Raw genomic sequence first — 127563 nt, 5'->3', positions numbered from 1 at the left:
ATGGTCCAGGTTTCAACACTGGAGACAAGGATGTAGTACTGAAGGAAATTCAGGTGTAATAATGGGTCTTACTGTGACCACACCTTTAACCTTAAAGAGAAGAACATTAGTGGGAAAAGGCACAGAAGCCCCACAGAGTGTTGTAAACAGAAATATGACTTCTGGCCCCAAAGGGGGGTAATCACTCTGGAGACAAGACTGTTGGTTAGTGGAGTGAATGTGGTTGGTTTCAATGTGGAGAAGGATGCAGAGTTGTGAAAGAGGTGTGATGCGGTAACACAAAGGTTACTGCAGAGATTTGGGAGACCGAGCTGTTCCTGTAACCGGAATCTCTCAGACAGTTACTGCACTTCCTCAGAAACTTCAATAAAGTATTGCCAACAGAAATCTGATTTCTGGCCCCAGGTGGGAACAGAAGTGGGATGACATGGTAGTTTAGCGGTTAGCATAATGCTACTATAATGTAAAACCAGGATTTAATTTTGCAACGAGTTTGGATATTGTGACCGTGACGAGGTGGATTTCCTTGGGGTGCTCCTTTTTCCTCCCACATTCCAAAGGGTTAGCATGTTTGCGACGGAAGTGTGGTGACACTTGCAGGCTACCCAGCACAGTCCTCACTGACTTGATTTGATGCAAGCAACGCATTCACTGCATGGCTCTTTGTGCATGTGACAAATCGAAGCTAATCTCTCTGTGTTTATTAGCATGGGCGACAAGAAGGTTGGTGAATGGGGCAAATGTAGTCGATTTCAATGTGGAGCGGAATGCAACGGTTTGAAGTAAATAGCTTATGGTGATAAAATAGTTATTTTAGAGAGGGTGTCCAGGCACCTGAAGTAGCAAAACTCAATAATAGTTCTTCCAGTCAGGCCAGTTGAAATACTTAAAGTCAAGTATTACTTAAAGGCCCTGAAAACTTGTACCCTGAAACCAACTGGCGGGAGTATTCAAGGGCACTTTCAATCTCTCACTGCCACGGGAAGAAGTTCCCACTTGCTTCAAAAGGGCAACAATTATACCAGTGCCCAAGAAGAATAATGTGAGCTGCCTTAAGGACTATCGCCCAGTAACACTCACCTCAACAGTGATGAATTGCTTTGAGAGGTTGGTCATGACTAGACTGAATTCCTGCCTCAGCAAGGACCTGGACCCATTACAATTTGCCTATTGCCACAATAGGTTAAGGGCAGACGCAATCTCAATGGCTCTTCACACAGCCTTAGACCACCAGGACAATACAAACACCTATGTCAGGATGCTGTTCATCAACTGTAGCTCAGCATTTAGCACCATCATTCCCACAATCCTGATTGAGAAGTTACAAAACCTGGGCCCTGTACCTCCCTCTGCAATTGGATACCCGACTTCCTAACCGGAAGACCACAATCCGTGCAAGTTGGTGATAATATCTCCTCCTCGCTGACGATCAACACTGGTGCACCTCAGTTGTGTGCTTAGCCCTCTGCTCTACTCTCTCTATATCCATGACTGTGTGGCTAGGTATAGCTCAAATACCATCTATAAATTTACTGATGATACAACCACTGTTGGTAGAGTCTCATATGAAGATGAGAGGGAGTACAGGAGTGAGATATACCAACTAGTGGAGTGGAGTCATAGCAACAACCTCAGTGAGACAATAGAGCTGATTGTGGACTTCAGGAGAGCAAGACGAAGGAACGCATACCAATCCTCATAGAGGGATCAGAAGTGGAGAGAATGAGCAGTTTCAAGTTCCTGGGTGTCAAGATCTCTGAGGATCTAACCTGTTCCCATCATATCCATGCAGTTATAAAGAAGGCAAGACAGCAACTGTACTTCATTAGAAGTTTGAAAAGATTTGGTATGTCAACAAAAATACTCAAAAACTTTGATAGATGCACCATGGAGAGCATTCTTACAGGCTTCATTACTGTCTGGTACGGGGGGGGAGGGGCTACTGCACAGGACCGAAATTAGCTGCAGAGGATTGTAAATTTAGTCAGCTCCATCTTGGATACTAGCCTGCAAAGTAGCCAGGACATCTTCAAAGAGCGGTGTCTCAGAAAGGCAGCGTCCATTATTAAGGACCTCCAGCACCCAGGGTATGCCTTTTTCTCATTGTTACCATAAGGTAGGAGGTACAGAAGCCTAAAGGCACACACTCAGTGATTCAGGAACAGCTTCTTCTCCTCTGCCATCTGATTCCTAAATGAACATTGTACCCTTGAAAACTACCCCACTTTTTTAATATATATTATTTCTGATTTTGAATTATTTTTAATCTATTCAATATACATATACTGTATTGCATTGAACTGCTGCTGCTAAATTAACAATTTTCACAATACATGCCAGTGATAATACACCTGATTCTGAAGTAATCAAAATGAGCTGGCAGCTAAACCTAAAAGGTGGACACCAGTAATTCTGGGGACAACACTATAACATTAACCTGATAGTCTAAATTTGCCCGTTTGGAATGGATATCAAACCTCTTTCACCTTACCTGTCTGTGGGTCCACCCTCCCCACTGAGGCCATGTCTACCCTCATCCACAGGGTTCTCTTTAATCTAAGTTCAGAGACTCCCCTGTCAGTGATGGTCACGTCCTGTGGCTGTATAATGTAAGAAGGTATTGATGTGTTCCTCCTGTGGGGAAAAGGAGATGGAACAGCACAATGCTGGTTAGGAGGTTTTGCTTGTTGGAGTTGAGGGGCAATGGGGGGGGGGATGGGAAAATTCTGGAACTTATTGAGTTCCTGAAAACTGAGAATGGGTGAAGTGAGCAATTTGGCAAGTGAAAGAGCGAGTTTCCATGGTTAACGGTAACTGCAAGAATTGTACAACATGAAACGTGTGTGAAGGTTTCTGGGAACCGTCTGTGGGGCCAAGCCATTGAGTATTTAAAGCAGGGGTTGACAGGTTCTCGAAGGTTACGGGGAGAAGGCAGGAGAATGGGGTTGAGAGGGATAATGAATCAGCCATGGTGGAATGGTGAGCAGGCTTGATGGGCTGAATAGCCTAATTTGGTTCCTTTGTCTTATGGTCTAAGATCAAAAAGCCATTTTGAAACTTTAGTGATCCTTAAATTGCCCTTTGCTGATAGAGCTTCTTCCTTGCTGATTAGATATATACCTTGATACCCAACTGACTTAACCAGCTTCAGGAGAGTGCGGAGTCTGGGACTTGAAGAGAAGTCTTGTTTCCCTGCTAACAGCAGGACCAATTCTATTCGTCTCCAGTGTCACTGTTCTTCAGCTGATGAGAATGTACTTATACAGTGTTTACACACTGCATTATCCCACTGACCTCAACAAACTGAAAAGCAGAGAATGGCAAGTTGTGGTTGGTCATGTATTCTTCATTTGTTGAATAGCCTCAAGCCCATTCAATGTCTATTCTACAAGGTTAGTGAATCCGAAATGCAGAAGCCTACAGCAGCCATAGAGATGATCCATACAGAAACATGTTATCCACTTTTCACTCTAAAAGGTGATTCAGTCTGGCAGAGCAATACTGACTGCAAGTTAGGTCCCACTTCAGTTACTTCCAGAACATACCCCACATTTGCCTGTTAAGGACAGCAGAAAGTACAGGGTGCTCTGTCCAGACTAGAAATACAGAGGATATTTTAAATTCAAGGAGTTTAGATTCCAGTTCACAAGTAATTGTCCTCCAATTAAGAAGCTTTTCTCTGGCAATTTCGTTTTGGCCTAATTTTATTAAAAATAGACAGGATTCAATTTATTTTATGAAAATAGTTCAGAGGTCCCCATGGGCCCCACTAAAAGTCTTTTTTCTCAGAGATTCATCAGAATAAAAGAGATTGATGGTAGGCAGGGACATCAGGCTTGTCACGTGCGATTCATTTTCTAGCTGTCTCTAAGTATCCCTCTCTCTGCAGTTTTGCACAGCCATTTAACCTTTTTCAAACTGTCTTAATCAATTGTTATTTAACTCCACTTCTATAATTCTACCTTATTCATTAATTTCCCATCTGAAATCATGTTAAATGTTTCTCAATATTCAAGTACCTAATACTTCTGTGTAAGATAAAAATGTTCCAATCAGTTTGTTTGAATTTAATTTTAAACCTTTTCTCTATTCTGTATCAATTCAAAATTCTGAAGATAATCATCCTCCAGATCTCTCAAGATTATTTAAAAATTCTTGTCCACAACTAACTAATGTTAAAGTAACCAGTTAGGCATGTTTTTAAAAACAAAGGAGCTGGTTGTGGACTACAGGAGGAATGGAGACAGGCTAACTCCTATTGACATCAATGGATCGGGGGTTAAGAGGGTGAACAGCTTTAAGTTCCTCAGCATACACATCACTGAGGATCTCACATGGTCTGTACAACAGTGCCTCTTTCACCTCAGATGGTTGAAGAAGTTTGGTATGGGTCCCCAGATCCTAAGAACTTTCTATAGGGGCACAATTGAGAGCATCCTGACTGGCTGCATCACTGCCTGGTATGGGAACTGTACCTCCCTCAATCGCAGGATTCTGCAGAGAGTGGTGCAGACAGACCAGAGCATCTGTAGATGAGAACTTCCCACTATTCAGGACATTTATAAAGACAGGTGTGTAAAAAGGGCCCGAAGGATCATTGGGGACCTGAGTCACCCCAATCACAATCTGTTCCAGCTGCTACCATCCAAGAAATGGTACCACAGCATGAAAGCCAGGACCAACAGGCTCTGGGACAGATCTTCCACCAGGCCATCAGACTGCATAATTCATGCTGATATGATTGTATTTCTATGTTATATTGACTGTCCTGTTGTACATACTATTTATTATAAATTACTATAAATTGCACATTGCACATTTAGACGGAGACGTAACATAAAGATTTTTACTCCTCATGTATATGAAGGATGTAAGTAATAAAGTCAATTCAATTCTTAACTTCTGATGCATATTTTCCAGATGATAACGTCACAGCTCCACAATTTTCATTACTCGATGTCTTAAAGAAGGCAGAAAACAAATTCCTCACTCTTCTCCTTGCCTCTAAAGAGAGACAATTGGGTTTTTCTAAAAAGCATTTGATTGAATCAAAGGAATACACCTGACTGGGGCTTGCAGAAGATGGGGGAATTGAACTCACTGCAACCCTTGTATTACAATGGTCCAAATAGCTTCTTTCCTTAAGTAACTCGCATTAGATCTAGGATTCTAAAATTAGATTTGTTTTCCCCCATTCACTAAGATATATCATTCTCTTTTATCAACCTCTTTTATTATTATTTTGAACTGGGATGCTTCTTGTTCCTCTAAATTTCCATCTTCCCTACTGTACTACTGGCTTCATATCCTGTTTGGCTGTCCTGTGAAAACTTTATAAAACCTTGGTTAGCCACATCCAGAGCATTGTGTGCAGTTCTGACTGATACATTATAGCAGGATGTTTTAGCGACGGAGGGGTTGTAGAGGAGATTTCCCAGCACGTTGCCTGCACTGGAGAGGTATGGTTATAATGAGAGACAGGATAGACTGGGTTGGTTTTACCTACAACAAAGGGTGACCCGATAGCGGGATACAAACACAAGGGATTCTGCAAATGCTGGAAACCTTGAACAACACACACAAAATGCTGGAGAAACTCAGCAGGTCAGACAGCAGCTGTGGAAGTGAATGGACAGTCAACATTTCAGGCCTAAACTCTTCATCAGGACTGGAAAGGAAGGAGGCAGAAGACTGAGTAAGAAGTTGGGGGAAGGGAAGGAGTACAATGTGACAGGTGATAGATGAGACCAGGTGAGGGGGAAGTTGGGTAGGTGGACGGGGGCGGGTGGATGAAGTAAGCTGGAAGATGATAGGTGGAAAATTAAAGGACTAAAGAAAAAAGAACCTAACAGGAGAGGAGAGTGGACCATGGAAGAAAGGGAAGGAGGAGGGGAACCAGAGGAAGAAGATGGGAAAGTGAGGATAGGGGGCGAGAAGGTAACCAGAAATCATTCATTCGTTATATGCTGTGTCATATGGCATGGGCAATCATGGTCCTTCCTTGACCATGATTGTTCTTTTCTACAGAAGAGGTTTGCCTTTGCCTTCTTCTGGGCAATATCTTTACAAGACAGGTGACGCCTGCCATTATCAATACTGTTCAGAGATTGTCTGCCTGGCATCAGTGGTTGCATAACCAGGACTTGTGATATGCACCACCTGCTCCTGTGGCTTCACATAACCCATATGGGGGCTAAGCAGCTTCTACACCTTGCCCAAGGGCGACCTGCGGAAGGAGGAAAAGACCTTACACCTCCTTCAGAAGAGATGTATCTCCATCTGCCTCCCAACCAGAATGAGAGAGGTGGAGGGGGGAGTAATTATCGGAAGTTAGAGAAATAGATGTTTATGCCTTTAGTTGGAGCTACCCAGATGCAATATAAGGTGTTGCTCCTCCAGCCTGTGTTTGGTCTCACCGTGGCATGGGAAGATAGGTCAGAATGAGAGTGGGAAGTTGAATTGAAATGGGTAGCCAATGGGAAACCCTGCCCTTTGCATACAGGAATACAAAATTATGAATGGTGTAGACAAGGTAGATGATAAAAATAGTTTTTCCATATTAGAGGCATCAATGGGTACAGGTTAAGGGTGAGAATTAGGAGGTTTAGGGAGGATCCGAGAAGACCATAGGACACAGGAGCAGAGTTAGACCAATTGAGACTCCTTCACCATTCCATCATGGCTGATTTATTATCCCTCTCAACCCCATTCTTCTGCTTTCTCCCCTTAACCTTTGATCCCTGACTAAACTAGAACCTATCAACCTCCGTTTTATATATACTCAATAACTCTACAGCCACCCCCTGGCTAAACAAGTTTTTCCTCATCTTGATTCTAAATGGATGACCTTCTATCCTGAAGCTGTGTCCTCTGGTCCTAGACTCACCCACTATTGGAAACACCCTCTCCACACTCTATCTAGGCCTTTCAATATTCAATAGGTTTCTCTGAGATCTCCCCTCATTCTTCTAAATTCCAGTGAGTACAGGCCCAGAGCCATAAAATGCTCCTCACACATCAACCCTTTCATTCCCAGTATCATTCTCGTGAACCCCCTCTGGACCCTTTCCAATGCCAGCATATCTTTCCTTAGATAAGGGGCCAAAAACTGCTCATAATACTCCAGTTGCAGTCTGACCAATGCCTTATAGACCCTCAGTATTACATCCTTGCTCTTATGTTTTAGTTTGTCTGAAATAAATGCTAAACACAACATTTGCTTTCCTTAAGGTTTTCCTAAAGTTAACCTTTAGAGAAACTTGCACAAGGACTCCCAAGTCCCTCTGCACTTTTTATTTTGAATTTCCTGCCCATTTAGAAAACAGTCTGCACCTTTTTTCTTTCTACCAAAGTGCATGACCATACATTTCCCTACATTATATTCCATCTGCCACTTTGCCTATTCTCCCAATCTAAGTCCTTCAGCAGACTCTCTGCTTCCTCAAAACTATCTGCCTCTCCACCTATCCTTGTATCTCCCGCAAACTTGGCCACAAAGCCATCACTATGGCTATCCAAATCACTGACACACAACATGAAAAGAAGCAACACCAACACCTGCGCCAGACCACTAATCACCAGCAACCAACCAGAAAAGGCTCCCTTTTTTTTCCCCACTCTTTGCCTCCTGCCAGTCAGCTAATGGTCTATCCATGCTAGTATCTTTCCTGTAATACCATGGGCTCTTATCTTGTGAAGCAGCCTAATGTGCGGCACCTTGTCAAAGACCTTCTTAAAAATCCAAGTGAACTACATTCAGTGACTCTCCTTTATCTATCCTGCCTGTTATTTCCTTACAGAATTCCAATATATTTATTAGGCAAGATTTCTCCTTAGGGAAACCTTGCTGACATTGGCCTACTTTATCATGCATCTCCAAGTACCCCAGAACTTCATCCTTAATAATGGGCTCCAACATCTTCCCAACTACTGAAGTCAGGCAAACCGTCCTATAACTTACTTTCTTCTGCCTTCCTCCTTTTTAAAAGGATATTTGCAATTTTCCTGTCCTGCAGCATCAAGATTCTAGTGGTTCTTGAAAGATCATTACTAATGCCTCCACAATCTCATTAGCTACCTCTTTCAGTATCTTGGGGTGTACACCATCTGGTCCAGCTGAATTATCTACCATCAGGCCTTTCAGCTTCCCAAGCACCTTCTCCTTAGTAATAACTACACTCACTTCTGACCTGACACTCCTGAATTTCTGGCATACTGCTAGTATCTTCCACCGTGAAGACTTACACAAAATATTAAGTTTGGCTGCCATTTCTTTCAGGAGTCCAATATCTATTCTTGACTCTTTTACTCTTTATATATCTGGGGGAAAAAACTTTTGGTATCCTCTTTTATACTAGTGGCTAACTTACCTTCATATTTTCTTTTCTTTCCTTATAGCTTTTAATTGCCTTCTGTTGGTTCTTAAAAACTTCCCATTCCTAACTTCCCTCTAATCATTGTTATATTACATACCCTCTCCTTTGATTTTATGCTGTCTTTGACTTCCCCTTGTCACTCACAGTTGCCTCATCCTCCCATCTTCATCATGGAGATGTATCTATCCTGTCCCTCCCGAATTGCTCCCCAAAAAACTCCAGCCATTGCAGTTCTGCTGTCATCCCTGATAGAGTCTCCTTCCAATCAACTTTGGCCACTTCCCCTCTCATGCCTCTGTAATTCCCTTTACACCACTGTAATACAGATACCTCTGACTTTATCTTCTACCTCTCAAACTGCAGGGTGAATTCTATCATATTATGATCACTGGCTCCCACCATCCCCTCTGCCAACTCCAACAGAGAGGGCAATAGGAATTTAGAACAAGCTGTTTGGAGGAGGTGGAGGTAAAGTCTCTCAATCACCCAGATTAGGCAACAGCCCTAACATGGGTAAATGGTGTTAATGTAGGTAGGTAATGGGCAGTAGACTATTTTTTGTGTTGTACGACTCCATATTAGCTGTAGCACTTTGGTAAATTACAGAAAAAAAAATCAAGGTAAGTGATGGTCTTATAAAGTTTATTTTACTACTGAAAATATTTATTTGCAATGGACAGAAGCATACCATACAATTTATATGTATAAAGACAGTCATTATTAATGGAAAAAAAGTTTCTGTATAGAATAAAATATAAACTTTTCTACTCCAGAAAGTCAGGAATAATGCTTGATGCATTCTGATAAGCACTCCACATACATCATATCAAGAGACATAAAAAATGGATATTAAAAAATTATACATGTTCAGCTAGTCAGGCAATGTGGTGGAGTTCAATACTGGTTCATCTCTTCCTCTGAAATTCTAAACCATCACAACAGGCTGGTCCCATCTTGGATTACCAGTAACTGTCGACCCAATACACTTACACTGCTGTTCTACTGTTTATTTGACTTATGTTGCCAGTATTCATTTAAGTAAATTGAGGATTTACAGTTTAAATATAATCAAATGTTAGAGCAGGATCATAGCTAATAACGTCTTTGCATATAATTGAACTATAGTTTTGGGTGTAGACGAAAGTCTCAGTACTGAGTTAGCATGGTGTCGTAGCACGTAATCCACTTGAATGTGCAGATTATCAGTTGTGAACAAATTGCACTCCTTGCATGCTTATGGATGAACACCGAAAATTGTCATATCATTGAGATGCCTGGAAAGTATGAATGAAATTTCAAGGAGTTGCAGCTTTGTAGAACACACGAGCAGCTGAGAAAGGGAACGGCAAGCTCTCAAATTAAACAAACATTTCCATTTTAATCCTGTCAATATTTAGTATTTTGGTTATAATGTAGTGACTCAGTGCATGCTCAGAACATTCTTGTGAAAAAAATGATTAAAACTTTTGTGCTTTTTAAACATGTATTATTGTGAAATGTTTGATCGTGTTGAAGTCATTGTGAAGAAATAATTTCTTCCATCCTAACACATGTAGTGTATGTCAATGGCAGCAGTGTGTATTCATGGGTTACAAAGAACAAACGCAAGGGAACTATAAATAAAAGCAGAAGACAATGGTTGAACAATCATATTTATCTGCTGGTGATCAATGGTGCATGTGTTATGTTTTTGCTTTATCTATTTGACTACTGAAGTAAACTGCTGATGTACTAATTTTTTGGCTAATGCACTTATGGTTAAGATACATTTGGTGGTTTGGAGCATTTACAAAGAAAATGAGTAGTAAAGAGATCAAGAACTAATCTAAAAAAATTAGATATCCAGGGTGGAGACCTACACATATAATTTTAGATGAGTTTAACATAGTAAACAGTTCCATGCACTCCAGTATAAAAAAAACATCTTTCAATCTCTTTCAGGAGAGGCTCTGCTTAAAGTATAGTAATATTTCAGTAAATAATTCTAGACATTCCTTTTAAGGCATAACTTTCAATGATATTTCTTTGAGGGCTTCATTCTTCTCACAAGATCTGCACAATTCATCAATAAATTTGGGATTTTCTTTTTCTTAAATCTACCTGGCAGAGAAGTACTAAAAACATTTCACTGTGTACAGTATACATTTCATAATTTAAAATCCATTAAAAATTGTAAGATACTGTGACTTCTGTTATTAACAGTCCTAAAAAAAAAAGCAAGCTGAATGAGCCTTTTACCCAACTCTGACACTTTAAAATCTGTAGAACCAGCTTCAGCAGATGAGCATTCCAGAATTTATCTTTGTTAGCAAGTTTATTAGAGCATTTTAAGTGGAACAGGGAGGGTAACTGATTCAAAAACCATGTAGTACATTAGGCACCACAGAGGTACAAGATTTACTGATTCGATTTGACACAGTGCCCAGACAACATTAAAGTTGTAAGGAATAGGAGACCCAGAAAAAGACAAAGGTTAGATGCTTTCAAGCCTTCCACGTCATGGATTAGATGAATAGCTCAACAAGTACGAGATCCTCAAAGGGATCAACATAGTAAAGTAAAAGTGTGTGTGAAAAGAAGCAGTGAGGTGAGAGAGGCAGCTTTTAGCTACCAGTTCTGAATGCCTTAAAGAAAAAGAGAAATATTAAAATCAAAGACCACAGCAGTGTAGATAAAAATAAGCAAACTTGTAATGGGGTGAAATGATCAGATTTTTCTTGTACATTGTCATAGAGCATGAGAGAGGTGCACTGAGTCATTTCAGAAATAGAAACAGTACCAGCAATTCACTTTTCCCCAATAACCAAGACTAACTGTCTGGGAGAGCTTAGAGTCAAGGTTAGAGAGGACAAGGTGGCCAAAATATTAAACAATAGAATACAAAGAATAGATATGTCACCCCATCATAATACGGAAGATAAAACTGTAATATCACTAAATCCTAATAGTTCAGCACCTGACTCATTCATTAGTTTGGAGTGTACATAGGGTGCATGGCAGTGTTGGGGTCTGGACTATGAACAGTTGTGCAGCTGGAACCAGATCTGGAACTAAGGTAGGTTTGACAGTGGAGCAGGGTCCAGAGTGTCTTTATATCTCCTGCTCCCTTTACATTCAACAGATTCACTGGAAAATACTACACAAGCATTTAACATGTAACAGAAACAAAATGTTGTGCTATAACATCCAATAGTCTGAAATTCTGCTTGTCTGGCACCAGTGTTCCAAGGGTGCCAGATTATTGGAGTTTATAAATAAGATTTTCCTGGTCAGTACCATTCAATCCAAATTGATGCTTATCAGAATCAGAATTAGGTGAACTCTTCAGGAGAAACTAATAATGTTTTCATTCAAATGTTTTTGTTTTAATTTACTGAAGATCACCAATTAAGGACTAAAATATCATTCATTTTGTGTTGGTTCAACTCAACTATAGGCAAGGTAAAAGCAGTAGAAAGAAGCAACTGACCAAAGCAAGGTCCTGATATTCGAATGAAAGAAGCCAGAAGTTGATTTGGTGTATAACCAGCTTTTTCCAATTTCTACTAACTCTGATTTTTTAAACAGGGAAAATATAACTGCAAACGTAAAATGGTCCATGAAAATATGTGCAAATGAGCATATTTCTGAAAACTGGCCATCAAACTTGGAGCAGATTTCTTCAGCACTTGTTTTTTTTTACATGCATTGACATGGATATAAAGAACAAAACAAAATCTCTTTGACCATTCTGGCTAACTACAGAGATTAAAATCGGTAAATTTCATCTAATGCTACTGACGTAAAATCATTAAAACTTGAAAAAAAATCTCTTTGGAATCAAGACAGCTTTATGATGATACTCATGGCAGGATTTAAATGCTATTGGAAGAGTGAATCAAATCAACCATCAACAACCACCTTGGCAATGCAGTAACAAAGCCAGGGACAGGCACACAGTGGGAAGATCAGCAATTATCTACGCATGGCATTCATCGATTAAACTTCTGCAGCATCCCAACGCACATATGATGATTCCTAAGTCTTGGTTCCAGTCAGGCTGCTGCTAAGTTTGTTACATCGTTGAGTACACTTTGCCTTTATGGAAAGTCAGTGCACCATAACAGACAAAACACAATTCTAATTTCTCAACATCTTACAGTGCTGACCAGTCACCAGAGGTTATGTGGGCAAGAAAATAATTGATCCGGTTAAAATTCACGTATTGTGCTTTCCTACATTGAGAATAGGGGATAAATTGACCCTACTAAAATAATTTTGGAAGAGTAAAGTATGATATTATTGGGGACTTTTGGTTGCTAATGTACAAACGTTTGTACGTGGACTGATTGAAAATCTTCATGTTCACTCTTTTACTTGAAGTTCATTTTCATTTAACTAGTATAGCTGATGAACTCATTTATCAGCCAAAGCATTTTAGGTGGAAGATTAAGACCACCACTAAATTCTGCTTTTTAAATCGCTCACTTCCATTTTGCCAAATATCATTCATTAATAAAAAAGCAAGTCTACCACTTAGTAACAACTAAATAAATAGGTATAATTAATTAAAAGTTGGGTTCATAATTTTGAACGGATGGGAGGTCAGAATATTTCCATAGTGTTATGGATAGGAGGCAAAGTTGTCACTGATAGTGCTTCAAGTGTGTCATAACTCACTGGTATCTTTGAATGGCAGGAATGATTTGCAGAACGTTACAGCACAGAAGCTATTTGGGCCCATTGTGTGTGAGATATGTTCTCTTTGGTCAAGCACTGGCACTATGCTCAAACCATAGGCAGGGAGACCATTCCTCCAGCAAAAAAAATCACAAGTATCAGAGGTTTTCCAATGCTTTACTGAATTACAGGTCAAGTCTTTGCCTGGTAGCGACAGGTTACTTTAAAGGAACAGTGGGGCACACAATAGTAAAGCTCCAGGAAATCTGGACAACAAAACTTAACATCAGATCTTTCAGAAAAGACTAGATCTGAATAAAAAAAATACAAACTTGTTTCCAGATCTTTACTTATAAAAATATAAAATGCAAGTCATGGTAAAAAAAAATTGCTAAAACCCAAAAGGAGATTAAAGCTAAATAGCAACCGAACTACCAAAGGTTATTTAAATTCTGCCAGCTGTAGAAGACAACGGGTTACACTTACTGCCCGGCAGTAGAGAAAGGCGATGTAGAATCAATACTTAGAGATCACGAAAGGTAGTGAAGCTGAACCAACCTCCAAAGGGCTCATTAGTGGAGAATATCGTGATTAGTGAGATCAAGTGTTTCTCCTGATGAGGGGAATAATTTAGAAGATATGCTGATAGTTCTCGTTTTAGGGATGAAATTGGTAGGGAGTTTTCTATCCCCGCTGTCGAATTTATGCAAGAGGCAGGAAACAATTAATCACACTAAGTTCAGTAATTTGATGATAAGGTTGTTGATCTTCTTGTGAAGGGGTAAAGCAAGACTTGGAAGGTGGTGGTGCCTGACAGGTGAGAAATGGTAGGGGAATTCAATTGGAGCCTGTTGCAGGGCTAATATCCAAATTGACTTCACTTTTTGATAATGACAAAAGTTTTCACTTACATAAAAGAATAAATAAAGCAAATAAGAGAACAAAAATTAAAAAAACACTGTGGATGCTGGAAATCCTTAAAAAAAAAATAAACAGCAGGTCAGCCAGCACCCACAGAGAGGACAAAAAAATCATCAAACAAAAGAACCAAAAACTGTTGGAAAATAAACAAGTTTTAGGAGATAAAACTTGTTTATTGCATTTTCAGTCCTTATAAGAGGTTACTGATAAGTTAACTTCCTTTCTCCTTAGAAAGAACAAATCAAGACAAATTGACAGTGCACTTATCAATTAACTGAAACTCTACCTAATCTCTTCTGCGGGTTCTGATGTTGATATCTTAAGTACCTTTTAGTAAATGGTTTGCTGCACTCAGCCTGTGATATAAAGAGCTATCAATGCAAGAAAGATGTATGTTGTGACTCAAGATTTCTGACACATACAGATATTAATTTATATAAATTAATAAACAAGCTTGCATCAAGTAGAACAGAAAATAATGCACTAAGATTCTGATCTTCTCCTGGAAGGTTGATGGGTAGTCCGAGTTGGGTATTATAAAAAGGGATTGCTTCCATTGGACATCAGGATTGAAGCCATGTTATAGTTCTTATGATGTTGTGTTGACTCTTCTGTCAATTTCCACAGCAGTTCCATTAATCCCTACACTGGGAAGGCCCCTAAAATGATGTAAAGTAATAAATTAACACACAAACATGGGAAAAGAAAAAGTATTATCAGATAAAAGTTACATGAAGTCAATGAATTATCATGAACAAAGAACTTCCAGTTTGCAAGGCAGAAAGAATTTATTAAAATTTATTTTGCAATCACATCTCTGAAAAATGATGTGACCGTACTCTACCATCACACTGTTCTTGGAAGGGTCATCAGTCCTCATGATGTTTTTGTCTACGCTGGCACTGGCTATGCACAAATTTAGCTGTTTTGTGTCAAGGAACTGAGGTGTAAACCAATTCTGAACAGAACAGTTCCAGAAGTTGGACAAACCACAACTGTGCCAAATTGTACTGGCTAACAACAGCCCAGTTCAACATGAACTATTGTGCGCACAACAAGATCTCTGAAAAGCCCACGAAATGAGAAGCATTTTAACTTTTGCCAGAAGAATGTGATCCAGAAGGAAACAAGTATTAAAAATAATATGATCAAGTGGATGTACTGTTTCTGGAGCAATCAGGTTTACTTATCAGTGCATCATGCAGTATCTACCCGCTAAGATATTTTGCAGATTACTCCTTCCACTATCATCAACCATGTTAAAAAGAACAAGTGATTTTTAATAGAGTCAGAATTATGAGTCATACCGTTGTGACTGGAGCTCTATCAGGACTGAATTTTCTGTTCCCGTTTCGTTAGCTATTATATATTCTTCTGCTGGTGGCTGCGTGTGTACAACTGCTTCCTGTGCCTGCTGCTTCTGTGCTGAGCCCCTGACTGTGAGGAACTGTGCCAGTCGCGTTCTTTCTCTGACAGATTCAGCTAATTTCTCCCAGGCATCTGTCGACATCACTGAACTGAACTCATCTTCAAAGCCAAGGCGCTCCTCATAAAATAATAAATGTCTTGAGCGAACTGTGGAAAATAAAGTTATCAGAACGTAAAGTTACACTTTTATCGTCACTATTCAGTAAACGCTATTCTTTCTAAATCAGTAGCCACTGTTACATAACAACTTATTTCATTTATTATACTGGCAACATATCAAATGCTGACAATAGAATACTACTGTTGCAGATTTTTTATATGTACAAAGGTCTCTAAATGTGTTATATTTTTGGATCTGTGGGTTTAAGCACACAAAGTGGCAATTACAATAATGCATATTAGACTTCTGCATAAAGTAAATACACATTTGAAATGACAACTACATTCCTTTATGTAATTGGTATGGGACTAGTTCCTCAGCACAATACAAGAAAATCAGAGCAGGAATAGATCACGAGGTCCCTCAAACCGGCCCTACCAATCAATATGATCATGGCTCATCTACACTGGCTTGAACTCTTCTGTGCCAGATCCCCATAAACCTTAATTCTTTGATTTTTCAAAAATGCATCTACCTCCAACTTAAATACTTCTAACGATTTAGCTTCCATAACTCCCTGAAGCACAGAATTCCGAAGATTCAATCCCTTTGCAAAAAGATATTTTATGTATACTTTTGTTTTAAATGATCAGCCTCTTACAGAGCATAGAATGATGCCCATGGTCCTTCAGCTGATGATGCCTGTGCTGACCACAATGCCAAATTAAACTAATCCCATCTGCCTTTACTTGATCCATATACAGGACACAGAGCAGTACAACATAGGAACAACTTGTAACAGCTTATCATGCAACCATTTCCCCTTGTTCAGTCTCTCTTATGAGTGAAAACATCTCAACATCTATCCTGTGAAGCCTCAATAAGATGAGTTATAATTATTCTAAACTCCAAAGAATACAGACCCAAACCATTTAGCTTCTCTTGATAAAAGATGGAGGGGATCTTGGGAACAGGACAATCAACTTCAGTAAGCTGGACCAACAGTCATTTAGATTAGTTCTATTTACTCAGAGATGCAGTGTGGAATAGGCCCTTCTGGCCCTTTGAAACATGCTGCTTAGCAACTTACAAGAACCCCGATTTAACCCTACACTAATCACAGGACAATTTACAATGTCCGATTAATCTACCTGGTATGCCTATTGACAGTGTGAGGAAATCAGAGCACCCAGAAAAAACCCACATGCTCATGGGGAGGATGTACAGACTTCTTATAGAGGATGTGGGGATTGAACTCTGAACCCTGTTGAACCGTGCTGTAATAGTGTCGCACTAACTGCTACGCTAACATGGCACAACAGTCAGCCATACAGTCTAACCTTTTAGTTTTTGTCCCTTAAGCTGAAATGAGTCCCAGTTCTCTAGTCAGTCTGCATCATTGTGTGTCACAGGCCTTGATAAAATCACAACTCAAAATGTGCATTGTCTTTTGAAAATTAAATACAGTAATGGAGTCCATTGAAATTTTCAAGGGATGCATGTGCCAGATAATTATTTTTGCAATTACAAATTTAAAAGCATTGCTTAGGATTATGGTTTCTGGGAATTAAAGCTTTTTGCTGGAATAATTTGTTTTACAGAAGCTAGCCAATTTAAATTTCGAAGTGAAACACAACTATCAGCAAATTCACCCAGAGTCCTGAAGGAGCTACTGGAAATTTAATGGTAAGCACCGTCAGCAGAGCACTGAATGCAACACTGTTAAGCTGGTTTCGTTTACTGATGCTGGGTATGACTGTTGTAATCAAAATACTGGTTGGGATTTTGCAGGGAATTGCTGGCAATACTATTGAATTTCCAGTAAAATAGTATTGTGACATGGATTAACAAGTATATGTGTGCAAACATGTATGTTCTCAAATTTCCTGACATCTGACGGGAAATCTCATAAATTGTCCAATGATGTAGTTCTTGTGGAGTGGAATGGCATTATACATTAAAGATTAGTTAACATATATATTTTTGAATTGATTCAATTTATATGGATACTTAAAATTGTTCTGTAGTGCTGCCTGGCCTGCTGCGTTCACCAGCAACTTTTATGTGTGTTGCTTGAATTTCCAGCATCTGCAGAATTCCTGTTGTGTACAGTTTGAATAACGTTTAATATGTTAATTTAATGAATGTCAAAAATCAAGAAATATTCTGAAGTTTTGCAGATGTCTATGCCAAAGTGTATGTCTTAGCTGCCTGTCAACAGTTTTGTTCTAGTTCTCGCTTTCACGTCCTCCCACTTCCCACCAAGTGATCCACAGAAATTTCAGTGGTGTAGGACCTTGCCATTCAGAATGCCTTCATCTTCCTCTAACAAGTGGCCTTTGTAAGATCAATAGATAAGGATAAAATAATCATAAATGGTGGGCAAAATCATATTTACAAGAAGAAATTTATTTTCTGTTAAATATTGAGTTTATATGCACAAACCCCCCCGATTACTAAAACATGGGGGCAAATAAAAATTGCTTCAAAACATTAAACCAGTCTCTGCTGTTAATCTGGATCCACATGGATACTAAGTGATTCAGCACAGAATTAAGCCTTTGGTCTGTGCTGACCATCAGTCAACCATTTACACTCATCCTACATTAACTGCATTTTTTATTCTACTTCACATTCTCAGCAATTCCCCCCAGGTTCTACCACTCACTGACAAACTAGGGACAATTTGCAGTGGCCAATTAACCTTCCAACCTGCATATTTTTGGGATGTGGAAGGAAACTGGAGCAACCTCACGTGGTCAAATGGAAAGTACCCAAAATCTACACAGCCAGCATTCAAGGCCTCTGAAGCTGAGAGGCAGCGGTTCTGCTAGCTGTGCCACCACGTTTTCTATTTCTTTATTTTTCATCATCAGACAATTAACAAACAGGTAAGCATTGGTTAATGTTATGCACCACACAAATTGGAAATTATGTTGAGAGGAAAGAGGAATGGGAATACGGAGGAAATACAGAAAGAAGCTAAACAGTTTCTGGAATATTTATAGGCATTGATGAACTGAATGAACATTAGTGATTGCAATACTGCCAATATTGACAGAACGGAAATGCACCTGCAGGTAGATAAGGTTAATGAGATGTAGAATGATGCTTTTAAGGTCAGCCTATCCAGCTGGTTTTGTAACAAGCACAAATGAGGAGCTTAATTAGTTCATTGCAGACATTGTATGCTAAAGGGCCTGTTCCTGTACTGTACAGTTCTATGTTCTAACTAGCAAGAATGATGAGCACAGGGAAAGACAAATGTAGCCAAATCTAAAAAAGTGCTCTTTTTGCTTCCTAGTTATGACCTTACCTCCCCTTGCTATTTGAGCCACTTATGATACAAGGGCTTTTATTAAGGGCTGGCAATTCCCTTCATAATCCTTAAACCTCATTTAGGATCAATACTATCGTAAGCACAAGTCGACCTTTAAAAGAAAACTGTCTCAAAAAACCTCAAGGAGGCAAAATTAGAGAAAGAGCAAAGACCAAGCAAATGACAATGAACATGGATTTTAAAATGAAATCTTGAAAAAAGAGAAGGCAGTGTAAATGTGCAATAGTTTGGGGACAGAAATTCAAAGTGTACATACTACCAGGCTAAATTTAACATTCTAGATTGTTTATTGTCATTCTTCAGTACACGAGTGTAAAGGAGAACAAAATGGTTACTCCTGATCTGATGCAGCATAAAAAAAATAATAAGCATAAAGAATACAATAAAAATACATTCCTTTAAAACACAATGTACCAGTAACAGTTTCGTATATATAAAACATTCTGAAGGTTGTAGGGCTAGAAATTTTTACTTTGAGAGGAAATACCGTAAATGTGAGGCATGGGGGAACCAGGACCCAATGTAGAACAACAATGCACAGCCGATTGACATTGGGACAGGTGTATGATAGGAGAAATGCATTAGATTTGATGAAATGAACCTTATGGAGGGTGGCAGACTTTCTCAGAGAATAATGGGCATCATAACATCCACTTTTTACCTCCATTGAAAGGTACGGGTGAGTGTGATGGCAGGGGTTGTAGGCTTAATTTGACCTGTAACAAGCCCATGAATGATGTAAAACTCTGAACTCTGAAAGCTGGAAGGGGAAGGATGGAGTGAGGAGAAATGAATAGTTGCAACATTTAAGAAGGAAGGAAGGAGGGGAAACTCGGTGAGACTGGTAGTTCAGAAGGGTTGAAGTGCAGATCAATTACAAGACCAGCCATTCAGAGACAATGAAATGGATCTTGACAGTCTATTCAATGAGGATGCCACAGGACAAGTGCAGGAGTTCAGAGATCACAATAGCTTTGAAAATGGGTTAAACAGAAAGATTACAATAAGCAAAATTGAAAATAAAAATGACTTTGCATGTCAGAGCTGTCTTTTCTGAAATGCCATGTTCGCTTGCATTGCTAAATCTTTTAACCTTGAGGAAAACTTTATACAGGAGTTTTATTTCTTAAAAATAAATCGCTAATATTCCTCTTCAGTCATCAGAAACAGAACTGGGGGAAACAGAGTTAAAATGGTGTCACAATATTCACCTTTGATGTTGCGAGCTCCCATTTTATTCTACTGCTCTTAGTTACAGCAGAATCAATTTTCTATGGAATGTGTTAATATTTACAGTATGACTTATAAATAATTTTTAACCATGTAGTAGACACATTGTTTTGGGGGAAAAAAGATTGAGTGCTTATTATTTCTGATGGAAGTCGATTCCATATAGAACATTGAACAGTACAGTGCAGCAACAGGCCCTTTGGTCCACAATGGTGTACTAAACTTATTGAAATAGTAAGCATATGCTCAACTAAACTAATCCTTTCTGCCGACACAATGTCTATATCCTTCTATTTTCTGCAGACTCTTGTGCCTATTTAAGAACCTCTTGAATGCCTCTATCATATCTGCCCTCCAACTCCCAACCCACCACCCCAGGTAACACATTCCAGTCAACCACCACTATGTAAAAAAAAAATTGCACCACACATCTCCTTTGAACTTACCTCTCATCACCAAAATGATACTGGCTCTTTACCCCGTCCTTGCCTCTCATATTCCTTAATTTAAAAAAAAAATCTTATTTCCCCTCAGCCTCTGCCACTCCAGAGAAAATAATCTAAATTTGTCCAAGCTTTCCTTATAGCATATGTTCTCTAATCCAGGTAGCATTCTGGTAAATGTCTACAAAACAGCCTCCCTATAGTAGAGCAACCCGGACTAAATGCAATACTACCTAGAGATTTCTGCAGCTGTAACATTACTTCTTGATTGATGCAATTCTTCAATTAATAAAGGTAAGCATGCTATACACCTTCTTTACCACCTCATCAACCTGCGTAGCCACTTTCAGGGAGCTATGGACTTGGACCACAAGGTCATTCTACATCTAAGGGGGTTTCGACTTTTATATTACTGCGGAGGCTAATTAAAATGGCGTCTTTGTTATGTTATTCTGGGGAATGCGGCTTTGTTGTGTTAAAACGCTGAGAAAGTTTGCGCTAGCAGCTTGTTTTGGTTTAGAGGGTGATAAGAGAGTACTATTAACCAATTGGGATAGTTGTTATGGTTTTGGTGCATTTGAAGATACTGTATGCGCGGGGTTTTGGGGCAGAAGGTAGGAGAGCGAGACAGAGGATGGACGATGTGCTGTGATGTCCGCTAACGGGGTCGGACCCCGAGGAGGGCGTTCGGCGAGGAGACGGAGACGGACTCCTGTGGAGCGCCTGGTTGATCACTGTTGTTGGTCCCAGGCGGCCGGTCGAGGTGGTCTGAGGGGTTGCAGGGTGAAGAAGGTCCTTGAGCTCCAAAGGTAGAGCGCGAAGAACTTGGACTTTGATAAGTGTGGCGCCTTTTATTTTCCTTTTATATTTTATTCTCTCTTAATTATATAGTTCCAGTAATATCTATAAACTGTAAATCATTTAATCGTATCTGGTGTATTGTCTGTTATTTGGGCGGGGTGGGGTACATCACACAGCATCCACACAAATGAATTACCCAGTTTCCCGGGGCCGATGCTGTTTCCCTAGACGACAGCGAGCCGAGCGAACCTGAGGGTGGCCGGGAGGGCTACATACATATCAACACTGTTAAGGGTAATGCAATTAATAGCGTACTTACTTTACATGTGATCTCCCAAGGGCAACTTCACATTTGGTCAAATTAAAGAACATCTGCCATTTCTCTGCCTACATCTGCAACTGATCTATATTCCGCTGTATTCTTTGCCAATCTTCTATGCTATCCATAATACCACCAATCTTTGTATCATCTGCAAACTTACTAACTAATCCACCCACTTACTTTTTCATCCAGTTCTTTGAAACTTTTCAGATGATTCTTTTATGTATATTACAAACAGCAGAGATCCCAGTGGAACACTAGTCACAGACCTCCAACCAGATTAAGTCCCATCAACCACTACCTTCTGTCTTCCATGGGCAAGCCAATTCTTATTCCAAACAGCCAATTCTTATTCCAAACAGCCAATTCACTGTGGATCCTATTCATCTTAATCAGTCTGGATGAGGGAGCTTGGCAAATGCCTTACAAAAATCCATGTAGATAACCAACACATCTCTACCTTCATCAATCACCTTCATTGTTGTAAAGGATTAAAAAAAGTGAGGGCTAATAACTATAAAATAGGGATGTAGATTGTAATGTGGTAACAGGGAAGCACAGACAAAGCTTAGAAGTAGAGACATGAGGTACAGCTGCTGCGACACCCAAGTTTCAGGAACTTCACCAATTATGTTATAGTGTGCATCATTTGTTGTAATAGAAAACTGGATTTATTGTTAGGTGTGCGGATAATCATTTATTCTGTAACCAGGACCTAGTCTGTTCCTTAATTAAGTTTTCTTGTAGCCACCACTGTTATCAAAAATGACATTATCAGTAAAATTACATCAACTGAGAAAGTAAAATCTGTACCAAATTTATGTTCAACTAGATCAGCTTTGACTGGTCTCCTGCGCTGCACTGGGTATTTTGAACACCAACACCATGTGATCTCTCAGTTTGCTCCTAGAGTGGACTCCTCAATAAACTCAATCAAGTTAGTAAGACACAACTTGCCCTGCACAAATCCACTCTTATCCTAATTAAGCCACGTTTTCCAAAAGTTCATAAATCCTATTCCTAAAAATTCTCTTCAGTAACTTCCATACCACTCATGTGAGACTCACCAGACTATTGTTTCCAAGATTATCCCTTTTTCCCTTCTTGAATAATGGAACAATATTAACAACTCACCAGTCATCTGACTTCTCACCTGTAGCTAAAGGGGATATGAATACATTGGTCAAGACCCCAGAAAGCTAATCTCTTGACTCTCTTAATAATCTGGGGTGTATCCCATGGATTATTGAGAGAAATAAGACATATGTCCTGGGAACTTGCCCACCTCACTGTTCTTGGAGAGATCCAACACAACCTTCTTATTTATCTCAAAATGTGCTAGCAAATTAGCAAGTTCCATACAGTAACAACAGGAATTCTGCAGATGCTGGAAATTCAAGCAACACACATCAAAGTTGCTGGTGAACGCAGCAGGCCAGGCAGCATCTGTAGGAAGAGGTGCAGTCGACGTTTCAGGCCGAGACCCTTCGTCAGGACTAACTGAAGGAAGAGTGAGTAAGGGATTTGAAAGTTGGAGGGGGAGGGGGAGATCCAAAATGATAGGAGAAGACAGGAGGGGGAGGGATGGAGCCAAGAGCTGGACAGGTGATTGGCAAAAGGGGATACGAGAGGATCATGGGACAGGAGGTCCGGGAAGAAAGACGGGGGGGGGGGACCCAGAGGATGGGCAAGAGGTATATTCAGAGGGAGAAAAAGGAGAGTGAGAGAAAGAATGTGTGCATAAAAATAAGTAACAGATGGGGTACGAGGGGGAGGTGGGGCCTAGCGGAAGTTAGAGCAGTCGATGTTTATGCCATCAGGTTGGAGGCTACCCAGATGGAATATAAGGTGTTGTTCCTCCAACCTGAGTGTGGCTTCATCTTTACAGTACAGGAGGCCGTGGATAGACATGTCAGAATGAGAATGGGATGTGGAATTAAAATGTGTGGCCACTGGGAGATCCTGCTTTCTCTGGCGGACAGAGCGTAGATGTTCAGCAAAGCGGTCTCCCAGTCTGCGTCCGGTCTCGCCAATATATAAAAGGCCATACGGTTCTCTGTATCCTCCATGTCCTTCTCCTTGGCAAATACTGATGCAAAGTACTCATTTTAGGATCTCACACACATCCTCTGCCTCCAAGCACATGTTCCCCTGGTTTAGTGGTCCTACCTGCTCACTAGTTATCTTCTTGTTCTTGATGTATGCATAGAATGCCTTGGGATTCTCTTTAATCTTACCTGCCAAGGATTTTTCATGACCCCTCCTAACGCTTCTAATTCCCTTCTCAAGTTCTTTTATGTCTTTTTTATAACTCTCAAGGGTTCAGTTTGACTTTAGCTTCCTAAAGCTTACAGAAGTTTCCATTTTTTTTTTCCTTGGCTAAATTCACCATCTGTCTTGACATCCAAGGCTCCCTTACATTGCTATTCTGTCCTTCTGTCTTACTGGAACATACCTGTCCTCTACTCAATGCAGTTAGCCTTTACACATCCTCCATGTCAGATGCAGACTTACCCAAAAGCAGATGTTCCCAATTAACTCTCCCCTTTTTATTTGTCACCAAAAAAATGAAAGATTTCAGGGCAGGTGAAGAAATTCATTAAAATGATTCCAAGGATAAGGGACCTTAATTACTGTCAAGATGATAGGTAGGGTTCTTTTTTTTTTGGACCTGAAGAGGTTGAGGTGTGATCTGATAGTTATTTTTTTTTCAAATCATAAATAGAATATACAGGAGGGAAACTTTTCACTGGCTAAGTGATGAAGAATTGCAGGATATGAAAAGAAGATGATTGGTAAATGAATCTTGAGTGACTCTAAGATTTTTAGTTTAAACACAATGAGCAGAATATATTGCTGGGAGATTTGTGGAGGCAAACTCAATTGCAGCATTTAAAATAGAGCTGAATGAATGGGAAGAAAGAACGTTCAGGTGTTTGGAAAAGGGTGTTAATTGGGACCAACTAGATTGCTCTTACCAAGTGCTTACATGAACTTGACTGGCTGAATGTCTTCTTTTTGTGCTGTATCGAGTCAAGTGTACCAGTAATATGGCTGCTACCAATATCATTCAACTCCATCAGAAATTAAACAGCAAATGTCAGTGCATTCCAGTCTCCTACCTCCCTTTTATAGATTGCAGCCTTTTACTTACCAGTGGCTGCATATGATTCTTGTGTGGAATCTTGAACAGGTACAACTGTTTTCGTCACAGAAGATGAGAATGGGTCGAATTTGTTACTTATTCCCCCTAACGCAATGGCAAAGCACAGCACCACAATCTGGAACAGCAAGAAAATCAGAAGTCTAGAATGATTACAGAGACTACATAAAAAACACTGATTTTACTAAAGCACAGTTCACAACACAGAGCAACTTTAGTCTTATTATTGTTGGTGATGTGGTAGTGCAATTTATGATATTAATTCAAAGTTATTCCAATATACAATTCAGCAATCTTGAGAACTAGATTCCCACTATTAGTAATATTGCTTGTCCAATCTATTAAATACATCTTAATGGAAATAAATATTGAAAGAAAACTGTAGCTTGTTATTTAATAATGAGGTTGAGTAGACCCATTCACAAGATTAGGAAGCAGGGCTAAAGGAATATGAGGTAATGGTATGTAATATGCTGGGCACCCTGAATAGATAAAAATGCTTTAAAAACATGTGAATAACTGGTTGAAAAGCAAAATGGTGGTAAAGCAAAATGGTGGTGAAGCTAGCCAACTTGTAGCGCAGGCCAACCAACTAATCTCAGTCACAGCATGGCTGCCAATGATAGTTTGCCTTCTCATTTATAAACAGTGGAAAATTTTCTCTTATTCAGTGTCTAGATATTGCAAATGCCAATGAATGGATGACAACATAGATTACTGAGAAAAATGCTATGCCACTACATTAGGTAATGGGAAAACTTTGGACATGAAATGTTTTTATAAATGTAAAAGTCATAAAATAAAAATAAAGATGTTAACAGAACAGTGAACCATTATTCCAATTAGTAAAGAGATCTGGTATTACTATAGATAAATCAATAAAACACTTGCCATCTTGTTTAGTATTGCTGTTTATTAGTGTTTTCTTTAATTACATTGATAGTATATACAAGATGTTATTGAAATATTGCTAACGCTATGCCACATGTAGTACAATTGGTCCATCAAAAGGCCCAGAACAGCTAGATACTCAGCTTTGCTTAAATAGTATGTTAAATCTAGTAAAACACCCTGATGAATAATGTATTGTCACAGAATCAGAGAGATACAGCAGAGAAAGAGGTGCTTCAACCCACGGAGTCCATGACGACTATTTACACCCATTATTTTTGCTTTAAAAAAAAAGGACTCCTACGCAAAACCCATTTATTCTCCCAACTTCCATTAACTTGCCCATAAAGTCTACCACCTACCCACTAGAAACAATTTAAAATGGTTAGGTAATCTAACAACTTGCATATTTTTTTGGGATTTAGGAGTAAACTGGAGCACCCCAGGGGAACCCATATGGTTATGGGGAGAGCATGTAAACTCCACACAGACAGCACGAGAGGTCAGGATTGAACCTGGGCTGCCGGGACTCTGAAGCAGCAGCTGCACCACTGTGGAGTCTTTGCTTATGATGCAAGATCACAGACACAAAAGATTGACTTGGTTTTGTTTTCCCACAGGCAACTCCCGATTCCATATTGGCTCAAGTAAAGAAACAAGAATGAGTCATAGCCATCTTCTGCTTTTGGACAAAGCAAAGCAGATATAGTAATGAATGCCAAGTAGAAGAAAGTGCTCTGATTCTTAGAGGTCTACAGAAAGCCAAATGACAACCTATTTTTCCATAGAGTGCGCGAAATGATTATTAGTTAAATGTGATAAGTTAACATTCAATTGGTAGGGAAACAAACAACAGTATTTCAATGGATACGCTACAGATCAGGGAAAGAAAAGATCAGCAATATGCTGAATAAAATATCCTAAAATGCATCCCTGCTATAATTACACCCACAATCTGACCTTACTCACACATATTGAGAAACCTTCAACAAAACAATATTGGTGCATACCATCAAGCAAGTGCTGGTTTGAGTACTGGCCATTTTGCAGGATCTGGGCACTTTCCCAGCCACCAGAACCTGAAGCCCCTGCAGCTGCTGGAGCAAGGACCTAAAAAACAAAATATTTACCCTAATCAGATAATGTCAAGACAAGTATTATAACTTAAGAACAGTTATTTTCCTAGTTTAGTTTTCAAGATTAACCTTGGAATACAGAAAAATAAAATACAGTCATGTGCAGTAACACTGCTATGTTAGAATGACTGGTTGCTTTCTTCTTAGTTGGAGGTAATCAATACTAGTTACACAGATAGACACTACATTAGTAATTTTGCAAATGACAGTTCTGGAAAATGAGACCAATGAAAAGCTAAGCATGTTGATATTCAAACTTTAATCTAAAAGTAAAACAAAGTAAATTATGTGTTGCCATTCAGGCTAAGAAAATAAACGAAACAATTTAAAACCTTTGATACTGGTTGTTAATGAGATCTGTGCCCACCTATTTGGCTGGAGTTGGGAGAACACAATGAATCCTTTCCTTTTCCCTAACTTCCAGATTTGCATCATTTACACTGTTTTACATTTGTAAATTTGTGAAATTATCATTATATAGCAGGTCTTACTTTGTGTGGAAAAGCAATTCAGTATGCATCGCTTGGTTATTTAAAACCTGGAAAATCCAAAATCCAAAATGACAGAAAGGCCAAAAGATGACCTTTCAAACAGCGTTAATATTAATTACAGGAAAATGCTGTCTGAAGGTTGAAAACAAACCTACTTGCAGATCATTCAAAAGATTAAATAATTAATTTGTATTCACCGTTAAAATTCATTTTTAATAGAATTATTAAAATGTGAGACAATGGCATTAAATTACTTGATTCAATGCCATAGCCTTAAGGTTATTATCAAAGTACTTCTATGTTACCATAGACTACCCTGAGATTCATTTTCTTGCAGATAAATAAAGAAATACAAAAACACTTATGAAAAGCTACACATAAACAAAGGTTGGCAAACAACCAGTGTGCAAAGGAAGAAAATTGCACAAATGAAACAAAATAATACTGAGAACTTGAGTTGCAAAGAGTCCTTGAAAGTGAGTCTGTAGGTCATAGAATTAGTTCAGAGTTGAGGTGAGTGAAGTTATCCATAACAGTTCAGGAGTCTGCTGGTTGTAGGGTAGTAACTGTTCCTGAATCTGGTGGTATGGGACCCAAGGCTTCTTTACCTCTTGCCTGACTGTAGTAGCAAGAAGAGAGCACGGCCAGGATAATGGAGGTCCTTGGTAATAGATGGTACTCTCTTGTGGCAGCACACGGTGTAGATCTGCTCAGTGGTGGGGCGGGCTTGCCTGTGATGGATGCACTAGCATCCAGATAGCTACATTATTCATCTAGAGGCACAAGATCGAAAAACTACCATAGCAGAATAATTTAAATTCACCCAACTAAATACAGATGAACTGAAAACCTGGTATCAGTAATGGTGATTGCAAAACTTACTGGATTAGCATAAAAATTAATATCCTTCAGACAAAGGAACGTGCTGTCACTACCCGAGTCATTACTCATGTGTATTGCTCTGTCATTTCCTGGTTTAGCCTGTGACTCCAGACCGAAGGTCAACAGTGATATAGTTGGTTCTAAATAGACCAGCAAGCTACTTAGCTCGGCGGCAATTAGAGATGTGCAATAAATTCTAGCTTTCTCAATTATTTCCACATCACATGAATGCAAAATAAATTCCTGGCAGATCCAAGACTAATAAGATACACTCAGTGGCCTCTTTATTAGGTTGAGGGTGTACCTAATAAAGTGGCCACTAAGAGATCTGTATGTTCCTGACCTTCTGCTGCTGTAGCCCATCCACTTCAAGGTTCAATGTGTTGTTTGTTCAGAGATACACCACTGTTGTAACGTGTGGTTATTTGAGTTACTGTCACCTTCCTGTCAGCTTGAACCAGTTTGGCCATTCTCTTCTGACCTTTCCCATTAACAAGACATTTTCACCCACAGAATTGCTGCTCACTGGATACTTTCTGTTTCTCGCACCATCCTCTGTAGACTCTAAAGGCTGTTGTGCTTGAAAATCCCAGGAGATTAGCAGTTTCTGAGGTACTCAAACTACCCTGTTTGGCATCAACAATCATTCCACAGTCAAAGTCACTCAGATCACATTTCTTCCCCATTCTGATGTTTGGTCCAAACAGCAACTAAACCTCTTCACCATGTCTGCATGCTTTTATACATTGAGTTGCTGCCACATAATTGGCTGATTAGATATTTGCATTAACAAACAGGTGTGCCAAATAAAGTGGCCACTGAGCGTATTTAAACCATTGGTCTGAGAGATGATAACCAGCAATGGCACAATTTAAGATTGCCACAATTGCTGCAACTGGAGAACATTTATTGCCAAGAAATTGGTCGGTACCACTGAAGGTTCATTCTCAGTTGGTTCGTGTTGGGCTACATCTCTGCACAAGCCAGCATTTCTAATATGGGTCTGCTGATAACCTAACTCCTCCATTCTTATCAATCTCCTCCTCTCTATTCCTCACTCACATCTCTGCTCTTCCTTCCTCCCTCTCACATCCCCTCTATTCCTCACTCACATCTCTGCTCTTCCTTCCTCCCTCTCACATCCCTCGCTCCTTCCTCACCTTTCTTCTCTCTCTTGGCTACATCAGGAGCAAGGTTCAGCTGGATGTTGTGGATGAGTTCTGTTTTCAGTAGGACTTCTTGAGCCCTGCTCTGTAAGATTTACCCCAGTGGTTCTAGGAAGCTCACTGGGCAAAGGTCTTTGCTTGAAGTTAGTTTTGAAGTTAATGGCCAGTCAACATTCTGTAGTTAAGATTAAGTAATTAAGATTGCTCTCAGACTATGCCTGATATTTTATACTGATCTGAAATAACTTCATGTTCAGGTTAAAAGAGATTCCTTTCTTTAAAAGAGTCCACTATTTCAAGTCTGTATGATACATGCCTTCACAATACAAGATGTGTAGGTCAGAAAGTCATGTAATATTAGGAACATGGATACTAATCTGGGTGTCAGAAAGAAGTAAACAACAGAATACATAACACAACTCTGACAATTAGTATCAACCTGCATCAATAATGTGTCAACTATTAATAATTTGTTAATCAAAATTAGAAGGCCAGCAGCCAGCCAGGGCCTCCATTGTTACTAGTGCTAATAGTAGGACACCTGCATCTCTCCTCAGAAATTCCAGTTTCCAGGATTGGCATGAGTCTAGCTGAAAGGCAACACAAATTATAAGAGAGTGCCTGGTGCAATTTCACTATTTCACCCCTAGGTCATTGAGAGCCTTTTTTGTTTCAGGTAAAAATTCCATATTGGGAAGCCCAACTACTAAGCTTAGCTTGGTGGGATTTTAGCTGAAAACCAGTCAAAATAATTAACAGTGTGGTTATCAGAGAAATGTCAACAGCAGATCCTAACATACGAAGAGCACACTGCCCCAGTCTAACGGTGTTACCATTTCCATCAGTGTTAGCATTGTTGCACAAACATGGTAGACTGAGAGCGTGAGCTGAGTGCCTTTATGCCCATTGCCGATAATGCCCTTGTCCCAGCTCATAATAAACACCTAGTTCCGTTTAAATCAACCAATGCTTATCACTAGTGTTCATAACTGTGTATTATCAGCCAGCTTGTCCTTTGGGAAGACTTTTTTTGTAAACAGAAATAGCCAGAAACGTTGAGCTATGGCTTGCCTGCAAAATCCTGCTGGAGGTTTACAGAGATCTGGAAATATCAGTGAAGACAAACTCAACTTACTTGAGACCCTTTCCTCTCCTAGATTCAGAAACCCAACTTTATGTACCCTTTTCTCTAGGCTTCAGGTTTTAAAGGCATGCTCAGTTTTCAACTGCAGAACTGCTAGTAATGTACAAGAAGAAATTAGCAGCAAGAATGCATTACATTTATTTTATGTAGCGGTTGCATCATTGAATCATTCAGGCACTTTATCCCACTGTACACTTGCCAGCCATTATATAACTACCTCTATATATCCCATTCTCTTGTATTTAGCCACAAGCTGGTATGCCATGGTAATTAAAGTTCTCATCTAGGTACTGCCCAAAATATTGTCAGAGTATCTGTATCCACTACCCCTTCAGAAAATGCACCATACACAGAGTTGAATTAAAGTACCTCAATTTATTTCCTACCGAATCTTAACAGAAGCTGATAATCAGAACTTCATTCAAGTTAACATAATTTATTTCTTTCATCATTTTTTAAAGTGGCACAAGAATTCTTTGACATAGGACATGGCAAGGTGAACATCTACATTTTTTTTAAAAATGTGTGTTTAAAAATTTCAAAGTTTCTTAAGCAGGTGCATATAATTATGTCGGTAATAATTTCCGACTTACTAATCATTTTTGTTTAAGTGCAGTAGGTTACTTATGACTGATGTGGGTGCAAGGATTATCTGATTGTCAGTTAAGCAGTGAGAAATATGCTGCATTGGTAGTACAGGTATTCAGGCTACTTCATGAAGGCAGTGTTTTGGAACACATTGGAGTGAATAGTGTGCCCTTGAGCAGGTAGCCAGTGTTTTTTTGGGCAAGCAAACATCTGGCCTATTAAATCACATTCAAAAGTGATAACAATAGTTTCAAAGCTGGAAGCCCTCATTCAGCCATCATCGTATCTGCAGGATCTGGACCCAAGAGGATATGGATTGCACTGTCTACGTCAGCCCAAAACTGACTTCAGTTCATTTCAGTCTGGCTCAGTCTCCAATAATCATCAGATAGAAACCTGAACTGGACTGATCACATCTCCTTGCTCCTCTCTGAATAGTACCTCATCCAAATTAACTCATTAAATGATTAATTGTTTAATAAAATTTACATGGTTAATTTCAATGAATTTTATTCAAAACTGATTTGACACTATAAATGTTCCAGATTAATTGTTAATTATCCTGTAAAAAGGGCAAATTAATATTAAGTAACACAGAAAAACATGGTACATTATTACCTGTTTGCTTTTTCCAGATTTTCTACCTTTTTACGGAGTTCACTGTTTTCATTTGAACAGGATTCTACCCTGGAAAGACACATTCAAAAACACAATTTTGTTATTCTGAAAAGGAATGAACATTATATCCAGCTTATTTGCATTATCCAGGAAGAAAGTGCTTTCTCTAAGTAAATTATTATTTGCCAAGTGACTTTTCAGCAAACCTGTTTATAAATAGAAAACAGCACACTGTTTAGCTTTTTTCCTTTTGTTCACTGATACGACAGCTGGACTATGTTAATCTAAAACTTCTATCATTTGTGCTCCAAGAATATTCTATGCTGATCCTAGAAAGTCTGGCGACACTTGTGGGCTGCCCTCAACACATTCTTGGGTGTGCTTGTTGTTAATGTAAATGATACATTTCATTGTATGTTTTGATGTACAGGTGATAAGTGAATTTGAATCTGAATTAGAAAGTGGTTTACTATAAACCTCCTTTGGATTATACTCGCACTTTATACATTTGAGAACGCAGGGACAATGGTAGGTTGTGTTATCCCTTAAGTTGTTCTGTCATTCAATTTGATCATGCCTGATACGTGACACAGCTCTAATTTGTTAAAACCTTTCAGTTATCAAAAATCTCAGATTTAAAATTAACCACTGGCTGAGTATTATTTGCCATTTGCAAATAGAAATTCTAATTGACCAAGTGAGAAAATTTATTAAAAAAATTCTTAAATCTCAATAACATTTTCTTAAAGACTATGATCCATTGTCCTGGATTACATAACTGAAGAAATTTAGTTAATTTACCTTTATCAATAAAATTTCAATCAACTCTTTTTTTTTAAAAAAAAGTACCAGGGAATACAACAATCGAATCTGCAGCTTTTTACTATAATGTAATCCTTGTACCCAAGTGGTCAAGGGGAGAATGTACAAATTCCTTACAGAGAGCACAGAATTGAACCTGGTTCAGGGGCACAGTAAGAGCATTACGCTAGCTGCTAGCCTACAGTGTGTGTACAAAGCATTGGTATAGTAAAGAAGAGTGGTGTGCTGCCAATAAAATGAAAATTTTGTGAATGCATTAGAAATAACTGAAAGATGATGCAAATATTGGCACAATTCTACATTAACATTATTGATGGTAACAAAGTGTTTAGGAAAGAGAAATAGGGAAAAGATTTGCAGTAGACTTCATAGAACTGGAGCGAGAGGTGGATTTCCTTGACGAGCTCATGAATTGGATCAGTTTGGATGGAGTTAAGAAGCAATTGAACACCTTCACTCTACTGGATATTTTCTCCAGTACACAAAATTGTTATGAATTAATAAAGGAAAGCCATCACAGATTAATGTGTTAACAAAACTTGTTTGCCATTTAGGTTTTCAACACATTCAAAGATATGGCCTTTCAGAGAATATTTTATGAAGTAAGGGAAAAATGTTATCATCATACTTCCCAAATTTCCAATGCAAAGAAATAGAGAATGACACATTTTGGCTGGAAGAATTAGGAGAAGTGATACTGACTAAAAAGTACAATTACATAGGGAACAGAGGAACATGGGTGCACATTTTCACAGGTTTTTTTTGGCAAGGGTATGTTGCAAAAGCATTTAAAAACCAAGGGGATCCTGGGTTTCATAAAGCGAAGCGAGAGTCTAAACAGAAAGAGTCTTTACAAATTACTGGTCAGACTGTATAATACAAATTCTTGCCACTTCACTTCATAAAGGACCTGAAGGCTAAAGAGAGAATATAGAAAAGCTTAACTCCAGTGGATGATGAAGTTTCAAGCGTGGTTTTTAAAGGAGAATTGACAACTACAATGAAGAAAAAGTGTGCAAGGCAATTGGGAAAGAGTTGTGGAATGGAATTGCCTGGACAGAGTTCAAATCCCTTGATTCTTGCAACCACTCCTGTCTTAAGGCAGTTGCCATGAGTCCAGAAATCATGGCAAAGGGCTACCAAAGCCAGAAACATCAAGAACTAGCAGGAACATTTAACTGAAGGCCTTAAATCAGAGGTGAGACTCACCAGGTAAGTATCTATGAAGCAGACTTAAAAATGAGACAAAACTAGTGGTCATTTAAAATCATTTACCTATGCTAGCTTGAAATACACCACCAATCTGATAAGGTGATTCCAAGCAGTGGCAGCTTTCAGTGCTTAAAGAGTAAAAATGGTCCAAGGTCACATGTTCCCACCATCACATACACATAGTGCACAATGAGGGAGTAGTCAGGAATGATTCTGGCAGGAACACAAATGCTACTTGAATGGTGATGAGGCAGAATTTTCCAACATCTCCATGCAAATTTTCAGAAATATTCATAACATGATCAGAAAGAGCTGTCTTCAACACAGAGAAGTCATTATAACTATTCTGGGCTTACTGACACAAGAGGAAATTTATACGATCTTACCCTTAAAGAAAAAAATCAGTAACCAATTTTTATTTCAACTTTTTTGAAATAAGCAATCAAATGAGCTGAAAATTTTAATGAAGAACAGTATAGGAATGCCAAGGATCCAAGTTATTAAGAACAAACTGGCCCAGAAATTCAGTGAAAATCAATTGTTGTACAATACAGTAATGACTGTTTTCTCCTGGAATTGGTGCTTGAAAACTTGGAAGGAACAACAGTGCTAGTGTCCTGGTTTTGAACAAGTATCTTGGCCTATACTCTGGATGCTGCATGTGGAGGAATTCTACTCAATTCAGGGCTATGGTAGTACTTGGTGAGTCACTGTGATATGTGGCTGGGGTATCGGTTGCTGGCCAAATCAAAGTTAGTGATGAATCAGCATATAGGAGAGAAGTTGAAAGTTCAGCTGAGTGGTTCCAGAAAAAAAACCCCTCACCCAATGTCAACAAGACCAAGAAGCCAATCAGTGCCTCAAGGAAGAGGAAACTGGAGGTTCATGAGCCAGTTCTCATCGGGGATCAGAGGTGGAGTTAACATTTCAGAAGATTGTGAACATTCAGCATGTCATCTAAAACTCTGACAATCCTCTACAGATATGTTGAGGAGAGTTTATTGACTAGTTGCATCACAGCCTGGTATGGAAATACCCATACCCTTGTATGGAAAATCCTACAAAAGGTGAAGGATGCAGTCCAGTCCATCATGGGTAAAGCTCTCCCCACCATCAAGGACGTGCCCCCCTCCCCCCGATCCAGGCAATGCTCTCTTCTCACTGATCCAACAGGAAGGTGGTACAGGAGCCTCAGGACCTATTCTACCAGGTTCAAGTTATTATTGCTCAACCATTAGTATTGGAAAAGTCTGGTAATAGCTAAAGGTAAGGGGCACTCCACATGGAGCCACTGTGACCTCCGGATGGTGCTGGGTGGGTTCAAGTGAGGGCCATGTGCTTGGCAGATAAATATTATGGATGAGGGTGGTGGTGTAGTAAGTGAAGTAGCTAATCTTCAGTAAGTAAGGAAAGCCCCCTTCTGATGCAGGTTCCCAGAGAACCTGCTCAGGGACACCCCCGTTAAAACTGGCCACTGAAGACCAAGCAGTATTATATCTGTTTTAGGGTGGCCAAAGCAAGCGTGTTTTAGAATCACATTAACCAATTTCACTCCACATGATTAGGCATTACATTATTTACTGCTTTTCTGATGAGAAAAAGCGATACATGAATTGTGACACTGTGCTCAGTTGAATGTCTGGAAAAGTGGAGATCACCATAATTTTCATGAATGAATGGCAATTTTGTTTCATTCCAAGAAAATCTATCTTCCTATATGCAGTACTGAAAGTAAGGTGAGCAACACTATGTAAAACAATATCTAGGTTTTTCACAAGACTTTTTCATCAAAACTTCATCATGGCCAATATATTATTTTCAAAGTGAAGTTATTATGTCCCACCAAGAAAATGTGTTCCCACCTTCATAGTTGTATTTTCCTGCTGTGCATGAAATGGTTGAGCCTTTTCTGTACAACAAATTACTTATTTTTAGTGTATCTTCATGGAATATACAAATAGCCCTCTTCAAATAATGCCATGAGATTTTTTAAACTCATCTATTAATCAGGATGACAAACCTCCAAGAGACAGCATCCCCGAGATCCAACAATCTATTTATTTATTTATTTATTTTTTACACAAAGAGTTGAAAGTGATATCAAGTAAGCAAATCTATAGCAGAGGGAGAGGAGCAATACAATCAAACAAGCTTAAGTATATGTTTCAGACGTACTTTTTCTCCAGTGTATCCATGTATTCTTTCTTCTTCCTTCTGCTCTCTTGAGCAGAGATCTGCAGAAAACAAGTATCAGAAAAACAGAATATTAGCAACATAAAGCATAGAAATAGGCCCTTCAGCCTAATGTCCACACCAACCAAGGTGCTCACAGACCTGAGGAGAGCTAAGGTACCGGTGACCCCTGTTTCCATCCAGGGGGTCAGTGTGGACATGGTGGAGGATTACAAATACCTGGGGATACGAATTGACAATAAACTGGACAGGTCTAAGAACACTGAGGCTGTCTACAAGAAGGGTCAGGGCCGTCTCTATTTCCTGAGGACACTGAGGTCCTTTAACATCTGCCGGACAATGCTGAGGATGTTCTATGAGTCTGTGGTGGCCAGTGCTATCATGTTTGCTGTTGTGTGCTGGGGCAGCAGGCTGAGGGTAGCAGACACCAACAGAATCAACAAACTCATTCATAAGGCCAGTGATGTTGTGGGGATGGAACTGGACTCTCTGACAATGGTGTATGAAAAGAGGATGCTGTCCAAGTTGCATGCCATCTTGGTCAGTGTCTCCCATCCACTACATAATGTACTGGGTGGGCACAGGAGTACATTCAGCCAGAGACTCATTCCACCGAGATGCAGCACAGAGCGTCATAGGAAGTCATTCCTGCCTGTGGCCATCAAACTTTACAACTCCTCCCTTGGAGGGTCAGACACCCTGAGCCGATAGGCTGGTCCTGGACTGATTTCATAATTTACTGGCATAAATTTACATATTACTATTTAACTATTTATGGTTCTATTACTATTTATTATTTATGGTGCAACTGTAACGAAAACCAATTTCCCCCGGGATCAATAAAGTATGACTATGACTAAACTTGTCCCACGTGCCAGTATTAGGCCCATATCACTTCAAGCCTTTTCTTTCCATGTATCTGTCCAAATGTATTTTAAATCTTGATATTGTACCTGCTTCAACTACTTTCTCTGGCAGCTTGTTCACATACCCCCACCATGTGCAGGAACAAGTTGTCCCTCAGGTCCCACTTAAATCTTTCCTACTCAGTTAATCTAAGCTTTCTAGTTTTGTTTGTTCCCTTTCCCTGGGAAAAAGGCTATGTGCTGTCATCCTTTCCAGGCTCCTCATGATCGTACACAGTTCTCTGAAGACCACAAGACATAGGAACAAAATTAAGCCATTCAGCCCACCAGCCCTGCTCCAGCATTCAATCATGGTTGATTTATTCTTCATTCTTCTGCCTTCTCTCCATAACCTATGCACCCTTACTAATCAAAAACCTAAGGTCTCCTACTTTCCAAGGAATAAAATCCTAGCCTGTCAAACCTCTACATATATAACTCAGGCCCGCAAGACTTTGGAAAATTATTGTTACTCATTTGCTATCTTTAGAATACTATATTTAGGATGGAGAATAGATGATGAATTATAATCATTATCTTGAACTTAATTTTTTTTCTTATTGATAATTTCATTTATATGTGAGAATGCCATTAAGTGGCATTTACCAATAACCTGATTACCAATGCCAACTTTGGGGTGCCATCAGGATAACTCAAAAGCTGGCCATTATTTCTGGAGGCTGGGTGGAAGAGATTAGGGACAAGCATTTAAGAGAGCCTAAGGGAAGCTGGACAGTCAATTCTGTAGGAATAAGTTAAAGGAGTCAGAGGTGGACAAGATGAGACAGACAGAATGAGATTTCTTAAGGTTTATCTACAGTAATTGATCTACTAGGATTAATTTGTGCTGTCACAAACATGTTGCTATTTCTGTATTTCAGCTTATTTTGCATGCAAAGTTTAATAGTTTACTGAGATAAATGAAAGGGTCTGTTTATAAATCCCTAATAGTAAACAAAATGTTCCTATAGTTAGAACCAGGAAGACATAAGCTTGATAAAGAAAGAAACATCTCATTACTTTGTTCTTAATTTTTCTTCGTATTTTCTTGAGTGCTTTCTCTTCTGCTTTTGTAAGTGGCAGTTTGACAGGAACTGGGTATCCTTCAGCAATCAGTGTGCGTTTCTCCTCCTCTGTCAGAATCAAAGGTCCTGATGAACCTTGCAACTTCTAGAGCGAAGAATGATTCAGTTAGATTTAGTTTTAAAGAATTTTATTCAAATCCAACTTATTTGTATAATATATTAACAATTACCGGTTGTGAGTGTGGTTTGTTTTATTTTTTGGAATCTGATGCAGAAGCACATCGATGTAGGATGGATACTCTTCAGAGATTACCACTTGGGCTGCTTAACAGTATCACAGGAAGGCCTAAGCTCTTTCAAAAATAATTTCAGTCTTAATGTAATAGTACAAGTATTGGCCTTGGTTTATTATTGTCACATGTACCAACAGACAGTGAAAAGCTTGTCTTGCATACTGTTCATACAGATCAAATCATTACATAGGGCATTAAGCTAGAATAACATAGAACCAACAGCAATACAGAATAAAGTGTAAAAGCTACCAAAAAAGTGCAGCGCAGGATCAAAACAAGGTAGATTGTGAAGCCAAGAGCCCATCTTAAAACACAACAGGTCTATTCAAGAATCTGATAACAGTTAGATAGAAACTGTCTTTGATTCTGATAGTATGTGCATTCAGACTTTTGTATCTTCTGCCCAATGGCAGAAGGGAGAAGAGAGGAAGGCGTGGGTGAAGTCTTCGATTATGCTGAGGCACTGAGAAGTATGGACATAAACTATGGAGGGGAGCCTGGTGCTGAGCAGTGTCCACAAATCTCTGCAATTTCTCAGTCATGTGTAGAGCTGATGCCATACCAAGCTGTTATGCACCCAGACAGAATGCTTTCTACGGTGCATTGATAAAAATTGGTCAGAGTTGATAGGGACATGCTGAATTTCTTTAGCTTACTGAGGAAGCCGAGGTATTTGTGAGCTTTCTTGGCAATGGTATCAATATGATTGTACCTGGACAGGCCACTGGTAACATTCACACCAAGGAACTTGAAGCCCTCAACATTCTCAACTTCAATACCATTGATGTAGACAGAAGCATATGCACCACCTCCTTTTCTAGTCAATGAACAGCTTTAGTTGACATCAGAGAAAAGTTGTTGTCATGATACCATGTCACTAAGCTTTCTATCTCGTTCCTGTACTTCATCATATTTGAGATGCACCCATTCTGGTGGCATTGCTTGCCAACCTGTAAATGGAGGTAGAGCAGAATCTGGCCATGCAGTTATGTGTGTACTATACAGAGTATAGGGGGCTGTGAATGCAACTTTATGAAGCATCAATGCTTAGTATAATCATGATGGAGGTGTTGCTGCCCATCTTACTAATTGTGGTCTGTTGGTCAGGAACCCGTTTTGAAGCCCCCTTTTTATGACTTCAATGGAAGTAAATTTAACCCAAAATTTAGACAAAACAATTCAGTAAATTTCTCAACAGGTGTATTAAAATTTCTCAAGTTTCAGTTTTCAACCTAACAAACAGGTAGTGCCCTGTACTCAATGCCAGGCTTTGCACGTAGTTCCTACAAGACATGATATAGAATAGGGGTCCAGGTTCACTCATTAGTAATAATTTGTGACTTACATGTGGTGCAGTGAGAAGAGGGGAACTGGACAAAGCAGATGGTGCACGTGTTATAACTTTTCCTGTGGACTGTGGCTCAACAGGATCTGGTGACTGAATAGAACGTGTTGGGCTTTGTCCACCCTCACAGTCGCTGCCATGACTACTTGGTGGAGTTGGTGGTAGTTGCACAATATCTGTTCCTAATGCAAAGAAAGGCAAAGAAGAAAAACATTAAACTAAGTGTTCACCTTATATCGTAAGTAGACTGTCTTCAGGACAGAATGAACCAATTGTACAGACACGCAAAAGATTAAAAACTTGTACTTTCACCAATAGATTTAACCTTGTACAATAAATTTACAATTCATTTATGAGAATAATATTGTGCCCAAGAAAATTAACAATTTCTTCATCTTTTTATGTGCTTTGCATTTCACAAGGTTACTTGACAATGATTACATAAATTGCTTTGACATCAAGCCTTAAATGACTATCAATTTCTTATAACTTAAGTCATTAATGTGCTCTTGAAAGAAGGATGCAAGGATCTTTTAATTCAAAAGATTTAACAAGCCACTGGGAGCTGAAAATAAACAGCTTTGAGTAGGACACTTTCTATTTATTGAGAAATCAATTAAATGCTATGATCCTTATTGCAAGAGCTTGCAGAAGACCAGAATCAATGATTGTGTGATAAAAATAATAAAGATTTAAAAGCCCTATACACTACAAGGACAAATTGAAAAAGATGAAGAGTTCCTGTATTTTGGGTCTTGAAGAAAGTGAGAGTAATAGGAATCCACAGGGAGGGGTTTAAATTAAATTGGAAAGGGGATGACCTTGGCATGTAGTAGTAGAGATGAGCAAGGTGCATAATGGCAGATAACACTAGAGTAGGAAATTTTATGCTGGAGCTGATTACAAGACCTATGAGGAAATCAGAGTTGGATTTTGAATGCAAAGGTACAGACTTAGAAAGTAGTGATGATAATTCAAATATGGTCCAAAAATTGCAGGAAATATACAGAGATATGCAAGATCTGTAGAGTAATGTCAGGAAACATTAATTTTTAAAAACATTAATGGGGAACACTAGAGGAAATAGCAAACATAGGAAGAAAGATCTGAAATGTGTTTAGAACATTCAGTGTGCCCTTGTCACAACCGGCATGGAGGTGTTAGAAGATTCGGTTGTGGGGAATTGAGTTGGTAAGCGTCAGTGCAAGAACACGTGGAGAATAGCAATGATTCGATCACAAGGCTTAGTTTGGTAAAGGAGAAGGGCAAGGAACAATGTGAAGTAGAAACAGTTCTTTGGAAGAAGATTCAGTTTAAAAGGATGAAAGAGGATCTAACCATAGTAAAGTGGAACTCATGAATGGCAGATATCAGAACATTTAAATACTTTCAAAGGGAAGTTATTTCAACTATAGGCCAGCTATAGGTGAAAAAGATGGAGTAAACAAAGCTAGCTATCTGAAAAATGTGATTCAACAAATGAAGTTGATGTAGTGAGTAATTCAAGCTACAACCAAACTGAATATAAGGTGACAGGAGGGGAAAAGAAATGCAAAATAACCCAAAAATAAACACAAGAATAACCAATTCTAAAAATCTTATAGGTGTGAAAATTGCAAGCTGTCAGTAGGAGGAGGCTGGGCTTAATTGGAACCAAGGTAACCAGTACAAAGAGGCAGATGCCAAGGCTGGAATACAAAGTAAGTATTTACAATCAGTCTTTACAAAGGAAAGAATGATGCTAATATTTCCATGGCAGTAGTTATAAATGATTTTTTTTTATATTAAAAAGGGGGAAAATATTAAGAAACCTCTCTATGCTAAAAGAAAACTATACCATGCCCAGGAGGGATAGCAGCTAAATCGCCAAGAGAAATGGGAATGGAGATTGTGAAAGGACTCAATATAATCTTATATTGTATTTCCTAGAAATTGTTTGGAGATGCCAGTGAAATGGAAAACGGCAAATATAATTTCCTTGCTCCAAAGATTTTTATAAACCAGGCAATTGCACGATAGTCAATTTTATCTTGGTGATGGAGAAACTTTAAGAAATAATAATTAGAGAAAGATTACCAACTCAGACTTCTTCAATTGCCGTTAATGGAGAGCTAGCACATTTTTAAGGAAAATTATGTCTCATTGAACCAACTGAATTTCTTGATTAGCAAGTATAGAAGGTTGATGAAACAATGGAATGTATTGTTAAATGTGGGCTAATATCTAGATAGATAAAAGACCAAAAAAAGGCTAGGATTTTCGTTTGGGGTACTCTTTAGTGGCTAGAGAATAATTGCACAGATTGTATTCCTCCGAATTTTGCTGATAGTTCTAATTCCTTCTTCAGGAAAGCAGCTTGAGCAAAAGAAATGTAAGAGAACACTCAAGAAGGAAATGGGGGGGGGGTGCTGAAAAAAAAAACGTGAGGTTGTTCTAGCAGACAAAGTGAAGGAGAATCCTAAGGGTTTCTACAGATATATTAAGAGCAAAAGGATCCCAAGGGACAAAATTAGTCCTCTGGAAGATCAGAGCGGTAATCTATGTGTGGGGCTGAAAGAGATGGGGGAAGATCTAAATGGATTTTTTTTGCATTGTATTTACTTGGGAGATGGATAAAGAGTTTATAGATGTGAGAAAATGCACCAGCAAGGTAATGTCCCCTATATAGATTACAGAAGAGGATGTACTTGGTGTCTTGAGGTAAATTAGGGTGGATAAATCCCCCAGCCCTGACAAGGTGTTCCCTCGGACTCTGTGGGAGACTAATACAGAAATTCCAGGGGCCCAAGCAGAGATATTTAAAGCATTCTTAGCTATGAGTGAGGTCCCAGAAAACTGGAGGATAGCTAATGTTGTTCCACTGTTTAAGAAAAGCTCTAAGAATAAACCAGGAAATTATAGGCAGGTGAGTCTGACATCAGTAATGGGAAAGTTATTGGAAGGTATTCTAAGGGACCAGATAAACAAGTATTTGGACAGATACAGGCTGATTAAGGAGAGTCAACAAGGCTTTGTTCATGGCAAGTCGTGTCTAACCAATCTTACAGAGCTTTGAGGAAGTTACGAGGAAAGCTGATGAAGGCAAGGCAGTCATTGTTGTCTACATGGCCTTTAGCAAGATCTTTGACAAGTTTCCACATGTGAGGTTTGTTAAGAAGACTCAGGCGCTTGGCATTCAAGATGAGGTAGTAAATTGAATTAAGGACACTGGCTTCTCGGAAGAAGCCAGATAGTGGTGGTAGATGGTTGCCTCTCTGACCGGAGGCCTGCGACTAGTGGTATGCCGCAGAGACCAGTGCTGGGTCTGTTGTTGTTTGTTATATATATATATATCAATGATCTGGATGAAAATATGGTAAACTGGATCAGCAAATTTGTAGATGACACCAGGAGTGGGGGTTTAGTAGATAGTGAGGAAGACTATCAAAGCTTGCAGTGGGACCTAGACCATCTGGAAAAATAGACCATCTGGAAAAATGAGTTGAAAAACGACAGATGGGATTTACTGCATACACATGTGAGGTGTTGCTCTTTGAGAGGACCAAACAGGGTTGGCGAGGCCTAATTTGGAATATTGTATGAGGTTTGGTCATATACCTATTGGAAAGATGTAAATATGATTGAAAAAGTGTGGAGAAAGTTTACAAAGATGTTACTGGGATTTGAGGACCCGAGTTATAAGGAAAGGTTCAATTGGTTAGGACTTTATTCCCTAGAATGTAGAAGGTTGAGGAGAGATTTAATAGAAGTATACAAAAATTATAAGGGATATAGATAAGGTAAATACAAGCACGCTTTTTCCATTGAGATTAGGTGAAACTACAACTAAAGGTCACAGGTTAAGGATGAAAGGTGAAGTGTTTAAGGGGAACATGAGGGGAAACTTCACTCAGAGGATGAGAATGTGGAACGAACTGCCAGCACAACTGGTGGATGTGGAGTCAATTTCAAAATTTAAGAGAAATTTGGAACGTATATAGTTGAAAGGGTTATGGAGCGCTCTGGCCTGGGTGCAGGTCAATGAGACTAAGCAGGTTAATGGGTCGGCACAGATTAAATGGGTCAAAGGGCTGTTTCTGTTCTGTAGTGTTCTTTGATTCTATAACTAACTGTGTTACAATGATTCTTGGAAAGGTGGAACAACTTTTTGAAGGGAATTCAAATGGTCGCTTGTAAATATTCCTCCTCATACTGATCAATGGTATCTTATTCCAGGCTCCGTTAGAATAACTACTCGGTTTTCTTTTGGTTAATACCTGCATAGTTGCTGTTTTGTGTCCCAAAAGATTATAATTTGCACATTTCTTTTTATTTATTTGTCCCAGGTAGAATTTGCAGAGGACTGTCACCATATCTGTCTGATGTGAAATCAATTTATCTTGCATAAATTCCTCCACTTTTAATTTTTAATTTCTGCCTTCAAAATTTAAAAAGTTAGCCATGTAGGCATTTAGCATGACTTTAATGCTGGTTCCAGCAATGCCTCTGATTTATCAGTAATCTATCTCACCTTCTTTTGGAGACAGGTTGAGGAACTGATCCACCTCATGGGGCTCCAACTTGATCTTTGGAACAACCTTCTGAGCGCTGCTGTTAGTCTGAAAGAACACAACATGGAAGCATGAAATTATGATCACCAAAGCTATCACCTATAGGGATTAGGCTACATAGCTCTCTTGACTAACACAGATGCAAACAATTTCCCATGGGTTAGTTTTAATTAGAGCCTTTTGAGGAAGTGAGCAATTGTTTATTCAGGAAGCATTTCTACAAACAATTCAAATTGGAAAGGTGTGGGCTCGTATTAATTTAATAGAATTTTTCTATCCTTTGAAGGAAAAGCCAAGACATTATAGCTAAATTTTCCTTCCAAAATTTAGTTCAATTGAAAACACTAGGTTCCAATTTCAGAAGCAAAATATGATCCACGTACAACTCCATATCAAGCATCTAGCTCACGACACTAAGGATCCATCCTGCCCCCTTTTGGTCTAATTCATAACACTGTTAGACCTTATTAAATATCCAACCAGTATGATACCTCTTAGATTCGGGCAGAGGAGCTTACTAGTCAAGTCATACAGAAATTTGCACTTTGGATAATACTTTAATTAACATTGAACCCAAAAGTAAAAATAATCAAAGAAAGTGTTCTGCCGAGTTTCTACATTAATTATTCTGATTCATTGAAATTATTTTGTTACATTTATATTTCACTCCTCAATAGGATTTGGCTAACCATGTGAATGATAATTACTCCGCATAATTAACTTGAAGGCAAACTTGTAATAGGTCTCTGATCTTTGATAGACATTGAGAATTAATATGATCTTTAAGACATGGCACAAAGCGAAACAGCAGGTGTAACAAGCATGAGTGACTGTAAATGATAATCACTATTTAGCTAATGATAATCAAGGAAGTGCAGATACTGGATATGTCTGAAATAAACTGTAAAGGACTGGAAAGACTCAGATCTGTCAGTAGGCATCAAAAGAGAAGCAGAGCTAAAATTTCAGGTTTAAAGCTGTTCTTCAGACATGGGAGAGAAAGTAAATTAGTTTTAAGTTGCAGAGTGGTAGGAATAGGGCTGGAGAAGGTGAAACCATGGATAGAACAAAGGGAAATCTCTGATGGAGCGGAGCTAAGATTGGTGAGTGAGGCAGGCAGCTGCAGATAGGTCAGAGAGTGGTGGGCAACTGGAAGTTCAGGGTTATGCACGCAGAATGAACAAGGCAGTCACCCAATTTGCTTTTGTTTTCTTCAATGCAAAGAAGAACACAATACAAGTATTGAATAGAGTAATCTAACTGGATGAAGTGCAAGTGAATTGTGCTTCACTTCAAGGAACCAGTTGGGTCCCTGGATGGTAGAAAAGGATTTAGGTAATTTTCCATGCACTGCATCTTCTGTGGTTGCACTGGAAAGTATTACGAAAAAGGAGACTCATTGGTGGAGATGAAGAGTGGACCCAAGAGTCAGAAATGGTGCTTTTGAAATGCTGAAAGAAGTAGATGGAATGAGAGCAGGAGAGGAGATATGATGAAATTGTAAAGAATGTAGTGGAAAATTTAAAAGGATGACCCTGTCATTGTCCTTTGCCGATGGAGTGGTATGTGAGAATTAAGCAACTCTATTTTTGTTCTGTCTGGGAGGAAAGGGGTTGAGAGTAAAAGTCTGCAAAATAGATGGGACATAGTCAAAGGCTCTATCAAAATAAATGATGAGAGAATGCCAAGGTTAGTGAAAAACAAAATTCCTCAGAGGCACCTGTCCAAAATGTCTTGTCATCAATAAAGGTAAAGCAGACAAGAAAACACTAGGAAAATGGTAGTCATGGGAATCTGTGGACTCGTAATGAATATTAATCACTGACCTATTTTTTGAGATGCAGACAGAGAAATAGAAGAGAAAGAAAAGTCAGAAATGGACTATATGAAGTTAAGACCAAGGAAGAATTTGCAGTTATAGTAGCAACATTTGAGTTCTATACAAGTGGAGAAAACAGTATGAATACAATGGAAAAAATGGGTTGAAGGTAGGGCTGAAACAAGAATATTCAGTCCACAGCTTGGGATCATTTGGGTGTCATATTATCTTTGAAAGTGAGTGAAATGGGAAGAGAATTTGTTTAGGGTGACAATGTAGCATATAGTGAATTTTTTCACTTACTCTACAAAGCATTCACTTTCCAGCAGGGACCAACATTGCAATAGGACCAGAAATTAGCAATTATTTTGACTTTATCAATTCTAATTGAATTACAGTGTTTTTTTTTAATTCCACAAAAGACCCTAGGAGACCCAGAAAAGCTAATATAAAGACACAAAGTAAGCCTTACCTGAAAAGTGGGAACTGAATCAAGGCCAGACTCATTCACCGAGGATACGCCCAACTTGTATGTGTTTAGTGTAACATCCGGGACTGTAGATGTCACTGCATTTGTTAAGGTGACTGAAGGAGCAAGGCAGTTATCAGAGAGAAGAGCTTCATGTTTCATTGTGATTGGCTTTAGATCAGAGCTCACTGACCAGGATTCACACTCCATTTCTGCAGGGAAGAATTTATAGTAGTTAAACTTTCAGATTTTAAATTTGATTGCTATGAAAATATATAATAATCTTCCTCCTGGCATGATTTCCTAAAGTAGTGTCAATAGTGACATCCAGTACCATTAAAGTGATTGCTCATGCAGCAGATATTTCTTTTCTGTTAGTACCAGTCCATTGAGTCACAGGTTTACTATCTAAACTTTCTGAATATATTTGGCTGCATTGATACTTGCAAACATCAATGATTGCCATCAGCTACTTGCCCAGGCACAAAATAAACACGATAAGAACACTAGCTTCTAGATTCATGTCAATGATTTCTCTTAATATTATTGGTATTCATATGCATTGTGGTTTTAATACATCTATATGCACCTTTGGGTTAGAGTGATAGTTGAAAACAAAACTGACAAATAGGCACAAATTTAGAATTCGAGGAAATGCACAAAGCTACCTTTCCTATTCCTTCTGACATCTCATCAACAAATCTACGTGACTTCTTCAAAATAATTAACCAGCTACAAATTGTGAGAAGGTTTAAGGTTTGGATTTATTGTCATTTATCACATACTTGTTTACACTGCAAACAAAAAATATTGCAAACTTAAGAGGAACCTGTAAAGATTGTTATTTTCCAAAAAACAAAATCAGCTCAACCTGGGGGAAAAAAAACAAAGACTTCACACAGAAAACACAAAAATAAATAGTAATCGAGATTGTTCAGTGGTCTATAGGTGTCTTTTGAATATTAGGTACAGCATTTGTTAAATCATAGTACTCTTCAAGCATTGCTAATATGTTTGACATCTTCAGAAATGTCATGGAAAGGAACTGTAGTTATTAATAGTTGAAAAGAAATGTAGGAAATAGAGGTTCCCTATTACCAATGCAAGGCCTACAAACTTCTTCCTTCAAAACGGGCATCAAGTAACTGGAGTTCTAATTATATTATGATAGAACCATCTAAATTATATTCTAGACGCACAGAGATTTACAATGCATATGGTTGTCTTGGCATTGAATTAATTACCCTGGAGTTCTTACAACTGTTTGAGGTGAAATATTTCAATTTTATATTTATTTCTCAGTGCAGAATCTTCCAAAAGAAGCCCTTTATCTATTTGGGAGGTTTTTTAAAATAAACAATGGATGGGAGGGGAATGGATAGCTATGATCCAAATGTGGTTTGACGGGACCAGACAACTAACAGTTTGGCAAGGACTAGATGGGCTGTAGGGCCTGATTCTGTGCTGCAGTGCTCTATGACTCCAACATTAGGGAACAATGAAATATTCTTGGCCATTAATGCACGCAACTCTGTTATAATTCCTAAATAACTATGAAGGCAGACACTATTTTGACATCAAAATTCATAAAGGTGCAGTGTTCTTCCCTTCTATGTCAATTTGTGCTTATCCTGGCCAACTATGAAGTTCACAGTGAAGAAAGATCAACATCCTTGCTACACACATCAAAGTTGCTGGTGAACGCAGCAGGCCAGGCAGCATCTCTAGGAAGAAGTACAATCGACTTCTGAACATCACCTGAACATCGACTTCTCTAACTTCCGCTAATGCCCCACCTCCCCCTCGTACCCCATCTGTTATTTATTTTTATACACACCTTCTTTCTCTCACTCTCCTTTTTCTCCCTCTGTCCCTCTGACTATACCCCTTGCCCATCCTCTGGGTCCCCCCCCCTTGTCTTTCTTCCCAAACCTCCTGTCCCATGATCCTCTCGTATCCCCTTTGCCAATCACCTGACCAGCTCTTGGCTCCATCCCTCCCCCTCCTGTCTTCTCCTATCATTTTGGATCTCCCCCTCCCCCTCCCACTTTCCAATCTCTTACTAGCTCTTCCTTCAGTTAGTCCTGATGAAGGGTCTCGGCCTGAAACGTCGACTGTACCTCTTCCTAGAGATGCTGCCTGGCCTGCTGCGTTCACCAGCAACTTTGATGTGTGTTGCTTGAATTTCCAGCATCTGCAGAATTCCTGTTGTTGTCAACATCCTTGCTGATTGCTCTCTCAGATTGGATGTAATCTAAGACTGCAAAAATAAAAGCATCCGACCCATGCAAAAGATTAACACTGTAAAATGCTAATTTGGGACAGGAATCAGACCAGTTATTCATATTTTCATCTGATACAGTCCCTCATGGTAAGTTAATCCAGATGATTGAGACACAGAAGATCCATGGTGACTTTGTAAAATGGATTCAAGAGTAGCTTGGCCATAGGAAATAAAAGGTAGTGGTAAAGGGGTGTTTCTCTGACTGGAGGTCTGTGACCATGTTATTCTACACAAACTTTTTATTTGTAGTATATACACAAATGATTTGGATGAAAATATAGATAGACGATTAGTAAATTTGCAGATGACACAAAAATTATGTGGTTATGGATAGTGAAGACGGTTGTCAAAGGATATAACAGGATATGGATTTGTTGGAGATATGGCAGTTGAGAATTTAATCCAGACAAATGTGAGATTCTTTGGCACGTCAAATGGCAGGATCCTTTGGAGTACATATGTACAAAAAGATCTTGGTGCGCGAGTCCTAGCTTCCTGAAAGTGGCACCACAAGTAGAGAGGCTGGTAAAGGATTACTCTATGCTTGCCTTCATCGGCCAAGGCACTGACTACAGAAGTTAGGACGTGACGTTTTAACTACATAAAGTTTTTCGTTATGCCACATTTCTAGTATTATTCACAGTTTTGGTCAGCACTTTGCTGAAAGGATATGGAGGCTTTGGAAAGGGTGAAGAAGAGGTCCACCAGGAAATTGCCTGGATTAGAGAGTATTAATTATGACAGCGTGGACAAACTTAGGTTGCTTTCTCTGCAGTATCAGAGCCTGAGGGGAAACTTGATAGAAGTTTATAATATCACTAGAAGTATAGCTAGGGAATTTTTCCCTGAGACAGAGATGTCAAATACTAGAGGACACAGCTTCAACGTGAGAGTGTGATAGCTTAAAGGAGATGTGCAAGGCAATTTTGTTTTTTCCAGAAAGAGCACAGAGTATGGTGGATGCTTGAAATACACAGCTGGGACGGTGGTAGAACCATATATGATAGTGATGTTTAAGAGGTATTTAGCTACTTTAGGCAAATGAATCCACAGGGAATATAGGGATATTGATCTTGGGCAAGCAGATAAGATGTTCAATTTGGCATCATGGTCAGCACAAACACTGTAGGCTGAATGGCCTGCTGCTGTCCTATTTTACATTCTATATGTGGTTCATAATAGTTTACTCTAATCTGGTCTTCATGCAAGAATTATGTGACTACAGCAAAGAACATAAGAAATAGGAAACAACAGGAATTCTGCAGATGCTGGAAATTCAAGCAACATACATCAAAGTTGCTGGTGAACGCAGCAGGCCAGGCAGCATCTATAGGAAGAGGCGCAGTCGACGTTTCAGGCCGAGACCCTTCGTCAGGACTAAGGAGCAGGAGTAGGCCATCCGGCCCATCAAGCCTGACCTGCCATTCAATAAGATCATGGCTGATCTGTCCATAAACTCAGCTCCATCTACCTGCCTTTTCCCCATAACCCTTAATTCCCCTACTATGTAAAAATCTATCCAACTGTATCTTAAATATATTTAGTGAAGAAGCCTCAACTGCTTCCCTGGGCAGAGAATTCCACAGATTCACCACTCTCTGGGAAAAACAGTTTCTCCTCATCCCCGTTCTAAATCTTCTCCCCTGAATCTCGAGGCAATGTCCCCTAGTTCTAGTCTCACCGACCAATGGAAACAACTTTCCTACTTCTATCTTATCTATCCCTTTCAAAATGTTGTATGTTTCTATAAGATCCCCTCTCATTCTTCTGAATTCCAGAGTATAGTCTCAGGTGACTTAATCTCTCATAGGTTAACCCCTTCATCTCTGGAAACAACCTGGTGAACCTCATCTGCACTGCCTCCAAAGCCAGTATACCCTTCCTCAAATATGGAGACCAGAACTACACACAGTACTCCAGGTGCGGCCTCACCAGTACCCTGTATAGTTGCAGCATAACCTCCCTGCTCTTGAATTCAATCCCTCTAGCAATGAAGGCCAACATTCCGTTTGCTTTCTTAATAACCTGTTGTACCTGCAAGCCAACTTTTTGCAATTCATGCACAAGCACTCCCAAGTCCCTCTGTACAACAGCATGTTGCAATCTTTCACCATTTAAATAGTAATCTGCTCTTCTACTATTTCTTCCAAAGTGGATGATCTCACTTTTACCAACATTGTATTCCACCTGCCAGACCTTGGCCCACTCACTTAACCTATCTATATCCCTCTGCAGACTCTCCGTATCCTCTGTACAATTTGCTTTTCCACTCAGTTTAGTGTCATCAGCAAATTTTGCTACGCTACACTCAGTCCCCTCTTCCAAATCATCAGTATAAATGGTAAACAGCTGTGAGCCCAGCACCGACCGCTGTGACACCCCCTCACCACCGACTGCCAACCGGAGAAACACCCATTTATATCAACTCTCTGTCTTCTATTGGTTAACCAATCCACTATCCATGCCAATACACTTCTCCTGACTCAATGCATCTGTATCTTATCTATGAGTCTCTTATGCAGCACCTCATCAAACACCTTCTGGAAATCCAAGTGTACGACATCCATCTGTTCCCTTTTATCCACTGCACTCATTATGTCCTCAAAGAACTCCGGTAAGTTTGTCAAACAGGACCTGCCTTTTCTGAATCCATGCTGTGCCTGTCTAATGGAACCACTCCTTTCTAAATGTTTCGCTATTTCTTCTTTAATGACAGCTTCAAGAATTTTCCCGACTTCAGATGTTAAGCCAACTGGCCTATAGTTGCCTGTCTTTTGCCCACATCCTCTTTAAAAAAGTGGCATGACATTTGCTGTCTTCTAATCCGCCGTGAGCTGCCCAGAGTCTAGAGAATTTTGGTAAATGATTACCAACGCGTCTACTATAACCTCTGCCAATTCCCTCAGCACCCTGGGATGCATCCCATCAGGACCAGGGGACTTATCTACCTTCAGGGTCTCTAGTTTGCTCATCACCATCTCTTTAGTGACAATGATTTTATCGAGGTCCTTGCCTCCCATTTCCTCCATAACATCATTCTTTGGCCTACTAGATGTGTCCTCCACCATGAAGATTGACACAAGATAGTCATTCAATGCCTCAGCCATTTCCTTATCATCCAATATCAATTTCCCCTTCTCGTCTTCCAAGGGACCTATGTTGTGCCCATGGATTATTTCAAAGCTGGACCCACCTGCTTTTCACTTCCTTAAATTGACCCTTAAGTCAATTTCAGGGTTCCTTTTGACTTATAAAGTTTAGAGGATCACAACCCAGATTAGCTTAAGTAGGAGAGGTTTAAGGTAAAGTTACATTATCTGGATGCAAGGTAAAGTAGTGCCGTAAGAGCTACCAAGCTCACTACAGTTAAGAATTAGAGAAGCAGTCCACCTGCGTCTTCAAGTATGCTTTCCCATTAGTCAAAATCTTGGCTGATCTATTTCAACTTAAGTTATCCTGCCCCATCTCCATATCCCTCGATTCCCTTAATATGCAGAAATATCAAACTCAATAATTCAATAACTGTTCCAACACAGCTCTCCAGGACATAGAATTCCAAAGAATCATCACCTTGAGTGAAGAAATTTCTCTGCATTTCAGTCCTAAATGGCCTACCTGTTGACCATGTCCATTGGTCCTACACTTATCAGCCATGCAAAATATCTTTCCTGTCATACCCCCAAGAAATTTTGGAAGTTTTAATGAGTTCACCCTTCATCCTTCAAAACCATTGAGATTAAATGCCTAGCTACTTAATTTCCTCTCCTCTCAAATGCAGAACTGCCATCCTAGGAACCAATCTGGTGAATCTTTGATGTACTTACTCCATAGCAAGCATATCACCTTTTACATAAGGAAACCATGACTGTACAATACCACTATACCCCATGCAATCACAGTTTGATATCCATCACTCAGATCTTCTTGTATAAAGACTTACATACCACTTGTCTTCCTTATTGCCTTGCTGCATGTTTACATGGGTAGAAGGAAACCTAGGTTGCTTTCTCAAAAATGGTCACAACTACATAATACTCTGCTTTTCTGTCTCATACACCTCAGATTTTGCCAAATTAAATCTTCCATTTGCCATCTTCACACCTAGCTCATCTATACAGTAATCCTATTAAACTTCATTATGACAATTTTTTTGCTTGATCTATTGCCAACATCAATGTTGGGAATTACTTCTAAAACCCAGAATTATTAGGGAACATCTGAATGGATTTAGTTATGTTCATTTGCAGAAATATTCACCACAAAATAGAATCAAATCATAATATTCCCATTCAAAATAATTTCTGATCCAAGAAAGATACTAATTAAAGGAAGCGTATCATTTTTTAAAAATTTTAAAATATTCTAAACCTATTTTAATTCAACTTCAAACCTAAAGCAAGCAAAATATAAATACCTTCACTAAAATCATCTTCAGTTGAAAGCTGTGTGAGTGGAGACTGTGGTCTGGAGTCACCAGCTAAGGAATAGCTATGTTCAGCCTGAATATGAGGAGCAGGTGAGAGCTCTGCATCCATCAGTTCATTTTTATCAGAAAGGAAAGGATCGTTGAAAAGATGGCCCAGCATGTCCTTGGAAAATTCATCCAACATCTCTGTGAAGTGCTGAGGAGAAATGCAGATGAAAAATTTAAAATCTTTATGTTTACTTAAACAAATCTTTAAACTTTGTCATGATGACATTTTCAGGAAATATAGTTTGTTGTACAGAAACAGCCAAAGGCCCATGTTAGTAGCTCAGTTTTTCCTTCTTCCAAGAATGCCTAATCTACTAGGCCATTTCTACAGTCTTGACATGCACTTCACTGCTTCAATGTGTCCCTCTAATTGTTTTCTCTCTGGAATCCTGCTAAACTATCAACCGCATAGCTCCATTAACAGCTTATCACCATGGTCTCACCCTTAGAGATATTCCCTTTGACTTTCCTTCCTTTTCTCTGCACAAATTAAAACTAACATATTTTCCTTCATTAGCAGTTCTAATGATGAATGGTAAATCAACCCGAAATATTAACAGTTTCTACTTTCACAGATGCTGCCTGACCTGCTCAGTGTGTTTTTATTTCAAATTAATGAGTGTGCTAATTACAAGCCACTGGTGCAGCTTTGCTGTCAATAGATTACCAATGGAGAGAATAAAATATTCATTGAGAAAAATTCCAGTCAATTTAATCAATGTTTGTGCAGCTATTGGTTTAATATGAGAACTGACCATTAGTTCAGGTACTATACACTTGCATGTGCATTCTAACAGCAGAATCCAGAAAGTTTTTTCTCGCCTTGAACCTATAAGTGAGATTTTCTGATTACTTTTTTTAGTGATTAAATATGATTCAAGAAGTTAGATAAATGTGTACAGAGATTGAATGTAACATTTTTAAATGCCATCAAATGTCTCTGATACAGCTCAATAAGTAGATACCTGTGGTCGGAGTCAATTTGGTGGGCTGCATGTCTCTACCACTAAGTTATAAAACATGCTCTCAGATGATTTGCCAACCTACAAGAAGTAGAAGAATATGAGAAATGGTCTCCCTTTAGTTTTGTGGGATTACTAATTAAACGATATAGAATACATGTATAATCCAAAAATGGAATACGCCAAGTTGCTTGAACTGCTCAGCACAATGCAAGTTCACCCAGAAATTTAAAGATGTGAATACCAAAATTCACTTGTGTTGAGAATGCAGGTAAGGTTCAGGGATTTTCTCTCAACTCCCAGAAGAGTATTAAGGCTTCATTCCAAATGCAAGAATAAAAGGGAAAAAAATATGAATGATAGCACATTCATAAACAGGCAAAACTATATTGGAAATTTTGCTGATTGGGATCACAGATTGGCCCGATCTTCAATTTTATATGTAATGCTTTCTACATTATAGCAAATGATTCTTTTTTGAAATGTGGTCCAATCTTTAGGGACATTCTGTTAAGGAACAAGATGCTATATAAATTCAAGTCTTGCTCTTGTATATAGTTGGAGCAAACTTTGAAAATTTGCTTTGAAGGTTCATGGCCTTTGTTTGGAGAGGGATTTTGCCTCAAAAATACCTCCATTTCCATTGGATTTGAGTTGTGTGCAGAATATGAAAAATAGTCCATTGCTTAATCAGGCTTACAGTACTCAAGGATGAAGGAAGGTTTCATTTGCTACATATGTATTAAAATGTCATGTTTTGCTTGCATGCAGTTTGGAATTTCAATTGACAAACCTGTAGTATTAACTTAGTTTTGTTTCCTCTCCACAAATGCTGCATGATCTGCTGGGTATTTCCAGGATTTTCTTGTTTCAGATCTCTAGCCAATGAGTTCCTTCGTTTCTTTCCCCCCCCCTCGATTCATCCACTGGCACTGAAAGTAAGCTTGTTTCTGGGACAACAGTGGATTCAGTCTTACCACAGACATTTCCTTTCCAACTTTACAACTTAAAACATACTTTTATTCTCACTGTATCAGATGCAATGAAGTTTTTCTTTCTATAGATGTCAACTGAACTGCTGTGCGTTTCTAGCAGTTATTTGTGCTCCAGGAATCTTGATATTTGGTTTTTGCCAGTTCTTTTTGTTGGACTGGTTTCTTTCTAGTTTTATTTCAATCGATGTCACTGTTGAAGTTGACAATGAATAGCAGGACAAGGAAGGATTTCTTAAAGTTGTACGGCAGACTGAGTCTTCAAGGTCTTGAGAGATATGCATTTGTTTGTAAATTAATAAAGTTTTTCAATAAATGTGTGAGTTGCTGACAGTGTCTTGGAGCTTCTTGATGGGTGGTATAGAATGGCAATATTTGACAACACTGCGAACTGCTCAGCAGGAGCCAATCTGAAGGACCTGGTGACTGCCTGTACAGCTGGAGTACCCCTAGCTGTACTCCTGATTCTGATTCATCAGTAAGCTTTATGTGTCAGTTTGCTAGAAGTGGTATCCTAAGTATTCTTGTACTGGGTCCCCATGTAGTGCCTGAAATTTTCTGTGTAATATTAACTTGTGCTTTGATCTTGATTGCAGTCTCAGTGATCTATCAAAAGTCACTTTAGGATATATTGGAGTTGCGCTTTGGTATTACCTCTTGACAGAATACACTGTTGATTATTGCAATTCTCAGGCAGTTTGCATGATAGAATTCAGTAAGCATGAACTTCCGTGGGTTTCTTCACAGCCTCCACTTCTGGAAGTATTAAGCCCTTGCAGTTGACTCTGGTGTTCAAGGGTCCTCCACGTCTGAGTTTTTATCTGCATAGTAAAAGCCATATCACCAGTGTAGGCAGGTTTCCTTAGTACTTTACCAGGTATGCTCACTGATGTCACTACAAATGATAAGAGGAAGGACACTCCAAGGAAATCAACTATTGAGGGTACATGGCTTTCTGATCTTATTCCAAAGGTGAACCTTCAGGATTTTTAGTTAGAAAGTGCTTATAGTAAGCAGTAACTGCACATACCACGAACTTGGCGAGTTATATAATTAGCTGATAACAGACTGATAAATGTGACTCATTTTGGATCTATCAATATCTGCAAAATCAAGGGATTGATTGAGTTCAGGAAGAGGAAGTCAAGAGCTCACATATCAGTCCTCATTGAAGTCAGTGGTGAAAAGGGTGAGTAGTTTCAAATTCCTGGGTGTCAGTATCTTGGAGTATCTATCCTGGGCAAAACAAAGGCGGCACACCAATGGTTCTACTTCATTAAGAATTTGAGGAGATTTGGTATGCCATTAAATTTTCTTTAGATGTATTGTGCAGAGCATTCTGACTGGTTGCATCATAGCCTGGTATGGAGGCTCCAATGCAAAAGATCGTAAACTCAGTCATCTCCATCATGCGCACAAGCACTCCACTATCGAGGACAACTTGAGCTGTACATTAAGGTGGCAGAATCCATCATAAGGATCATCACCATCTTGTTACTACCATTGTGGAGCAAGTACAGGAGCCTGAATACCCACATTCAATGATTCTGGCACAGCTTATACCTCTCTGCCATCAGATTTCCGAACAGTCCATAACACTACTCATTATTCCTTCTTTATTGCATTATTTTGTAATAGATAATAATTATGTCATGGAATTGTACTATTGGTGCAAAACACCAAATTTTGTCAATCTGTGAAAATAAATCTGATGCTTATTATACTCAAATTCCACCTCAACATTCATTGAAAAATGTAGTCAGAGCTTGGTTATTACTGGTTTATTGGTACCAAAACTGACTGTGTTAAATATCTCTTAGTGCAAAGCATTTTTATTTTTGTTATCAGCAGCCACTAGAGGGAGCTGAGCAATGGAATCACAAGCAGTGTACTTGCAATCTTGGATATTGCAGGAAGGGCAATAGACTTTGCCACTTTTAGAATGACAAGGTCTTTGTCTGTCACCAGAATGATGGATATTGACATTGTCTATAGCACCAAAGGAATCTCATACTCATCTGTGGGCCTTCGAAGTCCAACAGAGCTCCACCCCCCAAAAAATGGATTCTCTTGCAGTGGAATATCCAAGCAATCATCAAATGAAGAAGAAAAATACGTTCATATCAACAGAGCGTCTTTAAAACAGTCACGTCTTTCTTGCTGATAAAGAAAGATAATTCTACTTTATTTCTGTTTACCATTTTTACTTTATTTAAAATGACAAATAGAAATAGGATTTACTACTGGTCACAGCACGTGCCCTGCTTTTTAATAAGATCATAGCTGATCTTGTAACTCAGCAGCGCTTATCTTTACTAACCCAGTGATCCTTAGAGTCACTCACCATAAACAATACACTTAAATCTGACATCAAATATTGCTAGAGAAATACAGTTATTGTGCCCAGGAGCACCTTACACTACACAATTTTCATCCCAGCAGGAAACAAGTCTTCTAAACAATTCCAATGCATCTCCTATACATAGAATCTAATAAAGGTATTTTCCATTGTGCATTACTTGAGAACAGCAACTTGTGTAGATTGTTGATACAGACTGTGATTGATATTGGCAAATGGGTTAAAATGTGTGCTGAGTTATGAAGAAAGTCTGTTTGAAGATGCAGTTAGGTGCATACTTGATGAATTGAAGGGCTAATTTCTGAGCTGCACTTCTATGACTGTATAACTATTTTGAGAAAATAAATGACAATTTCCATTCCCTGTTCTAAATCAGTGCTGAAGCTGTTCTATAGACATCCAAGTGTGGGAGGAGGGGAAGAAAGCAAAGGCTGGAGTGGGGGGTGTAAAGTGGTTGATATCGAGTTTAAAAGCATTGGATCCACACTATCCAAAGTAAATTTTTCCATTAGCCATGATACCCAATCTGCTCTTTTACAAAAAAAACCAGCCCATTTAGGTTTCAAATGACAACCTAAATGTCATTGAAATATTTCAAATCCAGTAGTTTGAAAAACTTTTATATTGGAGGTGGTACATTTTGTTTTAAAACAGTAATGACAAACCTGCAACAGCAATTAGTATTATTTGAAAATGCAGTATACACAGCACATTTCAGATTTAAATAAAAACAGGTCTACTACACTGGATAATTGCAGCATTTTAAATTTGTGTTACACATGTTCTAACTGTTAAGTTGCTCTTCAGCTAATATAGCAGAGAAGTAATTTACAAAAAGGTCTATAATAAAATGCTTCAAAAAGTCAACTAATTCAGACATGTAGAAACAATTAGTTTAAACATAGGTTAAATAAAATTAAGAATGTCCATTGAAAACAACTTAAGAAAATTGTAAATCTTGTCACAACAGGTTAAAGGAATTTTTGGAACATCTGTTCAAAATACGTAATGTCTGCAATGCTTGAGCTTGATCCAAAATATTTCTTGCACTTAATATAAAGAAAGCTTCGAGAATCATAGCTTTGCTTCTTCTCCAGTACTGTAGTGTTACTCAGACTCACCCGAAATGGCAAGGTGAGATCAGATTTTAGAATGTAGAGCATTCCACACAATACATAAATATCTAAAGCTTTCCCAATGAGCTCAGTAGTACACTACAAATGATCCATAATAAAAATCGAGTTTTGTTAGATACAATTTCCAACCATATTTTGGCCTCAAACATTGAAGAAAAGCATTCAGAAGGGACAGAAACACTATTTCCTAAACAATTCCAAGTCCACCAGTGTCAACAACCCATTCCAAACCATAATCCACAGCATCAAGGTTCAGATTACACTCAGCCAGCTGCAGAGGGTGTGACACATAGTTCACATACCTGACTCCCAATTCTGAACTATGTGGTGACAAATTATGGTCAGAAGGGCTGAGAAAACAGAATGAGTTCTCAAAGGCTCGATGTCATCAACATATAGGTCGCTCCACCCCACTACTGATTAAAATGAAGCAAAAGCATTCAGAAAGGGATTGAGATGCTCGATTCTCTTCTTTGGGAGTACAGGGAAATCCAGGTGAAATAGAACTTTTCTCTTGGCCTCAAATCAACTGATCCCACAAAGGGCTCTGCAGCCAGCTCAGAACTCACGGAATATAAGCAAGTTACTCTTAATCTCAAAGGACAGATGACCCATTTTAATTTGGAACACAAACAAAGCATACTGGAAATACTCAGAGAAAGACTCCCAATACTTAAAGCCTTGGCTTGTTAAGAGATTAATGTCCTCTAAATGCCCCCATTATTAACCAGACCACATCAAATCAGAATTACCAGGGCAACACAGATATCACCCTCACAAAGATAATCCCTTTATCCTATCCATTACCCCTCCATCAATTATGTAACCTAAAAAATTAGTGTCTCACGTTCCCCCTGTTGATAAAGGGTCTTCAATCCGAACTGTTCTTTTGCTGTTTCCATAGATGCTACCTCACTAGCTGTGTGTGTTTAAGAATTTTGTGCCTTTATTGCAGATTTCCAGCATTGACAGGTTGTGATTTTCAATGACTGTCATAGCTCGGAAAGCAACGTTACCAAGGAGACACAATGTGTTTTGCATCAGCAAGTTAGTAGATATATAAGGGGAGTTAGAGATATAGGAGTTTAAAAAAAAAAACGACTAGAGATCATCCTGGAACTGTCGGATACACAACACTGGAAATCTGTACAAAAAATAAGCTGGAAATAGCAGGAATCAAGCGGCATCTATGAGAGAGAACAGAGTTGATGTTGCCTGTATATGATCCTGCAACAACGCATCTGACATAAATAGGAAAGGCCAGCCATCTGAAATTGTTGGATTCAACAGAGTCCCAATGCCTGCAAGAATGGAGTTGACTTTCCCTTCCATGACGTCCAGTACTCCTGAATTTCAGGTAACCAAAGAGGATCAAATGTACATTTTACCCAAATATATTGAATTGCCAGACATTTGTGAAATTAAAATAAAAACTGGCTAGCTAAAGATGAGCTTTTTTCACACTTTAAGATTCCAATCTGAGTATGATTCTCTGAGGATTGTGAACTAAAAAATTCCAATGAGCTAACAGAATTAGCTGATAGTGGAAATGTAATGCATGATATTTATATACATTTTCTTCATCACTGCTAAGAGTTGGTCCCTGAGATATGAGAAGAGATCAACTTTTTCCAGTATCATTATTGTTAGAGGGAGGTGTTGGGTCAGGAACAGGTTGATAGATAATCTTTGTGGATGTGAGTATAAAGCCTACTCTCTTGAATATGTCAGTGAACAAATTTATGAAGAGTTGAAGCATAGCTTCCAAACATGTGCAAATGCAAGTGCCATCTATGGCCCTAGATGAGGGTGGAAGGTAAAAAGCAAAGTTTTAAAGGGTGCAAGAGAATTGACATATTTACAGAGGGGTGTGAGTGTGTGTGCGCAAAAGCCTTTAAGAATGATGGGGTATGTTGAAACAGTAATTAGTAAAAGTGGCCACGTGGCCAAATGGTTAAGGCATTGGACTAGTGATCGGAAGGTCGTGAGTTTGAGCCCCAGCTGAGGGAACGTGTGGTGTCCTTGAGCAAGGCACTTAATCACACATTGCTCTGTGACGACACTGGTGCCAAACTGCATGGGTCCTAGTGCCCTTCCCTTGGACAACATTGGTGTCGTGGAGAGGGGAGACTTGCAGTATGGGCAACTGCTGGTCTTCCATACAACCTTGCTCAGGCCTGCGCCCTGGAGAGTGAAGACTTTCCAGGCGCAGATCCATGGTCTTGCAAGACTAACGGATGCCTTAAAAAAATTAGTAAAAATCAGACAGGATCCTACAGATCATAAAAAGGACGTACGGAACACAAAAGCAGGAAGATTACGTTGAACTTGTGTAACAAATTGATTAGGTTGCAATGTCAGTAATGCATCCAATTCTGATCAGTTCAGTGAAGGCCTCAGAGAAGGTGCAGGAAATTACAAGGTTAGACAACAGAAGCCTGGAACAAAAAAAAAACAGGGGACACTTGATAAAGGATGTAAAAGATAATTACTGGATTTGATAGGGTGGACAAAGATTGTTCCTTTTGACTCAAGAACCAGGGGTACGGGTTTAAAAGTTTTATGAAAATGACATGGAGAATTACAAGTAAAGACTACTTTCAAGGCAGTGAGTAGGCTTGATTAGAAATTTGGGCCCTAACATTTCTCAACTGCTCATTTAATACTCCGACTCTGATTCTGACTCTAAGTTTTCTTGCAATGGGTCAAAGCTACAGAAATGCAGTAAATAGTTACCTTCTACAGTGGGAGAAAAAAAAGGGAAGAGAAATGGAAAATGCTCGTAGCACAATACTTTCCAAGAATTATTAATACAAAGTTTTTTGACACATTTGCCAAAAAAAATCTGCTGGATAATGCAGTTTCTCTGAGTCTGAACAATATATATTGTGCTATAATTACTAGTATACAACAACCTCAGTTTGAATAGGCAGAATAGTTTGTCTGCACATTGCAGAATCACCTATGGGAATAGCAGTTGGGATCAGGAATAGGACAATAAAACCCTTCAAGCTTACTCCACTATTTAGTAAGATCATGGAAGTTCTGAACCTTATAATCCCATCTCTCCCCAGTAAGCATTCACCCAGTCGCCCATCAAGTATCTATCCACCTTTGCTTTAAAAATATTCAAAGATTCAATCTGAGCAGCCTCAGACCCAAAACCATAGCTGAGGCAAGTAAGAAATCCCCAGCACACAGGTCCCATCTTCACCTCTGTAGACCAATGGTACAGAGGAACAGTTCCATACAAAGTCCAATACACGAATGATGGGCCAAACTGGGCTGGATTTGGCTTGTCAGCTGAAGCTGTGCACAAGCTCCTCATCCACCCATACTTGATTGGAGAAAGTTGGTCGTGTCTTTAGCCCTAGCTCGTGGAGTCATGTAGCACAGAAACATGCCATTCAGCCCAACTGGTCCATGCTAATGACAGTATCCTCCCTGCATTTCAGCCCATAACCATCCAAGCCCTTTCCCCTCCATGTACCTATCCAAGTGCCTCTTAAATGTTGCAATTGAATCTGTCTTGGCCACTTCCTCTGGCAGCTCATTCCAGGAACTCAGTACCCTCTGATTAGCTTTCACTCTCACCTTAATTATGTGTCCCAACTACCTAAATTTGGGAATGATCATTTACCTTATCCATACATCTCATGATTTTATAAATTTCTATGAAGGCACCCCTCATTCTCTTGCACTCCAAGGAAAAAGATCCAGCATGGCCAACCTCTCCAATGAACTCAGGCCCTCTAATTCAGGCAACATCTTGTAAAATGACATCGGCATCCTCACAGATCTTAAACTGTATTCAGTTTGATAACATCTGTCCTATAACAAAAGTGGTGAAGTCTGATGAAGCCTCAGTGGTGACCAAGTCTTAACGTGTGAATTATCTGAGGTCAGCACTCAGAACGTCCCAGACTTTGACCCTTAAGATATTTGTAAATAAGATAGTGAAAATTCATTATTAAAAAGTTAAATTAAAAACATGCAATCACAAAATTATCAAAAACACAAACAAATGATGTTAATGAAAACAACTTAACCATTTCCCACCTAATCTCCAAGTCATTTGAAAAGGGTTTATGATCCTTTGCCTGATATGACTAGGCTAAGATTATAAAAGTAAATTCTTCAGTAAAAAATTTTGAGAATCCTAGCACTTGCAGCTGTACCACTGAACTCAGCAATACAGCAGAGCAATGGATATATCAGCATCCAATACTCAGGCCATCTCAGACACAGTAGTTCTAAGCATGCCTAAGACTGTCTGACATAGGAGAGAGTGAACACTGTAATCCTGCCACAATTTATACAATTACATTTGTTCTTGAGAGCTTTCACTCAAACATCTCCTCGAAATTAACAAAAAGGTGAACGGTTGGAGGGCTGCAGATTAGGAATCCAAGTGTTCTCAAGGAAATGCTGCATTGCAGCTGCAAGACAATCCTGTGTGAAACCCAGTACAACGACGCATCCTGTATAAGAGGTACAAACCAATCAGCATAGAACAAAGTCTAACATTCTTAACATTAACTACTACTTATTTGTTCACTTGAGACATCAGTCTGCCTAAATATCTCCTGGGCATGAGCATGAATAAAAAAAGGATAGTCACACATCTGGATGCCATCTGTGGATAAAGTTTCTTCTCTCAAAAGAACCCTTATTAACAAAATCCTTAGCTTGCCACACTCCTGTGCACACACAAGGCTTTCATTTACATATTGACCTTTACAAACAACCATACACAGAAATTCCATCCATACTCGTAACCACACAGTATCCAAATTAGAAATTAAATCTGTAGCACCAAGAACTCATACTCCATTTATGTTTATTTAATATCTTGTAAGCAATGTGATTCAAATTACAAAAGCAAATTGGTTTTATCATTTTGGGGGGCAAAAGGAGCAAATGTTGCTAGGAATCATGTCAAAAATCAATATTACACTGTAGGTCTAAATAAAGTGAACTGAGAAACCAGCTCAGTCAATTGCTCTATAGCAAAATAGAAGCGCAGAAGTGAGGACTGCTGTATAGAGATGTGATTAAAGGATTTTTGTTTCAGTATTCAAGAGAACACTAAAGACCAACTTGATTTTTCAAAAATCAGGGGTTGCTAAAGCAAAGCAAAGTTGATACTCCCACTTTATTATAAAAGGAATAAACTCACATCATTCAATTTAAAGGAGACAAGATACTGCAGATGCTGGAATCTGGAGCAACATTAAAGGAACAAAACAGAATGAAGTGTCTTAATGAAATCTCAACTGTCCATTCACTGCACAGTTGCTGCCTGACCTACCAAGTTCCTCCAACACTTTGTGCATCATTCATTTTCATTCTGTTTGTTGCTGATAGCACCAGAAGGCTGTTTTCCTACAAATCAGTCCCCACAATGTAATTTGTTTTTTTAAGGATAGTGCTGAGAAGTATTCATTTATTTTTCCAATTTGCATTTACTACTGATGTTACCTTGGAAAAAGATTTGCTTGCCTTCTGAAAATAAATAGCATCTGATTAATTAGTGCTATATTTGCAAAACACAAAATTAAATACAAGAGCTCCAACTTATTTCTGGCAAGTCAAGTGGTTTACTTCAAGCAGTATAGTCAGCATAAAAAAACTACACTTAACCACAAGAGTTTTAGCAAAATATACAAGTCCCTAATGTACCAGGCATTGACAAAGAAATTCAGCAGGACACAAGGAAAAAAATTGTATGAGTTTTTGAAGATGAAAGAAGACAAAGGGAATTGGGGATACATACATTCTGGAATGCAGGGAGAGAAGTTAGATGTAGGGCGAGCATTTGAGGTAGCGGGGGAAAAAAAAAGGTAATTTACTTATCTACAAAACAACATGGCTAACAGCATTCTTGGTTACATACATCACAGGAAATTCAGGTGACGAAAGATGGGGTGTTACCCAAGAAAACTGGAAAGCTTATGCTTGAGATAGGTTACAATGTTCGGCACACACTTAATCAAGTTGTTGAATATATCCAGTGGATATCAAATAAGCTCAAAGAAACTCAACATTTTTTCTCTTTTCATCTATATCCTTCAGATGTGATGAAAGCTAACTCTTGCTCATTAACTTCACTGGTACTGAATTACCAACCTGAAATCTTACTCTTTCACTTTATATTATATATATATTTTAAATTGTAGAGCTTTGTTTTTTTTTTAATCTGATCTTTTTCTTTTCTCCATATCAGTAAATATATATACCAATTTATACTTCCTCCTCAGCCTGTTATTTTACAATACTTCAATTAGAATGATTACAGAGACTCTTATCCCAATCACTCAAATCCCAGGTGCGGTTTGCTTGAGGCAAAAGTAGCAGCTTAAGATATTCAACAACTTGCCATAAAACAAAATTCAAAAACCCAAACATGAATAGGCAAGTGTAACTACTGTCAGATGTTAACTTCAAATCTGCAGGAATTATGGCACGCAGTCAGATTTTGCTAATAACCACTCTCATCATACAAATCTCTAGAAAGCAGCTGTGTTATTTACTCATGCCCACTGATTGAAGGAAGAGAATCTGTTTGTGTGAACCATTCAAAAAGAAAAACTACAACTCAGATGGAACCTTGTCCTCTTGTAACATTAATTCACTTTCCCCATCCCTCACTACAGATGCTGCTTAACTGCTGAGTACATTTCAGAATCCAGCAACTACTATGACTTCCATTTACTTGAGCCAGCATTTTAATTTTCTCCCTTTTGCTCTACTGTTCACAATTGCCCCCTATTGAAACTCTAGAAAAATCAGTATCAATCACCCTCCCTTAGGTGGATTTGACAGCACTTTCTATTAGTAAATCTTGGTGTCCACACCATGACAGATATTCCCTTTGTTCTATCCAGCTCTCTCTCTTTCTGCAATGTAAGCTGTGGTAGATTTTTCACTTTTTCCCATTCTGATGAAAGGTCATCTAGCCTGCAGCATGGTTTTCTTCTCTCCAGAGATGCTACCTGACTTGTTAAGTATCTCTAGTAGTTTCTGCTTTTATTTCAGACAGGAAGTCTATCAGGACACACTGCATACTATTAGATTTGTGGTTGTAGATTTTCTACAATACACCATGTGGTGGTCATCCTTGTGATTAAGATCACAGCTTTTTGTATAAACTCACATCGCTATCATATAACAGCAAGATGTCCATCAAAAGGATGTAGTTAACTAGCAATTTAAAATTGAGGATTTATCAGGAACTACCTTGAGACAATTATTCACCAGAACCTCAAGCATTATTCCCCACCTACACACCTTCTCCTCACCTGGTTTCACTCATTACCTGCCAGCTTGTACTCCTCCCCTTTCCCCCACCTTTTTATTCTAGCTTCAGCCTCCTTCCTTTTCTGTCTTGATGAAGGGTCTCAGTTTGAAACAGCGACTATGTATTCCCTCCATAGATGCTGCCTGACTTGCTGAGCTCCTCCAGCATTATGTGTGTGTTGTTCAGCATTATTTTCTGTGCCTTTCTATACCTCAAATGTACTATTCTGTAATTCACTCAGACTTCTGAATATTATTGGAGTAAATGAATTACAGTACCAGATTCAGTATGAAAAAAAGCAATCAGTGAGTAAAAATAATGCAAGCTCTAGATACAAAGATTTATCACTCATAAGGACCAGCAGCATCAGTTCCTGCACACTTGTCTCAAAACTATAAATCTATGTCAAAGTAAGCTTGCCAGATATATTTGGGCCATTAGCCAATAACATCACTGATCCAGCTTTAACAAATCTGATGTGTGTATTCTGCAGCGTCTCTGCAAGAGCCCAACACTGCTAGTGCAATTTAAAATAGGGCAAAACAAATATGATACTGCTCTCAGAAGATATTAGATGTATTCTGGTGCAATCTGAAGCAGAAATGATTGCCACATCATCAAATGTAGAATGGTTTTCCTTCATGCAATTTAATAAAGGAGATTGTGTGCACTAGACTTACGCTGCAATCACTTTCAGTACAGCATGTATTACAATCAGCTAGCTCTGAATGTTATCAGAATTCACACATACAATTGTTGGAAAATTTGTAAACCAATCGAAGCTCCCATTTTACGCAGGTTTACTTTAGCAATTTAATCACACTCCAATGTAAAATAAAATCTACTAACAGAAACACAAAGTATCAGGTTTTATACAGTCTTTTCCATCTTCATTCACAGCAAACAGCCTAGCATCCCTTCTTGAAAACAATGGTTCATTATGGCTGCAATACTGTGGAGAATGACAGATACCAAAGACACTCATTCCATAAAACCACCAGACCGTAAGACTTAGAAGCAGAATTAGGCCATTCGGCCCAGTGAGTCTGCTCCACCATTTCATCATTTATTATTTCTTTCAACCCAATTCTTATGCCTTCTTCCTGTAACCTTTGATGCCCTTACTAATCAAGAACCTATCAACCTCTGCTTTAAATATATGCAATGACTTGGCCTCCAAGCCATTTGTGGCAATGAATTCCCCAGATTCACTCTCTGGCTAAAGAAATCCCTCCTCATCTCTGTCCCAAAGGGACGTCTTTGTATTCTGAAGCTGCACCCTTACGTTCCTAGACTCTCCCACTAAAGGAAACAACTATTGGCCTTAAAATATATTCGTCTTCTTCTTCTTCGGGAGTTCCATGGAATCAAAGACCCGTTTCTATTCCTGTTATGTGGGTTCCAAGATGACTAATGAAGCCAATTTGGGATCTTGGAATCAGCTACAGATAGGGCAATAAGTGCCAGTTCAGTCATCCTTGGGAATGAGTCACTTGTGGCTATGGGTATTTGGGCCACAACAGCTTTTAAAGCATGCCTGTTATGGAGTTGCTAACTTGCCTGCACTCTTTGCACCCACTATTTACTGTTTAGGTCTCAGGTTTCTTGCTGGACTTCTGCCCTCAGTTATCTCTGGTGAGTTGCTTCCCCAACCTGTCCTCCCAAACCAAAGGGCAGAGAGGGTCATTTCTAAGGTCTTTTCAACTGTGATTCTGCTTGGAAAAAGGATGTGCATGATGGCTATGGCTGCTCCCTTTATCTCTCTTAGTGATGTCATAATGGAAGATCGTGTGCACTAGGTCCTCATGCAGATCCAAAATGCAATTCAGAGGGCTGTAATTCAGCCACAGTTGAAAAGGACTCTTATGATGACCTTCTGAATTTACTACAGTCAAACTCATCCTATTTCTTGAAGTGTTCTAGGTATCTCAAACTAGTGCCAATCCAACTGGTACACCACAACTGTGCCAACCTAATCTCCCAAATATCCATGCATAGGAATTTCACAAAGTTCACAAGGAAAACACTTAGATGTAGATAAAAGCAGCTATTTTCCATTAATAAGCCAATTACTCTTCCACTTCTCCAAATTTTTGATCTAACCACGATCAGTGCATCTACTGTTAGGATCAGTAGAACCAAGGAAGCAATTCACTGAAATTGAAGTGGCATAGGATCCCTGCAACTTAAGAATAAAAATGCTGCATGCAAAATATTAACTGAATAAATTATTTATTTTAAAATCAGTTTGATATATGGAGAGCCAAGATTAAAATAGAATGGGAAGTTGTGGTAAACCAAATACATTGGTAAAGAAACAAATCCCAATCATTTCTATATCCTCAATTGGCCATAAGAAACAGGAATGTCCAAATATTCGGAGATACTCCATCGACTAAAAGATCTTATCCTAGAAACCATACTCATTTATACTCATTGTTCAATATTCAATTCAGGGATTAAATAGTTGTTCCAGGGTTAAAATGCATTAGTGATCAGCTATGGTTTGGTAGGATCTATTGGGAATTTGACCTGGCCGCTGCCGTGCAGGATTCACCTTAGCACAACTGATATCAACTGCAAGCATTTCAAAAAGCTCTCAAAAGCAACCACACAAGCCCAGTTTTAGTAGAAATTGCAGTTTAGTAGAAACTGTCCAAGTTGCATACCATCTTGGACAATGTCTCCCATCCACTACATAATGGACTGGTTGGGCACAGGAGTACATTCAGCCAGAGACTCATTCCACCGAGATGCAACACTGAGCGTCACAGGAAGTCATTCCTGCCTGTGGCCATCAAACTTTACAACTCCTCCCTTGGAGGGTCAGACACCCTGAGCCAATAGGCTGGTCCTGGACTTATTTCCTAGCATAATTTACATATTACTATTTAATTATTTATGGTTTTATTACTATTTATTTATGGTGCAACTGTAACGAAAGCCAATTTCCCTCAGGATCAACAAGTATGACTATGACTAATTCTAAGTTCAAAGTAAATGTATTACCAAAGTACATATATGTCACCATATACTACCCTGAGATGTATTTTCATATGGGCATTCACAATATATACATAGGAACACAATAGAATCAATGAAAAACTACGTACAAAGACAAACAACAAATGTGAAAAAGACAAAAAAAAATTGTGCAATTACGAAAAGAAAAACAAAATAACAATAAAAGATAAAAAAGTAGTAAATGATATTGACAACAGGAGCTATAGAGTCCTTGAAAGTGAGTCCATAGGTTGTGGAATCAGTTCATTGTTGGGGTGAGTGAAGTTAACCACTCTGGTACAGGAGCCTGATGGTTGAGGGTAATAACCGTTCTTAAACCTTGTGGTGTGGCTGCTAAGGGCCCTGTATCTCCTTCCTAATGGCAGCGTGAGAATAGAGCATGGCCTGTCTGGTGTGAGTCACTAATGATGGATATTGCTTTCCTGCAACATTGCTTCTTGTAGACATGCTCAATGGTGTAGGGAGCTTTATGTGTGATGGACTGGGCCGTATCTACTACCTTCTGTAGCTTTTCTGTTCAAGAACATTGGTGCAACCAGTCAATGTACTTTCCACTGTGCATCTAACAGAAGTTTTAGACGATATGCTGAATCTTCATAAACTTTTAAGGAAGTTCTGGTGCTGCTGTGCCTTCTTTATAGTGGCACTTATGTGCTGGTCAAAGGACAGATCCTTGGAATTAATAACACTGAGGAATTTAAAGTAATGGACCCTCTCCACCTCTAACGAATCCTGGCTCAAGGACCTCTGGTTTCCTCCCTCTGTGGTCAATCATCAGCTCTTCGGTTGAGCAAATTCCCACAACAGGGTGACAGACACAAATTACTCTTATCGCATTCTGGGATATCGATGTGGTTAATAATACTATATGCAGCATATCTGTGACATCGAAAAAGGATGAACTCCAACTTAATTGCAGAAAACTATTAAGTCCTGAATTAACTGAACTTGTGCAAAATTCTGTGATTTGAACACAGATAATTGGAATGTTTTGTAACTCAGGAACTCCAAAAGTGGAAGGTGACAGACCAATATCCAGCAATGAATGATTTACAATATCCTGTAGCAACATATTAGGAAGCCCGGAGTCATTTGGGTCAGTCTAAGGCACACTTTATACCATAGACTTTAGTCTTCTCATAGGAAATTGTTTAAAATGGAACCAAAATATTTGCAGTCTTGATGTCATATAATCCCAGATGCACTTCCAATCATACTGTATATCTGTTACATTGCTAATATTGCCTATTTCCAGTATAGAGATACTCCACCAGTGTGTCAGTTCATCTGTAACTAAAATCCTCATCCATACCTTTGTCATTTCTAGCCTTGAAATTTTCTAAAACACTTCTGGCCAGCATTTGTCACTCCACCCTCTGCAAATCAAGGATCCTTCAAAACACTGCTGACTAGCAGAACATGTACCAAGTTCCTTTCACCCATTACCCATGGAGCTTGGCAAGTAACAGTGGCTACTGAATAAGCAATGCTTATACTTAATATTTCTCACCTTTGACCTCAATTCAGAATCAGAATCCGTTTATTATCACCAGCATGTGTTGTGGATATCTGTTAACTTAGCAGCAGCAGTTCAATGCAATACATAATATAGAAAAAAAAAGTAAATCATTACAGTATACGTATATTAAACATTAAAATCATGCAAAAAACAGAAATATATATTAAAAAAGTGGGGTAGAGTTCAATGGTTCAATGTCCATTTAGGAATCAGATGGCAGAGGGGAAGAAGCTGTTCCCGAATCACTGAATGTGTGCCTTCAGGCTTCTGTACCTCCTACCTGATGGTAACAGTGAGAAAAGGGCATGCCCTGGGTGCTGGAGGTCCTTAATAATGGACGCTGCCTTTCTGAGACACCGCTCCTTGAAGGCATTTTGGGTACTTTGTAGGCTAGTACCCAAGATGGAGCCGACTAAATTTACAACCCTCTGCAGCTTCTTTCGGTCCTATGCAGTAGCCCCCCACCCCCCATACCAGACAGTGATGCAGCCTGTCAGAATCCTCCCCACAGTACATCTATAGAAATTTTTGTGAGTATTTGTTGACATACCAAAATCTCTTCAAACTCCTAATGAAGTAGTCCCTGTCTTGCCTCCTTTATAACTGCATCAATATGTTGGGACCAGGTTAGATCCTCAGAGATCTTGACACCCAAGAACTTGAAACGGCTCACACTCTCCTGTAACTTCTCAATCAGGATTGTGGGAATGATGCTGCAGGGATCTTCACAGCTGTAGTTATATTCTTCTTTTCAAAGCAGGCATAGAAGGCATTGAGTTCATCTGGTAGTGAAGCATTGCTGCCATTCATGCTGTTGGGTTTCGCTTTGTAGTAAGTAATTCCCTCCAGTGTAATACCTTTCAACATAATCTCCTCCAGCCTCACTTCTGCTCCTCCATTTCTGGGCTCTTGGGAACTTGCAAATGTAATTGCTTCACCATTGGTGATGGCAACTTGAACTGTTTTGACTATATGCTCTGTATTTTCCAGCCCAAACCTCCCCCTTGTTAAATTTCTTTTACAATACTCTTAAAAGCCTTCCTCTTTCACACAGTTTTTCAGACATCCATCATGATATCTCATCTGTTTTTTTTAAAAAAGAACATTTAATATATAAATACAATGATATACTGAGAGTATGGGACTAGAAGATGCATTGGTGTACGTGCATTGATGTGGGGGGTGGGTGGGAAATGGTGGTTGCTTCACAGTGCATTGCTTCACAGCCACAGATATTCATGATTTAGAACAAGCTACCTGAAATGCTTTCCGAACAGACACAAGGTTCAGATTTATTTATTCATCACATTTACATCGAAACATACAATGCAATGCGTCGTTTACGTTAACAACCAACACAATCCAAGGATATGCTGGGTTTTGCCCACACATTCTAGTGCCAACACAGCATGCCCACAATATTCAACAGAACAACAAAAATACCTTTCCTCCCAACACGTATACGACCCTCTAACCCCAGGACAGTCCACTTCTGGACCTGCAGCTTCAAGTGGATTTGTAGACTCAGATATTGGGCCTCTGACTTCCCGAGTAGGCTTGTACACTCATAGACCCAGGGCTTCGGCCATCGAATTCCGATTATGATGAATGAGGACCCTAAACTTCAGGTCTCAAATTCCAGACACACTGACAATGAGATCTCGAACACTAGGCCTTGAATGCCAGGCGACTTGCATACCTAGGGGGTCACTTACCTAGGGGGGTTCCTGCCCAGTCAGAACTCCAAACCCAGAAACACCGACCTGGAGTTCTCACTGACAACAGAATGAGCACAATTGATTTTATTTCTGCTTCAACTCCACATTTCTGCCAGACCCCTATAATTCTAGACTTCCCTCTACTCTAAAATTTTTCTTTAATGTATTCAATGGTTTTGCCACCAGATATCTGGGCATTCCAAAGATTCAACATCCCTAGAGAGAATAACCTTTTATATCACAGTCTTAAATGGACATTTCCAAAAGCTGAAAACTTACCCATGTTCCAGATACCTCAAAGGGAAACAACCTGTCATTCTTCTCAACTCTAATGAGCTCAGTCTTTCCTCAGAAGATAACTTTTCATCTCAGGAGTAAACCAAATGAATCTTCTATTAACTGCATCTAATACATAAATATTCCTTTCTAAATGAGGATGCTGAAGCTGTGTGCTGTCCTTCAGGTGTGGACTCACTCACAGTTGCAGAAAGACTTCCCTACCTTTGTACCAAAACCTCCTTACAATAAAGGCCAACATTCTCTGGTTCACAACTACATGCTGTGACTGCATAATAACACTTTGTCTTTCATGTACAATGGCACCAGGTACTACACTCTCTCTGTAAACTCTTATGCTACTCAGAACAGAAATCTTTTACACGGAACATTATCAAGGAGCTTTAAGAAATCCAAATGTACTACATCTACAGCTTCCCATTATGTACATACTCTGAAATTCCAGAACGTATGTTAAAAGACGAGTTCTCCTTCATAAAACATGCCAACTCTTTCAAATTATGAGCTTCTACAGTAGCTATCTTGCTGCTATATTTCCTTAATAACGGATCCCAAAATTTCCCACACCCCTCACCAACTGATGTTAAGCTATTTGCTCTTTACTGTCTCTTGAATATGGATAATAAATTTGCCATTTTCTAAATGAGTCCTTCGCAGAAGCTGTTAGAGATCATTTTGGGGCTTTGAAATTATGCACAGCACAATTATGGATTAACTCAGTCTCCAGAAATAAAAACCTCTTTAGAATTTAATTTTAAACTGATACTTTGTGGTTAGTGAATCCAATCATGGGTGTGAGACGATCTGATTTTGAAACTACATAATGGAAGTCAATAAATGAATGTTCCTTCCATCAGCTAACAGTGAATCACAGCTACTTAATGCACAGTTCAGGACAGGTCTGTTTTATCACTTAACCTTCTGCTTAGTTGTATATTCACAGCCATTGTTCAATATTGTAACAAAAGGGATATATCTCTTCCATCTCATGTTCTCAATATTTATCATTTATTTATTATTTTTTCTTTCTTTTTGGATTTGCACTTTGTTGCTTTTTGCACACTAGTTCTCTGCTCTGCCAGTGCAGTCTTTCATTGATTCTATTATGGTCATTGGATGTATTGAGTATGTCCCCAAGAAAATGAATCTCAGGGTTGTATATGGAGATATGTACTTGTATAATAAATTTACTTTAAACTTTGATATTTTGGGTGTCTGTAGTTTGTATTCAGAGGCTTTTGGAACAGACACTGGTATTGTATTTTTAAAGAGGTTTTGCTATTTGGGATGTGCTGCCAATGCAATATGCAGGTCTGTCCTGATGAAGGGTCTTGGCCCAAAACATCAACTGCTTACTTATTTCCATAGATGGTGCCTGACTTGCTGAGTTCCTCCAGTATTTTCTGCACGTTGCTCTGTAATTTTCTGTAAATTTACCTATTTTCCAAATGTTAAAATTAAGTAGGTGTTTATAGCAATTGAAACTGTAGTTAATTTTTTATTGTTACCTTTGTGGTGAAGATGTACAAAACATTGTCAGGAGAGTGAGGTTCTCTTAGATCCTCCTGGAGTCTCTCCTGGAGGGTTGCTGTGTGAAGAAAGACTTTTATGTTTCCCCAGTTGAAGCTTTTGTGTGGTCCACTTTTAGTCAATCACTCAAGAAACTAGGGAATTTTCAAAATCAGGTACAGGGACTTACCAGCCTTAAATCTCATTAGTTGACTTTGTACTTTCTTCTAGGTGATAACGGTTCAAAGTACATTTATATAATTTCATTTTCTTGCAGGCATTCACAGTATATACAAAGAAACACAATAGAATCAATAAAATGTAAGACACAAAGATGGACAAACAACTAATGTGCAGAAAACAACAGTGCAAATATAAAAATGAATAAAACAAAATAAATAATAAAAGTAACAATATTAAGTAGTAGATATTGGGAACGTGAGTTGGAGAGTCCTTGAATGGGAGTTCGTGGGGTGTGGAATCAGTTCAGTGTTGGGGTGAGTGAAGTTATTCACTCTAGTTCAGGAGCCTGATGGCTGAAGGTTAATAAAACTATTCCTGGACCTGGTAGTGTGGGACCATAAGACCATAAGACAAAGGAGCAGAAGTCGGCCATTCGGCCCATCGAGTCTGTTCCGCCATTTCATCATGAGCTGATCCATTCTCCCATTTAGTCCCACTCCCCCACCTTCTCACCATAACCTTTGATGCCCTGGCTACTCAGATACCTATCAATCTCTGCCTTAAATACACCCAATGACTTGGCCTTCACTGCCGCCCGTGGGAACAAGTTCCATAGATTCACCAATCCCTGGCTAAAAAAAATTCTTCGCATCTCTGTTCTGAATGGGCGCCCTTCAATCCTTAAGTCATGCCCTCTCGTACTAGACTCCCCCATCATGGGAAGCAACTTTGCCACATCCACTCTGTCCATGCCTTTCAACATTCAAAATGTTTCTATGAGGTCTCCCCTCATTCTTCTAAACTCCAAGGAATACAGTCCAAGAGCAGACAAAGGTTCCTCATATGTTAACCCTGTCATTCCTGGAATCATTCTAGTGAATCTTCTCTGTACCTTCTCCAACGTCAGCACATCCTTTCTTAAATAAGGAGACCAAAACTACCCACAGTACTCCAAGTGAGGTCTCACCAGTGCCTCATAGAGCCTCAACATCACATCCCTGCTCCTATACTCTATTCCTCTAGAAACGAATGCCAACATTACATTCGCCTTCTTCACCACCGACTCAAACTGGAGGTTAACCTTAAGGATATCCTGTACGAGGACTCCCAAGTCCCGTTGCATCTCAGAACTTTGAATTTTCTCCCCATTTAAATAATAGTCTGCCCATTTATTTCTTCTGCCAAAGTGTATAACCATACACTTTCCAACATTGTATTTCCTTTGCCACTTCTTTGCCCATTCTTCCAACCTATCCAAGTCTCTCTGCAGACACTCTGTTTCCTCAGCACTACCGGCCCCTCCACCTATCTTCGTATCATCAGCAAACTTAGCCACAAAGCCATCTATTCCATAATCCAAATCGTTAATGTACAATGTTCCTGTACCTCCTTCCTTGGGGCAGCAGTGAAAACAGAGCATAGCCTGAATGGTGGGGGTCCTTGATAATGGACCCCACTGATAGGGATCTTTGCTCATAAAGAACAGAAAATTTGCAGATGCTGAAAATCAAAGTAACACATACAAAATGCTGGAGGAACTCAGCAGGCCAGGCAGCATCTATGGAAAAGAATAAACAGTCAACGTTTTGGGACAAGGCAGTCCTTTAGCAGTCTTTGCTCCTCATCTTTCTTTCAGTGATTTTCTGCTAGAGTTGGAAGCTTTTAATGTCTGCTATGGAATCCAGTATGTTATTAATACTGTTCATCCACAATATCTCTATCATTTAAATACAATGATTCCAGATCACATTTAAAGTGCAGAATATGGGCTGCCATGGGGCAAGATTGTGCTTGATACGATCTGTTGTACTCACGTCACAGTACCATCGGCTGAAGAGTGGCACAATCGGGCTCATTGTAACTTATTATGAACAAAAGGGAGTCTGTGTGTGCAATCTGAAGCCTTCTACACCCTGGTGATGAATGATCCCTGTGTACCACCTAAAATACTTCTGGCAGAATAACACGTTTTATATCTACAGTGCAAACACTTCACCAAATATTGGAAAAACCTATAAACTGCTGAGCTTAACTAAACAGTTAAGTCCATAACAAAGATGCATTCAATACTTCTAACCAGTTATTTGATTTATCTTTCATTGTTCAGACATGGTATTGCCCCATGAATTCATGGATGATTCCAACTTGAAGAACATCATTACTTGAAACCTCTTTCATCCCACTTTCATTCAGCTGCTTGACCATTAATGACACTCAAAGCTCACCAGAGCAGCAACTGTAGAAAATTAAGAGTTACTGATCAGCCATTAATTATAAAAAAATGCCCATTTATTGTTCCAATGAAAATTAGTTCAATTTTGTTTCTCCATCACTCAAAGTTAAAGCTTAAGCATATGTATCTCTAATGCATTTATGAACACAAACATGAATTCACCTAGTTCAAGTAACAAAGACTCTGCAACTGTACAAATGAGGTTGTCAGGATTCATACTTGCAATGAATCTTTCCATGATCATTCGTGCAAAAGAACATTGAAAACTATCCCATTCTGTATGTTTTTAAAAATGCATTTTACAACGGGAGCTCAACGCAATTAAATACTTTTTGTACACTTACAATGATAGAAGAAGGCAGAAGGCAAAATATTATAAGACATAGAAAAATAAGAGTCTGATACAATTCCTATGCTGAGGGAATAATTTTAATACATGATGAAAAGTAAGGAGTGGGATTGGGGGTGGGGAGGAGGGGGGGAACCAAAATCTGTGATCTGTGATGAAAACAAAAATATCACCACCCCTCAGTGAATTACCATGGTCAGCACATATTGGAAGCTATATACCATCATTGGAGGTCTAGAACAAAAGTTTGCTTTGTTACAGAAGTTAGCGGTTCATGGATCGGTGATTTTATGTCTTGTCTTAAAGTCATCTTAAGAAGTGAAGCAAACCAGGCATGGATTATTATTTCACTTTAAAGTCATGTTATATAAATTCAAAGTTCAAAGTAAATTTATTATCAAAGTACATATATGTTACCATTCACCATTCTGAGGTCTTTTTTCTTGTGAGCATGTACAGCAGAACAAAGAAAAACAATAAAAGCAACGAAAAAACTACACACAAAAACAGCAACCAATGTGCAAAAGACAAAATCGTGTAAATAAAAAAAAACTAATAAATAAATAGTAAATAACTGATACTGAGAACACGAGTTGCAGACTCCTTGAGTCCATAGGTTGTGGAATCTGTTCAGTGCCGAGGCCAGTGAAGTTATCCACGCTGGTTCAGGAGCCTGATTGTTGAAGGAACTGTTCCCTAATCCAGTGTTTTTAGACGCAAGGCCTCCTTCCCGATTGCAGCAGCAAGATGGTGGGGGCCCTTGATGATGGATGCCGCTTTCTTGTGGCAGTATAAATATTTAAGTATTATGATGTGGAAGAATGATCTAAGCCTATTCCGTTGTAAATCTGAAAAAGAAGCCTTGAATCTTCTGCAGAAATGCTAGCAGTCCTGTACATTTAGTCTTGTGATCATGCAGATGTTGGAACACATTTTGAAAAAGACTGAAGTACATCCATGCATTGGAACACAGCCCAATTCACACTAACTTTGGACTGCTTGTGATTTTCACAGCATCTCAGCGTTCATGCTAGGAAATTGGCCAGCTTGCTGTTCCTATGCCATGTAGGACCTGACACAGGAAAAGGTTGCCATTAATTTGAATACAGAAGAACAGCTGACTAAAATGGAGAAATAATTTACAGTATGTTTTAGCTGAGACAATATGAATATTTTTAGTATTTTTTAGGTTTATTTAAAACATATAAAAATGTTTCCACAGATTTTCTGACCGAAATATCCATGAAACTTAAAAGAATTTTACACAATGAAATTTAAGTATAATGTTTTACATGTTGGACATCAGAAGTAAATCAAAAATGCTAAAAATAACCAAAAAGATTATGGGCTAATGAGAAAAAGAGTTGACATTTCAAGTGGGTGACTTGTCATCAAAATTGACCTTTCATCAGATTTTAATGACAACCGGTGATAGACTAACTCGATCAGTATTTGGTAGCAGCTCTGATTATCAGTAATACTTTGACTTCTGGCCTGTACAGTCCCTTGATATCTTTAGTGCAAGGAGTTAAATTGTATATATACACATATTCCACACATGTGAGCACATACATACAAGTTGAACTGTGATTAGTTCTTTAAAGCCCTGCTTATTTACATGGAATAACTTTGCAGGCAAATTAGTCATCAAATAAAAATACAAACAACAAATCCAAATTCCAATTCATTAAACGAGTAAGGCCAAAGTTTAAGCACAATAAACATATAACAATTTGCAGGTTAGCAATTACACAATTATAATTTGATTTATCATAGGGCACACTGACTTCAGGGTTCACATGAACCAATTCCATTTTTCCCCCCGAAAACAAAAGTATGATTCGCTTTAACAGGGAATGAATAGACAACAAACTTGGCAGAAGATTCCAGCAACAAAAAAACCCTCAACTGCAATTTAAGCATAAAAGGCTAGCTTGAAATTCTAGTACTGAGTACTCATCAACTAGACCTCACTCCTGAATTCAAGGGGCAGAAATGACCTCTGCATCCAGACTTCTAACAGCAATTCTGGCAAACACAATTTATCACATTTATATCTGTGCCAGAGAAATGCTTAAATTGTAATTATTTATTAGTACATCTTTAAAAATTTCTCATGGAACAATAAAAATTACTTCTTTTTTTTAAATAGGGAGATTAGTTTGTTAACACTTCACAGATTTCTGCTGATTAGTGGAGAAGTCTGTAAAATAGGTACTGTGAGGAGCAACAGAGAGTCACTAATAATTTCTGGATAACTTTGTACATGCACATTTGGCTGAATCCTCCACGATAATTAACAACACTAAACCTGCGTTTTACTACAAATTGTGTCTCTTCTTATTGCAGCATCCAATAATATAATTTCCTTCAATCTTGACATAAAGCAATTCCAGTGTTTAGAGGTTCTCAGTAATAACATCCCAATGTAAATACAGAAGTTATTTTGCTGTACATACATCCAGTAACCTTTGTAAAGAAAGGGAAGATATACAACTCCATCAAGTAATCAACTACAAGTTGCCCCCATTAATGTTATTGCTTCTTCTGAGCCACTGAATTCAATGGCATTTTCACAACTTCAAAAGCTGAACTAAACTGAATTTACAACACAGAAATGATGCACTCCTCTCTGTTCTCATCTCCCAGCTTATGTGGCAGACATAATTGCCTCAAAATAGTTTGTAAACCCTAATGAAGCACACTAGAAATATTAAACATAAGAAATTCTGCAGATACTGGAAATCCAAAGTTACATCCACAAAATACCGGAGGAACTTAGCAGGTCAGGCAGCATCTATAGAAATGAATAAGCAGACGATGTTTCTGGCCGAGACCCTTCCTCAGGAGTGGAAAGGAAAGAGGAAGACACCAGAATAAAAGGTGGGGGAGGAGAAGGAGAAGGAGGATAGCTAGAAGGTGATAGGTGAAGCCAGGTGGGCAAGAAAGGTAAAGGGCTAGAGAGAGAGGAATCTGATAGGAGACAAGAGGAGAGAAGAAAGGAGGAGGGACCCAGGGGGAGATGATAGACAGGTGAGAAGAGGTAAGGAGCCAGAGTGGGGAACAGAAGAAGAGGAGAGGGGGAAGGATTTTTTTTAAACCACAAAAAAAATTGATATTCATGCCATCAGGTTGGACAATTATTGCTACTGTTATAATGGTGGAAACCTAGCAACCAAATCCAATTACAAACACGAGAAATTCTGCACATGCTGGAAATCCAAAGCAACATTCACAAAATGCACAAGGGTCTCAGCCTGAAACATTGACACTTTTTTTTTCCATGGATGCTCCCTAACCAGCATTTTGTGTGTGTATGTTGCAACCAAATGCAACTGGTAATGTGATAAAGATGAGACAATCTGCACAGTGATTGAGTGATAACTGCTTTCTAGGACACCATAAAGAACTCAATGCTCTTAAAAAGTGCCATGGAACCCTCTACTTCCACTGAGAAAACATACAAACCTCACTTTAAAATCTCTTCTCAAAAGTCAGCATCTCCAATAGTGCAGTATTCCATCAGTATGGTACAGGAGCCTTACCAAGCACATACAAATAAGATATGTGATTAATGTACAGTCAAAAGCTGGTGTAATAGAAGTGGATTCCAATGCACTAGTACTGGAGTAAATGGAAGCTGGACTGCTGTAAACCCAGGATTTAAAGAACTAGAGAAGCAAGTAGAGAGAATGTTAGGAGCAGGTTTTCAAAGTTTGAAAGATGAGCTAAGACGAGGATAGAGAGAAATGTGTTAATGTGTGAAATGATAAACATACTGTGGCAAGAATAAATAAAGGCATCCATTAGTCTTGCAAGACCATGGATCTGCACGTAGAAAGTCTTCACTCTCCAAGGCGCAGGCCTGGGCAAGGTTGTATGGAAGACCAGCAGTTGCCCATGCTGCAAGTCTCCCCTCTCCACGAGACCAATGTTGTCCAAGGGAAGCGCATTAGGACCCATACAGCTTGGCACCAGTGTTGTTGCAGAGCAATGTGTGATTAAGTGCCTTGCTCAAGGACACAACACGTTGCCTTGGCTGGGGCTTGAACTCACGATCTTCAGGTGGCTAGTCCAATGCCTTAACCACTTGGCCACACAATGAATGGATAGAGTTATAAATAGACAAGACTGATGGCTCCATAAAGTTAGATGAACTGAGGAATACAGTAACATGCTGCAGATGAAGGAGAACCAGTGGATATTCTGCATGGTTATTTTGAAATTACATAAAGATGCATGCCTGGAAAGCATCTTGTTGAGCAAAGTTTTGTAAATCATAAAGACTGGATAAAATACATCATGGATATTTCTGTACAGAGTATTTTTGTTCATTAATGCAAAAATTTGATTTTTCTGAAACTAAAATGTTCTCAGTTATCATAAAGGAAATTGAATACACATATAGGGAAGTTACGCTTTAGTTATATATGCCATTGGCAGAACCACATCTGGAATACTCTGTACAGTCTATGTAACCTCCTGAAACCTGGATTGGGATGGGTGTTCAATGAGGAATGGTTTGACAGACTAGGTTTTTATCCACTGGAGTTCAAAAGAAAACAGGACATGGTAGAAATATAAAAGATCTCAAGAGGTCTTGAGAGGATAGATGTGAGAGAATCAAGAATCTAATTTAAAAAGTAAGAGGTCGCCCATTTAAGACAAACAAGATACAAAGCTTTTTCTCTTAAGTGGTCATGAATCTTTGGAGCTCAGAATCCATCTCCTTTTGAATAAGGGAAGCTTTGAATATGTTTAAAAGCAAAACGTGAATAGGTTCTCGATTATCAAGGGGATGAAAGCTTTCCGGAAATAGGTGAAAATAGCTGAAATTACAGTCTGATCAGCCATGATCTTACCATAGATGAGCAGACTTGATGGGCCAAATCATCTACTCCTTACTTCTGTGTTGTAAGAATAATTTAGATTTATTATATTGAATCCTGGGATGAAGTGGGTTAACCTATGAAGGGTGACTGAGTGCAATGGTCTAGATTCACGAGGGTTTAGTATCAGTCTGGATTCTGTGCTCAAGACTCCCTGAAAGATACTTGAAACTACAATCACAACTCAAGAGGAGAGTTTACTTCTGCATACCTTTCTATCCATCTAACAAGTAGCACAGCAGGTTAGCGGTAGGTGTAACACTTTACAGTGCCGGTGATCAGAAGACAGAGATTTAATTCCTACGCCTGTCTCTGAGACTGTGTGGGTTTCCCTCCCAGGTGCTCTGGTTTCGTCCCACATTCCAAAGATGTACAGATTAGAGTTAGTAAATTGTAGGCATGCTTTGTTGGTGCCGGAAGCATGGTGACACTTGTGGACTGCCTTGGCTTGAGTTAGTCGTTGACACATACAATGAATTTCACTGTATGTTTTGATGTACATGTACAATAAAGCTGATCTATAAGATCTTTTAAATGCAATTATAGTATTTACTTCAATTACAGGTAATAGCAAATTCCAGCCTCACCTTTTAGGATTTTGAAATATGCAGTTAGTGCATCCCAGCTAAGTCTACCTCCATCACACAAGTATGTTCAAAAATATTCAAATTCCAAGCAACAATCTTTAGCAGGAAACAATGCAATTATTTTGCATCAGTTACATTAAAAAAAACTATTTCATCAAGGCAAACAAAATAATCAGCAGGCAATGATAAACATAAGCAGTATATCAATGGAGCTGAAATACAGAATTAAGGAAGGATGGTGTTAACAAGGGAATTTTTAACTTGGGACTGAACAATATATTTCTTCAGCCTGGACTCTTAGACAGCAAGTTTTAGTTCCAGGTGTTGTCGGTGCCAATTCATGCCAAGGGCTAAGTCAGTCGCCTCTATCACACAACAGACTGCGGATGCTGGAATCTGGAGCAACACACAAAGCGCAGGATGAGCTCAGCAGGTCAGGCAGCATCTATGGAGGAGAGTTGACAGCCGAGTTAAAGAGAAACGTCGATTGTCCACAGATGCTGCCTGACTCGCTCAGTTTCCCCAGCGCTTTGTCTGTTGCTTCTTTACCCAGAACTGTTCTCAACACAAGTCCCCGAGAACCAGACAGGGGCTGTAAAACTAACTTTGGATCTGATTGACATATTTTTAAATGGCTGCAGACAGCAGTAGGAGTCGCTCTCCGAGCCGAGCCAAACCATACACGGGGACTGGAAATTCTGCTGTATCTCAAGACAAAGGCAACAGTCGAGGGCTCCTACCGTCGCGCAGAAAGCATCGCAATTCCCCGTGGAGAGATTCAGCTCGCTGAGCTTGGTGTCCCACTGAAGGGGGTCCATGTTCTCACTGTCTAACGCTTCCATCGCGCCGCTCGGCCTGTCACTTCGCCCTGTGTTTTCACCCACCTCGGCCGGAAGCACGCAGCTAACTCTGACAGACGGCCGCCTCGACCAATGGGTCGACAGTAAGCCACCGAAGTCTCCCTTTGCTATTGGCAAATGGTTCTACCAATCGCATTGAGACACTTCGCCTTCAGCTTTGGCCCGCCTTCTATCGGTTCCTCACATCTTGGCTCGGTTCCCGCCACCGTGTCCCCCCGCCTTTCCGCAATGGCGCTCGCTGGATGGGGGGCAGGCGAACGCCCGATCGACGACAGGGCTTACACCCTCAGAAGCGTTTTCCAGTGAATCTGATCAGCAGTTTAGAGAAAGCTTGTGGGTGATTCCTTCATAAATTGATTGCACAGGACGAAAGCAAAGCGCAAAGAAGGCATGACGGTGACTACCAGATTTGCGTTGATTCGTCATGACACCAAATAATTTGACAAACTTCTATAGCTGCACATTTATAGCAACGCGGTCTGGTGTGGCGATGCCAATGTCCATTTACGGAAAAGATTACAGAAACTGGTGGACACATTCCAGTCCATCATAGGGAAAGCTCTTCGTACCAGTGAGTATATTTTGATGGAGTTCGGCCACAAGAAAGCAGCCTCTTATCTTCAAAGACTGTCACCATCCAGTCCATGTGCTCGTCTCGGTACAGCCATTGGGCAGGCGGTTCAGGAGTCTTAGTTCCCTCGGCACACGTTCAGGAAGTTATTATCCTACAACCATCAGGCTCCTGAAGCAGCATTGATAACTTCATTCACCACTACTCTGAACTGATTCTATTACCCACAGTCTCACTTTCGAAGGACTCCTTACAACTTTTACAATCTCAGTATTATTTTTATTTATGCAGTGTTTCCATTGGTTGTTTGTCAGTCTTTTCATGATTTTTGTTTGTAAAATTCTTTTGTATTTTTTATATATTCTTGAAAGGCTTGCAAGAAAATGGATCTCAAGGTAGTACATGGTAACACATATATACTTCGATAATAAATTTATTTTGAACTTTGAAGTGCTATGTGGTGCAAATGAGAACTGAGGAAGGTGAAGGAGAAGATGGAAAGGCAGAACTTCAATGGGCAAAGAGTTTGAGGTTGGACCCAGCTCAGCGAGCTGAATCTCTCCATAGGGAATTGCAATGCTTCATGGAGATTGGAGCTGAGTAACTCGAGTGAAGACCAAACACTTTCCTGGGGACAATAAATTGAATAACCAACTAATTAAAGTAACTAGCCAAATAAAGAGGGCAACTAGAAGAGCTAGATATGGGGTGACTTACTTTCTAACAGCTAAAACTGTTCCACTACTTAGCAGATGAATCTTGTGTACCAACATTGTTGTCAGTTGAGCTTTCACTATCTCCAGTGAAAGATGGTTGTTAATTAACCCTATGCCCCAGATTAAAGGTCTTCAAATGGTGAATCTATCCATTTCGCTCCACTGGATTCACTGAGTTAATTCAATGGTGCTACTGAACCTGTGCAACAGCTTCCTGGTAGTCAAAAAAATCTAAGAAATCCAACATCACTAAAACATTGCCAAAAATAGCTTTTCTGAGGTAAATTATGTTAATTATTGTTGCAAACAGTGAAGGGGTGAGCAATGGTGAGGGGAGTTCAGGGGATGAAATGTTGCAGATGGAGTTAGGATGCCCGTACAGCTGGCCCAGCTGTGAGGTTGGATTGATCTGAGCACAATAAGGAGAAGACAGGGCCCAGGCAGAGAAGATTCAATTACAATGCTCATTCAACTGGCCTGGGTGTGAGGCTGGATTGCTCTGGGCGCTGAGCTGATCTGAAGAGCTTGAGAGTGTCTTCAGGCTGGGCAACAAAATCTGGTCCCAGAGGGAGGCGCTGGGTGGTCTAGGCTTGGGGCCCTTTGCAGCAGCAGTGCCTGGGTCTTAGTGCGAGTTACCTTATGCTGTTTAGACAATTTAAATGCTGGCCCATATCTGAGGTGAGAGCCAATTTCACTTGCTCTCTGCAATCTTCATTCCTCACTCCAGGGCGCTAGACCTTTTACTGTTCCGTTGTTGGGTCAATTTAAATGCCAGTCCAGATAAACTGAAAAAACATGATGGTCGGGACGAGACCCAATTTCACTTGTTCTCCACGATGGTCATTTCCATGGCGCTGAGGCCGTGAAGACTGCCCTGGCTGCTGTGCTCTGTACCCGCTAATATGATGAACTGATAAGCAAGGCTCTGGGCCTACTCCATGGTTCAAATCTGAGAACTCATTTTTGGTTTTGAATGCTGTTGTTTGCTTCAATTGTTTGCATGACTTCTATTTTTTTCTTGTGCATTGAGTGGTGGTCTTTTATTTTTTTTCTTTAAATTGGACTCTTGGGTTTTTTGCTTCTTGGTTACCTGTGAGCAAGCAAATCTCAAGGTTGTATAATTTGATAATAAATGTACTTGAATCTTGAGTTCCTCCAGCAGGTTGTTTTTACCCAACTAATTACTTGGTTGGAAGCTGAATGACTTAAAGTCATATATACATATACATATTTTTAAACAAAAAATGAAATTGCAGGGCACAGTAGACCAAGTAGATGAAGAGTCACTGACCTGGAATGTTAACTCTATTTCTCTCTCCAGAATCACAATCAGGTTTATTATAACTGACATATGCCGTAAAATTTGTTCTTTTTGTGGCAGTGGTGTAGTGCAATTCATAAAACTGACTAAATAAATAAACACATAGCTAACTATTGCAAAAGAGGAATAGAGACACTTGTAAAATCTGATAGCAGAAATCAAGAAGTTGTTGCTAAAACATTGAGCATCCACTAATGCTGCCTGATCTGCTGAGGTATGAAGCTCCGATGGTGTACTGAAAACTTGTGCCAGCAGTTAGTGGGAGTGTTCAAGCACACGTTCATCTCTGGTGCAGCCGGAGGTTCCCACCTGCTTCAAGAGGGCGTCAATCATTCCAGTGCCCAAAAAGAGCAGGATGAACTGCCTCAATGGCCACCCAGTTGCACTCTCATCTACTGTGATGAAGTGCTTTGAGAGGTTTGTCATGGCCAGAATCGACTCCTGCCTAAGAAAGGACCTGGACCTGCTGCAATTTGCCTATCACCACGAAAGGCCTACTGCAGTGGATGCAGTCTCACTGGCTCTCCACTTGGCCTTGGATCACCTGGACAACAGCTTATGTGAGGCTGCTGTTTATTGATTACAGCTCAGTGTTAAACACCATCATACCCTCAGTACTAATCAACAAGCTTCAAAACCATCTCTCTCTGCAACTGGATCCTTTACTTTGTCATCAGGAGATCATCAGCAGTGCGGATTGGAAAATACATCTGGTTAGCAATCAGCTCTGGTGCACCTCAAAGATGCATGCTTAGCCCACTGCTCTACACTCTTTACACCTGTGATCATGTGGCTCGGCACACCTCAAATGCCATCTATAAATTTGCTGATGACACAACTTGTTGGCAGAATCTCAGATGGTGCTGAGGAGGTATACAGGAGTGAGAGAGATCTGCTGGTTGACTGATGTTGCAACAACAATCATGTGCTCATTGTCAGTAAGACCAAAGAACTGATTGTGGACTTCAGGAAGGGAAAGTTGAGGGAAAACTCACCTGTCCTCACCAAGGAGTCAGCAGTGAAAAGGGTGAGCGGCTTCAAGATCCTGCATGTCAACATCTTTGAACATCTATCCTGGGCCCAACATATTGATGCAGTTATGAAGAAGGCACCTATATTTCATTAGGAGTTTGAGGAGATTTGGTATGTCACCAAGGAATCTAGCATATTTTTACAGATGCATTGTGGACAACAATGGGTTGCATTGGCATATGTTCTGGAGGCGCCTCTGCAGGGGATCAGAAAAAGCTGCAGAGGATTGCAAACTCATCCAGCTCCATCATGCCTACTAGCCTCCTCAGCATCGACATCTTCAAAAGGTGATGCCTCAAAAAGGCAGCATCCATCATTAAGGATCCCCATTACCCAGGACATTACTTTTCGCATTTCTGCTGTCAGGGAAGAGGTGCACGAGCAAGAAGTGACACATTCAACATTTTAGAGATAGCTTCTTACCCTCTGCTATCAGATTAAAGAATAGATAAGGAGTTAACCCATGAACACTACCTCAGTATTTTTGCTTTCTTTTTGCACTACTTATTTAATTTAATATCTTTCATTTAAACATTAGAATCAGGTTTAATAGCACTGGCATATGTTGTGAAATTTTGTTAACTTAGTGGTAGCAGTACAATGCAATACATGATAATATAGAAAAAATAAATAAGTATATCAATTACATTAGTGTGCATATAGGAGGGGTGATTGATAGGTTTGTGGCCTAAGGTAGAAGGAGTCAATTTTAGAAAACCTAGCACATTTATTTTTCAACATAGTCCCCTCCTACATTTACACACTTAGTCCAGCGGTCGTGGAGCATACGAATCTTGAACCTCCAGAAAGTCCACAGCATGGGTGATTGATAAGTTCGTGGCCTAAGGTAGAAGGATATGAGTTATACAGCTCTTGTTTCATGCACATGCAGTTCAACTCTTTGAGTGATAATGCAGAAAGTTTGAAGTTAATAACTCATCTCCTACCTTAGGCCACAAACTCATCACCCCTGATGAGTTATTAACCTCAAACTTTCTGCATAATCACTCAAAGAGTTGAACTGCATGTGCATGTAACAAGAGCTGTATAACTCATCGCCTTCTACTTTAGGACACGAACTTATCAATCACCCCTGCTGTGGACCACCTGGAGGTCCAAGGTGCTGTTGTTACATGCATGTGTCGTTCAACTCTTTGAGTGATAATGCAGAAAGTTTGAAGTTAATAACTCATCTCCTTCTACCTTAGGCCATGAACTTATCAATCACCCCTGCTGTGGACCACTTCTACAAAGAAGGGATCCGTATGCTCCACAACCACTGGACTAAGTGTGTAAATGTAGGAGGGAACTATGTTGAAAAATAAATGTGCTAGGTTTTAAAAAATTTACTCCTACTGTAGGCCACGAAGTTATCAATCACTGTGTGTGTGTGTGTGTGTGTGTGTGTAAAATAATTTAATGAAAAATAGTGCAAAAATAGAGATCAGGTGGTCACTTTTTATTGTCATTTCGACCGTAATTGCTGGTACAGTACACAGTAAAAACGAGACAACGTTTTTCAGGACCATGGTGCTACTTGAACAATACAAAAACTACACTGAACTACGTAAAAAACAACACAAAACTACAATAGACTACAGACCTACCCAGGACTGCATAAAGTGCACAAAACAGTGCAGGCATTACAATAAATAATAAGACAATATGCACAGTAGAGGGCAGTAGGTTGGTGTCAGTCCATGCTCTGGGTATTGAGGAGTCTGATGACTTGGGAGAAAAAACTGTTATATAGTCTGGGGTCATGAGAGCCCGAATACTTCGGGGCCTTTTGCCAGATAGCAGGAGGGAGAAGAGTTCGTATGAGGGGTGCGTGGGATCCTTCATAATGCTGTTTGCTTTACGGATGCAGCGTGTGGTGTAAATGTCTCTAATGGCGGGAAGAGAGACCTTGATGATCTTCTCAGCCGACCTCACTATCTGCTGCAGGGTATAAAAAAGTGTCCATGGGTTCAATGTCCATTTAGGAATCAGATAGCAGAGGGGAAGAAGCTGCTTCTGAATTGCTGAGTGTGTGCCTTCAGGCTTCTGTACCTCCTTCCTGATAGTAACAATGAGAAGAGGGCATGTCCTTGGTGATGGGGCTCCTTCATGATAGATACCACCTTTCTGAAGCACCGCTTTTTGAAGATGTCTTGGGTGCTACGAAGCCAAGTACTCATGATGGAGGTGACTAATTTTACAACCTTCTGCAGCTTCCTTTGATCCTGTGCAGTAGCGTCTTTCCCATACCAGGCACTGATGCAGCCAGTCAGAATATTTCTTATTAGAATTTAGTATTTTTCAGTATTGCACTGTACTGCTGCTGCAACACAACAAATTTCATGACATAGTTTGATAATAAACCTGATTCCGATTCTATTTCCAGCATTGTCTGATTTTTTCATATTTATAGTATCTTCAATTTTTACATAATTCATTTTAAAAGGAACGTGTGTATTACTGGTATTATCTGCATTTTATAGATTATTTTAGTAATTAATTTTTGGGTAGTTTTCTGTGGCTGGATTATCCATGGGAAAGTGGTGAGGAGCATGGACATGGAACAGTACAGAACAATCCCTTCGGACCACAATGATTGGCTGTGGTCATTCTGGTTGGTTGAGAAGGAGTTCGAGGGTTTAGCAACAGGGACAAGAAAGGATTGGTAATGTATTTACAAACAGGATGGTGTTTAACTTGGTATTATTGGTTTCTTATTGTCACACAGAGTCATTGAGCTATACAGCATGTAGACAGGCCTTTGTGTCCAACTGGTCCATGTTGGCCAAGATTCCCATCTAAGCTAGTCCCATTTGTCTGCATTTGGTCTACATTTCTTTAAACCTTTCCTATTCTTATACCTATCCAGATATCTTTCAAATGTTGATTATGTACCCATGTCAACTACTTCCTCTGCCAGTTTATTCCTTATACTGGCCACTCTCTGGTGGAAAAGTTGTTCCTCAGGTTCCTGTTAAATCTCTCCCCTCTCACTCTAAACCTATGTCCTTTAGTTCTTGATTTGCCAATCCTAAGAAAAAGATTTTGCATATTGGCTTACAGCACTGTACATAAAAATGTAGCACAGGTAGACTGTACTCTGCAAAGGCCATGATAAAGTAGACTGTGAGTTCAAGAGTTCCCTTAAGAGTCTCATACAGTGGTATAGAAAGTTCAAAGGTCCTAATAAGGGCGAAAGAGGTACCTCCATTTTCTCTGCTCACTGGGAAAATGGAGACACCTCTTTCTCCCTTATTAGGGAGAGAGAGAGAACCTGCGGTATGTTGAATACTGGGTGAAAGGCAAAGTCTTTGGGGTAACTGCAAGTCTGTGTCTTTGCTGTTGCTTTGCTCACGCTTGAGTGCTTGTTGGCAGTGCCAATGCTTTTTTTTGCTGGTGGGGGGAGGGGGGAATTGTTGCTCACTTCTGCTTACGTGCGGGTAGGGGGAGCTGGGGGGGGGGACTTTGGGGTCCTAATGTTTAACTGTTGTTCATTCTTTGGGAAACTCTGTTTTCATGGATGGTTGTGAAGAAAAAGCATTTCAGGATGTATATTGTATACATTTCTCTGACATTAATTGTACCTTTGAACCTTCTGTGAAGTAGAAGTGCTGTGCTTGCATGGCTATAATTTAAACGGGGTTAAACTATTAGTGATATTGATACCCAGAAACATGAAACATCAACCATCTCCATCTTAGCATCATTGATACTTATAGAGGTCATATGTTCCAATCTGCTTCCTGAAATCAATAAACAGCTCTTTTGTTTTACTGACAATAACAGAAAGGCTTTTGTAGTGACACCATGCCACCCTACTCTATTTCTTTCCTGTATTCTGTCTTGTTATTTGAGATCTGTCCCAGTATGGTGGTGTTACCTGTGAGCTGTGGAATCTGATTACACACTTGTGAGTGTATAGGGAGTAAAGTAGAGGGCTGAGGACCACAGTCTTGCAGGATACCAGCATTGAAGATGATCATGGCAGAGGTGTTTCTGCCTGTCCTTATAGAGTGGTTTGTTGGCCAGGAAGTCAAGGATCCAGTTGCAAAAGGAGTTGATGATCCTAGGTCTAGGAATTTGGAAATGAATTTGTTTGTAATTATTATATTGAAGGTTGATCTGTAGAAAATAAATAAGAGTCTGACAAAGTGTCTTTGTTATTCAGATGCTCCAGAGATGTGTAGCGTTAGGGAGATAGCATCTGCCATGGACATGTTTCAGGGTCAGGCAAATAGCAAGGGATCAAGGTTGGCTGGAAGGCTGGAGTTAGTGCATGCTATGACCAGCTTCTCGATGGTGGTGGTGGTCTTCTTAAAGTAGGTGGGAACATCCGATCGGAGTAGAGAAAGGTTAAAATACTTGGAAGGAATCTGCAAGTGGTAGTATTCCTATAGATATACTGCCCTTATCATTGGTATTGTATTTTGGTACCTGTGACAATAATAAACCAATAAAGTGAAAAGCTTGTTAACTTCAAGAGGCACAAGGTAATGTTGCAGCTCTGTAAAACTCGGGTTAGACCACACATGGGATATTGTGTTCATTTCTGGTTGCCACATTATAGGAAGGATGTGGAGGCTTTAGAGAAGATGCAGAGGAGATTTACCAGGATGCTGCTTGGATTAGAAAGCATACCTTATGAGGATAGGTTGCGTGAGCTAGGGCTTTTTTCTTTGGAGCAAAGGAAGATAAGAGGTGAATTGATAGAGGTGTACCAGATGATAAGAGGCACACTGTAGATCAAGAGGTTATTTGGAGACTTTTTCCTAGGGTGGAAATGGCTAATACAAGGGGCATATTTTTAAGGTGGATGGGGGAAGTATAAGGGGATGTTAGAGATAAGTGATTTACACAGAGAGTGGTTGGTTTTTAGAAAGCCCTTTAGGGATGGTGGTAAAAACAGATACATTAGTGGTATTTAACATACTCTTAGAAAGGCACCTAGATGAAGGAAAAATGGAGGGCCATGTGGCAGAGAAGGGTTAGATTAATCTGGTTAAAGGGTTGGCATCACATTGTGGGCTGAAGAGCCTGTACTGTGCTGTACTATTCTGTGTTTCTATGTTTTATACTGTTCATACAAATCAAATCATTACACAGTGTATTGATCTAGAATAAGGTAAAACGATGCCAATGCAGAATAAAGCGTAAAAGATACCAAAAAAGTGCAGAGTATGTAAATGATAAAGTACAATATCATAACTTGATGGAAGATGTGATTTTGAGAGGTCTCATTAGAGTACTTTGGGCTGGTAATTGTAGTATATCTTGTAGATTACTTACATTGGTTGCTGTACCAGAGGTGGATGGAATGAACATTTTGGTTCGTTGGTGGGGCACTAATCAAAGTGAATTGCTTTGTCATAGATGGTGTTGAGTTACATGATTGATGTTTAAGCTTTACTCATCCAGATAAACGGGGAATATGACATTGGCAATCATATCTTGTAGGTGGTGTAATGGCTTTGGGCAACTGGAGTTCAGTCATTCATCTCTGACTATCCAGCCTCTGACCAGGTCTTCTAGTTACTCTATTTATGAGGCAAAACCAGTTGACTTATTATTATTTATGATCCTGAAGATGTTGATGGTAGGCAACCTGGCAATGGTAATGTCATTGAGTGTCAAAAGTATCTGGTTAGACTTGCTCTTGTGGGAGGTGGTTATTGCTTGCCACTTTTGAGGAATAAATTTTACTTTTCACTTGCATGCAGTTGGTGATGGAAGGGTTCCATCAGTCTCACTTATTGTATCTTTTGCTACGAATGTGGCCTCCTCAACGTCGGTGAAACATAATACAGATCAGGGAATCACGTCATCAAGCACCTTTGCTCTGTATGCCAGGATACACTGGACAACAAAGATTTTGTTTCCTGAATACCTTTAGGTGTACCTAATGAATTTTGATCATGAAAATCACCATGAAATTTCCCTATCACGCACCATTTTTTAAAATAAACATGATTATTATTTCAATTCATAATTCAAGTCAATTAAAATGTTGCCTACAATGTAAGCTGGCAAGTTTCCTATCTTGTCCAGGCATGTTTAGGCAGTGCGGCTGCTGCATGGCAGGACAGGTTTTAGTAATAATTATTTGGTTCAGGACTGTAAGGATGGAATTTGCTATCACCAGGCACAAAGATTTCTATGAAGGATTTTGATATTTGAGACAGATGCTTTCCAGAATAACTGATGGCAAGATTAAGGAAAGCATTTTTGTTGGTCCACAAATCAAACAGGTCATTAATGACAGGCAATCTGAAGAATTTCTAGTGGGACCAGAGACCAGAGAAAATCACATGGAAGACATTCAAGGAAGTTGTTGAAATTTTTCTCAGCATCTACAGAGCACTAATCTACATGCAGCTGGTTGAAAGCATGCTTCAAGCATATAGAACCATGAAATGCAACATGTCACTAAAGATTCATTTTCTGCATTTCCATTTAGACTTCTTCCCTGCAAATCTTGGTGCTGTTAGTGATGATGATGGTGAAAGGTTTCACCAGGACATTGTGGTCATGGAGAAAAAATACCAGGGCAACTGGAATCCATCAATGCTGGTGAATTATTGTTGGACACTTAAGCAAGAAGCCTCAGACACTGAGTACAAATGAAAATCATTAACAAAATATTTTTAACTTAGTTGAACTATTGCAAAGCATCAGCACCATTATGCAATTAAACACATTATATTCAATAAAAGTTAACTTGTTGTTTCTCCAAATTCCTACGTGATACAAGTAGTCTGAAATTATATTTGTGTTCATCTTCAAGCACTCTATCATAAACAAAAAAAAATTCTGAGGAAGCAACACTTTCGAAAAAAGTTGTTGTCCAGTGATATCTTTGTTGTCAGCCATTTTAATTCCACTCCCCATTGACTTGTCTGTTCCCAGCTTCATCTATTGAAAAGTTGAGACAAGATGCAGATTGGAGGAACAGCTCCTCATATTCTGTCTTGGTAGCTTCCAACCTGATGGTATCAGCACCAGTCTCTCTAATTTCTGGTAACTTCTCCCCTCTGTCCCCTTTATCCCACTGTCCCTATCATCTTTTCGCTTTCCCCAGTTTCTCAATCTGTCCATCACCTACACATTCCTCCCTCTGTCACCTCCTCTTTATACCATTGTCCACTGACCTCTCCTATCAGATTCATTCTTCTACAGCCCATTGTCAATTCTACTGGTCACTTCCCAGCTTCTTACGTCATTCCCTCTCTACCCTTCCTCTGCTGCCTCTCTCCCCGTCCCTCCTGAATCCACCTAGATTAGTTACTGGCAATTAATTTGAATGTATGGATTTTTTTTTGTAATATTTAGTGCCTGACTGGTGACTGACAGTTAAGATGCACAAGCTTTCATCACTGGCTGATTTTCTTCTGTCATACTATTAGAAGTCAAGTGGCTTATCTCCTAGATCCCTAGGAGCCCCTCCACCATCTATAATACTTTAAGTGCATGTAGTATGAATGTAAATTATTTGTTTAAGTGTGTAAGGCCAAAACCACTGTCAGAAAGATTGAGCAATTCAGGATAGACTGGTTGATCAATGTCCATGTCATTGAATCCTATATTGAACCAATCCCTACCCACCAATATCCCATCAGTGTCATACTGTATCCTAGGAGAAGCACTGTCATTGAGGTATTTTACAGTACCTTCCTTCCGTCTAACTGCCATCACAGCAAATGATAAAAGTGGCTTTGTTGCAAGAAAGTCTATATCAATTGGAGGTGGAAATCTATTTTTCTTCATCTTGAGGTCATCTCTCAACTAGCATCCAATTCTCAATTCAAAGACAAAGTAAATTTATTATCAAAGTGCGTGTACTGTATGTTACTATATACTACCTTGAGATTCAATAGAATTTATGAGAAGTTATACATAGACAAAGACTGACAAACAATCAATGTGCAAAAGAAGACAAATTGTGCAAATTAAAAACATACTGAGAACATGTGTTGTAAAGTCCTTGAAAGTGAGTATAGGTTGTGGATCAGTTCAGAGTTGTGGTGAGTGGAGTTATCCATTCTGGTACAGGAGCCTGAACCTGGTGGTGTGGGACCGAAGGCTCCTACTGTACCTCCTGCCCAATGGTATTAGCAAAACTGGTCTGGATAGATTTTTCTTCTTCAAGTAAAAAAATCATCTATCGACAAAAAGGCAATGTAAATTGGGCAGCAAATAGATCTGAGAGGGTCAGTTTGGGTCAGACAGTTGGACCAGGCATAATTCATTTCCACAGTTCAGATTATACAATATGACAGTTTTACATAATACATTACTTTCTCTGTGATTATAGGAAAATAAATGCTGATACAAACTTATTTTGCTGTAAATTACAAATTAGTAGCAATTGCCATAGAGAAACTTGCGTAGCTGTTGGGTTATAATATAGTTTAGAGAAGATATAAGTTGATTACTTTTCCAATTGAATATTAACCCTGAAATATTTTATTACGTTTCATGTTACTGCATTTTTAGTATTACCATATTCCACCCATTGTTTTTGGAGGATAAGTTATTTAAGTTGTAGGCTAAAATCAAAGTATGTCCTTGAAGTCCACTTAACTCAATTGTATTTTCTTTACAAGACTTCTGTATTAACTTGATTCCAGACATGCAGATATAGATTAGGTTTTTGTGGTTGTAAAGCATTTCAAAGTAAGTAGACTATGAAATTATATCAGTATCTGAATTGCTGCCTTATCTTTCTTTTAAAAAGTAATATTTTGATTACTTTAATCATGAGTCGAATTTACATGATCATCAAAAGAATTCGTACAACCCTAACTGTTTTAGATGTATAGTTTTGTATGTTGCAAGAAGGTAATCCAGTACATTTCACATGACCATCATCTGACATTGTCAAAAGATAACTTACTGAAAAGAACTGCAAAGATTTTAGATGTTAGATTTTTTTTAACTGCACAATTTAAGTAAGGAAATGTACTGTTTATGCATTTTTCTAGTAGTCCAGTCTTCTGTACCTTCTCAGGTGAAACAAAAATGTTCTTGGCATTCCATGCATTTATCAGAGGGTGTTATTCCATTGTTACAGATTAGTTAGTAAATCTAGTTAAGTTAATCATAACTAGGAAAGTCATGATTAACTCTTGGAAAGGTGCATAGTTCAGACTATGAGTATTCAGTATAATGCTAGAAACTATTATTTCCAAACTATCAAGAACAAAGTTGTTGGAGGAAAAAGTTTAATCCATAACAGAGAGTCACATGTTAAAATTATATCAAATTGTCATGCGCAGTCAACCTAATTTTATGTCCCAATCTTGTTAACATTTTTATAGAATTGCAATATTCTTACTTTTCCACAAGGGCTGACTACAAATTCACAGAATGTATCTAAGGGCTCAACATTTCTGTAATATGCTATTTTACAGTTTGAATTCTTTTAATAAGTGAGTGCATAGTTATACTTGTTTTTCTGATGAGTTATATACCCAATTCTGTGAATTGTTTTAAGTTTTATTATTAAGTGCTCAAAACTATTCAGAAATATCCCATAAACTATAGTGAAATGTTGATATTGTTTTGGTGAGGTTGTTGAGGGAAGGCTGATGACCTACACACATTAAGAGGCATAGGTTAGCAATAATGGTATCCGGGATCAGCCTTGCCAGACCATAGGAAGTGGCAGTCAAAAGACAAAAGAATGTGACAAGCAGGAAGAAACACAGTCACCTCATTCTATAACATCTGAGGTGGAAGTGATTCCATGTCACTGCCTCATAAAGAGTGATTATCTAGAAGGATGGTCCTGCAGGGCTGCTTCAGGGTTCTTGACCAATGTCTGATCCAGTGACTGTTTATCATTCAGGCTCATGGGTCAGCTGTGAATTGTCCAAATGCAAGAGTAAGTGGGTGGGGCTGGGAGATCCACTTTTATCAATCCTACTAGTCCAGTTAGATCTGTATGGACCTTTTGAGATTCAGACACTGTGGTGGCCAAACTCACCACCATGAAACTCTTGTGCCTAGGCCTAGCACTGAGAGCTAGCGGCAATACCAGCTACCCTAGAAGAATGTGGTAAACCTCCACAGAAGGAACCATGGACTTGCACTGTAACCCTACAAAGTTGCATGTCCTTGGGAAGGGAGTGGGGGGGCGGGATGATCAGCTGGCAGGTGGTGGCAAGGTGTGTGAAGGAGTAGAGGAAGTTTCTTCACTACAATGTGGGAAGCTTAGATTATACACTTGTATCCACAGCCTTAATGTGTATTTGTCTTGCACTGAAGCTTGACCCAATAATAATTGACTCAAAACCATAATACTTTTAATTTAAACTGCATGAAAAGTTTCATTGTTGCAGCATATATGAACTGCATTGATCATTCATTTTACAAGGTTTTCCTGATTGCAAAACTCCGTGCTATTTACTGTGAGCAACATGATCTCCCAGATCTTGAGAGTTAAATTATGCTAGAGTTGCATTAATAGAATTGTATTCCAATCTTTTAATGATTTATGGATGATCTAATTGGTAGTTAAAATTGTGCAAATGTATAAAAGGTAGATATCCTTAATTCATCCTGTTTTCTTTGGAAGATTAAAAGATTAGCTTTACTTGTCACATGTACATCTAAACATACAGTGAAGGACATAATTTTCAGTGAGAATTGTGCTGGGAGAAGCCTGTAAGTGTTGCCACACTTCCAGCACCAACATAGCATGCCCACAGCATACTAATCCTAGTTATACATCTTAGGAATGCGGGAGGAAACCGGAGAATCCAAAGGAAACCAGTGCTACCAGGGAGGAGAATCAAGCCCTAATTGGTGAATTGCTGGTGCTCTAAGGTGACTGTGCCAGCTGCTACGCTACCATCTGGCCTCGTTGGGGAAAATCCAGAACAAGTGAGCATGACCTTGAAATTAAAGCATGATTGTGTTGCCATAAAATGATGCTTCAGTATCTCATAATAAAGCTAGTGGACATCTGAAACTCCCTCCACTCTTTACCAAGATCAATTTAAATAATTCAAAACTGACCCTGTTAGATTTGTAAACAAGGATGTTAAAAGTTCAGACAGAGATGGAGGATCTTCATTGCTGCCCTAAACGCCAGCAGTGTAACAGGCAGTAAGCAAGTATTTAAAAGTTGTGGAATGAAAGCGAGTAAATGAAGTTAAGTTACAGATCAGATGTGATCTAACTGAATAATTTAAAAGACCATTATTCCTTGGCTCATCCTCATGTTAACAAATATGTATCTGCATAAAATTCAAACTAAATTGTTTATTCACCCTCTCTAAGGCCTTTGCCTTTGCTAAATGTTGTACCTAGAATTGAACTCAGTCTTCCAGTTGTGGCTGATTAATATCCTATGAAGATCCATCATGACTTCCTGTTCTTGTTTTTTATAGACCACCCAATAGTAACAGGGACATCGAGGAGCAGATAGGGAGACAGATTCTGGAAAGGAGTAATAATAACAGGGTTGTTGTGGTGGGAGATTTTAATTTCCCAAATATTGATTGGCATCTCCCTAGAGTGAGCGGTTTAGATGGGGTAGAGTTTGTTGGGTGTGTTCAGGAAAGTTTCTTGACACAATATGTAGATAAGCCTACAAGAGGAGAGGCTGTACTTGATCTGGTATTGGGAAATGAACCTGGTCAGGTGTCAGGTCTCTCAGTGGGAGAGCATTTTGGAGATAGTGATCAGAATTCTATCTCCTTTACCATAGCATTGGAGAGGGATAGGAACAGATAAGTTAGGGAAATGTTTAATTGTAGTAAGGGAAACTATGAACTATCAAGCAGGAACTTGGAAGCATAAATTGGAAACAGATGTTCTCAGGGAAACGTACTGAAGAAATGTAGCAAATGTTCAGGGGATATTTGCGTGGAGTTCTAAGTAGGTACGTTTCAAAGAGACATAGAAACATAGAAACATAGAAAATAGGTGCAGGAGTAGGCCATTCGGCCCTTCGAGCCTGCACCGCCATTTATTATGATCATGGCTGATCATCCAACTCAGAACCCAGCCTTCCCTCCATACCCCCTGACCCCTGTAGCCACAAGGGCCATATCTAACTCCCTCTTAAACATAGCCAATGAACTGGCCTCAACAGTTTGCTGTGGCAGAGAATTCCACAGATTCACCACTCTCTGTGTGAAGAAGTTTTTCCTAATCTCGGTCCTAAAAGGCTTCCCCTCTATCCTCAAACTGTGACCCCTCGTTCTGGACCTCCCCAACATCGGGAACAATCTTCCCGCATCTAGCCTGTCCAATCCCTTTAGGATCTTATACGTTTCAATCAGATCCCCCCTCAATCTTCTAAATTCCAACGAGTACAAGCCCAGTTCATCCAGTCTTTCTTCATATGAAAGACCTGCCATCCCAGGAATCAATCTGGTGAACCTTCTTTGTACTCCCTCTATGGCAAAGATGTCTTTCCTCAGATTAGGGGACCAAAACTGCACACAATACTCCAGGTGTGGTCTCACCAAGCCTTGTACAACTGCAGTAGTACCTCCCTGCTCCTGTACTCGAATCCTCTCGCTATAAATGCCAGCATACCATTTGCCTTTTTCACCGCCTGCTGTACCTGCATGCCCACTTTCAATGACTGGTGTATAATGACACCCAGGTCTCGTTGCACCTCCCCTTTTCCTAATCGGGCACCATTCAGATAATAATCTGTTTTCCTATTTTTGCCACCAAAGTGGATAACTTCACATTTATCCACATTAAATTGCATCTGCCAAATTGCATCACATGGAAAAGATGGTACGGTACAAGAACCGTGGTGCACAAAGGCTGTTGTAAATCTAGTCAAGAAGAAAAGAAGAGCTTATGAAAGGTTCAAAAAACTAGGTGATGATATGAATCAAGAAGATTATAGGAAGCAGCTTAAGAATGAAATTAGGAGAGCCGGAAGAGGCCATGAGAAGGCCTTGGCGGACAGGATTAAGGAAAACCCCAAGGCATTCTACAAGTATGTGAAGAGCAAGAGGATAAGACATGAGAGAATAGGACCAATCAAATGTGACAATGGAAAAGTGTGAATGGAACCAGAGGAAATAGCGGAGATACCTAATGAATACTTTGCTTCAGTATTCACTACAGAAAAGGATCTTGGTGAATGTAGGGATGACTTGCAGTGGACTGAAAAGCTTGAGAATGTAGATATTAAGAAAGAAGATATGCTGGAGCTTTTGGAAAACATCAAGTTGGGTGAGTCACTGGAACTGGATAGGATGTACCCCAGGCTACTGTAGGAAGTGGGGGAGGAGATTGCTGAGCCTCTGGTAATGATCTTTGCATCATCAATGAGGACAGGAGAGGTTCCGGAGGATTGGAGGGTTGCGGATGTTGTTCCCTTATCTAAGAAAGGGAGTAGAGATATCCCAGGAAATTGTAGGCCACTGAGTCTTACTTCAGTGGTTGGTAAGTTGATGGAGAAGATCCTGAGAGGTAGGATTTATGAACATCTGGAATGGCATAATATGATTGGGAATAGTCAGCATGGCTTTGTCAAAGGCAGGTCATGCCTTACGAGCCTGATTGAATTTTTTGAGGATATGACTAAACACATTGATGAAGGAAGAGCAGTAGATGTAGTGTATACGGATTTTAACAAGGCACTTGATAAGGTACCTCATGCAAGGCTTATTGAGAAAGTAAGGAGGCATGGGATCCAAGCGGACATTGCTTTGTGGATCCAGAACTGGCTTGCCCACAGAAGGCAAAGAATGGTTGTGGACGGGTTATATTCTGCATGGAGGCCAGTGACCAGTGGTGTGCCTCAGGGATCTATTCTGGGACCTCTACTCTTTGTGATTTTTATAAATGACCTGTATGAGGAAGTGGAGAGTTGGTTTAGTAAATTTGCTGATGTCACAAAGATTGGGTATGTTGTGGATAGTGTGGAGAGCTGTCAGAGGTTACAACGGGACATTGATAGGACGCAAAACTGGGCTGAGAAATGGCAGATGGAGTTCAAACCAGATAAGTGTGAGGTGGTTCATTTTGGTAGGTCAGATATGATGGCAGAATATAGTATTAATGGTAAGACTCTTGGCAGTGTGGAGGATCAGAGGGATCTTGGCGTACGAGTCCTTAGGACACTCAAGCTGCTATGCAGGTTGACTCTGTGGTTAAGAAAGCATACGGTGCTATGGGTTTCATCAATCCTGGGATTGAGTTTTAGAGCAGAGAGGTAATGTTGCAGCTATATAGGACCCTGGTCAGACCCCACTTGGAGTACTGTGCTCAATTCCGGTCGCCTCACTATAGGAAGGACGTGGAAACCATAGAAAGGGTGCAGAGGAGATTTACAAGGATGTTGCCTGGATTGGGGAGCATGCCTTATGTGAATAGATTGAGTGAACTCGGCCTTTTCTCCTTGGAGCGATGGAGGATGAGAGGTGACTTCATAGAGGTGTACAAGATAATGAGAGGCATTGATCATGTGGGTAGCCAGAGGTTTTTCCCCAGGGCTGAATTGGCTAGCACGAGAGGGCATGGTTTTAAGGCCCTTGGAAGTAGGTACAGAGAAGATGTCAGGGGTAAGTTTTTTATGCAGAGAGTGGTGAGTGTGTGGAATGGGCTGCCGATGGTGGTGGTAGAGGCGGAAATGATAGAGTCTTTTAAGAGGCTCCTGGATGGCTACATGGAGCTTAGACAAATAGAGGGCTATGGGTAAAGCCTAGGTAGTTCTAAGGTAGGGACATGTTCGACACAGCTTTGTGGGCTCAAGGGCCTGTATTGTGCTGTATGTTTTCTATGTTTCTATGTTTTGTACATATTGCCCCTGCTTATGAAATCCACTATCATGTGTGCATTTATAACTGCCTTTTCAATGTCCTGGCAGCTTCAGTGCTTTATGCAATCTTATCTCCATAACACACTGTCCCTGTACCTCTATGAAAATTGTGCTTTCTGTTTGATGGCGCTTCTGATAGCTCTTAGCAAAATTTAACGTTTCATTAAAGATATAAGAATATGGAGTTAGGCTTGTTCACCTGGATATTGCAGTCTACTTTGCTGTTAGTCAAAATCCTTTCTGGTCTTCTGTTCAAAGTAAATTTATTATCAAAGTACATATATGTCACCATATACAACCCTGAGATTTCTTTTCTTGTGAGCATCTTTTTTTCTCCAGTCCTGTAGAAAGGTTTCGACCCAAAACGTTGACTGCTTTTTTCCATAGATGCTATCTGGCCTACTGAGTTCCACCAGCATTTTGTGTGTGTGTGTATGTGTGTTGTCACCTATGTAGCTTGGTTTCACTTTGTAAGAGGTAATAGCATTCAAGCCCTGTCACAACTGTTGAGCATACTTCAGTGATTTAAGTTTGATCTGGAATCTGGAAAAGGTGGCTTTTCGGAGATTGTACCTGGACCCCTTGTATCTTACCTGGTTGCCAGACCCAAATGTTACTGATCTGGCCCTCAGCAGATTGTGGATCTCATGTTTCATTCAAGGATTCTGGTTGGGGAAGACTTTGAATGATCTTGTGGGGACACACGCATCTACGATTGATCTTATAACATCCGTGACAAGTGTGGTGTATTCATTCAGGTCCTCTGATGAGTCCTTGAACATGGCCCAGTCCACTGACTTGAAGCAATCTCGTAGCCGCCGGCGACCACCTCTTTGTTACCTTTAGCTCTGGAGCCTTGTTCTTTAGCCTCTGCCCATATGCAGGTAGGAGAAGAACGGCCAAGCGATCAGATTTCCGGAAATGCACTCTAGACATGGAATGGTAGATATTCCTTTTGTAGTATAGCAGTGGTGGAGTGTGTTGTGACCCCTGGTGCTACAGGTTATATGCTGATAATAATTGGGCAGAGATTTCTTCAAACAAGCCTGATTGAAGTCCATGACTATGATTTTAAATGCGTCGGGGTGGGCAGTTTGTTTGGTGATGGTTGCATTCAATATCTTGAGTGCCTGATTGATATCGACCTTCGGCGGTATGTAAACTGTGGTCATGATCACTGAGGAGAACTCCCTTGATAAGTAGAACAGTCAGCTTTTAATCGTTAGATGTTCTAGGTTGGGGGAGCAAGTCTGTGATAAAACTGCCACATCTGAGCACCACAGACTTAATCATGAAACACAGACCTCCACCTTTTGCCTTCTCTGAATCAACAGTTAAGTCCATCCTGTGTATTGCAAAGCCTCCAGGTCTTACACTCTGGTATGTCCGGTGTGAGCCATGTCTTCATGAAACACAGAGCTCAACAATTCCTCATTTCCCTCTGATACAGCAATCTTGCCCTTAACTCCTCAGAATTGTACTCCAGCAACTGTACATTTGCTATCAAGATGTTGGGTGGAGGGAGTTTCATTCTTCTGCATCTCAGCCTACCTTGGAGACCTCCCCCTTCCCTCTCTTCTGGCCATGGTAATGTACCTTCATCTGCTTAAAGGTGTCATACCTGCTTGCTTTAGAGCTGCAGTAAGTCTGCCAAGTCCTTCAGGAGATTGTGAGATCACTAGTTTATTGAGATGGCTCAAAAGTATGTTACGTAAAGGGAAATTATAGGTTGTAGATTACAGCAATAGCAATTCAGAAGAAGTATATTTAGAAACTTTGTCTTAGTTTCATTTTCCTGGACTATTCCCTTGATATCCAGAAATAGAATTTGGTACCCTCAGTCAATATGTAGATATAGATCATAAACAGTAAAGGCTCAAACTCCAATCTTAATGGCACCCCAGTGTATACCCCCACTCTTTTCTTTCTCTATCAACCAATTCTCAGTTCTAGCTAATTCCAGATGCTCTAACTTGTTTGATTAACCTCCTGAATGGGATCTTGTTTGAAGATCTAAATACACCATATCCACCGACTCTCTCTTATCCATTCTACTTTATTGTTTATTGAGTTCATCTCTGGCTTCAATAATATAATTCTAAGCAAACTATTTTTCAAACTCCTAGACTCAGGACTCCACACCTACCCTTTGCAATAGGTTTTTGACTTCCTGACAACACACTGCACTCAGTAAGGATAGACATTAACAACTCTGTCTTGCTTATCCTCAACACCTCCACAAGGCTCTGTCCTCAGCCCCTGTAAACAAAAAAAAATTTAAAATTTTTTATGTGTTCTTTCCTGATTCAGCTTAGGGTATTCACAAAGAAAAGAGATGACACACATGTTCAAGGCCATAAGAAAACTCTTTATTAGAGCTAGCACAAATGCAATACAAAAGAAAAACCAAATTTCTGTAGCAGTTAGTAGCAGTATAGAAATCAAAATAATACCTATCATCCTGTAATTGAGCTGACCTACAGAATGCCTCTCCCCTCTCCTCTCTCACTCTGTCTCTGTTTAATTCTGATTCGACATATTCTGACTCTCTCCAACATACTGTTCCCTACCTTAGCACTAGTCACCAGCCGTGACCAGCCTAGGACGAAATTCTCTCCTTGCACCAAGAAGGTGCCCCTTTTATACCCTTCTAAACTCCTTACACTGGTACTTTCCCATACACTTGGTGCCGGTAGTTCCACAATGACCTCACCTTCTTGTGAAAAACATGTTTTTCACCATCTTCCACAATTATGGCTGTACACTTGTACTCCCTTAACTTTCTCAAAACATTGCTGTGGACTCATTCTCTTATACTTTCTCAACAATTCCTCTCCAAGCTAACAGCACATTTTCCTTATAGACTCATTTCATTTTAGCCTTTACTAAGGAGGAATCACATTTAAATTTTTCCTTACAGCCCCCTACTCTAATCCTTATACACATGACTGCATGGCCAGGTTCTGCTCTAACTTCATCTGCTTGTTTGCATGTTATACCACCTTAGTGGGCTGAATCTCATATAATGATGTTGGAGTACAGAAAGGAGATAGAGATAGAGATGGAGTCATGACAACTACCTTTTACTCAGCATCAACAAAACAGTATACATACTCCTTCTTACAACAACAGTGCTGAAGTGGAGAGGGTTGAAAGCTTCAAGTTCCTGGGAGTTAATAGCCTGTCCCGGTCCAACTACATAGACAACATGACCAAGAAAGCTCACCAGTGCTTTTACTTCTTCGGGAGACTTAAAGTAATTTTGCACAATCTCTTTGACCATCACCAATTTTTTTCTATCGATGTACCATGGAAATCATTCTATCTGCTGGCAGTATAGCTTGGTATTTCAATTATTCTGCTCAAGTCCATAAGAAACTGCAGAGTATGGAACAAGCTCAGCACATCGCAAAAGCTGCCCTTCCCTCCATGGACTCTGTCTACACTTCTCATTGACTTAGTCTAACCAAAGTCAGCATAACACCAGACCCCTCTCAAACCAGACATTTTATCTTCTTCCCCCTTCCATCAGGCAAACATACAAAAGGCTGAAAGCACTTACTACCGTGCTCAAGGACAGCTTCTAGACTGCTATTATGAGGCTATTGCACTGACCCCTATTATGATAGATGGACTCTTGACCTCACAATCTACCTTGTTCTGGCCTTGCACTCTATTTCTTAATTTCTATAAGGCTCCATTCTATTATTCATTTCCCTTGTACTGCCAATATGCACTGTTGTAATGCAATGAACTGTATGGATGGTATGGAAAATGAGGTTTTTATTTTACCTCAGTACATTTGACAATAATAAGCCAATTTACCAATTTGCTAATTCTTCCAAAAAAATCTTCAATATTTCTCTTGTATTTAAATCCATGCAGAATCTGTTGAATTGGTAGTGGTGGCAACAGCCCAAACTTAACTTAGCAATGACAGAGGTGAAACTCTCTAACACAACATAGCAATTACAGAGGTGAAAGTCTCTAACACAATGCTGCCTCTCCTTTCTATTTGGTTCACCACCAGTTCTCAAATCAATTGGTACTGGGGAAAAAAATCACCAGGCTTCCATTTTTCTAGGATAGCAACACCTATTGTTGTGTATGTGCAGCTACAGTATGTTGTAACTGTACATGCACAGCAGAAGGACACGATCGCTTGCACAGCAGCAATCTGAAATCTTTAGTCAGGTTTGGAGAAAGTTGCTCAGCTGGTGGCAGTATTGTGCCAGGGAACACCAAATGGAAGAATACCGATATCATAGATGCATATTGAAAATGAAATTACAAGAATAAGAGTGCTGGATAGAAACTGCATCTCTCCTAATTCCAGATGACATAGTTAGACAGCAGGATGGTTACTAATCTGCATTAAAGGAAATAGGTATTTGTGCCTCATGATATATAGGGTAACTGGCAACTGTGAAGGGTCCTCCTGGTCATTGGCCTCTCAGCTTTCTTCAAAACATCTGGATAGATGACAGCATTTAAAATCACCTCTTAAATCATGAACAATATTTTGGAGAAGAACAGAAGCGGTAAACCCATTTCTTTAATGCAGAAAGCAAATACCTTCCTTGAACCTACAAACATATTTCCTGAGGCAAGTAGATAACATTATTGATACTAGGAATTCTGCAGAGGTTTGTGTGTCGTCTTTTTCAGGAATGAAATGAGCGATGATCATAAGCAAAACACATCAAAGTTGCTGGTGAACGCAGCAGGCCAAGCAGCATCTATAGGAAGAGGCGCAGTTGACGTTTCAGGCCGAGACCCTTCGTCAGACGAAGGGTCTCGGCCTGAAACGTCGACTGCGCCTCTTCCTATAGATGCTGCTTGGCCTGCTGCGTTCACCAGCAACTTTGATGTGTGTTGCTTGAATTTCCAGCATCTGCAGAATTCCTGTTGTTTGATGATCATAAGCACCCACTCTCTTTCTGCACTGCAGCTTTTTAGGCTGCTGCAGAAAGCAGGGCAAAACAGAAATGGACTAAATACCATTTCAGGAAGGACAGTGTACAATCAACATTTGCATGCATTCCTTTCTGATGAAACAAAGGCAGTGGCTCATTTTCATGCTGCACACTAAGGAAGGCAAGTTCAATTTTGGCCTTTATCAAGGATCAATTTTATTAACTATGTAGTTTACACGTTTTAGGAATATGCAGTACTTTGTTAGTGTGACATGCAACAAGAAACAACATTCAACAATGATAGAAAATAAAGTTAGAGGTTAAAATACAGATGTGGAATAAAATGTGCATAAATACATAAACACCAGCATGCATTTATAACTCACGCAGCATTATAAAAAGTGGATTAAATTAAGTTTACAGTATGTTTACATTCTCTGAAATTATAGTGAATGCAGGAAATTTGAAATGAGAGCAAAATTTATTGAATGCTCATCTGAACTTGGGCTCAATGTTAAAACAGGAAACAATACTACTCATTAGTAGGTGGGATACTATTCCTGAAACATGTGTTGAACTTCACTGGAACAGGACTAAAAGAATGACTGGAAATGGGACGAGGAATTGAAGCATCAAGCTTAGGGTTACCCTTGTCGAATGTATCACACCAGCAGTTGCCCAATCTTCCTCACATAAAAGAGAGTGCATTAGGAAGATTTTGAGCAGTGGGCCACTCTGCACCTTAAGTCTAGAATACATTCAGTGATTTTTGCCTCCCTAGAATCTAGGGTAGATAATTCAAAAGATTCATGACTCTCTCATCCTACATTCCTCCTTAGAACACTTGGAGAATAAAGACACATATGTAAGGCTCCTTTTCATTGACTGCAGCTCTGCCTTTAATACCATCATTCCAAATAAACTGATTCCTAAGCTCCGGAACCTGGGCCTTAGCATTCAGATCTGCAGCTGGATTTTCAACTTCCTCACAGACGGGACCCAGGCTGTAAAAATAAGGGACAAGCTCTCCTCCACAGTCACTCTGAGCACCAGTGCCCCACAAAGCTGTGTACTCAGCCCCCTGCTGTACTCACTGTACACCCATGATTGTGCAGCCAAGTTTCCATCAAACTCAATATATGAGTTTGCTGATGACACAACAATTGTAGGCTGTATCTCGGGTAATGATGAGTTTGAGTACAGACAGGAAATTAAGAACCTGGTGGCATGGTGCGAAGACAATAACCTATTCCTCAATGTCAGCAAGACGAAGGAATTGGTTGTTGACTTCAGAAGGAGTAGCGGACCACACGACCCCATTTACATCGGTGATGCGCAAGTGGAACAGGTCAAAAGCTTTAAGTTCCTTGGGGTCAATATCACAAATGACCTGACTTGGACCAACCAAGCAGAGTCCACTGCCAAGAAGGCCCACCAGCACCTTTACTTCCTGAGGAAGCTGAGGAAATTTGGCCTGTCCCCTAAAACCCTCACTAATTTTTATAGATATACCATAGAAAGCATTCTTCTGGGGTGCATCACAACCTGGTATGGAAGTTGTCCTGTCCAAGACCAGAAGAAGCTGCAGAAGATCGTGAAGCACATCACACAAACGAATCTTCCATCCTTGGATTCACTTTACACCGGACGCTATCGGAGCAGTGCTGCCAGGATAATCAAGGACACGACCCACCCAGCCAACACACTTTTTGTCCCTCTTCCCTCCGGGAGAAGGCTCAGGAGCTTGAAGACCCGTATGGCCAGATTTGGGAACAACTTCTTTCCAACTGTGATAAGACTGCTGAACGGATCCTGACTTGGATCTGGGCCGTACCCTCCAAATATCTGGACCTGCCTCTCGGTTTTTTTGCACTACCTTACTTTCCCTTTTCTATTTTCTATTTATGATTTATAATTTAAATTTTTAATATTTACTATCGATTTGTACTCCAGGGAGCACGAAGAGCAGAATCAAATATTGCTGTGATGATTGTATGCTCTAGCATCAATTGTTTGGTGACAATAAAGTATAAAGTAAAAAGAAATTTCTTCTCATTGTCTCTATCTTAATATAAGTGACCGCTTATTCTGAAACTTTGGCCTGTGGCTTTAGATTTTCCCCAAAGAAAGTTATTGCAAAGGTGTAGAGTTTAAACCAAAGGAGTCTTGCTGTAATTGCAGTGAATATTTTGAACTGCATATAGTTTCAGTTTTCTTATTTAAGGAGGAATATATGTAATTACCTTGGAAGCAATTTCAAGGAAGTACATTGCATGGATTCCTGGGGTGAAAGGATTATTCTAAGAGGATTAATTGAGCGATTTGGGCAAATACTCTTTGGCGTTTAGAAGAATAAGATGTGATATTGTTGAAACATAAGATTTTGAAGGGCTTTTTTACAGGTTAAATGCTGAGGGAATATTTTCCTCCTTGGGGGGAAATCTAAAGCCACAGACCATGGTTTCAGAATAAGTGGTCATGTATATTAAGATAGAGACGATGAGGAGAAATTTCTTTTTCCAGAGAGTCATGAATCTTTTGAATTCTCTACCCCAGACTGTGGAGGCAAAATCACTGAATGTATTCTAGATTGAAGCTGACAATTCTTTGGGCTGTAGTGAAGCGAAAGGTAATAATGAATGGCCAAAAAGTGCAACTGAGTCCAAGATCAGCCTTCATCATATTGAATGGCAAAGTAGTCTTGAGGGGCAGAGGTTCTTATGACAATCTAAACTCCTATCTAGATTAAAGGTTCACTTTATTTGTCATACATACATTGAAACATACAGTGAATTGCATCATTTGCATCAAAACAAATCGGAAGGGCAGCCTGCAAGTATTGCTACACTTCTGGCACCAACAGTGTATGCCCACAAATCACTAACCCAAACCGTACATCTTTAGAAGATGTTAGAGGAACCAGAGTGCCCGAAGGTCACAGGGAGAATGTACAAGCTCTTTACAGACAGCGGCAGGAATCAAACTCTGGCTGGTGATCGTTGGCTCTGTAATGTGACTGCACTAACAGCTATGCCACTATGTCATCCCTAACCAGTAATTTATTTGTATAACATTAGTATTCTGTGATCACTCTTCCTAAAGCACATTCCTATATGTGATGGAGATTGAGCAACTGCTAGCATGATACATTCTACAAGGGTAACCCTGAGCTTGGTGCTTCAATTCTCCATCCCATTTCAGTCATTCTTTTAGTCCTCTTCCAGTGAAGTTTAACGTAAGTTTCAGGAATAGTATCCCACCTACTGACGAGGTGTAGTGTTTCCTGACTCAACATTGAGCCCAAATTTAGATAAGCATTCAATAAATTTTGCTCTTATTTCAAATTTCCTGCATTCACTGTAATTTCAGAGAATGATTCTGTTTCTTCTATGTGAACTTACCATTATATTTGGGCATTCCTCATAACTTTAGTTGTTCTCATTGCCACCCTATCTTCCCTTGCATAATCACCTCTTTATTATTAAACTTCCTGCTTTCCACCCTGTGCCAGGCATTCCTCTTTCTTTTTTTCCTTTTCCATGACATTTCCCTGTATTTAACATTTGTTTATCCCTAACTTTTCCACTTCTTATGAAAGACTGATGACTTTAAAGTTCCTTCCTCCACAGATGCTAACTGGCCAATATTTTTTGTACTTGCTTCTACTGTGGTTAGATTGACCATAATTTCAGGAATTGTGTAGTTAGTAATAATCCTGAAATAACCCTGTGAAGAGTGAAAAAGTTATGTTTATAAACAGATTACTTCTCACACTGGGGTTGAGAGGGATAATAAATAAGTCAGGATGGAATGGCGGAACAGACTTGATGGGCTGAAAGACCTAATTCTGCTCCTATGTCTTATGGTCTTATAGCCTTAAGGTAAACCCATACTGTTTATTTCAAGGTCATTTTTAGAGCTCATTTTCCCCATGAATAATAATTTTTAATACAATTCAATTCATCCTAATTAAAATGACATTGCCTTGGTATCATAGAATCATTTCAATAGTTAAATGGTCTCACATAAATTGTTCCAATTCATGTATCAAGGTTTCAGCTTTCAAACCATGTCTTAATCTTCTATCCCACTTGCCTTTTTCCATTTTCTTCCCAGAATTTCAGTACCAATCAATTGACAATCACTTCATAAGAGTAGGATAAGTTTGATTAAAATATAACTTAAATTAAAAAGGATATTTGAGGACATTAGAGTAAAGCAAATCCTTATTTGCCTCACAATAATGGTAATCCACCATTGGTTCTGAACAGAAATGATATGATATGATTTTACAGAGTTCTGTCACCAGTCAATTTTATAATGACCTTTGATTTATTAGCTTGTTAATAATACTCTTCCTGATTGCATTGAGCAGCAAATCACACTATAATTCTACTAGCAGATCCTGTTATTCTTCACCTGAGGGCAATGCAGTAGTCTGATCCTTTAATATTATCTCTGCTTTGTTGTGCTCCTGTTTTATGTTCAGGGAATCAATCAAAACTGAAAAAGAATTCAAATTAATACAGTTGTTTTAAAAATTGATTAATTTTACTCACTAAAACCAATCTGATATCCCTCTCACTGCAATTCATTTTAATTCACTGTCTTTGTTTGGAGCTGTATAACTACATAGAACGGTACAGCACAGGAACAAGCCTTTTGGATCTCAATGACTGTTGAACATAATTCCAATCCAAATTTATCCCATCTGCTGCACATGGTCTATGTACCTCCATTTCCTGCCTATTCTTGTGTATGTACAAATTCCTCTTAAATGTTGCTGTAGCTGCTTCCCCACTTCATCTGGCAGCATGTTACAGGTACCCATCACTCTCTCTGTGAAAAAAAAATTGCCTTGAAAATTACCCCCATTACCATAGAACTATGCTCTTTATTTAACATTTCCGCCCTGAGATTAAGGCTCTATTCCTGCCTTGTAGTTTTAAAGAGTAAAGATTAGCTTTATTTTGTTACATGTACATCAATATATACAGTGAAATGTGCCATTTGCATCAAATCAGATCAACGAGGATTGTGCTGGGCAAGTATTGCCATGCTTCCAGCACCAACATAACATGCCTACACACCATATATCCGTGGAATGAGGGAGGAAACTGGAGCACCTGGAGAAAGCCCATGTGGTTATGGGGAGAACCTATAATCCCTTTACAGTCAGCAGTAGGAATGGAACCCCAATAGGTGAATACTGGTGCTACAATGGAATTACGCTAACCACTGCACTATTGTACTACCCGATTTTATATACTTCTACCAGGTCACCTCTCAGCCTCCAGCATTCCAGAGAAAACAATCCATGTTTTTTTCAGCCTCTCCTTGTAGCCAGTCCTCTCTAATCCAGGCAACATTTTAGTGAACTTCTTAGCCCTATGAAACGCTTTCACATCTTTTCTACAATGCAGCAACTAGAACTATGTACAACTGCAACATGACTTCCCAGCTGTTATGGTCAACACCCCAACTGATGAAGGTAAATATGCTGAATGCCTTCTTTCCCACCCTGTATACTAGTCTTTCTACTTTCAGGTAACTGTAGCCTTTCATCTCAAAATCCCTCTGTACATCAATGCTCTTAAGGGTCCTGTATTTACTGTATTTGCCTTCCCAAAGTGAAAAGTCTCACACTTGTCCAGACTTATCGGGAATAGTCGGCAGGGTTGTGTCTGGGGAGAGGTTACATACTATAGACTTTAGTTTTTTGAGCAAGTGATGAAGATGATTGAAACGTGCAGAGCCGTGTGGGTTGTATACATGGTCTTTAGTAAAGCTTTCAACAATGTCCCTCATGGTAGGCGGATCAGAAGATTAAACCATAGAAGACAGAAGGGAGTTACTGTGATGGGTATTTGTGACCAGTGATATCCCCCAGGGAACAGAGCAGAGGCCTCTGATTTATGACATACGTGTGCCTTCCCAAAGTGTTAAGTCTCACATTTGTCCAGAATAAATCACATCTGCGATGTCTATGCACAAACTTCTGAATGGTCTTTATTCTCACTATCCACTGATGATGATGCAAACTTATTAATCAGTCCACTGTAACACACACACAATGCTGGAGGAACTCGGCATCTATGGAAATGAATAAACAATCAACATTTTGGGCCGAAACCCTTCTTTAGGACTGGAAATAAAAGGGCGGGGGGAGACACCAGAATAAAAAAGTGGGGGAAATGTAAAGAGGTGGAGAGGAGAGTGGACCATGGAAGAAAGGGAAGAAGGAGGGGCACCAGGGGGCAGTGATAGGTAGGTGAGGAGAAGGTAAGAGGGGAATAAAAAAGAAGGGAAGACATTTTTTTTTTGGAGAAATCGATGTGCATGCCATCAAGTTGGAGGCTACCAAGATGGGATATGTGGTATTGCTCCTCCACCCTGAGGGTGGCCTCATCATGGCACAAGAGGAGGCTAAGGACTGACATGTTGGTATGGGAATGGGAAAAGGAATTAAAATGGTTGGCCACCTGGAAATTCCACTTTTGATGGATGGAGCGGTGGTACTCAACAAAGTGGTCTTCCAATTTATGACGAGTCTCACCGATAAAGTAGGCCACTTTGGGAGCACCAAATACAAAAGACAACCTCAACAGATTCACAAGTGAAGTGTTACCTCACCTGGAAGGACTGTTTAGGGTTCTGATGGAGGTAAGGGAGGAAGTGAATGGGCAGATGTAACACTTGGGCTGCTCACAGGGAGGTTAGTGGTGAGGGATGAATGGATAAGAGAATCGCAGAAGGAGCAATCCCTGTGGAAAGTGAAGAATAGTGGGAGAGGTAAAGATTTGTTTGGTGGTAGGAGCCCTTTGGAGATGGTGGACGTTGTGGAGAATAACGTTGTGGATCTGGAAGTTTATGGGATGGTAAGTTAGGGCAAAGGGAACTCTTTCCCCGTTAAGTCAACGAGAAGATGGAGTGACCGTTGTTTTCTGGAAGATGGAGGAGATGTGGGTTAGGGCAGCTCAATGGTGGAGGAAGGGAAACCCTGTTCTTTGAAAAAGGACTTCTCTGATGTCCTGGAAAGGAAAGCCTCAACACAGGAACAGATGTGTGGAGACTAAGGAACTGAGAAAAGGGAATAGCATTTTTACAGGAAACGGGGGGGTTGGGGGGGGGAGAGGTATAGTCAAGTACAGGAGGCAGGGTGGGAAGATGTATAGTCATATAAATATAAATTATTGATATATGTCATAAACCAGAGGTCCCTACTCTGATCTTTGTAGGACATCACTGGTCACAAATCTCCAATAATTTTCCTATCACTGTCATAACTTTGGCAAATCTATAATTTCCTCTTATGTCTCCATTGCCCTTCTTAAACAAAGGAACAACATTGGTTGTCCTCCACTTCTCTGAGACTTCACCTGTAGCTAAAAGGGATATAAAGGTCTCAGTCATGGCTCCAGCAATCTCCTGCAAGGTCTCTCTCTATAGCTTGGGCCTGGGAACTTATCCACCTTAATGTTTTTCAAGAGTTCCAACACTACCTCCACCTTGATATCAATATGCCTTATAATGTCAGTGTACCTCCCTCGGTCTCGTTATTCTCCGTATCCTTCCATATACTGATATGACCACTTGTTTAGTAATTTGCCCACACCCTCTGGCTCCAGGCATATATTCCCTCCTTTTATTTCCTGAATGGTGCTACCCTCCCTTCTGTGGATTCCCTTTAATGCTACTTGCCAAATACGCTTTTCAATTGACTGTAAGTCAAAGTCAAAGTAAATTTATTCTGAAAATCCATCTATGTCACCATATACTACCTTGTGATTCATTTCTTGTAGCTATTTACAGGAAAATAAAGAAATACAATAGAATTTATGAAAAACTATACATAAACAAAGACTAACAAGCAACCAATGTGCAAAAGAAGACAAATTGTGTAAATTAAAAAATAATAGTACTGAGAAGCAACACACATCAAGGTTGCTGGTGAATGCAGTAGGCCAGGCAGCATCTATAGGAGGTGGTACAGTCGACGTTTCGGGCTGAGACCCTTCTTCAGGACTAACTGAAGGAAGAGCTGGTAAGAAATTTGAAAGTGGGAGGGGGAGGGGGAGATCCAAAATGATAGGAGAAGACAGGAGGGGGAGGGATGGAGCCAAGAGCTGGACAGTTGATTGGCAAAAGGGATATGAGAGGATCATGGGACAGGATGCCTAGGGAGAAGGAAAAGGAGAAGGGGGGGGAAACCCAGAGGATGGGCAAGGGGTATAGTCAGAGGGACAGAGGGAGAAAAAGGAGAGAGAGAGAAAGAATGTGTGTATGTAAATAAATAACGGATGGGGTACGGGGGGAGGTGGGGCATTAGCGGAAGTTAGAGAAGTCAATGTTCATGCCATCAGGTTGGAGGCTACCCAGACGGAATATAAGGTGTTGTTCCTCCAACCTGAGTGTGGCTTCATCTTTACAGTAGAGGAGGCCGTGGATAGACATATCAGAATGGAAATGGGATGTGGAGTTAAAATGTGGCCACTGGGAGATCCTGCTTTCTCTGGCGGACAGAGCGTAGGTGTTCAGCAAAACGATCTCCCAGTCTGAGAACCTGAGTTATAGAGTCCTTGAAAGTGAGCCTGTAGCTTGTGGAATCATTTCAGAGTTGAGGTGAGTGACGTTATCTAAGCCAGTTCAGTTGCTGTAGCATAATAACTGTTCCTGAACCTGGTGGTGTTGGACCTAAGGGCCTATTCCTCCTGCCTGATGGTACTAGCGAGAAGAGGGCATGGACTGGATGCTGCATTCTTGTGGCAGTGCTCCATGTAAATATGCTCAATGATGTTGAGGTTTTTCCTGTGATGGCTTGGGCTGTGTCCACCACTTTTTGTCCTGTCCTTTTTCCTTTATATTCCTCAAAGGTCCTGTTTGATTTCAGCATCTTAAACTTTACATACTGTATCCTTTCTGTTCCTTTTTGACTAAACTTGCAACATCACTTGTCATCCAAAACTTGCATTTCTTGTCTTTCTTTCTCACAGGCACGTGTTGGTCCTGAATTCTGTCTTTAAGTGCCTCCCACTTGTCAGATTGATAGGGTTATTAAGAAGGTGTATGGTATGTTGACCTTCATTAGTTGGGGGATTGAGCTCAAGAGCTGTGAGGTAATGTTGCAACTCGAAATAAATCTAAGTTAGATGATACTTGGAATATTGTGTTCAGTTCTGGTTGCCTTATATTAGGAAGGATCTGGAAGTTTTCAGAGGGTACAGATGAAATTTACTAGGATGCTGTCTGGATTAGAGAGCATATCTTATGAGGACAGGTTGAGGAGCTAGGGTTTTTCTCTTTGGATTGAAGGAGGATGAGAGTTGACGATAGAAGCATACAAGATGATAAGAGGCATAGACTTTTTCCCAGGGCAGAAACGGCTAATATGAGGGGCATAATTTTTAGGTGACTGGAGGGACATATGGGGTGGGGGGTTGTCAAGGATCAGCTTTTTACTTAGGGAGTGGTGAGTTCATTGGACACCCTGCCAGGGTGGCAGTAGAGGCAGACACATTAGGGGCATTTATGAAGCTCTTAGATAAGTACATGAATGACAGAAAAATGGAGCCCTATGTAGGAGGGAAGGGTTAGGATAATCTTAGAGTAGTTTAAAGGGTCAACACAACATCATGGCTGAAGGGCCAGTCCTATGCTGTACTGTTCTATGTTCGGCATTATCGATGTGGATTTGACTCATATCAACCCCTCTCAACCTAGTCTCCCCAGCTCCTGCCTAATAGCATTGTAATTAGCCTTTCCCCAGTTTAACATTTTCCCCTGAGGTCCAGTCTTAATCTTACCCATGACTACCTGAAAACATATGGAATTATGATGCAGTCTCACTTAAACCTTGCTCACATAGCTAGGCTTCTTGCCCAATAGTATGGCCCCTTCCCTGATATTCTACATTGTTACACAAGAGACTGCAGATGATGAAATCTGGGACAAAACAGAAGACACTGGAGGAACTCAACATGTCAGGCGACATCAATGGAGCGAAATGAACAGTCAATATTTTAGTTCGAGACCCTTTATCTGGACAGGTATTCTATATACTATGTTAAGAAACTTTCTTGGATGCACCTATCAAAGTCTCTCCCATCTAAACCTCTGGCACTAAGTGAATCCAAGTCAATAGTGGGGAAATTAAAGTCACCCATTACAACTATCCTGTTACTTTTATATTTTTCTGTAATCAATTTACATATCTGTTCTTCTCTCTCCTGATGACTATTGTGATGTCTATGGTGGAACCCCATCATAATGATTGCACCTTTTCCATTCCTGACCTCTACCTATATTGTCTCATAAGATTTCTCCAGGATGTTCTCCATAAGTGCTGCCAATTAAATAGCCAGGAATTGTCAAGAAATAATTTCATTTTCAGAATGTAATGCCCTTAATATGATAAAAGGCAACATTCTGGGTGAATTTGACAGCTGATATTAAGTTAATTTTACAGGTGATTCTAATTATCTACTATGAAATAGATGTATCTCTCATATGTTAGAATGGATGTGAAAGAATGTGGATTGAATCAATTGATTTCCTGTTCTAAAACTTCTCAATGAAATTATTCAACATATTGATAATGTCTAATTCATCTAATATCATTAGTAAAGTGGGTACTGATATATTATTTTTATGAGCGTTGTGCACAAAACCTGTGCATTTCATGTGCATTTCCTACTTGTCATATTAACTTCCCATCATGTCTGCAGGTTGATCCTGGATAATGCCAGTAAGTGGTTTAAAAATGAGCATTCATGCCAAGATGTGTAGAATATCTGTAGACTGAGTATGCACTCGACAATTAATTACTAGTTTAACAGCACTGGTTGAATTAGTTGTCCTTTTAATTTCCAGTTCCTTTTCTTCAATTATTGTGCATTTCCCATTGTTTCAAATGTTTTACAAATGAATCAACTTTGAATTCATCTCTCCTGAACCTATTAATTGATATGAGCCTTCAATGGATTGCTGAACAAATAAACCAACAAAATGAAATCAAACTGCAACAGGAGAAGTTATGAACTGATTAATTAAGCAAGCAGCATTGAGTAAATAAAATCCAGCTCCTGGAGGAAATTAATTAATGACATGAATAACTGGGGCTATGCAAATGAAATCATACTTTGGAAGAATGATTTTGAATTAATTAAATAAACCAGCGATGAATAAATAAAACTGCTGTGCTCTCTTGAGGCTCATCATTTTTCTGTTCCTAATGACATTATCTTACCTACCTATTCCTCATTCTAAAACTGAATTCATATTTATACAGCAATGCCATCCCTATATACCTAGGCTGAGATCCTGATAGAAAATGCTGACAGTTCTGATGTTTACCCATTTAAATGGAAAGGATCCAGAACCCATGGAGGATATGCACTGTGGAGTCACAGAGCACTAAGTTATCGAGGTTTGCCAACAATTACACTGTTTAATTATTTTTCTAAACCTGCTTCAGCTCCAAGACTCTACTGCGTTCAATTTCATCCTGCAGATATAATGTGATCGATGGAGAGAATAATTTCTATTTATATCTTTGGTTATTTTGTTTTAATTATATTTTAGGTATTTTGTGCTAATTTATTTTTTTAAAATACTTTTTTGATGTTTTAATTACCATAATTTTTAATCGTTAAGTATCTCTACAGAAGTGATACTTAATGACTATTAAGATATTCTGACAGTTTTGATGTATTGGAGCATTCAGTGCATTATAAGGGGTGGGACTCTTCAGGAACTGTGTTACTGAGTAGACTTGAGGGGCTGAAATTCTATTCTTGTTGCTTACAATATGATTAAAAGAAGCAGCTTAAGATACTGTACTTTTTCTGCCTCATTTGAGAATGCAAAGGAAAAAATAATAAGTTTTAGAAATTATGATGTTTATGATATTCAGTATATGACCTATTTTCTCTCAATAGTGAACAGCTATTTACTCTGAACTGAATTAATTTAATGATGAAGGGACATCGGTATAAAGTTCCAAATGGAAATAGGCGAGAATGAATAGAAGAATTTTCCTTTACAAGCTGTTTTATCATGGAATGCATTGCCTTCAACAACTGATGAGATGTAGTTGCATTATTTAAATAAAAGCAAATAAATATTCCAATACATTGGAAAGACGTTTTTGATACTATTTCAACAGTTTTGCTTATTGATTTACAACCTCATCCTATTACCGCAATTTTTGTTTTACCAATGATGGAACATAGTTATTTTTCCTCTTGAGCCTGTCGGATGATTGCATTTGTTATATTAATGGCTAGAAGATCTATTTTATTGAATTGGAAAGAGATTAATCCTCCTACTACATTTCAATAGTTTTCCTAAAATATATCTTGTTTAAATTTAGAAAAAATCAGAAGTGTCACTTTTGATTCTTCGGTTAAATTTGAAGAGACTTGGAGACCATTTATTCAACACTTTCATATGATGTAACTTGACCTTTTCCGAATCCTTTTTATTAACCTTAAATATGTGGACAGAGGAGCAGAGGTAATGACATTAAGGATTGTATCTAATGTAATATAATAGCCCAGCTTAGTTTAGTTTTGTTTAGTTCAGTTTAGTTTAGTTTTTGTTTTTTTTTTCTAATTTGGGGTTTTTTTCCTTGACATTTTTTCATTTTTCTTTTTATCATGTTTAATTACATTAAGAGTTTGGGAGGCTTGGTATACCTGTGTTATCTGTAGTTTATATTCAGATATGCTAATTACCAATAATGTAATCCCAATCTCTTTGTACTAGTATTGTTGTTATGTTTATGAATTTGAAAATTAATAAAAAGATTGAAAAGGAAAGAAATATTCCAATACATGATTTTGGAGAGAGAAAGCACAATATCAATGCAAGCCTTTCATCTCCATTTAAATTTCCTGTTAAATAGACTGTAAACTAAAATATAGGGTAAACATTTAAGTATTTCCTAGCGATCCATAACGGCATCTCTTACCAAATAAGGGCATAGCTTCAATGAAGCAAAACAGCAATGCTGGAAATATAGAACAAGTGCTGGCAGGTTAATGTGCATCTGTGGGTGAAGAACAGCTAAAATCAGTGTGACCATGTCAATAAAATGTAAGCACAATTATACCTTATCAAAGATGCTCTCCCCCTTCCCTCCTCACCTACTACAGCTCCATGTGATTCCTCCCAGTTCTGAGGAATGGTCTTCCACCTAAAATGTCAACTCTCTTTCTCTTCTCAAGGAAGGGGCCTAAAGGATGTACTTCCAACTGGTCCACGATCAATCATTCCCATAACTACTGGCACTTTGAGCCTTATTGGAAGTTAGGGCAAGGACCTGTTATCAGTTTGAGGAGATTTGCTATGTCAACAAAGACTGTAGCAAATTTCTACAGATGTACCAGGTGGATGCATTCTAATTGGTATGGAGCAGAAACAGCACAGGGTCAGAAAAAGCAGCAGAGGGTTGCAAACTCAGCCAGCTCTATCGTGGGCTAGCCTCCCAAGTATCAAGGAACCCCCCGCCCCCCACCAGCCAGGACATGCCCTCTTCTCATTGCCACCATCAAAAAGGGAAATCGATGTTCAAGCCATCAGGTTGGAAGCTACTTAGATGAAATATGAGGTGTTGCCTCTCTAACCTGAAAGTGGTCTCATCACGGCAGAAGAGGAGACCATGGACTGACATGTCAGAACAAGAATGGGGATTGGAATTGAAATGGTTGGCCACTAGAAAATTCCACTTTTCAGTTAGTGCGGAGGTGATTGATAAGGTGGTCACCCAATTTCCGTCGGGTCTCAGTAATATAGATGAGGCTGTATCAGAAGCACTGGATACTTTAGATGATCTCAACAGATTTGTGTTGCCTCACCTGGAAGGACTGTTTGGGACCCTGAATGGAGGTAAGGGAGGAGGTGATTCGACAGGTGTAGCATTTCTGTTGCTTGCAGGGATATGTGTCAGGAGGGAGATTAGTGGGGAGGGATGCATGGACAAAGGAAACACAGAGGGAGCAATCACTGTGGAAAGCAGAGAGTAGGGGGAGAGCTAAAGATGTGTCTAGTTGTTGGATCCTGTTGAAGATGGCAGAAGATGTAGAGAGTGATGTGTTGGATGTGGATGCTCATGGGGTGGTAGGTGAGGAGAAGAGGAACTAAGTCCCTGTTAAGGCAGCGGGATGATGGCATGAGTAAACAATTGCAAACTCTCAGAAAAAAATGCAGCATGAGGAACTGAAACCTCAAGTATTAAACAGTGAAATATAAGGACCCCTAGGGAGGTTTATTATGAAAATGGATGTTCTTTTTATTTCTTCGCTTTATCATGCATTTGTTTGATTGCCACCATGCATAAAATGCACCTGGTTATTGTTTTTGTGATTGCCCCGATAATCAGCTGGCTGTAACAGTCTGACTGGAATCTGCTGGCATTGATATATAGTATGCTATGAATTACTTAGGATAAATGTCATGTAACAGTGCCAGAATACTCCCTAAACCAATGAATGAGGATAATTGTTGAATAACAGCAGTGCCCTTCCATGTGTGAGTGTATACTTATGGCATTGGAGACTTGTTGGTTTATCAATGATTGCATCTGAACATTGTGGATCAGTTATTTCTATCTTCCTGGTGTTTCATCTCTCTCTGCCTGTACTCATGCTGGTTATCACGACCAATTCCGAAGCAAGATCTCTCATCAAAACAGAGGTTGCATAGAATCTTGTGCAACAAGCCTCTCTTATTGTGCACCAATGTGTGGGAGGGAAATTGAATGGCGATATCCATCTGAGGGAGTTTCAATGCTAACTGATGGATTTTCAAGGAAGAAGTAAATTTTTACAGATGTATGGTGGAGTTGGTTCTGACTGGTTGCATCACCATCTGGTATGGAGGTTGCAATGCACAGGACTGAAAGAAGTTGCAGAGGATTGTAGACTCAGTCATCTCCATCACAGGCACAGACCTCCCTGCCTCGAGGACATCTTCAAAAGGCGGTGCCTCAAGAAGGCAGCACTCATCCTTGAGGACCCTTGCTAACTGGACAAGCCCTCTTCTCACTATTGCCATCAAGGAGGAAGTTCAGCAGCCTGAAGATCCTGTATATTTTAGCAACAAATGTCACCAGATTTCTGAATGGTCCATAACACTACCTCTCTATATGGATGACACAGTAGTGTGGTAATGTTATACCGTGGCAGCGATCAGTGAGAGGGTTGCAATGTACATGTGACAAATAAAAGTCATCTGTAATCTCTATTCCTGTTTTGCACTATTTATTTATTTTTATTCAATTCAAGTTTAATTATCATTCGACCATACATGAGTACCTACAAATACAGCCAAATGAGATAGCATTACTCCGAAGCCAAGATACAAAACAGACCCTGAGTCCGTGAATTCCAGAGAAATCTGCAGTTGACCGCAATACAGTTTGTCTTCAGCTGAGTGAACACTGTAGGGTGCAGTACCGACTCCAACCTGGACGCCGTGCCACAACTTGCCCCACCCCACCCCCGGTGAAGAGCATCAGTTCCGACGACTCTCTCCTGGCGGCTGTAAAGAGGAGACAGTGTGGTTTGAGGCCTAGTCCTCGCTACGACTGAGGCCACACAGCAGAGGCCAATCTGCCCCTGCTCTCCGCCAATAAGTCAGTGAATCGAAATTGTGGCATTCCATAATAGCGATGTCCATAAGGGCCTTGCGATTACAAGAAAAGCGATCAAGATGGTCAGTCTGACCCTCTGACCCTCAACACAGGAGGTGTCACCGCCCACAGCTCCAATCTGCTAATTAAAATTGATGAAGATACTATGTTGATTGGCCTTATCCCAAATAGTAACAAGGCAGTCTACAGAGAAGAAGTCATCAGTGGTGTCAAGAAAACAACCTCTCCCTCAATGTCGCAAAAACAAAGGAGCTGGTTATGGACTACAGGAGGAATGGAGACAGGCTAACCCCTATTGACATCAATGGATCTGGGGTTGAGAGGGTGAACAGCTTTAACTTCCTCGGCATACACATCACCGAGGATCTCACATGGTCTGTACATACCGGCTGTGTGGTGAAGAAAGCACAACAGCACCTCTTTCACTTCAGACGGTTGAAGAAGTTTGGCATGAGTCCCCAGATCCTAAGGACTTTCTTAGGGGCACAATTGAGAGCATCCTGACTGACTGCATCACTGCCTGGTATGGGAACTGTACTTCCCTCAGTTGCAGGACTCTGCAGAGAGTGGTGCGGACAGCCCAGTGCTTCTGTAGATGTGAACTTCCCACTATTCACGACATTTACAGAGACAGGTGCATAAAAAGGGCCTGAAGGATCATTGGGGACCTGAATCACCCCAACCACAAACTGTTTCAGCTGCTACCATCCGGGCAACAGTACCGCAGCATTAAAGCCAGGACCAACAGGGTCTGGGACAGTTTCTTCCACCAGGCCAACAGACTGATTAATTCACACTGATACAATTGTATTTCTATGCTATATTGACTGTTGCACATACTATTTATTACAAATTACTATAATTTGCACATTGAACATTCAGACGGAGATGTAACACGAAGATTTTTACTCTTCCTGTATGTGAAGGATGTAAGAAATAAAATCAATTCAATTCAATTTACAGTTGTGCCATATCCTTTCCATTTCTTGATGATTGACTTAACTGTACTCCAAGGGATGTTCAGTGACTGGAAATTATCTTGTATCCATCTCCTGACTTGTGCTTTTCAATAACCTTTTTGCTGAGTTGCTTGAGTGTTCTTTTGTCTTCATGGTGTAGTTTTTGTCAGGATACTGACTCACCAGCAGTTGGACCTTCCAGATACAGGTGTATTTTTACTACAATCAATTGAAACACCTTGACTGCACACAGGTATCCAAAAACAGATCTCCATTTAACTAATTATGTGACTTCTAAAACCAAATATTTGCACCAGTGATGATTTGGTGTGTCATATTAAAGGGGGGGGGGGCGGAATACTGATGCAATCAATTATTTTGTGTTTTATATTTGTAATTAATTTCAATCACTTTGTAGAGATTTGTTTTCACTTTGACACAACGGAGTATTTTTCTGTTGATCAGTGTCAAGAAAAACAAATTAAATCCACTGTGATTCAATACTGTAAAACAATAAACCATGAAAACTTCCAAGGGAGATGGATACATTTTATAGACACTGTACATACCAAGACAAGGGTGCTAAATAAGGCTTGTTTACACTTGCTGTCTATGTGACAGGCAACATAAAATGCTGGAGGAACTCAGCAGGCCAGGCAGCACTGATCAGGAATGATGAAGGCTCTTGGCCTGAAATGTTGACTGTTTACTCTTTTCCATAGATGCTGCCCGGCCTGCTGAGTTCCTCCAGCATTTTGTGCGCTTTGCTTAGATTTCCAGCATCTGTAGCTTTTCTCATGTTTGTGTAACTGCATGACAATTTTACTAATTCTCAACTGTTATTGGTCTTTAATATGTAGATTTAATTGGTTGATAACACCTTGAAATATGATTGTTCCTTATATAGGCATATGATGGCACTGAAGTTGCTTAAGAATCAGTAACAGTAGAAAACCTGATAATTTCAGAGCAGTTCAGTGACACGGGCTGAGATGTTTAGCTTGTACACAGGTAAATTAAGAATGATTGATGAATGAGTACAAGTTGTCAGAGTCCAGTTAACCTGCAATGACTGGGACTGTCATTTAAAAACTGAGATGCATAAAAGCCTCTTCTTTTAGAGGGTGATGTATCTCCAGAATTCTCTACCACGTATCATTGTGGGGAGATGGAGGAGATAGATAAACATTTGGAAAATTGTAAAGTTGGGGGCTCTGTGGAACTGGCACAGGAGAGGAGTTGAGGCCTGGGGTAGATCAGCTATGGCCATATTGAATTTCAGGGTAGGCTTAAGGGGCCTAGTGGCCTACTGCTCTGAGTTTCTTGTGCTCTTGTATTCTAAGGACAGCTGCTAGGCAATGGTACAATGAAGGCCATTCTTTTTGGGAGTGCTTCTGTCCAAGAGACTGCTAATCTTGTCAGTCTGTCTTGCTTGTAAGTGTTAAAAATAACTTATATCAGTGAGCCAAAACTTCATAGTATTTGCCCAACAATGACTCCATCCATGCACCCCACCCCTAACTGAGTAACTATCAAGCCTTGGGTTTCAGGAGTCACTTTAGGTTAGATGCTTCCTGAGGCCCACGCACTCTCTCCACCAGAGATCAGCCCTTTACTGCCTTCCTGCTCCAGGCCAGAGTCACGTAGTTTCCATCATGGAATTCCTCATTCACTAGCAATGCAGGAAGAAGTTAACAGTGCAAAGCCTGAGTCCTTTTGCATTTGAAAATTCAGATCTGCAAAGAAAATAATAAACCTACCAATTGAACTATTGAAGAAGCATCAGGAACAATCTTGGTTGTTGTCTTTTCACACCAATGGAATTGTTGTGCCTGGCACCAGGCAGTACTGAGATATAAATTTGTTTCTGTTGTGGCTATATTATGCACCCCACCCATTCTTTATAAGTCAATAACAAATATAACTGTGTAATGTTCATGTTGTCATCACTGAGGCCCTACCTCTCTATATACACTGTACACCTCAGGGGTGTGTGCTTAACCCACTGCTCTACTCTCTATATACACATGACCATGTGGCTAGGCACAGCTCAAATACCATCTAAAAATTTGCTGATGATACAACCATTGTTGGTAGAATCTCAGGTGGTGACGAGAGGGCGTACAGGACTGAGATATGCCAACTAGTGGAGTGGTGTCGCAGCAACTACCTGACACTCAACGTCAGTAAGATGAAAGAGCTGATTGTGGAAGGGTAAGACGAAGGAACACATACCAATCCTCATAGAGGGATCAGAAGTGGAGAGAGTGAGCAGTTTCAAGTTCATGGGTGTCAAGATCTCTGAGAATCTAACCTGATCCCAACATATCAATGTAGTTATAAAGAAGGCAAGACAGCAGCTACACTTCATTAGGAGTTTGAAGAGATTTGGCATGTCAACAAATACACTCAAAAACTTCTATAGTTGTACCGTGGAGAGCATTCTGACAGGCTGCATCACTGTCTGGTATGGAGGGGCTACTGCACAGGACTGAAAGAAGCTGCAGAAGGTTGTAAATCTAGTTAGCTCCATCTTGGGTACTAGCCTACAAAGTACTCAGGACACCTTTAGGGAGCGGTGTCTCAGAAAGGCAGCGTCCATTATTAAGGACCTCCAGCACCCAGGGTATGCCCTTTTCTCACTGTTACCATCAGGTAGGAGGTACAGAAGTCTGAAGGCACACACTCAGCGATTCAGGAACAGCTTCTTCCCTCTGCCATTTGATTCCTAAATGGACATTGAATCTTTGCACATTACCTCACGTTTTTTTAATATACAGTATTTCTGTTTTTGCATGCTTTAAAAAATCTATTCAATATAAGTATACTGTAATTGATTTACTTATTTATTATTATTATTTTTAATTTATTTAGTTTTTTTCTCTGCTAGATTATGTATTGCATTGAATTGCTGCTGCTAAGTTAACACATTTCACATCACATGCCGGTGATAATAAACCTGATTCTGATTATCTTAATAGGGCAAAACAGGGTTGACACAATGATTTCCTGCTTTTGTATATTAGCATTCTAGCTAATGATATTGCATGGGAACATGGTTGACTGGAACGTGCGTGGTACCGGTTCCATTCAGGATTTTCCCAAAACCCAGAAATCCTAAATCTGCAGTAAGACACATGTATTAATGGAATCATGATTGGGTTTGAAGGGGTTATTTCAGGTGGAGCTCAAAGTGCAAAGTAAATTTATTATCAAAATATGTATGCCATATACAATCTTGAGATTGGGTGTCATGATACAAAAACTAAGGTGAGAAGACCAGGCTGTCTTATGGAGAACATGCATTCTCCACACCAACAGCACTTGAGGTCATAAATGAACCCAGGTTGCTGGTGCTGGGTGGCAGTACATCTACCAGTTGCACCACTAAGCCAACAGTGACTGCCTGAGAGACAGGTGACTCCTGGGGAGGGTGGTGGGGTGGTGCAGGGTTAGTGATTGAGAATAGGTTGGTGTGCTGTCATGGCCATCGGATTTTAGAAAACAAAAGGTTGGGAAAATATCGGACTTTCAGACCAGACTTATTTTTCAGGCCAAGGCTCTTCAAAACCCTTCAGTTTTGAGGAAGGGTGTTGGCCTGGAACATTGACTGTTTATTCATTGCCATTGATGTTGCCTGACCTGCTGAGTTCCTCCAGTATTTTGTGTGTGTTGCTTTGGGAAAATATCTAGATGTATTTTTTTTAGAAAAATAGATCATGGGAAATTCTTTTTACATTAATTAACTATTATTTAAATACAGCCATTACAAACCAATGAGTATACACTCCTTGCATCTCATTGAGGTAGGTATAAAAGTTTCTAATGAGTTCCTTTGTGAACACTGGTTCATTAGTCCAAGTGTTAATGAACATATTAAAAAACTGCACATGATGGAAATTTGAAATAAAACCCAAAAATACTAGAAAAACTCAGCAGGTCAATCAGCATCTGTGGAACTGATAAAATGTCCAGAGCTGAAATATTAAATCTGCCTCTCTTTCCACAAATGTTGCCTGATCTGCTGAGCATTTGCACCACTCTCTATTTCCAATTATTTTAATTTTATTTCAAGGTGTAGCACGAATTCTGATTTGGTGGAGAATGGACGTGAAAGCATAGAGGAACATCTGGAGAAATTTCTGAAATGCCCGTTTGCCGCTGTCATTACTGTGTGGTCGGGAATCTTTCAGAGGGTAGGCCTCAAAATCCCCGGCCTTGCCTGCTTTTGGTGACCGAGAAGGAGGTTGAATCGTTCGAACAGAGATGACGCTTAGTACTCGGTGTCGGAGAGCTGATCAGGGCTCGAAGTTTTCGGATGACTCAGAGTCGGATTGTGGTCGGCATGGCAGGGAGAGTTTTTCTTCCTTCTCCCGTCTGCATGAGGTGTGGGACATTTGAGAGACTTTGAACTTTACTGTGCTCATGGACTTTTCATCAAGTTATGGTACTGTTGCACTGTTGTAACTATATGTTATAATTATGTGGTTTTGTCAGTTTTTTCAGTCTTGGTCTGTCCTGTGTTTTGTGATATCACACCAGAGGAAATAATGTATCATTTCTTAATGCATGCATTACTAAATGACAATAAAAGAG

General features: G+C 39.6%; 1 protein-coding gene across 1 annotated transcript; it reads right to left on the bottom strand.

Moving 5' to 3' along the window:
- Nucleotides 1–9006: 9006 nt before the first annotated feature.
- On the bottom strand, nucleotides 9007–83192 carry creb3l2 (cAMP responsive element binding protein 3-like 2). The gene is given in 12 exon segments (XM_063058281.1): nucleotides 9007–14614; nucleotides 15263–15530; nucleotides 24774–24900; nucleotides 26684–26783; nucleotides 31699–31767; nucleotides 35908–35966; nucleotides 37851–38000; nucleotides 39494–39675; nucleotides 44004–44091; nucleotides 46335–46543; nucleotides 53030–53237; nucleotides 82887–83192. Coding segments are annotated over 12 exon segments (1836 nt in total). The 3' UTR covers nucleotides 9007–14544.
- Between the last annotated feature and the right edge of the window lie 44371 nt (nucleotides 83193–127563).

This window comes from Mobula hypostoma, chromosome 9 (assembly GCF_963921235.1).
Source record: "Mobula hypostoma chromosome 9, sMobHyp1.1, whole genome shotgun sequence".
NCBI lineage: Eukaryota > Metazoa > Chordata > Chondrichthyes > Myliobatiformes > Myliobatidae > Mobula > Mobula hypostoma.
This window is presented reverse-complemented; position numbering and strand designations above follow the sequence as displayed.